We start from the raw sequence: 121,896 nt of genomic DNA on the forward strand, positions 1-121,896 counted from the left end.
AATTTTTTCTTATCCAATTAGTCTAATAGTAAAATTATAATCAATACAATATTACCAGGAAAAGATCAATTACAACAACAAACTTTTAAATACACAGGGCGGCAACACTACTACCATTTTGACCGCATCTGTATACTTTTATGTTTTTATACCCTTGCAGAGGGTATTATAATTTTGGTCAGAAGTTTGTAACGCAGTGAAGGAGACGTTTCCGACCCCATAAAGTATATATATTCTTGATCAGGATCAATAGGGGAGTCGATATAGCCATGTCCGTCTGTCCGTCTGTCCGTCTGTCCGTCTGTCCGTCTGTCCGTCTGACCGTCTGTCCGTCTGTCCGTCTGTCCGTCTGTCCGTCTGTCCGTCTGTCCGTCTGTATGTCTGTTTCAATACCGTTTGCGAGCTCAGTTTAAAAGCTAGCGCCTTGAAACTTTCACAGTCGTCCTAAAACATGTGTACGCAGATCAAGTTTGAAAGCCGACCCGATCGGACGTCTATATCCTATAGCTCCCATAGGAACAATCGGATATAGCTTTCACAAAAATGAAGATATTTCGCTCAGTGTAAGAGCTATTGGCATGAATCTTTCTAAATCGTATTTTTTTGTGCGTACCTTGATCAGGGTAAAAGCGCGTGCCGATCGGACGTCTATATCTTATAGCTCCCATAGGAACAATAGGGTGAAATCGGTCAAAATTTGACGTTTTTCAGGATATTTCGCGCAAAATATTAGCTATTCCCATGAAACTTTCCAAATCGTATTTTTTTGTGTGTACCTTCATTAGGGTAAACGCGCGTGCCGATCGGGCGTCTATATCCTATAGCTCCCATAGGAACAATAGGGTGAAAAATTTTAAAATTTTATTTTTTCAATTATAAAATATTTTGTTGTTTATTAATTCATGTTGCTAGTCTAGTCAAGTTTTAATTCGTAAAATCTGCAAGGGTATTAAAACTTCGGCTTGCCGAAGTTAGCTTCCGTCCTCGTTTGACTATGTTTTCTAGAATTTGTTTCTGCCTTAAAAAAATCTTAAAAATTTTTTAAGTATGGGGTTTAAAAGATAAAGGGTGTATATTTTAAAATACTTTAACATCGAATCAAACCATGCATCCATTTGCCTCTGAGAGCTCCGCAAAGTTGGCCAATTTCAGCATTTTTCGAATTTTGAGGTCCTTTTGCTAAGAATCCTTGCGTCGGGGAACTTTTTGGAAAACGCAGTTTAACTTGGGAATTCGTAACGAATCCAAAAATATAGCATCCATCGAGGTAAATTTAAAAAGCACTAAAAATGCTGCACAGTGTTATTACTAAAACAAGAGAGAACGCTATAGTCGGGTTCGTGTCCCGACTATTTAATACCCGTCACTCACTAGTCGGGTTGGTGTCCCGACTAATAATCGTAACTCAGCTAAAGGGAGTGCGAGGGAGATAGATATAGAAATTTTGATTGCGTATAACTTTTTAATGAATGGTCCGATTTGAAAAATGTCTTCTACATTTCGATAGGTATAAATATGCACAACAAAATTGCATTTATACTTCTCGGAAGTATGTGTGGGCGCCAGACACATTTTAAAATCGTTAGTGGGCGATTGTGGGCGTTAGAGGGGGCGTGGCACTCGGCTAAAATAAACTTGCGCTGCGTAGGAAGCCCAAGAATATGCGTGGAAAATCTCAACCTTCTAGCTTTTGTAGTTTCCGAGATCTCAGCGTTCATACAGACAGACAGACGGACATGGCTAGATCGACTCGGCTAGTGATCCTGATCAAGAATATATATAGTTTATAGGGTCGGAAACGCTTCCTTCTACCTGTTACATACTTTTGCACGAATCTAATATACCCTTTTACTCTACGAGTAACGGGTATAATTAATTTGGATACAAATATAATAAAGTAAATAAATAAAAGAAATCTGAGCTTTTTTATATTTGCAATATGATAATTATAATCTATAGGTATTATAAAATAAATTGCTTATTATGGGGATTTATCAACGGTTCTGAACCAACTGCCCAAATAGAAATGTAAAATTACTATTACCTTCGGAGTCGCCATTTATTCTCCCAATTAAGAAAACATATTTGTTGTAGTCTTTTTTCTGAAAAATTTACGATTGGTTGGAGCAGCAGCCAAAGCTGCTTAAGAGCAAAAATAAATAGAATTTTTAAATAAATTGGGACTGGCAACTTATTTGGCGGCGAGAACTAAGAGCGAGGAGCAGTGCCAACACTTTTGTTCCAAACTTGGCCGGCATAACTCACCCGAGCGGCGGGAGATGGAGATAGAGAGGTGCATCTGGAGTTGGTTGGAGTTCGAGCACCGCACCACCAGCCGCGCAACAAATGGTGCACATTACAAGGGCCCAAAGCTACTTTACCAACGCCCAAGGAGCTGCCACGTAGCGACTCACATATTTTATTATCTGCACCGCCGCAAGGGGTGTGGAAAAGGGGGGTGAGTTGCCGCCACAGGACTCGAGACCAGGACCTTGTGTGCAACAAGGCGCACAACTTAAGCGGCGAAGACAAATTTTTATTGCCACAAGCCCAAGTCGATTTCGATTATTGACTGCAGGCCAAACTGTTGCACAAGGAGCAGCCCCAGCAGACAAGAAAGCGGGATTCCCCCGTGCTCCATCTGCACTCCCAATCGGATCCTTTCCGGCTGCCAACTTGTGTCTGTGGCTGCTGTCGCCGTCGCTCATTTGAGTCACATTTTATTATTTTCGTGCATTTATCGTATGCTCGGTGGCATTTTATTTTATTAACGTGACATTTCAATTGATCGACCCTCGGGGCCGTACTTAACCGACTCAATTTGATTTTGCAACCAAAATGTGCGAATGGGATGGCCATGTTTGAGTGTCTGAATGGGGAGGATAAAGATTGTAGTACATTTTTCTGGCTTGGATAATAGCATTACAAAATCTTAAAAAGATTTACTATAATTTAGCTAATAATAAATGGGAGTGACATTTGTTACATGAAAAGCAGTGGCATTACGTCTAAAATTACAAGGTGGTTTTAAAATTTTAATAATATCAATTAAATTTGACAGAAGCACAAAACAAAAAGGTTTTTAAAAAATTGTAACGCTCTTGCGAAGAGGATGGTCACACTGAACATATCGATTAGTTTTTGAAACCCAAGGTGGCAACGCTTTTATTGTCACTTTTGATTTGTCAAATTGCGAAGAAATTTTCCTCGATTTTCATTAACGCTTATACTTCGCACGAGACAATATACTATTCAAGGAGTTTTTTAGTAAAATAAACCGGGAAAACTAACATAAAAAGGTTCGCTTTTCGAATTGTAGAAAAAAGAAACAACTATGGTTTACACCGGCTACGAAAGCAACGGATTGCAAATCGCTGACGAAACTGGTGAGTTTTTCCGGAAAACGTTGGGGACTTTAAATTTCAACTTTCCCCCGGGACAGAATGGGTGCCATATGGCGAGGCCGGTGACTGGGAGCAGGGCCTGTCCGTTTACGATGGAGTCGAACTAATGAGCGGCGATGAGCAGGAGCTGCAGCCCTCCTTGAACCGGGTGATGAGCCTCATTGACTACGACCTGGCCATGAAGCATCCACTGGAGCACACCTGGACCCTTTGGCACTGGGAGAACGATCGCACCAAGAGCTGGACCGAGATGCTCAGCGATGTGACCAGCTTCAATACTGTGGAGGACTTTTTTAGGTCTTAAAAACAAATCTTTATATATTCTCCACTTTATACTAATTTATTTTGACAGTGTTTACTACTTTGTCAAGCCCCCATCGGATCTGAAGATATTCAATGACTATATGGTCTTTAAGGAAGGTGTTCGGTGAGTTGTAGATGCTAGTTGGATCTGTAAGTCTTTCATTTGTATTCCCATTTAGTCCCATGTGGGAGGATGATGTGAACAAGGAGGGCGGCCGTTGGATTATGCTATTGGACAAGGCCTCCCGGGGCTTCATAGATAAAATATGGCATGATTTGGTAAGCCACTTATCTTGTACCATACAATTAAGACGAATGAATGTATTCCCTTCTAGCTTTTGTGCATGATTGGGGAGTGCTTCCAATACTCGGACGAGATATGTGGAGTGGTCATTAATGTGCGCAATAAGGCCAATAAGTTATGTGGGTATAAGAACGATTTCTCTTTAATGGGTATTACTAAGACCCCCTTTTGTTAACAGCCCTCTGGACCAAGGATTCGCGCAATGTCCAGGCCATCCTGTCCATTGGCCGCCAGATGAAGGAGCTGCTGCAGCTGGGCGAGCTGGAGATCCAGTACCAGGTGCACAAGGATGCCATGGTGCAGCACGGACCCAATGTGCACTCCATATACAAGTTGTAGGATAACCCATCGTAAATGCCCAGTTCTCGGCTAGAAATGAGCATCTACGATCGCACAGAAGCTACGAAGATGCCAAGACATTTGTCAAACTCACATTTTATCCACGCACCAATGCTTTCTGAGATGAACAGCGCAGCGGTTGTAGCATGAATAAAGCATTGCATAGAGAAATAGAAATATAAACTAGTTGGCCACGTTTCGTGTGGTGTCCCCAGGCAAGCGGAGTCGCCTCACGTATTCCCTGCGAGAGTGGGAACCACTCGCGCTTCACTACGATTATCCTTGGCGTCATAATTTTGGACGACTCCGCCCATCCTTTAACGGCTACCATGTCGCGGCAAGTGCTTATGTGTGTGCGGCGTCCTTTGCCGCTTACAGGGCTTTTGTTTGCCCTGCTGCTGCGCATAGCAAATTGTGACCAATTTATGGAAATATGCTAGGGACGCATTTCCCTCCAGGAGTGCGAAAGAGTGCTGCTCTCTTGGCAGGTTTTTCAGAATATTTAGCTTTGTTATGGGTGTGATAAAGGATAATTATTTTAGCCTTATAACTGAAATATTTTATATTAATACATTGGTAATAAGAGAGATCATATGGGTCCATAATATAAAATATTAACTAATATATTCTAATATTATTATAACAATTTTGTAGAGAGTTGCGATTTATATAAAAAAAAACATTTGGCTGATTTTTAAATATTTATAGAAATAATTTTATATACTCAGGGCTCCAACAATTATTTAAATATTTTAGTTCTTATAAAATATTCTAATAATTCGGACAGTTGGACTGTCATCACTGTCGCCCGTGCGACTCGTATGATTTGATTGCTGTAATTTGTAAGGATTTTGCTTTTATTGTTTTATTGAATTATGAAGTGGCAGCCACCAAATGACTGAAACGTGATACACTGTACACGGGGTAATGACAGTGCCAATGGAAGCGTATCCCCGACATCCTGACCACCCCTTTGGGTGATGCTTGGATACGAGCTACGAGCAAGATTCCTTGGCGCAAATGAATGCATGCAGTTATTCGGTCCGTAACGTGAATTGATATGCCAACACGTACGTGGATTTTGGGGAGCAGCCGGAGGACCTAGGAGATCTGGGGGACAGGTAACAAGCTGGGATATGGCAAATAGTTCGCCCCGAGTTTAGCACTTAAAGCGCAATTTAATAACCGCTATAAAAGGTTTTCCCCTCGCAGGAAAAACAAAAGCCAGCGGGTAGCCAGCCATCCAGTTTTTTCCTTTGGCAGCGGGAAAGGCGGAAAAGGGGAAAAGCAAATAGGGGATAACTGGACAAACACAAACAGAGAATATCCGGCAAAGCGCAAAGGGCAGCCAACTAATGTTGTAGTTTTTTTCCCATATTAAATGAAATGCAAGCTTAATTGAAAAACGCTGACTTTGCTGCACAGGAAACAATTTTGAAATGGATATTGTGAGAAAAAAATCGAATGATATTTAATACACAGTGCAACATGAAAAATGTAACCGCAATTCTGATTTCATGGGCGGGAAGAACTCATCGAAATAAGCTAAAACCCATTTGTGTTTCTCTGGCTTAGCTCGCGTTTACCTTTTATAGCGAGTTAAAGTTTTACATACAAAATTTATTTGTAACGGTCATATCTTCTGAACCGCTTAAAATTTCACTATCAAGTCTTCAGTGATTATGTAGCTATGAACCCAAGGAACTAAATTGACAAATGACTCTTGCGCACTTAGCACCTAGTGCTCCTAGCGCGTTAAAAAACAAATTTGCCCAATTTTTCGATTTTTAACGCGCTAGGTTTACGTCTTCGCAAGAGTCATTTGTCAATTTAGTTCCTTGGGTTCATAGCTATATAATCACTGAAGACTTGATAGTGAAATTTTAATCGGTTCACAAGATATGGCCGTTACAAATAAATTTTGTATGTAAAACTTTAACTCGCTATAATAGGTAAACGCGAGCTAAGCCAGAGAAACCCAAATGGGTTTTAGCTTATTTCGATGAGTTCTTTCCGCCAATAAAATCAGAATTGCGGTTACATTTTATAACCCTAAAAATGTTGCACAGTGATATTAACAGAACTTGATATGAAACTTTGATCTAATTGATATTGGTGATATCACTTTTCACTCGATACGCGGAATCTCAATTTGATATGCTTGAAATGTAAACAACAGGCCAGTTTGAATTTCAAATGCGTCTATCTCCACTCATGAATTTAAATTAATCGATAATGATTCAAGTATCAAGTAAATTTTGCTTTATTTTTTTAAATTAAATTTTTAATATTTTTCATCTTTTTAAATACAAATAAAAAGCTAGCAATTGTTCCAGGTTTACAACGATTTCTTTTTGAGTTTTATTTTTTTCTCAGACTCTTGCTTTACCATCCTCCTGTTGCCGCTTTAAGGACAATGTTGTAGCCTGTTGCAATTTTAATTAAACAAAAAGCGTAAAATGTTTGACCATTTCTACCGTTTCCCCCTCTCGGAATCGGAATCCGTATCATGCGATTTTCCCTCCTTTGGCTGTGCTGCTGGGGTTCCAATTGTCTTTGGCACGTAAATTTTCTTTGCCAACAAGCACGAAATTGTTTGTCCCTCCGCTGGTGTCTTGTGTCCTGTCGTCCGGAGTCCTGGTGTCCCTTTTGCGCTGCAAAACAAATTAATTGTCTGCTTTTCACATAAACTTTTGTCGGTCTCCAGTTGCCGCTTGGCTCCCGGCTCTCAGCTCCCAGCTGCTCCTCCCGAAGCTCCATCTTCTCCAGCTTGAGGTCCTGCGGTCGTCCTCGCCGCCTCGGTCTGTCCAATTTTCAGCGCTCTGTTTGTTGCGTAAATTGCGGCCGTTCTGTTCGTAATGGCCACTCCCCCGAATTTCGCCCACCACCTACCGCCCCACTTGAATTTCACTTGGCCGTCGCTTAGCTCATTTGCTGCACATCACTTTTGTCGCGGGGGTTCCGTTTTCATTTTTGTCATAATTCAAATGTAATTTCCCAGACACCCACCCACATACACACTAGAAACCCCCCCTCCTGTCGCTCATAATTATTTTTTGATTAAAGATACCATCCCCCCACCCCCAAAAAAGACATTGCCAACTTGATGTTCGGAAGCTTTTCTTTTGTGCACTACTTTGTGGGGGAAAATTGTGGAGCTCAACAAAGAGAAAAATGCTGAGGAAAGCTCTTGAATTTAAATTTCAATTTAATTTAAGTTTGGAAATATTTTTCTAACAAAATTAAGTGATTGATGCCGGGGTCCAGGATTTTTAATATATATTTTTACTACACCCTCTTTTTCCTAGATGGATAATCTTCCTTTTTTTTGTTCCCTTCCAAGTCAGAAAATGATTTTCCCAGCTGCAAGCTTAATTTTCAGTTTATTTATTGGCAATTCATACACTAGAACTTTAAGTGCAAAAGGAGAACTGGGAATGCAATTAAAATAACGAAAAGTGGAAAATGCAATAAACACTCCTCGATTGGCAATCGGGCGGCGAATTAACCAGATTAACTCATCGATGGATGCTGAAAATCTGTTTGCCACTTTGCCGGCCATATGACAAATTTGCATCTCCCAAATGCAATTAAAGGCATTTGATTTGGGACAGATTAAATCGAAACATTTCGCCAGAAGAAGTAATGTGTATGTTTTTGTGTGTACTTTGTTGGCAGTTGTAGGCGATTTGCATTTTAAAATAATGACTACATAAAAAACTAGTTAAAAGTTGACAACAATGAAATGTCAAAAGCGCTGGAAAACTTTATGCTCCATCCCCGAGACTCGAGTCGGGTAAACTTTTTTGTGTCTTTCCGTTTAATGCGACTCCAGCCCGTAGACCCACCTATTTTCCCAACGAAAACCCCAACCCAAACCCATCCCATTTTGCCAGCTCTGCGAAAGCCTTTTACCCCTTTTGTTTTGCCCGAACAATAACAGCAAATTTTTCTAAAATTTCATGTCGCCCTCTTGCCACCGCCCACTGCCACGCCCCCCCAGGCTAAGCCCAGCCCAAGCTATTTGCAATTTAACTTTTTCCCCCTCATAAACAAGGGGGCATTTGGGGGGTTTCTGGGGGCAAGTCAAAACAGGGACACGTAGCCCAACTCGGCTTTAGTTTTTAGTTGGCTTTTATTAACTTTTGTCTCTGTCTCTGTGTATTGTCTGTGTATTGCCCTTGTGTGTGTGTGTGTGTGTGTAGGTTGTGTCTGTGTGAGCTTTCCACTTATTTTCCTTTTTTTTGGCATTAAAGTTGCACAATTACCGAGATTTGACACTAAGACGATGGCGGGGCAATGGGGCCACCCATCGTTCTGGTCAATTTAACTTCGAAGGCTTAGGACCTTAAGAGGTGCTCCTCTTCCGCTTCAAAACGGCATCGGTGTTCCGGGCTTCGACCAGCGACTGATGGAAGTAGTCGGGCGGCGGTGAGATGTGGATTTTCCAGAAGAAGGCGTTAACGAAGTCGCTGGTGATCGTCGTCCGGATCACTGCATCCGCCATCATCGCGTAAATGCCACTGGCCCGCAGCTGCTGCTTCCGGATGGCCATCAGGCGACTGCCCCTGGTGGCCGGATCGCCCTTGGTGTTCTTGGCCACCAGATGGTACAGGCTGCCGAACACCTGATGGAACAGGGTCTAAGTGGGTGGAGGAAGATATTAGGGAGATTAAAGAGAAACATTGGAATATCAATGAATAACAATAAATGAAAATGTAAAGTTTTGTGAGAAAAATATTAAAACTAAATTATGGATAAGTACATAAATAAATAATAACAATTAGAAATAAATAAATATATATAAATTAGATGACATGCTAAATACAAATTAAAAAAAAAAAACTTGAATAATTTATTTAATTTAAAGCAGGGTTCGGAAAATAACATACAAAGTACTATACAAATGTAAATACTTGAAAATGATTGATACGCACAGTATACTATTCCTTGTGTATTATACATGTGAGAAATAAAATGTGAAGTATTCTATTTTAATAAAATACATACATGTATTTTATTTTGACATGTACATTAAGTCGTGTACTTTATTTCTGACGTGTACAAAGTAATTTCGATTTCGTACATCACAGTTATGTTAACACTTAACATTCTTATTAAAAACTTGTAAAACCGAAAATTTAGAAGATGATGGTCATATATATTTGCTTGACGAGCAATTCTCGTATAACACCATCACTAGAGGTTTTATTATACAAGATAAAAAACCGCGAATTCTTGAGGAGATGATGGTCACTTGTATATTTACTCGTACAACGCTATTACCTAGAAGTTTTATCATACAAGATAAAAACCGCGAATTCTTCAGAAGGTGATGGTCATTTATATATTTACTTGAATAACAGTATTCTCAATGGCGCTTTATCATAAAAGATGAAAAACCGCCAATTCTTCAGAAGGTGATGTCCATTGTATATATTCACTTCTTTAACTGCATCACCAATTGCGCTTTATCATATAAGATGAAAAACCGCGATTTCTTTAGGAGATATGGTCATTTATATAACAGCATCACGGAAAATAGTTAATGACATATTCTCTGTTAAGTATAAACAAAACAGTGATGTACGAAATCAAAATTATTTCGTACACGTCAGAAATAAAGTACACGACTTAATGTACATGTCAAAATAACATACATGTATGTATTTTATTTAAATAGAATACTTCACATTTTATTTCATACATGTATAATACACAAGGAATAGTATACTGTGCGTTAGAAATTTCAATGTACTATACATATGTATTGTTTTCCGAACCCTGATTTAAAGATAAGTTTTAGCTAATTAATATATAAAGTATTTTATCTGATTTACTTATACTCTGGTTTAGGGTTAATAATAAATTATGCTGTGCTATTTTATAAAAATAAAGCTAGTATTTATTAATACAATTAATGTAGGCAGAATCAGGCGATGGAAACCGGCATAATTCGACTAAATAATGACATGTATAGCCACATAAGAATTATTTTCATTAATATTTATTAAAATAGAAAACTTTTTTGTTAATAAGTAGACCCTTACTTAAATCGTTAGCAATTTTAAAAATTTCTTATTAAAATACCTAAACAAAGTACTGACAATAAAACAGATTAATGTGGAAACTACGTTTTTTCTACAATAAAGATATCAATCCTTTTTAAGGTTTTTTTGCTTTGAAAGTCAAGAATAAATAATAAAAATTGCAAAAATTAAGTATCTACTCACGGTGACGATCAGGTCCGCGATGCTCATCCGCTGGAAGTCCAGGCCGCGCTCCTCGGCGGCCATGACGAAGGCGAACTTGACGGAGGCGGGCAGGGCGAAACAGTGGCACTGCTGGGCGCTCAGCAGGCGGAACAGCAGGATCATGCTGTTCAGGACGATCAGGCAGGCGCCCGGCGACGAGTCCTGCCGCTTGGGCACCAGAATGGCCCACTCCTCTGGATTGGAATCATCGCCATCGGGGGTCACCATTCCGTAGGCGATCCATCGATTGCCCATGGGCGCCTTGAAATACGTTGGCAGAGGCATCTCGGCGCCATCGAATTCCACTGCCAGAACAAAATCGAAGCGGATGAATCGCTGCCGGTTGCTGTTGCGCTCTATGGCCACCACCTGGTGGACGAAGGGCACCTGGTTGAAGCTCAGCACCGAATACTTGAGATCGTAGACCCGTTTGGTGCAGGAGGAGGTCACAGACTTGAGTTTGGATATAGCGTAGTGTAGTTCGCTCTGCAGAAGAAGGTTCATGCACTTGACATTCACCGCATTGCCGAAGAAGAACGGGTGCCGATAGTTGACCCTGGTGAGGGCCACACTGCGTCTCTCCTCATCGAATGCGGGCACCACAGCCACCGGCAGGCGGATGGGCAGGAAGATCTCAAAGTTCAGCGGCATGTCCAGGTACAAGTTGTTCACATAGGCGGCTACTCTTGGTGGGATTATAGGTGAAGGAGGATCTTTAATAAGTAGCACCCACTTACCCGTTTTGTGCAGCTGATCCAGGTGGTCCTTGAAGACCGCACCATCGTTGTGCAACTGCTGCTGAATGGCCGCGGACAGCATGCGAGAATCGTGGATGAAGCGCTGGTGCCGCTCCTTTCTCACCGTAAACTCCAGGGCCAGATCCTCCATCACATACATGAAGTTGTACAGTGCCATGTTATCAATATATTACGAAGGCGTAAGGGAATAAGTTACAAAGTAAAGAAGTACAAGAACCAAAGAGTTATCACAAACTTTTCTTAAGAAAGTCTCTTTATCGAGAATAAAAAATCTTCTAGAATTTTTTTTTTTGACACTAGGTTTCGAATGAAAAGAAACTCACTGCTACTGACATTTGCTACGTCTACGCTATGAGAAACCCTGAAGCAGAGATGTCACCCCAGATTATTTACTCGAAATTAATATAGGGTTTTGTAGAGCAGAGTAGTCACCCCAGACATATTATTTTAAATTTAAATAGAGCTCAGTAGAGTTACGTAGTAAACTTTCGCGTGTTAACTAAATCATTTAGTACTTACTTATAATTTTGTTAGAATCCGCATCGATTAACCTGGGGAAGCCCCCTCCCCAACCGCAGAAGAAAAATTTAAAAAAATATGTGGTATTAAAAAAGTATGCAAAATAGCATTTTTTCGTACCCAAAAAAAGAATCCTGCTCCCGCTAATAATAATATTAATAGCTGATAAAAGAATTGTTTTTTTTTTGGCTAGTCCTTGTACTATTCAGAAGGGGTTATCAGATTTTTTGGTTGAAAATTAGGATAGGGACTGGGCCTTATTAAAAGCTTAAATTTTAATTGTCATACGAGGCATTGAAATAAATTCAAATTCTTAAAAATGTTACTAATATTTTTGTAATTAATATTTTTTCTAAATTAAATTAAAACATCATATGCCGTGGTTCTTAAAAAGTAGCCCTCTCGCTCTTAAAAAACGGTGATCAAAAAACTCGCAACGCGAGAGTGGCGAGAGCTTCTCTGTGAATGAAACCCGAATGGAATCCAATTTACTACGCTTTACTACGCTCCTGTTGATGCCCATTCGGATGGGGATTCTGCGCACTGTCCCCAGCATCCACTGCCAGGTGGGCGGCGGGAATCGAGGGGGGAGGGGGCACCGATGAACGGGGGTGGTGCACATGGCCACTATGGCAACCTGCATCTGCACAAAAATCCTGCGGGACAGCGCAATCAGGACTCAGTTGCTGTTCGACGTTGCTCGCGTGCGGTTGTTGTCTGCTCCTTTTCCCTGGGCAAGCGAGTAAGTGCTGGAGTGCAAGCGAGACAGGGCGAGGTGTGAGGGAGAGACAGAGAGACCTGTTATCAGAGGGAAAATAAAAGAAGTAAAATAACACCGAAGAGCGCGCCGTCGCAGTTGTTGTCGTTGTCAGTGTCGCAAGTGCAACTCGCAATTCGCAATTTGCGTTGCAACAGCAACAAGAGAAGCGGCAAACGTGCGTGCCATATACACATGGTACCCGTATATACAGTGCCGGTCGAAAGTGTATTCGTGTTTGTGTGTGCAACGTGAGCCGGCCGTTAAGACATCGCAAAAAAAAAATCCGCCAAGTAAAAATCCCGCCTGATAATGTTGTGTTTTAATGAAAGGTGTTGTCGTTAACCCTCCCGATTTTTCCTCGATTTTTCCCCACCCATCGCCGAACATTTCGCCTTGCATGCGCGCAAATTGAAAATAAATTGAATTGCAACAACGTGCTAAGATCTAAAAAACGAAAAACAACAAAAACAACAACTGCAAGAACCTTGTTTCTGGCTCTATTTTTTCGAGTTTGTTGCCTTCGCTTCGAGACAGCCACGTATAAAGTGGAAAAGTGCTTCCCCTCGTGAGAGAAAATTGCATGCAAATTTGCTTAGCTGCTGATGGCTTGACGGGCAGATAAGTGTTTTTTATCAAGCAATTGAATGGGTTTATTTGGGACAGTTTAATTTGGGAAGGAAGTGGGTGAAACATTGGTGGTAATATACCATTTTAGGCAAGAAGGAAAGTGTTATTCTAAAGTATAATATTTTGAATTAAAAATATTAAAGTAATTTTATTTTGTTTTGATTTGATTCAAAAAGTAAATGTAATTTTGGTTTGGTTATAAAATGTGTATAGAATCTGATCAATATTTATTTCCATTTATTTTAAATATCTGATTTTTTTATTTATTTATTCTCTGGTTAATGTTAATATCTGATAAATATTGAATTTTCATTTTCTTACATTTGCATAATATACAATTGAAAATTATTTTCGAATTAATTTGGAAATGTTGTCTTAAAATTTGAATTAAAATAAAAAATGCGACTGTAGTGATTACTTGATAAAAGATAAAAGTGTTAACTTTCCTAGAGGAATTTGTTTTAAATATGAATTAAATTCGACTCTGCAAGAATGTGAAAGGCCTTCTTTAAGGTTTCCTCGCATACCTGCACTCTGTGAATCCCCCAAGAAGTGCTCCATATGGCCGTAGTCATTTTCAGAGTTCCCCAAGTCCTCCGCCTGGGCTCATCAATAAGGCATAATGCAATCCCGTTTCCTGACTACCTCGGCTGTGCCGTGAGTGCCCAGCTTCCGTGGCTCTGCTCCTTGCCTTTGGATCCTTGCTGCTTTCCTTTCATTTCCACCCCCTGCGACGACAAGCTGAAGACACGTTTAGCAACGCTTTCACGTAGCAGGCGACCCCCTTTTCTGGTCCTCTGGCCTTCTGGTTCGCTGCTGCTGGCACTCTCGAGCTTTCTGCTAATTGCCGCTTAATTGTTTGACATTTTCCCCGTATTGTGTTGAGGGCAAATGGCATTTATTTATATTTCTTTTGTGCCGGGGCATCTGCACATCTGGCATCTGGCTCCTTGCTCTCGTTTCCTTTCCTTTCGTTACGTTAAGTTTCGCATGCAAGCAATTAGCTGTGCTGCGTGCACCCTCTATGTACTCCCTCTATATATGTATATAAGGCCGAAACCGGCCGGCTAATGTGGTGAGTGAGGAGGGGGCTTGGGAGGCCTATTGATTTTATGAACGAAAACTGCAGGCTGCCTCGTGAGCGGGAGAGAAGCTGCAACTATTTTCGACACTGCCGCCATGACAAACTATAAATCTGTCTGTGCCGGCATATACTCGTGCGGATACTCACTCGCTGCCACACTATATACCCATGTTGATATATATATACACTCGTATCTGGCATATCTGGCTTATAGTGCACTGGCTGAGCTTTTGTTGTTCCTGCGCTGCACACACAAAATTTATCGATTGCCGCATACACACATGTTGTCGCATGTTGCAGCCTCTGCGGCTGATGTGTAGTAGTAAAAATGGCTCGTATTTCATGCGTTGCACGGTGCGGAAGTGACCGCACTCACACACACACACACTCATGCGTAGTAGTTGTAGTAATAGTAGTTTGCCGGCATCCAGTTTTGGTTTATTTAAATTTTCGGTACTCTCGCCTCTCTATATATGTACTGCTCTCTCTCTCTCTCTCGCTTTGGGGAATTATGTACTTTTGGGTGGCCAACAAACTGCAACAGCTGCCCGCAGTGCGTATACGCAATTTTTGAATTGCCCCACGCTGCGTATGCGCAATCTGGCGCTAAAGCAGCAAAATATGAACCCTGCCGCTGACATTAATTAGAAGGCGGCACAAGTTTCACTTTTACACCCACCCAAGCTGATCCATCATTTTCCACAAAAGTCACGTACGATTTTTCTTTTCTGGGGCCTGGAACTCAAGGAAACTTTCCTTCCTGCTTGCTTGCCACTTTAACCCAGAGAGAAAAAAGTGGGGAGGACACTAAGGAAAGGGGTTTTGGGGGCTGTTAAAGTTTTTTCCGTAACAAATTAAGAAATCACTTTCCCCCCCTTCTCGCATTTTCCCATTTTCCTTACATATGCAGCGGAAATTGAGACAAGATTGTCGGGGGAAAAGTTGCCAAAAGTTGAGAAATGATATTTTGCCTGGCTTCATATTTTATTCATTCACCCAGCTCGCTTTATGTTTATTTATGCAGGCAAACATGCTTTTGATTGGCGTGTGACATTTTAAGCGCGGGCCTGGCATTTCAAAAATTATTGCTGCGGGTCGACTGCTCATGATTGATGTGCAGCCAGTCTTATCCAAAGTTCCGCTGAGACACGCGAACTGGGAACTCGAAGTTGATTTGATTGGCAGCTAGAGTGGAGAAGTCTTGTAGCAGGCAGATAGAAATAATTAAAAATGGCTAAAGTTTTCCACTTGTGTTATTTCTGGCTTACCCAGAAAAAGAGAAGGAAAAATATCTGCAGAATTTCGGTAAATTTACAACTCACATTTGCATTTCCCTAGCCTCATCATTATTTTTCGGTTTTCCAAATATTCTCGAATGGAAAAGCTGAGTTTTTCCTTGTTTCCCATTTGGTACATATTTTACTTAACCCAATATTCGGCTCGTTAGCCAGGAGGAAACAAAGGAGCATAGTAACGGGCCCAGGAAAAATCACTGAGCAACCGGCAGCTACGGCGAAAAACAAAAACAAGAGACCAGTAACCAGTAACCGAAACGTGTTGGCATCAGCTGCTATGTGGAAAAAGTTTATGACTTTAGACCCATTTTGTGTACATCCCAGTGAACCCCCTCTGCTGAACTCAATTTTTTTCCCCCCTCTCGAATCACGGCAACGTGGACTTACCTTGGGCCCGGAAAATCTGGGAAAGTGTAGAAAGCTGGGGGAAGGAGCCTTCTTCTTCCCTCCTTCTGTCCGTCTGCTTGGCTGCTGTTTTTAAATGATTTTTATGTGCACTTCAGTGCAAGAGGCCCCCTTCCTCCTGTGTTTTTTCTATGTAGTCCGTATATATATGCATATAATTTCTTGCACAATTTTGTTGCTGGCTTTTCATTTCACAGTTTGTTATGCATTTCAGGCTCTCTCTCTCCGTTTCGCTGGTTTTTCGCTGGGCTTGTTCGTTCGTTTGTTTGTTTGTTTGTTGCTTCATGCCTTTGCTCTATTGATTTTCCTCCTATTTTTTGTAGTTACGTTTCTATTTCCACTCCTCTGCTTTTTTGTGTGTCTGTTGCTGCTGTTTGTTTGTTTGTGGCCAGCCGGTCGGCCAGTGTTACAATGCAACAGACGACAGCCGGTCGGCCATTACAATTCCAGCTCGCTGTCCAGTGTCCCCGAGCCTCAATCCTATAGCCTCCATATCCCATAGCCCCTGCCCTTTTGTTTCGCCAGCCGAGATTCCCATGCAGAGGCCCTTTGCATTCTATTGATTTTCTGTGCCTCTGCCAGCAGCCGCCAGAGACGCCGTAAAAAGTCATTAGCGAAGGGGTTTCGAGAGGGGAGCAGCCTGAAACCAGGCCCTCGAGAGCATAATGGCACAATTTAAATACGGCTGGGGAGGGGGAGGGGATGAGGGCAGCGGGTCTGCCATGTGAATGAACCGTGAACTATGACCGGCTGTGGCAGCTTCTGGTCTCCTTTGCTCTTCTGCTCAGCGCTTAAAGTGTTGAAATCTCGCATGTGGGATGCTGTAAGGGGTTTAAGTAAGTCCTGGTCTGGGAAAAAACGTTTACTTGGAGATTTCGGAATTTCTTTTAAAGGAATAAGCGCCAAAATGTAAGCAATATACATTTTATACGATTTAAAAATGGTTTAAAATAATTATTTGCATTATTTAGTTATTTTACGTTTGTAAATAATTTTAAACACCTGAAACTTTTTGTATCGTTTATTAATTTAAATGTTCAGATATTTTATAAGCATACCAAAAGTGTTCGTTTTTATTTCTCCAAATATTATTTTATGTGCCGAAAAGTATGCAGCGAATAAAGTATACTCGTCTTTCTGTGGGAATTCATATCACTTTTGCATTAAAAATATATTGTTGCATACTTTTAAACACGTTTTTCACGTTTAAAAGTGATTTTAAGTACCCAGCTTTTTCTGTGGCACACCAATGAAATCATTTTACAAAATTAAACTTATTTATTTGCCAATGTAATATACTCCCCTTACTTAAAGCATGTTTTTAAATCCCTAAACCAACAGCAGCAGAACCTCCTTAGAGGTAGAAAAAACACATGCGTCATTCCCTTCGCTGTTTACACGTGACTTTAGCAGGTCGCACATGTTTTCTATTTACCCACGCAAAACAATAAGCTGAAAGCCATTTGATTTTGATTTATTGACGCACGTACCGTGCAAGGGAGTAAAGACAGGCGAATGGGGGCATGCAACAAGCGAAACAGACTCCAGACATGATAGAAATCGATGGCATAATGATTATCTATTAAAATAAATCACGTATTTGGCAGACGATGGCTGCCATACGGCGGCAGGCCAGACGAGAAACGAGAAAAGTCCGGACTGCGGAGCCGGCCAAGCGTTGAAGTCTATAAATTGCACTTGTCTTGGCCTCATCCTATCCCCATCCACATCCCCACACCCTCTATTCCACATCATCACATGAGATGGAGATGGGTTTGGGGAAAGGGCAGCCTTTAATGCATTTACCCGGCACAAATTGTCACAGACAGAGGGCCCAAGAGCGAGCAGACAACGTAGAGTGTAATATAAATAAATCGAAGCTGACTTCAAGTGTTTAAGCCGTTGGCAAAGACGCCTAGGAAGCGGTTCAAAGGCATGGCGATGAAATTGGAGAGGAAGCCGCTTACAAAGGCGGCTCAAAAGAGTATTCCCACTTTGATGCAGTCGTACGCCTTTTGATTGGGTCGCAGACAGAGTTTGCTCAACCATCGGAGACCATTTAAATGTTTAATTTTATGTCTAGTCTTTCGAACGAATTTTCAAGGGGCAATTCTATTTGATCTTTGAAACAACCATTGTCCTGTATCAACGCTGCGTATAGGTGATATCTCCGTCGGTAATGGAATTGACTTTTCTTACAACTTTTGTGACATAAAACGATTTTACATTCGATTAATCATACTTAGTTCATAATGATTCAGCATTAAATTAATTTAAAAATATTTTTAAACAGAGATTTCCAGGTTATTTAGTAATAGGGAACACGGAATGCACTTCTTGCCCGCAAAGCTGCTTAGGCTGGCAGTTTTGATTTTCTGCTGTCGCACTTTAAACTAATTGCCAGCAATTTAGCAAACGTTGGCAGTGCAATGCGGCGTATGCGTAATATTTATGTCTGTTCGCCTTTCGCCATCCGTTATCCTCTATATCTCGTATACGCCGTGTGTGCGAGCGAGTCTGTATCGCTCCGCTCTTTTGTTTGCCAGTGTTGTCGGCATGCCCAGTGCGCACATTTGCCGCATAATTGCCAAGTCATGATTTTTTACAGACCAAGAAGGAAGAGAAGAAAAAAAATATACAACAAGTAACGAAGGAAATAAACGAAGCATTTTCAGCAGCATTTCCCTCCCCTCTTCTGACTTTTCCATCCATTTTCCGACCATTGTCTGTTCCAGCAGTTTGCTGATGATATTCGCACTGGGCATAATTTCCATGTTGCTTAAGCGGCATTTTGTTGCCCCAGCTCGTGTATCCCCCCGAAAGTCCCCTCCCCCGACGCCCCTGTGCTTTATCGTTATTGACAGTTTTATACGTTTCTTTTTATCTCCTTCGTATCAAGTTGTCCTGTTCCTGTCCCTTTTGCATAGTTTCAAGTTTCGGCAAATATCGTTTGGTTCGTGTCGCATTCTTTTTTTTTCTTTCGCTCCCTTTTCGTTTTCACAATGTCCAGAAGTTTACCTTGGGGAGTCGTCTGGCTTTGGGAAGCGAGATCCAGTCATCATGGCTGGCCACAGGCAAAGTTAATGTAATGCCAGCCAGGCAATAGAATGGAAAAAAAGTCCTCGAAGGACTCCCGATACCCGCACACGCACACGCGTGTTTTAGCATATTTTCGTCATATTTTGCATCCACGAGATACTCGTCGTCGCACTCGCCCCACCAGATACTCGGCTGCAGCCTCAACTTCAGATGAGGATGTCAGCACTTCAGTGGCAACTTATGGCGCTCCAATTTCGCGCTGATGCATAATTTTTTCGCCTTCATCTTCTCGCATCCTCGCATAAAAATGCGCTCAAAGGGGCGCAAAAGCCGAAACCCGGAAAAAGGGGAAAACTATAGGGAGAGCCGCAGCAACACCAGCCATTTTTCGGGTTTCAAAACTGTGGGAACATTTTCTACTTCTACACCAGGGAAAATTTAAAATATTTTAAATTTTTTTTGTGGTAAAAATTTAGTTTCTGTACACATTTCAGTAAGCCTAAATTAGTGGATTACTTTAATTTTTACCAAGTTACAAAAATAGTAATAGTTTTAATGTTATTTAAGCTTGAGAATAGGGAAAGAAAAGTAAGAATTTTGAAATCCAACTCTTGTGAATTCTTTTTATTTATATTTCCCCAATTAAAGTTTTATCCATTATTTTTTCCTTGTGTTCCCCTTTCTGTTGTTCCGATTTCTGGAGCTGCCATATCTGCCCCAAGTGGTTCAGCTGGGTTGGATGGGAGTGCGCTTTGTGGCGTTGACTTGACATGATTAATATCCCCGCTGACATGCGAATCGCAGTTGACTGACTGTCGTCAAGTGAAATCAAAAGCAACGGCAGTAACTACGTCATGGAAGCTTTAAGTCGATTGCACGAAAAAAAATCTCAAAACCAAGGCAAAAATCAGGAAACTCCTAAAATAAAGATATACTATTTTATGCTTATAAAATCATAAAAAAGCGAAATTGAAAATTAATTATCTGTTAAATGACACTCAGAATATGTTCAAATAAACATAAATTCGGTATTCAAACGTGTAAGATGGGAGCAAAAGAGATTATATATTTTGTATATTTGTCTTTTAGGAAAAGCATGAGCATTAAAATCACTGGTCGCATAAATCTCTGGCATCGCACTCGAAATTCTAATTTCCGTTGCGCGTAATACGGAAAATAAACAAACAACAAGAACAACAACAATAACAAAAGCATCGGCAAAACCCAAAGTTGTGCCAGAAACCATTAACATTTTTAGCTTCAATCACAGCAACGCATTTGTGGAAGTGAGAAAGAAATTAAATAACCGAAACAAACAGAGCGAACGCGAACCAAAACGACAGCAATAACAAACAAATCAAGCGAAATTCGGCATTTAAAATCCAGACATAAAAAATGTAATGGAAAGCATTAGTGCTCATAAAAAATGGATTTACACAGCCTTTTTAAGGCCATTCTGATCCTGTATGTCATAAGAGGTGAGTACTGACGGTCTGTTTTTGTTTATTTTTCCATTCCGATAAAACGCAAAAGCTGTAAGCGACATCATGCATTTGATTCGAATTAAATGGAATGGTTAGTTAATTAGAACTAAAAAATCAATTTTAAAATATTTTACCTACAAATATATTACAGAATCGATTTCATCTACAGTAGTTAGTAAACTTTGCACTAAAATATCTTAAGGTTATAATTTAACTTGAAGATTAATACCAAAGCAACCCTGATAGTGATCTTTGAAAGCGGAAATCACTGCTACCGATAATTATATCGAAGTTGTGCCTGCTCCTTTACCCCATTTTATCCCCCATTGCCTGGCCCGCAAAAGTATGCAATTAAATTTGCAACATAGGCCCAAGGAACAAGGGACCTCCGGGGGGTTGGGGGTTGGGGAATTGAAAAGCGAAAAGCATTTCAATTAACGCAGTGCTATACATGTATGTACATTGTATATATACATATGTACACGTATCGCCGTTAATGAGCGCCCGCCGCTCAACTTTCGCGAGTAGACAAAAGGCGAGTTGGCGAAGTTGCGGAGTTTGTGCCATAAAACTGAATTATTGAAAGGCACACGTTTCACTTTTGTTTTTGTTTGTATATGTATATGTGTTGCGTTCGCGTGGGGCTCAAAGAAACGGAGTCAACAGCAAAACTTTGCATGACTTTGCGGGACATCGAGTCGCAGCCGCAGGAACAGGAGCAAAAGCAGGAGCGGCATTTATGAAACTTTCTGCCGTTGGCGTGGCTCGACACTTCAAGGAACCCACACACAAAAGAGTCCTTCCCCCCCACACACACACTCACACGCGGGAAACAGGCTGGATCAAATGTTAATTGCAGTTTTCGAGCCATAATTAGAGATCCTCATTGTCTAATGTGTCACGGCATTTAGCAACCGAATACGTCGGCAGCCAGGGCAACTGCAACTCCGGAGGAAGGCTGCGGACAGGAGCGACTAACCCCAGCTTAACAAATGCACAACTAGCGGAGTGAAAGAAAATTTCACCCGACAGTGCGGCACTCAGAGAAAAGAGAGTGAACTTTCTATTAACGATGAAACTGGAGATATTTTCACCTCATTTTAATTAAATTTTTATAAAAGAGCTTATAGATATTATTATTGAATATAATATCATGAAAGATGAGCTAAAATACTTTTAAATGTCTTTATCACTTAGTTTAAATAAGGTATAAAATGGGTTGTCCAAAAATAATAATAATTTTCATGCTTATGGATTGAGAATATTATAACAAGCGTGGGATCGAATTATAAGCAAAACCTAAATCTAAAAGTTCGATACCCTGCGATATCTAATTAAAAATAAATTGTTTTCAAAAATTCAAAATTAGATTTCAATTTAAGCAACAACAACAAAATTTAATTTTTGTAAAAATATTTGTATTTTGACCAAGTTATTTTAAAAGTTAAAAATTAAGGATGTTAAAAATACTCTTTTTCAGACAATCAGATATATGCTATCTTATAACTCGATTTTTTTATTTAAACCATTTATTTTTTGCTCTCTGCAGCCTTGAATAGTCAGGTGCGGAATGGTCCGTGGCGGGTGGGAGGAGCTCTACTTGGCACAAAGAAGAAAGCCTGGCCAGAATCCCCTGGCTTTGGCTAAGACACCCCGCCCAGATGGCTGACTTCCCGCAAAGTCCGCTCCTGTGAGCTGCTGCCTCTGTAGCTTCTATAGCTTCTATGGCTCCTGCCTGCTGCTGCTGCAATCCCCCCGCCTCGCACCAAGTTCAACAACACGCCCTCGAAATGTGAATGACCTCGAATGTCACGTTTGCTAAGCGCATGAAAGCAGTGGGCCATGGGTGGGGTAGGTTTTTGGGGGGTGGGTTCCCTCCTGGCAGTTCGTCACATCGCAGCACAGCAGGAGGAGCAAGATTATGCAGCTTCTGGCTCCTGACTGCTGACTGCTATTTTATGAAACAAAAACAAGCCCCAAGAAGCAGAGCCAAAGGCAGGCGGAGAGCTTTTGTGAGGACCTGGCAACATTGTCCAAGAAGGAGACCGGGCTTAAGTCCAAAGCATGCAGAGCATAATCAGCTTCATCATCAGTGGAAGCAGCAGCAAAAGCAGCAGCAGCAACAAGCAGTAAGCAATGAAAGGCCTTTACTGTCACAGTCAGCAGCAGCAACATCATCGCAACCAGCAGCAACATCAGCCCGCAGCTTAGCCATGGATGGTATACAAAGCGCCAGGAAAAGGACGATGACGATGACGAGGACATGGCCGTAGATATGGACACTGGAGAGGGGAACAGTCGTTGATCTTTTGCTGATAACTTTGGCTTTTCGAGAAAGAGAAACACAGCAGCACAACAAAAAACCCTGAAGAATGAAGGGCTCGTCAAGGAAGTGTTGCGGGCACACAAAAGCCGGATGGAAAATCCTCAGACTCTTCATACAACGCAGCTTAATTATTTTTTCTCACAAAAATGCAAATGCAGCCTCTGCTACTTGGCAAAATGCAGGGTAAATTCTCGTTCGGATAATGAGATTGCCGTGCCCAGATATCAACGATTCTACGTTCGGGGGCTTAAAACATTCCCAGCTTTCAATTTGAGCAATTTTCCTGTTTTTCAGCTTGTTTAGTCAAAGCAAGTCAAGTTGGAGCAGGAAGCCCTACGTGCCCTGACCTAAGCAAATACACTTTACACTCAGGTCCTGGTTCCTGGCACTCACACACACAGAAACACATCCGTGGAGGATTCCGCTTTGTTGCGCACCCAGACAGATGAAGATTTCGCTTCGACATCGCATTAGTCGGGGCTTTTAAGCAGAAAAATGCGTGCACTTGAGGGCCACCTCCTGAAAGCCCCGAGCGGAGCAGCCAGAATCCCCAGAAACATCCGCCCATCCGCTCCATCACTCATCCGACCCGTTTCCCTGAGCCGTGTGCTACTTTAAATATTAAACGATGCCTACTTTTCGGCTGCCTGAATACGATTTTCCTGTGGCGCAGGCCGTGTTCTCAATCTTAACTTGTTTAGAGGTTTTGAAATCTATGTCTTATAATAAATTGTTAAGAGAAGAAATAATTCTTTAGTTTTAATACTGAAATATTATTATTTATTATACAATTTTATATTATTTAAATATTTCTTTTCATGGAAGGGACTTTCAACCTACAAACAATTGTTATAAATTCTGAAGTAAGATAATTTTTTAAAAGCTTACCTTAAGTGTTTCTCAATAATCCGCCAAGCTCCTTGGAAATCTTACAAATATTTCCCAGCAGTATTGTGAAAGTGAAAATGGTAGCTCAACTGTGTATTCTTGTGCACTTGTGTTTGCCAAGCCATTTCCCCTGCCGCCAAACAAACAGTGCTGCTGTCCCCTCCTCAGAAGACAGATATTCGTAGATATAGAGTCGGCAAAGACAAGTCCCCTTCTCTCACGGCATATGCAAATCAGCTTTAATGTTACTGCTCTTGTTGTTCAGCGATTTTCTTCTTCTCCGTCGCGAAATTGCGTTTTCATTTAAATGGCGTGCGGGAAAAGTTTTTCTGATTTAGTGTGCGCTTTGAAGCTGGCAACTGGAAACTGGCAACTGGCGACTGGCAACTTCATTATTATTTGCAGACACTTTTCAAAAAGATTTTTCCGCTCGCTTTGTCCCGGCGAAAGATGTGAATTAAAATCGCCATTCCATGGGTTGCTTTTCTGTTTTCCGCATCCCTTGGATTTTCTTCTTAATTAAGCAGGAATACACTTAAAAAACCCTAAAAAAAAATTTGTTATGAAAGGATGATCGATTTGATATTATGGGGTATTAATTTTGACTCGATATGTTCGAAATAAAATCCACAAAATTAGAATTTACCATGCGCATATTGATTAGATCCCGTCGTGTTTTTTTTTGTGTGATATCATACTTTTTAGGACTTCCAATATCTCAGAAAAGTCTATAAAAGGTAAATGGTTTTACTTCGGATTACCTTATATTACAAAAATACTACATACTTTAGATATATTTTCACTAGATGTATTTCTCTCTGTGCATCTTGGAGCTGAGTAGTCGCCGTCGAGTTTGAGTTGAATCTTTTGCCGCTGCTGCTCATTTGCATTTTGCCTGCTCGGCTGTCAGCAGCGGTCCTCCTCTGCTTTCCTTTCTGCTCTGCTTTGCTCTGTTTTCCAGCTTTTCCTCGCCCGTTTTCCATCTCAGTCATTTCCTTTTTGCAGCTCAGCTTCACGGCAATTTTTAATGATCCGTGATAATGATGCAGGCTGCCGCTGGCACTGCTAGTTCCATTTAGTTTTCCATTCTCCACAATTCCTCGCCCGTAATTGATTTTAGCCGGGGGAAATGTGCGCGGCACTTACATTAATAAGCCCCGCTTCCCAGGCAGCTTCCTTGATTGACGGCGGCTGACAAATCGAGTCGAGTGTTTCTGAGTCTCGAGATATAGAGACCCTCCTCATATAGAGACGGCCATAGTCCAGCCAGTGAAATGTGGGACACTTCGATGACAGTTTTGCGCCCGGCAAAGTGCTCTAATTAGCCTCAACTTGTCCCGGGCCTAAGACAAAGTTTTAATTGAAATCCTACCTGCAAATCTCAATCAGCTTCGGGGAATCCACACACACACACCTTCTGCAATTAAGCTGATAGAAGAAAATGGATAGAAGAAAAAAGAAAAGCCCCGCTCTTCGGATGGATAATTAAATTTTCATTAGACCGTGTCTGGCGGAGTAAAGTTTGCCGGGGCGAAACTTTATCTTAAGTGACTTAAAAACTAAAACTGCAAATTTAATGCGCTCCCCCGTCGTCATGTGGCAACCGCTGCAACTTGCGTCAAACACTTTTTACTTTCCGCAAACATTTTGCTTTTCTTTTCCCAGCCCTATTTTTTTTTCCTTTTCCAGCATCCTTTTGCGGCGCATTTCCTTTGGGCATTGCAGTTGACAGCGTGTTGCCAGGCGAAGGAAAACCAGGACGACTGGGAAAGCGAGGGGAAAGCGGGGGAGCCGCAACGAAAGTGGCACAAACTTTGCTACACTTTGGGGCCTGTCGGCCAGGAGAAGCTCGGCCGTCGTTATCTGCCGCCTAATGCCTTTTTGACAAAACAATTTTTCATATTATTGCTCGAGTTGCGACTGCGGCGACGTTGCTGGGGTTGAAAATTGCTTACAAATTTAGTGTTGCATACTTTGCGGCTGCTGTTGTTGAAAGTGCCACAAGGAGCCGAGTCCTGCCAAGTCCTGTGGCCAGGCGACTCGACTCGACTCGGGCCAACTGCCAAAAAGGGATTCTTGAAGTGACAGCCAAGTGATAGAAAGATCTCCGGGAAGACCAACATTCGCCACAAAACCAATGCACTCGGGAAAAAAGTATTTAGTCATTATCGGTTGAAGGGAAAGTGCTATTAAGATTAAAAAAGCTAAGAATACAAGTTAATAATGTGGAAAAAACATAATAATATTTTTGTAGTTAAACAAATTATTAAAAAATAAAAGTTGAATATTTTGCAGTACAAACTTATAATTAAGAAACACTACAAATATACAATAACTTTTTGATACTTTCCAGAAAATTAGAAAATAGACAAGTAATCTGAAAAACATTCATGTAATAATTAAAAATATTTTTAAACTTAAAAATGTCTAATATAGTTATTACAATTTTTCTAATCAATCGAAATGCATTAAACTGTTATCTAAAGTAAATTATCTAATCTCAGCTTTTATACACATTTTTCACTTGAGATTTATGTATCAGCTTTTCCGTGCTAAGGGCGAAACCAATACACTTTGAAAATATATTTATAGTCTGGGTTTATAATAAAAGTAGCCATTTTCTTTTGGTAATTCATCAATTCCAAGACGATTTCCGAGTGTAAAAGAAGAGGGCGAAAGTCCTTTCTCTAAATTATTCATGTGTCATAGTCAGCTCAGTCGGTGCACATGAATTTCTGGTTATTTTCTGGACAGCGGAGACAACGCCTTAACTTGTCCTGGTCCTCCAGGTGCTCCTGGTCCTTCCTGGTGTCTCTGAATGAATAATAAATAAGACATAAAAGCCGCATCAAAAGCAATTTTAAAGCATGGCCGAAATTATGCAATGCTCAGCGCCTGGTGAAGCAATTAGAGGCGGGCTTTTGTGGCCGTCGACCGCAACAATGGCCGGCAGGTAAAAGGCAATTGTCTCCGCAGCGGCAGCATCCTTTGTTGCGGGCCAACGGCACTCACGACGCCTCATTAAAATTTAGGCCAAGCCCCCAGTTGCCACGCCTCTACGCCCACTCGAGCGGAATATAGTCGGGGAAAAGCCAAAAGCCGCTGGCATGCTTGCTACTTAATTTTTCTGGGGGGACGGGGGGCTTAGGGGGCTAAAAAGTTGGCTGGTCTAACAAAAATTGAAATTAACTTTGGCCAACACACTCAGAGTTCCGCCTCCATTTAATTAAAATTTTAAATTTACCGAATTTTCGCCGAAAATCGCACTCATTTCACTTCGTCTTCTCTTTTGCAGCCGAGACCAGCCACATTGTAAATGGACTGGATCTGCAGGGACCGATTTTTCTCCATGAGCCACCGCATCGCGTCGAGTTCTCCAACAATTCGGGCGGACTCATAGAATGCTCGGGCGATGGCAGTCCCCCGCCGGAGGTGAGAACTTCCTGCCAACTTGGCTCCTTTCCTTACTTTCCCTACTTTCCTCACTTTCCTTACCCCACTTTCCTCGCTGCCATTTAATATTGCTGTTTAATTATGCATGGCTGTGCGGCATTTGGCTCCGCTCGTTCCCAAGTTAATTGACTGGCCAACAAACAAATGCTAAACGCGGCCGGCAACACTTAACAAAATTTTAATTTAAAACATTTACTTAATATTTTATTTTGTTATACAAAATGTTAAATTTAGAATTTTTACTTTTTAATAACCCACACAGATATTTTTAATTTTTCTTGCTTTTTAAAGCATGTTAAGAAATAATTTATTGGGGTAGCCAAAAAACAGTCATGATGTCAAAATAGGTGTCTAAAGGTATGCTCCAATATATTTTTTACAAAAAAAGCACTGGATTTCATACAGGAATACGATTATCCATTATTAACTGCATACTTTTAGACACATATTTCCAATATATTCAAAAAACGTACATATTTCTGTGGCACCCCCTTATATTCTTTTTTAACCTTTCCAAATACTTAGTTATTATACCCTTGCAGAGGGTATTATAATTTTGGTCAGAAGTTTGTAACGCAGTGAAGGAGACGTTTCCGGCCCCATAAAGTATATATATTCTTGATCAGGATCGATAGGGGAGTCGATATAGCCATGTCCGTCTGTCCGTCTGTCCGTCTGTCCGTCTGTCCGTCTGTCCGTCTGTCCGTCTGTCCGTCTGTTTCAATACCGTTTGCGAGCTCAGTTTAAAAGCTAGCGCCTTGAAACTTTCACAGTCGTCCTAAAACATGTGTACGCAGATCAAGTTTGAAAGCCGACCCGATCGGACGTCTATATCCTATAGCTCCCATAGGAACAATCGGATATAGGTTTCACAAAATAAAGATATTTCGCTCAGTGTAAGGGCTTTTAACATGAATCTTATTCTTTTACGCATACCTTGATCAGGGTAAAAGCGCGTGTCGATCGGACGTCTATATCTTATAGCTCCCATAGGAACAATAGGGTGAAATCGGTCAAAATTTGACGTTTTTCAGGATATTTCGCGCAAAATAAAAGCTATTCCCATGAAACTTTCCAAATCGTATTTTTTGTGCGTACCTTGATCAGGGTAAAAGCGCGTGCCGATCGGACGTCTATATCATATAGCTCCCATAGGAACAATAGGGTGAAAAATTTAAAATTTTTATTTTTTTCAATTATAGAATATTTTGCTGTTTATTAATTCATGTTGCTATTTTAGTCAAGTTTTCATTAGTGAAATCTGCAAGGGTATTAAAACTTCGGCTTGCCGAAGTTAGCTTCCGTCCTCGTTTGACTTCAATTTATTAATATTTTGTATATATTTAAATGCCTTAAAAATTCCATAAATATCATTTCATAAGAAGTTTTTCTTAGTGACCTTCTTACAATTCTTACGTTTCCTTCACCCAGGTGGAATGGACCCCCATCCCGCCTCAGCAGGACATGGTGTTCCAGCTCTCCAACGGCAGCATGATGTTCTATCCCTTTACGGCCGAGAAGTACCGCCACGAGGTGCATGCCACAGTCTACAGGTGAGGTTTCCGCCGCCTTTCCACCCGTAACCCCCCAACCCCACCGCAGATTGATTGTTAATCCTTTGTCCTTTAAACCGGCAGATGCAAACTGCGCAATTTGGTGGGCACTGTGCTCAGCCGGGAGGTTCATGTGCGCGGCGGTAAGTCGAAATAAATTTTAATTAATTTACGTAAAACACAACCAGCGCGCGCGAGAAAAAAAAACACAGAAAACATTGGGAATTTATAGCCACCGAGTTGATTTGTGCTGACGAAGTGAGTTTGGCTTTCGGCGCTGTCGTTTTTGTTGTTGTGGTAGTCGAAAACTTTGGCCTAATTGGAAAGTTTTTCGCGCTGCCCGGGGTCGCTTAACTCCCAATCCCGATTCGAATCTCCATCTCCCTCCCAATTCCGACCAGCTGAAGCCTAAAAGCAGGCAACGCAAGTTTTAATTACTATTGCTGCCGGCAAATGCTGTCGGCCCGGCGCCATAGCCCTCCCCTTTCCACCACCACTCATTTATCCCCTGAATCCCTCCCACTTTCCTCCCAAATTCCATCCAAGCCGAGCGGAAAAAAATAGTATGCTCCGCGCTAATTTGGCGCCTCAGTGTGTGAGAATTGACTGCGGAGAGGATACCCTTTTGATAATGGGATACTCAGGATTACACATAAGGTTCCTAACTCTATCCAGGAAATTTTAATAAGAACAATTGGACTAAAATATAACCAAGTACTTAAAAAAATTTACATATTACTCCTGATATCTTAAATAATAATTATTTAGGACCATTAAACATATTAAAACATATTTCTTAGCGACTTTAAATCGCACGTAAATAACTTTAAGCATAAACTCTTAAATGCACTAAATACTTAAAATTTTGCTATGAAAATATATTAAATTTTTAATTAAATATATTAACATATTAAAAACTATTTAAATTGGTTTAATATCAAGAGATTAAGTAGTTATTAAAAAGAGCATTCCATAGTCATCTGAAATACTATCACTTTTAATATTTCGACCGCTAGGGCAGAATATTCCCAAAAGCAATCGTCTAACTGCCTCGAAAAACTTTCTCATTCTTGGCTAAACTGCATTAATGAACCGAAACTCGGCCATCGTCGGGCTGCGAGGCAATCATTTTGATTGCCATCACATGTCGCATAGATTTTGCGGCTCATTGGGCACTTCCACTTGTCCAGAAAGACCAAAGACATAAAACTGAGGAACGGCGCTGGGGGACAACAATTAGCAATGACCATAAAAGATATGCCATATAAGTGGGTTTCGGGCTTGGCCAGAGAGACCAAAGGCTAATCCTCAAAGGGTCCACTTGAGTTTTGGACTGGCGTTTAATTAACAGACGGCAGGGGGAAAACGTAGAGACCACGGGAAGTCAGTTCAAAGCGAAACAAATGGCACAAAGTCGCAACCGCAAAAATCTAAGATAGAGTCGGAACCCACGCGTTTACATATATATGTGTGTAGTACATACATATGCACCAGATACTATGCCATGCGTAGCCTTTTGTCCATGCAAAGTTCCGACGTCCGGCGGCCATTTTTCAGCAGCTAACTCAACGTTACGTATACGCCATGTCCGCTGGCTTATTTTATTTGCGGTCTCCCTGGGTTTTTGGGCCTCGGTCCTTCACTTCTCCTCTCCTTTCCCTTCCTCTTTGTTTCCGCTTGGTTTTTATGTGCGCCAGAAATTGTTTTTTCCCCCCGAAAAATTCGTGGCGAGAGCTTTCCGCTTGAACAATTTGACAGCGCGTAGATTTGGCGCAAAACGTTTTGCCTAATTTGCAAAAGTTCTCGCAGAATCTGCGATCTCTGCTGGCCAGTAATTCTGTTGCTAATGTGAGCATTTTGCTTGGAGTCGCCGTCTTTAATTGGCAGCGCTTAGTTTGATGCGGGGTCTTGAGTTGGGAGAACTTGGAGAACCAGAGAACCAGAGAACCAGAGAACCCAGAACCCAGAACCCAGAAGTTGGAGGGACTTGGACTTGGCTAAGTGCGCGTAATTAGCGCAACTTTGCAGCAAAAACCCTTGACAAATTCCCCCCATATATATTCAAGTCAAGCTTAAACGCAATTGCTGGCATTTGGTTTTGTCAGGCCACAGGACATCCCCTTCCTCCCCCCTCCGCTGCTTTCCTCCTTTTCGGTGCAGAACTTCTGCTGACAGTGATGAATGATGCTGGGAGCCACAAAGTTGCCGCAGCCACGACTTTTCAGCGCTGACTTTTCCTGCACTTTTGCATTTCATCAAACAAAGCACACAGAGAGAGGCACCCCTTAGATAGACGACCATGCATAGGTATGTGTGCATTTCTACCTATTCTATGTGCTTAGGTATAGAAAAGTCCTTGGCACATCCTTGCAAGATTCTGTGCAAAGTTTGTGATTGAGCTGGCAAAGTTTGCTCGACTGCCGCTGGCTGCTTGTGTATGAAACCTGCGTAATTTGTTTCTAATTAGTTGAATGCACATTGTTGAGGATGCTCCACCGAAGTTCCCTTCTAATTCCCCTTTTTAGCTGGCAACAGGATACGGAGTTCAGAGAGTTTTGCATATAAAACTTCTCATTTACCTGTGTAATGTAAGCTTACAAAAAAAATCAAACAGCCTGAAAATCAGAATTTAATTTTATATCCTGTCATTAAATCATGAAATATGAAAAAACGAATTATGGATATTATTAGGTATCTAATTAGCTGTCATATGAGAAAGTATTATTTACTGTCACAGCACATTAGACACTAGACATTTGAAATATACGTTTTTTTGTAATATTACATTTATTTTTGTGGACGTTGAAGGAGGGTTTTTAGTAAAAATGTATAACATTTTATAAATAAACTTTACATACAAATTCATCTATGTTCTCGCCGTTTTCCCCAGTGCATGCTTGATAGCATTGCGATCCATATTTGCAATCAGAGCCACATCAAACGATAATTTAATATTCGAAGTGACAAAACATTCCGGGGATGGGAGAAATCCGCACAATAACTGCAAATCAGCGAAGACTGGCATACCAAAAGCATCTTTCCGGCACGCACATTATAAACATAAATTTCCCACACCCAATCCTCCTTCCCCCCCCCCCCCCCCCCCCCCCGCAAAAGGAAAACTTTGCCACACACAAAACAAAACGGAAATGAATTTCCGCATAAAATCCGAGTGCAGCGAATGTCGCCCGCTCTCTTTTTGCACTTACTTTGTGCGGCGACTATAAACTTAGCTTTCATACTTACTTTCCTGCCCAGCTGTCCTGTTCCTGTCCTGGATGCCCCTCCCCTCCCCTTATTTTGGCAACCCCCACCCCCTCAGACAACATTGTTGGGCACCCCTGTCCTTCAGTTGCGAAATTTTCATGCAAAATGCAACATGAAAGGCGAAAAAACTTTTGCCGCTGCTGAAAATAGAAAATAGAAAAGAGAAAACCCCACAGCGCACAAATAAAATAAGAAGAAAAGAACGGAAGTGCACAAAAAATTGGGCGGTTGTTCGGGAGTCTGGCAATACAAATAATGAAGATACAAAAACAAAATTGTACTAAACTACACAGGGCGGCCAGAGGAATTATAATAAAATGATGTCACAAAGTTTTTTCAGTCACTGTTATAGAACCGGCAACCACAACAACAACAACAACAGCAACATAGCAAACAATAACAACAACTTTTCAAATTAAACTTTTATCCAATTTTAGCATATTAAAGTTGGCAAACAAGCGCCGAACCAGAAAAAGCCAAGCGTGAGGAGCATTTGGTAGCGGTTTCAGTTTGGTTTCAGTTGGGACAAGTTTCGCTTTTCGGCTCTCGCTTTGCATAGGGGATGCCGCTGGGCATTCACCTAATCTATTTACGATTAGCCCTCCAAGGGGGGGTGGAAGTGGGAGAGGGGGTGAAAAGGGAGTCCCCGATGAGGGCCAACACTGGAACGCACTTTACGCACGCCAGTTGGCAATTGCCTTTGTCCGTCTTAATTAATTTGCCAACTGCCAGCAGCAACTAGACCTGGGCCAAGCTTTTAACCGAAATGCAAAGCATTAGGGCAGTCGCATTGCACAGTGGTTTAAAAGGTAGAGATAACGTGAAATATTTATAAAAATATTGTAGTTGGTTTAAAGTAAAGATAAATAGTGAAAACAAGAGAGAACGCTATAGTCGGGTTGGTGTCCCGACTATCTAATACCCGTCACTCAGCTAAAGGGAGTGCGAACGCTGTGTCGGGTTGGTGTCCCGACTAATAACACTGTGCAGCATTTTTAGTGCTTTTTAAATTTACCTCGATGGATGCTATATTTTTGGATTCGTTACGAATTCCCAAGTTAAACTGCGTTTTCCAAAAAGTTCCCCGACGCAAGGATTCTTAACAAAAGGACCTCAAAGTTCGAAAAATGCTGAAATTGGCCAACTTTGCGGAGCTCTCAGAGGCAAATGGATGCATGGTTTGATTCGATGTTAAAGTTTTTTAAAATATACACCCTTTATCTTTTAAACCCCATACTTAAAAAATTTTTAAGATTTTTTTTAAGGCAGAAAACAAATTTTAGAAAACATAGTCAAAAAACATAAAAGTATACAGCTGCGGTCAAAATGGTAGTAGTGTTGCCGCCCTGTGTATTTAAAAGTTTGTTGTTGTAATTGATCTTTTCCTGGTAATATTGTATTGATTATAATTTTACTATTAGACTAATTGGATAAGAAAAAATTACAACATCAAACTTTTAAAAACACAAGGCGGCAACACTGCTACTATTTTGACCGCAGCTGTATGTTTTTCAGTTTTTTAACTATGTTTTTTGGAATTTATTTCTGCCTTAAAAAAAATCCTAAAATTATTTTATGTATGGGGTTTGTAAGATAAAGGGTGTATCTTTTAAAAAACTTTAACTTCGAACCAAGCCATGCATCCAGATGCCTCTGAGAGCTCCGGAAAGTTGGTCAATTTCAGCATTTTTCGAACTTTGAGGTCCTTTTGCTAAGAATCCTTGCGTCGGGGAACTCTTTGGAAAACGCAGTTTAACTTGGGAATTCGTAACGAATCCAAAAATATAGCATTCATCAAGGTTAATTTTTGATGCTGCATAGTGTAATCGTAACTCAGCTAAAGGGAGTGCGAGGGAGATAGATATATGTTGACAATTTATAAAGCGTATAACTTTTTAATGAATGGTCCGATTTGAAAAATGTCTTCTACATTTCGATAGGTATAAATATACACAACAAAATTGCATTTATACTTCTTGGAAATCTTTAAAGATGTGGGCGCAGGACCCATTTTAAAATCGTTAGTGGGCGATTGTGGGCGTTAGAGGGGGCGTGGCGCTCGGCTAAAATAAACTTGCGCTGCGTAGGAAGCCAAAGAATATGTGTGGGAAATCTCAACCTTCTAGCTTTTGTAGTCTCTGAGATCTCAGCGTTCATACAGACGGACAGACGGACAGACGGACAGACGGACATGGCTAGATCGACTCGGCTAGTGACCCTGATCAAGAATATATATACTTTATGGGGTCGGAAACGCTTCCTTCTAGCTGTTACATACTTTTGCACGAATCTAGTATACCCTTTTACTCTACGAGTAACGGGTATAACTAGGCTAATCGAATGATAAATGAGCCAAGAATTTATAAACACAAAGTTTTTAACTTATGGCTTTATGGTCAAACTTATTAAGTGCACAAAAAAAAATTATCATAGAAACTAAACTATTCGTTCATTAATTCATTCCTATTGGGTTTCAAAAATATCCTAAAAAATTATTCTTAAATTAATGATTTCGGAAGTTAAATTAAACTTACTTGAACTTTTGGTATTAAACAGTGTAACAGTAACTTCGAGATTTAAATATAATTTTGTAGAAAAACCTTTTCACTTGATGTTTGTGATATAAAATCATAATATTAATTGATTGAACAAATGTGGATAGCATCTAAAAGATTTACTAAATTGGTTATGATTAAAATAAAAATAAAAATAAAACTAAAATTAGTACTAAATTTTTAATTTAGTTTTTAATTTTCTTGTATTTGGCACCCTTTCAACCACTGTGCCAGCTCACTTCTGTCATCGTTAGGATCCTTGTCATTCTTAATTTCGCGCTGAGCTCGCGCCATGGTCACGGCGAGTGAAAAAATCTTTAACTCAAATTGCCAAATCCAATTTTTTAACGGCCTTATCACCCCCGCCCCCGGCCATGCCACCCCCTTTTCGCCCACGGAGCAACCTTCGTCTGGCTGACAAACGGCAACACTTTTGTAAAGTGTCACAATGTGTTGGACATGTTGGGGCAATCGGGCTTCTTCCTTTTGTTTTTTGGGTCGGAAAGGGGAAAGGGAACCGGAGAATGACTGAACTTAATGTGGCACATATTTCGGCTGTCGCAGCCAAGCGGATCCCTTTTTTTATGCGGACCTGCCGCATTAAAAATTAAAAGTCACACAGAAAAAAGCACACAAATGCGAGGTCCTTTAGCTAATAAAAACAAACTGAGGTAAAGGGGGTGGCAGGCATAATTGTTTCGGTTTGTTCTTGAACTCAACGGGCCACAGATGCTGGCCACGGTGCGTATGCGCAATATTTCAGTCACTCAGCGGCATTAGCCTGAAAAGCCAAAGCAATTTGCATAAAATATGCTTTTTAATTCGTTACAGTCGTCAACCAGAAGTACGCGGTGCAGGTGCACGACGAATACGTGATGACGGGCAACACGGCGGTGCTGAAGTGTCAGGTGAGTGTACCCCGCTTTTTCGCGGTGCAGCCACATCCATCATGCAAAATGTCAGCGCCTTTGGGCTAGTAACCAGTAACTGGTTTCTAACCAGCGAAAGTGGCCACACCGCGAAAATTCACTTAGCGCACAAATCTCATTTATTTCATACCCACAAAACCGCCCCTCCAAAATGCTCATCAAATTTGCTTACCCCACCTCTTAACTCGACTGTTTATTATCACAGGTGCCCAGCTACATGTCGGAATTCGTAATAGTCACCGCCTGGGTGCAGGACACCGGTATGCATCTGTATCCGAACACGGACATCGGCGGCAAGTACACGGTGCTATCGAACGGCGAATTGTACATAAATAATGCGGGGCCCAATGATGCGTACAAAAGCTACACATGCCGCACTGTAAATAGACTGACAGGTACGTGATAATCGCATTGCCAGCTTAATCGTCCGGCTGAGCGATGCATGAGTTGCTCCGGAGTTCGGAGTCCGGGACTTGGAACCAGGGACTCCGGGACTTTCGGACTACGGATCAGTCCGGATTGTTTGGCTTTGGGCGGGGCAGCTATAATTAAGTTGAATAAATAACCAATGAAGGGCGTTTGGCAAGGGCGTTGTGTGCGTGCCGTGTTTGCCACGACAATTAAGCAGCTTTTTCTTATATGGCAGCATTCTGGAAATTCAGCATATTTCATTCATATAGCCTAAGCCTCTTATGGACCATGGGTTGTTTAAATTTACCGAGATTAATTGCCAAAATAAACGAAAACATTGAGGGTTTTTTAAATTTTTTTAAGTATTTTATGACTTATTTTATTTTGATAGTCAATATAGATAAAACACAGGATTAAATATATTTTAAAAATATTTTAAATGACCTGTTCAACGCAGGTCTTAAATTCTTTTACTTAATACATATTTGGTACAAAAAATTTGTAATATTTTTCATACTCCTTTCAAGGAAAAATAATATTATTGTTAGGCAGACATGAGAAAATGTATCTACCAATTTTACAAGTATTTGTAATTAAAAGTTCACCCCAGAAGTTTGGTTTATTTTTTAATTCTTTTATTAAAAAATATTTATAAATTCGTCCTATAATACTCTTATCTTTCAATCTAAGATTTGTATAATTAGTTTACTTATCTTTTTCCAGCTCCTTTTAAGGACGAATCATTTTATTGTCAGAAAGATATGCTCAGCAAATGTAATTCACAAAGTAAACATTGGCCTGTTCCTTTTTCTGTCTTTTCTGGCTTAAGTCCCAGCAAACAAGAAGTAGTTTGTCCTCTTTTGGCCAAAGTCAATTTGTCGCTTTGTGCATAATTTATGATGCGTGACATTCAATCGCCAGGCAAAGGGCATTGAGCTCTGGGGAGTTGTGCTCCAAAATGGAATCTCCTCCAAGCGTATGTATATATATATACCTACATCTGATTCTGGGTGTGTGTCGACAGTCAATACGTGAGATCCTTGCGAGATAAATTCTCTCCCTTATTTGAAGTTTATTGTGTGTGAAAATGCGCTTAAGCTGAATTTCTATTAGCCTTTGTGCGCATATTTCACATCATCAATCAATACGATAAAAGTTCACTCCTTTCAACCTTTTTTCCCCTTATTTCCCCTTTATTCTTTTCGATTTTTCAATCTTTTCTTTATGCGAACGAATGTGAGTGATTTTGTTGCATTGTACGTTTTGTTTGCCCGGTTTATTTACAGTTCGCCCTGTGTTTGCATCTTGAAATCCGAATTTACATTATATTCCTGTTATATTTTATGGCTTCTCCGCCCTCGGGTCATTTGTGGTTACCAACTAGCCATCCAGCCAGCTATTTGCTTAATTAATCAAATTGAATCGAGCCGCAAAAACCGCAAGTTGCGCTCGAGCTTTGGCCAAAAGCGAAAATTATGAGCTGCATATTAGTTGGCCGTAATGCAATGTGTGCGGGCGAAACAATGCCAATTTAGGACTCCATCCCCTGCTTTTGGCAACCACTAAAACCCGCCCGAGTGGCACTCATTAAAAGTGTAACATGAGTGGAGGATGGAGGATGTGTGCACCATTCATGAGTAATTCATTTATCAAGCACGCCGCCTGCTGCATTAGAGATCCTTGTACCTGGCAACGGGTTTCGGCCCCGGCTCACGTAATTACAATTTAAACCAAAAATCCATTTATTTGGCACAATAACTCGACGCACACAATGGGACAGGGACAGAGCCGAACAATGGAGCCTGTATATATTTAGGATCCAAACAATGGCCACCGTAATGAAGATGCAGAATCGAGTTAGGCTGTGTATATTATGCAGCCTAGCCGATATCTCCAAACTTCGTTATGGGTTTCCATGCCTTTTTCCCCCTGATTTAGGAGCTGTGCGTGTCCTGTCGGCAGCTGTAATAAAGGTTCTCTCTCTTTTTCAGCCATAAAAAAGCACAAAAATAAGAGCCAGCCAGGTGCTGCTAGCAATCAAGTTGATTGCTTTCATTTACTTTCAATTAATTAAAATATATGTTGGATATCCTGGCACGGGGGACCGCAGGACATGCCATAAATTGGGAGCGCTTTAAATCTAAGTAAATGCCGCCGGGGCCACTGTCAGCTGGCATCACTTGAGCCATTTTTTTTCTCGCATATTTTTCAACGTTTTCTCCCTGCTTTTTTCCCATCCCCAGGTGAAATACAAATTTCCACATATCCCGGCCGCATTATTGTAACAGAGCCCAAGGGCATGGTACAGCCGCGCATCAACGTGGAGAAGCATTCGATGCGGCATGTTGTCCTTAATGGCCAAACAACGTTGCCGTGCATAGCTCAAGGACATCCGGTGCCAACGTATCGGTGAGTAAAACACAACAACCACATTGAAAAACGTCCAAAAAAACAAAAAACAGCAAGAACAGCAGGAGCACTTGGAACACGTGGCCGTGTCACAGGACACGGGACATCGAGACAGGACACAGGACACACAGCTGCCGCTCTCAGTGGGTTCGGCGGTATCCAACCCGCAGCCGCAGTTGGCGCGCACTTTATGGCAATATGAAATATTTAACGCTCTTGGCAAATACAACACACAAAAAACCAGGCGAAACGAACCGAAAAGCGAAAAAATTTGAGGCCCCGCGATGTCAGAAAAAATCATAATAAAAATGTCAGCCAAATTGTCAAAATGTGGGACGCTCGGCGGCAAGGGAATAACCTCCGGGCGGCGCTGTGTGGGTCGAATTCGGGGTTAGGCCGAATCCGGCAGAGCGCCTCTCTCTGCGATTCTCATGGGAGCAAGGGAGGTCGGCTTTCGATTTGCAAGGATAATAAGGGATAAGCCTATGATTAGGCAGTTGGGCTGGAAACTGATAGGTAAATAAACATCTTTTAAAGGTATTTATAGTGAGTGTGTAATAAGTTAATTTTTATAAATATAATAATGAGAAAGGTAATTCAAAAACCAGACCACAAAATGTTCAGAATTTGATCAGGTAAATTGAATTAAATTAAATTGAACATGTTTAGTACTTAATTATACAACATGTTCGTCCTAGACATTTATTTGTTAAAAAGCATTTAGCGAAAATCATTGAATCGAAAAGCCTTAAAGTCAAAGACACTTAAGTGCACTTAAAGTCTGGGCAAACTTTATCGCATACGTTTGCTTCCTGCTAACTTTTTGGGACTTTTTTAGCGGCCGGGGATTTATGCTTTCGGCCGTTTTGGAGTACGGTTAACAGCTGCCAGCATTGAACCGCGCCTACGTACATCAAAGTTGTTTATTGGCCGCCTCTTCTGGAAGCGTTTGACTTGACGCGAGTCGGGGGATTTTCTGTCGAGGACACAAATCAATCAAAAGCTGAGCAGCGTTTATGACCCAAATGGCAAATTGCTTTCTGAAACGTCGTTCAAGTTTTTAGCACTTTCAAGATAAGTCTGAAATGGGGGCGGAATTTGCCGGCAATATACATCCATACTGGCCACTTTGGCACTTGGCTCATCATGGCGATTTTCGGGGCACTAAAACATGCATGGATCCAGATCCCATCCTTTGTCCGAGCAGGATGCCATGTAATATGCCATTGTAGCTGGCAGCTCGCGGTTCATGGCAGCTCACAGCTCCTTCGTCCTTCGAGCTGCATGCATAAAAAATGCGCCCAGGATGTGCCACATCGCGAGTGCCTTTCATTTGATGTCTCCTGCTGTGGCGAAAAAAAAAACAGAGAAAACCAGAGGAAACCAAGGATCTGAAAAGAATCGCGGGGGAGGCGACGAGTTTTGTTTGCCGTCGCTGCATTGTTTTCCGTGGCGACCTGGAGGTCCTGGCTCATAAATGTGAAAATAGTTGGCCATGTTGTTGCTCAGTGCCAGTGGAACTCAGTGTTTTTCGGTGTTTTTGTCTCGCATTAGAAATCCTTTTTCATTGCATAGTTTCGGGCGAGTGACGCTTTTGTTTCGCTAGCAATTCCTTTGTGCCACCGGTTTTATTCCATTCCATTCCTCCATACTGTCGATTCAGCTCGACATTCAGACATCCAGCTGCCGGTGCCATATTGATGCAGTTGTTGATAATCACTGACCATATTTCCAATTTAACAGCATTTCATATGCAAATAGCAAAGAGTCCTTTTGCCTTTGCTCCGCCAGGGAAAGGAAATCTCCCCCATTGCGTGCTCGGCATTTTCCATGATTTTAATTAAGAAATGCCATGCCAGGGGCAAATGGGCATGCCAGTGCAACGACGTCCTCATAAGACGAGAAATGCACTCAAGTGCAATTAAAGCCGAATTAAAATCAATAACTTTTATGGCGAAAAAATCGGATTGCATGTGTGCGCCTTGAAAATATTCATGTGGGTGGGGCAGGGTGGGTTCAGCCATCAAACAGATTATGACACGCGCACCAGATAAAAAGGGGGGTAAAAAATAAAAATCTGTTGATTTACGCAATTGAGATATTTTCAACCTTCGACTACCGCCAGTATTCGATTTCTTCTGGTTGAAAAATGCTGCAAATCCAATTTACAGTCATTTAAAAAACCTTTTTATTACGGCTACCCGTAAATATTAACTGAAACTGGGGCGATAATACGGATTCCATTGTTTTTTACTCTTAAATATTAATAAAGCATACATTGCATTTTAAAATAATTAAATAAAAGTAGTCTTTGTTGCAGAGAATCATGTGAAATCTTTCTTTTTATCCGAATATTTTTTGTGGCAACACAAACAAGACTTCCGATATGCCCGAAACATATGCAATCCGAACATAAATACCCGTTAAATAAGGCAATGCATATGCATATCCATATATGTGTGAATAAATCCGATCGCCGCCCCTCGTTATGCCCACTTAAGTGCAATCATTTTTACGAACTATTGAAATACATTTCATCTGGCATGTGGACCTCGACCTGCACAACAACAGGCCAACAATCAAAGGCCACGTGCAGTGCGCAAAAAAAGAAAGCTAGCGAAGCGAAATTATTGATAATTCAATCGTCATTTTGATTGGCTTAAAGCCCGCGCCCGCCACTCGCACATTCAACTGTCAAAATCTTGGGCAAATAAAGCGGAAATGAATTTTCCGATTCCCGATTTCCGCCATGTTTGTCTTGGTTTTTCGATTCCTTTGTTTGGGCGGCATTTCATCTCCCTGTTATCCTCTCGACCTTTTTTTATTTTGCAGGTGGTTCAAGGAGGAGAACGAGCAACTGCTGCCACTGCAACTCAGCGAACGCATCACCATCGTATCCGCGGGGCTCCTCAAAATCACCAAGGTGCGTAGGTTACAGAGGCAAAATTTATACTCCGATTTAAAAATATTTATTTAAAATTGGTATATTATTTAGAAAAAATTTTAAAGGGACCTATCTTTGAATACTAAAATTAATTTATACTTAACTTTTATTGTATTTATATTTATTGTTATATTTACAAATATTTGTAATATATTAGTTCTGAAACTTTCAAAATAAGAAAGATAGATTTTTTTTATATTTTACCTAAGAAAGATCAATTAATTTCTGACCCTATTTAAGTCAAAGTTCTTAAACTTTGTGATAATTTAATAAGACCAGCTACAAATCAAATCTTCCCCTTATCTTTAATATCAAGTCCTTTGTGATATGCAAAAATCACCTGGAATTTTCACTTTGTACCCATAAAGGGCATTGTCAGACAGCCAAAAAGAGGGCAAAAGGGAGGATAGGAAACTCTGCTGATTGCCAATTGATTTCGTCCATTGCAGGCACGTCTCGAGGATAGTGGAAAATATTTGTGCTGGGTGAACAATACGGCGGGCGAGGAGACCATCCAAGTGTCGCTAACGGTGACAGGTGAGTGGTTCTGGGTTTCAGCGAGTGTGTGTCTACCGTGATGGTAGAAAAAAAGAGAAAAAGAAATGGGTACTCAAAACGCTCCTCCCACTTCCACAAACACAGCTCCCTTGACGGCACACCTGCAGCCACAGGTGCAGACGGTGGACGTCGATAAGGATGCGCAATTCCAATGCATTGTCTCTGGCCATCCGGTCCACGATGTCAACTGGCTGCACGACGGCAAACCCATACTCAGGGACAATCGTGTTGAGGTGAGCAGCCACTCTCATATCATCCATAATTTAATTGGCTATCAAACATATAAAAACCATCTTTATTTTGATTTTATTTTTGTTAAATTTTTTATAATATTGAAAATATCAGCTGAAAAGGTTTTTCAAAGATTATATCTCATACCATCCATAACGAAAGTGGCTATCAAGCTCTCTGATGGATTAACTTATAAAAATCATATTTATTTGATTTTATTTATATTAAAATTTTTTATAATATTGAAAATATAAGCTGAAATGGTTTTTAAAGCTTATATCTCATACCATCCATAATTTAAGTGGCCATCAAGCTTTATTTTGATTTTATTTCTATTAAACTTTTTTATAATACTGAAAATCAAAGATTAAATAAAGGGTTACTGATAATAATTTTCTATTGATCCCCAAAACAGATCCTCACCGATCCCCCTCGGCTGATTATCAAAAAAGTGCAAAAGGAGGATCCCGGCATGTACCAGTGCTTCGTGTCCAATGAATGGGAGCAGATCGAGTCCACCGCCGAGTTGCAGTTGGGCGGTGAGTGATGATTATGTTAGTGCCCGCCCACTTGGGCTAATAAATTGGCCATCCATCGTTATGGCCATTAATAACCACTTATGACCGCCCAAACACACACATACTCTCCCCCAACATTTCATCTCAATCAAAAGCGTAATTTCCTCCTCGAAGCCGGCGAATAACGACCGCAGACCACACAAATAAATGTTTGTCATAATTGCATTTCATTATTTTCTAATTTAGCAAATTGCTAACATTTTTCACCGACAACAAATCACAGAGGGGCAACAACAATGCGGAGCTGCCCATAAAACGCAGCGACGACGACGACTTAATTTTATTACTAGCACTAAAATTCTAGCCGCAGACACTAAACAGCGGGGCAGGAGCGTTGGTCCTAGGGGGTAGCTATCACGAATGGGGGAGCACATTGTATCGCTTAGCTGCCTGAGGGCATCAAACACACACACACACTCAATTGAAACCGGAGCAGGATGAATCAGTCCGCTTTGAGGGGTTTATGCGTGGCCCAAATACGATTAACGCAAATCTGGGATCATCAGTATTACGACGGGGAACAGATGTGAGCCGTTAAGTAGGGGTATTAACTCAAGTATAATGTCAAGTATTAAGTTGACAAAAACTCCTCGAATAGAATGTACCTTGTATTAAATGGGATTCAATAAAAATCATTCGTTTTGTATTTATTTTAGTTATTATTATTATTTATCTTTTAAGTTGTTTTAACATTAAATTTAACAATATTTAAAAATGCTATAATAGTTTATACAAATTCTATTTCTAAGGCCCCACATTTTTTTATCGACGCTCAAAGGGTTTTAAAATTGTGTGCCCTTTTTCCTCATATTTTTTTTATTTTTCTTTAAGAATTTATTTATTACCCGATTTCGCTACGAACCACAAATCTAAAATCCAAATCAGCCGTACAATAAACCACATGGAACGCTTCCTAATGCGAGGATAATCGGCTTTGTGTGTCTTTTATCTCGTTATCCCTTGCCGCATAAACATCACAGCAGACACATTCGCGCTTTGTCGCTTTGGCAACATTTTGTGATTTGCTTTTAGGCGCAAGCGGAAATTGATTTCGATATATTATTGGCATGCTTCGCACAAAAGAGGGAGAAGGGCAACAGGAAGTAGATCCCCCCACCGCCTTCTTTTTGCCGCTGGGTGTTAAAAGCAAACCCCCCGCCCCTCACTTGCCCGCAACCACCGAGAAAAGCGCCATTAAGCGGCCGGATATGGCAGCAATTGTGTCAACGGTGCAACAGTATTCGTGTGCCACACATATGTGTGTGTGCGAGAGCAAATAAATATGGCAGCTTATAACTGGGAATGCCAGAGTCGAAAAATCCAGCCACTGGGCCAGAGGAAATTGATACAATTTCCATCAGCTGGATAGCATTTGCTCGCTTGTCAAATGCATTTTCCGTTTGCCTTGGCTCAACATAAGCAATTGGCAAGGAAAAGCAATGAAGACTGAGCAAATGCTGTGCCAACGAAAAGTGCAAATCGTTTTGCTTTTGGCTTGCGAAATGTTTTAAAAAAGATTGTGAATTTCTTAACTAGGAAAATATTCAACCATAAGTTTGTGAGGAATGTGGAGAAAATATGAAAATATTGGATATATATTTTACAATTTCCAATCAAGAATAGTGAAATGTTCAATGAATTATTTTTTTAATTTTTATTTCTCGAGCATCCCTTACGACAAATATTTATTTTTTTCGACTGCTTGCAGTATAGAGAAGTTCCTTTGAATGCTATTTTAATGAAGATTTCCACACCCATTCATGTGCATAATTAAGAAGCAAGTCATCGATGCAATCATCTTTCTGCAATCAAAAAAGTAAAGTTGAGGCTGAAGAGGAAAAGACAGAATCTCAAATAGTGAAGCACACATGTGTAGCAGAGCCTTTTCAGCAGGCACTAATGAAAGACACAGACACACGTCCTTCCCTCTCTCCTTTCCACAGAAACCTCATCGTTTGAGCAAAGTTTTCAGCCCACTCACCACCCCGACTTTACCGTATACCGTTTAATGCTCATTTCAGATGCCTCGCCGGAACTGCTTTATTGGTTCTCCGAGCAGACGCTGCAGCCGGGACCCACGGTATCATTGAAGTGCGTGGCCACCGGAAATCCACTGCCTCAATTTACATGGTCCCTGGACGGATTTCCGGTGAGTTTAGCCGCCAAACTCGAAACTTGAGCTCAAGGCGGAAATGCAGGCAGTACTTCCGTTTCCGCCGTTGCACTTGCTCATAGTTAAGCCGCCATTGCAAAGCCCCCAATAATGCCGAGATATTTGTCACAGCCACTGTTATTACAGTAACATTCATCTCCATCTTCCAGAAAACACATAAATATTTTAAAAAGCGAAATTCAGTTGCCTTGCTAAAAAGAAAAGAAGAAAAAATCCTCCACCCAATCCCAATCCTTGTGATCCAAGTGCATACTTGGGATGCCCATCTTCTGCTTTGCTTTTCCTCTGCTCCACTCGAATTTTTTCGTTTCAAGAATTTCTTTTCTGCTGCCTTTTTTTTCCCCTTTTGCCTGGCTATATTTTCAAGGATTTGATTCGTTTATTTGCATAAATTTTCATTTTCCTTCGGAGACTCCCAGTTTCCTCTTTCCACTTTTCGGGGCACTGCAAATTTGATGCAATTTCAATCAATTCGATTTACATGAATTTTTCATTTCAACCCGAGCCTCTTCTCTTTACTAATTGGCCCACTCTGATAACGAATTCCCCTCTTTAGATACCAGACAGCTCGCGCTTTTTAGTGGGTCAATATGTTACCATCCACGACGATGTCATCAGCCACGTGAATATATCAAACGTCAAGGAGGAGGACGGCGGGGAGTACACCTGCACGGCCCAGAATGCAATTGGCAAGTGAGTAGCCGCATTTCCATAAATAAACCACACACTCGGAGAGCACTTTCCTATAGGGGTGGATCGGCTGGATTCGCTGGATAGGTTGGATATGCTGGATAGGCTCGCATAGGGGCATAAAAAGCATTTCCATGCTAAATCATAAATTTAGCCGTAGCATAGGAAAAAATAGATGGCTTGGGGCGAAAAACCGACACAATGGCCGGGCATTGTTTGCAGGCAGGGGAGCGGCATAAAATCCAAACAATTTGCTGAGGCAGCCAAGGCAAATCCCATCTAGAGATGGAATAGCTGTCAAAATATCAGGCACGAAAATATTAACTAAAAGTATATGATGTTAGAGAAATATATATTATTTTTAAAACATTTAAAATAATAATAATTTTGAGAATAAAATAAGAAGTAGATAGAAAGACAATCCAAATAGTAAATTTAATTATAGTTCAAAATATATTATTTTTTACAGACTTCTCAAGATGAAATATTCTCAAAAAAGCCTTATAATCTCAGGATTTTTAACTCAATATGTGAATTTTTCCCCTCACGAACCCATCTTCAGCCCAAAACTAAACGTCTGCCAATGTTTTATTTCCAGAGTCTCGCACAGTGCCAAAGTGAACATCTATGGATTGCCTTACATACGCGAAATGCCAAAAATAACAGGAATTTCTGGCTCTGATTTGATTGTTAAATGTCCCGTGGCTGGTTACCCCATCGATAAAATTCACTGGGAGCGAGGTGAGCCAAACATATAAGTATAAATATATATATTTCTGTGCCCATTTCGGATATGTGATGCGCTGCGATGTGTGCAATATATATTTGACTTATTTTTTGGTCATTCCGATATTTTGCTTTATGCTTATTTGCCTTTTGGCCAGTTGTTTGTTATTAAAAATGGTATGTTTGTTATTGCGCATATCAGTGAAAATTATTAAAACTACAAAATGAACGTTATTTTTTTGCCAAGCTGTTTTCTTTCGGTTTTAAGCGAAATAAAATTTAAATTCGAATGCCGCAGATTTTTTATATTATTTGTAATTATTATCTTTGCGCGTTTGCCTGTGTGCCAACATGCAATCGTGTTTATCGTAGCGAATGTGGCCGAAAAGAAATTTAATAATCATAAATATATGAGTCAAGGTCCGGAAAAAGAAATTGCGAGTTCTCATTTGAGGTGGATAAATATTTAAATATTAAATATTAAGTTGACACTTCTGCTGAAATGCAGCTCAATGTATTTTCTTAAAATATTGTAGAATACCACAGAGGAGCATTTATTACCATTTACCTGCAAGAAATGAAGAAAATAAATTGAAAATATATAGAAATTCAAAGAAAGCAGCAGGACAATAAACATTTTTGCATTTCCCCCAGCTGCATCAATAAATCCATTTCTATTTTTCTTATTTCTTAATCAAAAAGCTCTTAAAAAAGTTGTCCCCTTGTGCTGGTGTATGCAAATAAATTAAGCTAGCCAAAAAAATAAAAAGTAGTAGTAGAGACACCGAATGCTATATGGCCAGTCATAAATCGCATAACTTTGTTTTATGTGAGCAGCCAAATTAATTGCCAACCTCTTTCCGCTTTCTCCCCTTTCTCCCGCTTTTCTTTTTTCTTATTTCTCTCGGTGTGGTGGTATAAAAACCAAAAAAAAATAAAGATGGCCAAACGCTGCCCATAAATCGCAGGCAGCGTGCCTACAACAATGGCACCTTAATTATCGAGCAACTGCAGCGCCTCGAGGATGCGGGAACCTACACGTGCATGGCCCAAAATAAGCAGAAGCAAACTTCGCGGCGGAACGTGGAGATCCAAGTGCTGGGTGAGTGTGTGTTTTTTGCCAATATTTAAAATTAGAAGTAGAGGCTGCAGAAAGCTGCTACAGCTACAATGAAACTATTCCAATTAGAGTGGCGAACGAAACTATGCAGCCGCAACAGCAAAAGCAAAAGCAACTATTTTCCCAGTTAATGCACATGCAGGCGGTGCTGGTGGGCGGTTAAGGGTTGGTTACTGGGCGGTTAGTGGGCGGTTAGTGGGCCCGGCAGACCCACAATGAAGTCATTGACTTTTGTGTTCTGTCTGCGGCAACTCCGCCTCCTCATCCCACTGCCTCCCTCCCACTCACTCTTTATAATAATTCACTCGGCAGCTGTTGCTAAGCCGCAGCTGCATTGATGCGAGGGCCACGCCCACAATTGGCACTACCATACTACCGCCCCCCACAGTCCTTACATCCTTGATTATATCGGGCTCACTGGGTTTTGTGCTCAAGCCAAATGCCATGGCAATTGTTAGCCGGTTTCGCGACACTCAACGTTTTTCTGCCCGCCAAATGTTTTCGGTTTACGATTTACGGTTTATAGTTTGTGTTTCATGTTTTATGGCTTCCTTTCGATTCGCAGTGCCTCCGAAAATTATGCCCATCCAGGCGATGACGAACATGCTCCGCGAGGGAATGCGCGCGGCCATTTCCTGCCAGATCCTCGAGGGCGACCTGCCAGTCAGCTTTCGCTGGGAACGCAACGGAAAACCACTGATCGGCACTGGGTGAGCTCTCTATGATGTGTATTTTAAATATTTTAGTTGGAAAAAATTTAGAAAACAATTTATTAGGGGTGGGTTTTTGAAGTCACTTTTAAATGTAAAAATAAGTGTCTGAAAGTATGCAAAAATATATTTTTAATCCAAAAGTGATATAAATTCATACAGGAAGACGACTATCACTTAACTCACTGCATACTTTTAGACACATATTAAAAAGTTATTTCCAAAACGTAGACATTTCTATTTTTTCAAGTAGAGATTGAGTTGAGATCTCGATATTTAATTTACGTTTTACCTTCAAAGCATCGATATTATCAAATCGTTATCTATTTTAAAGGCAACGATTTCTAGCGAATTTTTAAATTGTTTTATTTTACATTCAAAACCTTGTAAACATATTTGCAAAAATATAATATTTGCAATTACATTGTTTACAAAAATACAAATTTTTGGGAAATGGAAGAAATGAAATCCAGCTCTTATTAAACTCTTTTAAATTCCCATTTTTCTTTAATAGCAATGAGGTGTTCCGCCGCCTGGACGAGTACTCGGCCAGTTTGGTCATCGAGCACATATCCTCCGATCATTCTGGGAACTACACCTGCATAGCGAGCAATGTGGCGGGCACCGAGCGATTTACCGTGCCGCTTACGGTAAACGTGCCACCCAAGTGGATCCTGGAGCCAAAGGACTCGAGTGCCCAGGCGGGTGCGGACGTCCTGCTGCACTGCCAGTCGTCGGGATATCCCACGCCGGCCATCACCTGGAAAAAGGCCATCGGACCGATGCCAGGCGAGTACAAGGACTTCCTCTACGAGCCCACCGTGCAGCTCTTTCCCAACGGAACGATTTTCTTTAAGAAAATCAGCAAGGAGTCGCAAGGACACTTTCTGTGCGAAGCCAAAAATAATATTGGCTCCGGCGTCAGCAAGGTCATCTTCCTCAAAGTTAATGGTGAGGCTTTCTTTGCGAATTTTTAACACCAAAGTATCCCAAAATATTATTCAATTTCGAAAGAGAACCTAAAAATTGTTTTGCTTCACAATTGCATAAAATAATTATTCATAACTCCTAATATTTAATTACTTTACTTTTAAAATTGCCACAATTAAATTAAAGCTAATGCCACGTGCCACGCCCCTTTTCTTACTCCTCAGTGCCCGCCCACTTTCAGACGAAGACGAAACAGATTTCGGTGGCCAAGGGCAAGCAGGTCCATGTGCAGTGCAACGTTCAGGGCGACAATCCCATCGACTTCAAATGGAAAATCCAGTCAACGCAACAGTATCTCGACGAATCGCTGGATTCCCGGTAAGAGTGCCCCCCTTTCAGGACCTCGCCCATCCTTGGATGTCTGCGAGTCTGGCGAAATCAATTCCAAGTCGATTGCAAACAACAAATTGGTTTTAATTAAAGGAGTTCTGTCTGAGCTCGGTGCTCGGATTTCGGTTTGAGTTCTGGGTTCTCAGTTCTGAGTTCTGGGGGAATGGATACCAGCACTTGGCCAAAGCCAAACTCAATTTTCACCAGGCAATGAGTTCCGAGTCTCCCTTTCTGTGTCTGCCTCATATTTTCGCAATGAGAATTCTCATATTCCAGACTCTAATCAATGGCTTTCTGTAGCTTTTCGTAATGGCTAGGCACTTGAAAAAATTGCTATAAAATAAATACTAAATTAAAGTAAAGAGGATCTTAATCCATAAAAGATTTAACAAATAATAAATCAGACCCACCAAAAAATATTATATATTAAAATACATTACAGAGGATTTAATTCTCAAACAGATATTAAATTTAAAAGAGCTAAAGGAGGAAATAATTATCTAGATGTAGATGGTATTTGCCAACTAAGAGAACAACTCAGACAGAGGAATATAGGTCAAGCAATAACTGTAATTAAAAGTTTTTAAGTAGTGCTTCTAATAATCCAAGTTTTAAGTTTTTTTTCGTAATATCCTCCCCCGAGAAACCGCACAATGCAGGCAAAGAAAACTTGGGCCTGCAGTTGCCATTTAGAAATGCCATTTCCCTGGCCTTATAGTTGAGTTGCAGTTCCATTTTAGTGCCCACTTGTGTCCTTGTGTATTTGTATATCGTAAGTGTTTTAATGTATATGTATTTCCGGCTTTCTCTTTTCTTCCGGCCCACACCACCACCACTACAAACACCACCCACCTGCCTTTGGTTCGGCAAACAACTGAATATGCACATGCGTTTTATTTATTTATGCCATTTGCACACGCACACCAATGCCACGTGTGTGACTGTGCGTATCTGTGTGTGCATTTCGGACTCGTACGTCTTCGTCTTTGTCAACAAAACTACAACTGGCACACCAACAACAACAACGACAATAACAACAACACCAACGTGGAAAACATTGTTATAAAATTGCATTGCATCGCTCACGTTGCGCAAACACGCATCCACATCCACGTATCCGTATCTGCATCTCCATCTGCATCTGTATCTGTATCTGCATGTGTGTTTTCGGCTACCGTGTCTCTTAAATGCATTTACTTGCATATAAATCACACGGCACACTCGCACACACACACAGCTACACAATAAGAGATCAAGTGCTCGACGACGGCATGGTCTCCGAATTGGGCATTTCGCACACATATCGCCAGGATACGGGCATTTATATCTGTCAGGCGAGCAATGCATTCGGACAGGTAAGTTGCAAGGCTGACACTTTTGTGTGGCACACGACACCGTTGCGAATCGCTGATATTATTATGTATCGGCCTGACTTAAATCAAACTGTCGTTGGACTAATGGAATTGGGCCGAGCTCTAGTTCATTTCGATCGGGAGTTGCCAAGCAGCCAGCTCTATGAGAGCGATAAATCACTGTGCTGCACAGGGAGAAAATTCGTTTCATATCTGATAGATGTAATCTCAAAATTCATAGAATTTATAACTATAATATCTACCAATATTTATTAATTTTTATAAATAATCAAGTATTTTTCAAGCTTTTTTCTTTCCACTAAAGGCGATTTGTTCTTTAAAATTAGAGAAAATAAAAATATTTCAATTGAAGTAAATTAAAATCAATTTAAATGTTCTTCAAAAATATATATAATTTTCCAATGGTTGTATTACGAGCTTTGTAATGAATTTAATTTATAAAAGTAGAGAAAGTGCGTAATTTCTTTGCGTGTACACAATCTATAAGTTCGCCTGCCAACCTGCAGCACGCACAACTCACACAGTGTCAGAAAAGTTTTGCCCCCAGCCCCGTCCGTCTGCAAGTTGGCCCAAAATCCCGCTCTCCGCTCATCAACCGCTGTTAACCCTAATTTATGGCAATTTGAATGAGACTCGAACACCAGCTGCAGCTGGCTGCCTGTCATGACTTTCACTGGGCGCAAATGAACTCTTAATGCGCCAACTCGGCCCCAGTCCATCCCCATTACCATCACCATCACCACTATCATCATCATCATCACCATCATCGTAGTCGTCAACCGAATAGCTAAGCGAATCTGACACAAAAACATTCGATTTTTGGCAGGACGAGATGTCCATCCAGCTCATCGTGCAGGAGGTGCCCGAGCAGCCGAAGAACCTTCGCATCAACTCGCAGCAGTCGCGCAGCCTGCAGCTCACCTGGAGCCAACCCTTTGCTGGGAATAGTCCCATTGAGGAGTACCACATCTACTACAAACAGATATCAGGTGAGAAAGATGGGATTAAAGTAGTTTACCTAAAGGAGCGTTACTCATCGTAGTAATTAATAAGTTTCTTCATTAAAATTTAAAATATGTGATGGTCTTAAGTAATTGAAATCATAAATAACTTAACAATTTGCAACATAATAAACCAGATTCCACTAAATTATGAATTAGTTCAAATATTACGTATCCGCCTAGTTAATGCCAACGATAGATATTGCGTATCCGCCTAGTGGACACTTTTAAATTTAAAGAGCATTAACTTGAGTTCTTTTTATAAGACATGATATTATAGAATTAAATATAAAATGGATATAAAGCACGACTAATTTTGATATAAGCATTTGATCTTACAAATTGTATTACACAAATTAAATTAAAATATTAAAATTCAAATAAAAAATTGTTAACTAAATACTACCGATATCTGATAACTGTAATACACAAATAATTAGATTTTTTCTCTCCCACAGATATTTGGCAGAACTCGGAGCACCTAACCATTGCTGGAGCCCAGACTGTGATCAACATCCAGCAGCTGCGTCCGGCGAAGGCCTATCACATTCGGATGTCGGCGGAGAACAAGCTGGGTGCCTCCGAGTTCTCCGAGGTGGTGCAGGTGACCACGCTGGAGGAGGTGCCCTCCGGACCGCCACTAGCCGTTCGAGCTGAGCCCAAGAGCTCCACCGAGATCTTCGTGACCTGGGATGCTCCGGAAAGGGATCACTGGAACGGCATCCTGCTTGGCTACTACGTGGGCTACCAAATGTCGCTGACGCCCGAGGACAAAGAGGTGAATCCCACGCAGGGCTTCAGCTTCAAGACCGTCGAGGTGCGATCCCATTTCGGCGGCGAAACGGTGCTGGCCAACCTCAACAAGTTCACCCAGTACCACGTGATCGTCCAGGCCTACACCAGCCAGGGCAGCGGACCGCCCAGCAAGGAGATTGCCGTGCAAACAATGGAGGATGGTAAGGGTTGAGGGGTATAGGGGTGTTGCGGTAGAGGGAGGGGGAGGGAGATGTAGACGGAGGCACCTGGCTCTCACTGATTACATTGCTAATTGCCCGTTCACGAAATCTCCCTACCGCGAATGGTTGCCCTGCAAACTGACTTTGGGAAGAAGTCTGGGTATGCACAGAGAACAAATTTACCAAGTGCAAAAGATCTTTACAAATAAATATATTTTAAATTTAATATTTACAAAAAAATTAATTTTTTTCAAATATTGAGTTCACAAATATTAATATTATTCAAATATTAAGTTCACAAATATTTCTGTAACAATTCATTGAACCAAATTAAGAATACACTTTTTTTTAATTTTTAAAACAATTGTTAAACTTATTTAAGGATTGTTGAAAAAATAACTTTACTTATAAAAACTCCTGGACAATTACTAACATTTTCGATTCTCTTCCCCCTAAATTCAATATAATTTCTCAACCTAAAAATTATGGGTGAAGAGAATTTTCTGTATAACATTTTCCTTTTCCCTTTTCATCTTTCTCTGCTGCAGTTCCCTCATCCCCGCCTGAATCGCCGCAGTGCGATGTCCTAGGCTCCACATCGATTTACATCACCTGGTCCCCGCCGGACATTGACGGCCAAAATGGAAAAATCAAGGGCTACAAAGTGTTTTACATATCGGTGGACGAGCTGTATGGTAAGTCCTTTGTGCCTCCCAAAACCCCAGATACTTTCGAGAAATAATCCTGGGGGTCTTGATTTAAGATGCCATTTAATAAACATTAAATTTGTAACTTTAAAAGATTTTACATAAGTTAATTAAAAAAGTATTACTGTTACTTTTAATTGTAATAAACACTCCTTAAATATTTGTAATAAATTCTTTTGAGTCTGAGCTTCCATTAAGGAATGTACATTGCGCAATTTAACAACTCATTACCCGGATTCCTCGGTCCCTTTCAATTACTGCAGTTGCATTGGCATTTATGCCATACCAGCGATGGTCAATTACCACGCTGGAATGTGTCCAGAATGTTGTCGACCGAAACACGCCGACCGACCGACGGTTGGGCAACTTATTTTTGAAATTTATGGCACTCGCAAATTAATTAGCCCACTTCATGGTCCTCATATTTCCAATCAGTGCTAATTGTTCTCGTCTCTCTTTCTTTCTTCCTGCTGCTGCTCCTGCTCCTGCTACTCCTTCTCCTGGTATTGCTGCACTGCCTCGGTTACACGTGCTCAGAAACCGATCCGGAGGTTGTCAAGTCAACAAATCAATACGTCACCATCGAGAATCTGCGCAAATACACCAACTACACGGTCTGGGTTTTGGCTTACACCAAAGTAGGCGATGGCATGAAAACCAAACCGTTTTATTGCCGCACCCACGAGGATGGTAAGTGGCATTCGGTTCAATGAACGCAAACGAGGTGCGGCACACCCCCAATCCCATCCAGTCATCCTACCATCCAACCCATCCTACCCATTCCCGAATCCTCGCCAGCCACCTCGATTCGTTGTCGTTGCCGCGCTGGCAATTTCCATGCAACACCCTTCCGCTGATATATACATTTATTCATATAACATACATATTTATATATATACACGTGCATTTATTTTTGCAATCGCAATTGTGGAATGCAGTGCCCTCCGCCCCGCAGGCCATTAAGGCGATACCCGCGTCGAGCTCGAAAATCATTATATCCTGGCTGCCGCCCGACCTGCCCAACGGTGACATTGTAAGTCTATTTTTGGATGGCTTTGGGGGATATTTTTGGATTGGTCAGGGAAGACGACTGGTCAAGGTCAGCCTTATCAGATGGTTAAAGAAATATTTATGATATAAATTTCCTATGGATTTTAAGGTTAAATAAGGGAAATGCAATAAATGAGTAATAACTTGGGTTATCTCAAGATTCCAGTAAAAATTTTCAAAAACTTTTACCTGAAGTTAGGTTTTGAAAAAAGGTTTTGATGTGAAGAAAACTGTGTAGGATATATCCCAATACTTTTTAGGTTGTTTTCTGTTTGTGGCTACAAAATCTTAAATTTTTAAAATATAAATACAAGTTTTTAGAAAATTATGGTACATCAAAAATATGTTTTTGATAATTAATGAAATTTATTTTAAGTTTTCAACTTCTTTTTTAAGATGTTATCATAAGAAAGAAATATGTGGCTATAAAATCTTATATTTTTAAAATATAAATACAAGTGTTTAGAAAATTGTGGTATTTCAAAAATATGTTTTGATAAAGAATTTAATTCATTTTAAGTTTCCGACTTCCTTGCTATTATAATAAAGAAGTATTGGATATAAATTTAGATCCACTTATTATATTATCTTTAAAATAATCACTTTTCTTAGAAATGGAGAAAAGTATCATATATTAATTAGTAAATGTTGCATCCTAACTCTACCCCTTTTTTCCTCCCCCAGACGGGCTACACCTTCTATATGTCCATGCTGGAGGGTGGCCGCGAGGAGGGCACCCACAAGCGTCTGCTGGGACCCTTTGTGGAGATGCACGAGACGGTGCGCACCCAGGAGTCGGCCACGTACCAGTTCTGGCTGACGGCCTCCACCAAGATGGGCGAGGGCGAGAAGACGCAGGTGGTCACGGTGCCGCCGAACAACAAGGTACCCGCCCGGATCGTCTCCTTCAGCCAGCGCATAGTGACGCCCTGGAAGGAGCACCTGGAGCTGCCGTGCCGCAAGGTGGGGGCTCCTGCTCCGGTTACCATTTGGCGCCAGGATGGCCACAATATGGAGACGAGTGCCCGCAAGACGATAGCCAAGAATGGCACGCTCTACATGAAGGAGTGCCAGGCCAGCGATGCCGGCAACTACACCTGCAGTGTGGAGAACACCTGGGGCAAGGACGAGATCGTCTACAACATTGTGGTGAAGGTGCCACCCGAGGCACCCAATCTCACGGTGATAAATGCCTACACGGACAGCCTGCTGCTGGAGTGGATGGACAACAGCCATGGCGGCAGTCCCATCCTGGGCTATGTGATCAACTACAAGCGGGACAATGGCGACTGGGAGGAGCTGCAGGTGGACTCCAAGACCACCTCGCATCTGCTGACCAACCTGTGGTGTGGAACTCGCTATCAGTTGTATATCACCGCCTACAACAAGATTGGAACTGGTTTGCCCTGCGACATAGTCAACTCCTATACGAAGGGTAATCCTCCCGTGCAGCCGAAGCACTCCCAGATGATCACCAATAACTCGACGAGCGTCACCTGCTGGCTGGATTCCTGGGGCGATGGTGGTTGCGGCATCCTGTACTTCATGATCGAGTCGCGGGTCTATGGAAGATCCTCATGGGCGGTGGTCTCCAATCACATTCCGCCCACGGAAAGGATTTACACGGTGAGCGATCTGGTGCCCGGTACGAAGTATCAACTGAAGGTCACGGCCCACAATAATGCCGGTTCCACAACGGCTATATACAACTTTACCACGCTGTCTACTCAGGGAGGTGGGTTCTTTAATGTAATAATCAGGGACCGTAATTAATCGTTACTTGAGATTTTTAATTTAAAAATGCTACTGTTATTATAAGTTATTATTATTCTTGCCAACAAATCTGAAAAGCAAATAAACTGTTATTTGTTCATATCTATAAAGTGCATAAAAACCAGTTAAATTGTTGATTAAAACTAGTAAAAATCTCAGTAGACCTTTTAAAATAAAAATCTCAAATAACCATTATTTAAGGTCCCTGGTAACAACTAATGTAATATATTATTTTAATAATATTTTATAGTCATCTACAACAACGATCATTCCACTCCGGTTTCCCACCTGAGCGACCTGCCCTTCTATGCCAACTTCAAGCTGCTACTGCCAATATGCTTTTCCTTACTGATGCTGCTGGCCCTGATTGGTGCCGCTCTATTCCTGAGAAAGCGAAGTACGTAGCTATTAAAATTTATTATTATAAAATATTTCATTATAATGGATTTTTCAGAACTGAGCAACCAGGCCCGTTTAGCCAGCTCCTCGATGTCGGAGTCTCCGTCGCTGGCCAACCTGCAGAACAAGCAGAATCGAGACCAACAGTACTTGGCCGTGCGATGCAATCCGGGCACCTCGGCACCACGCGGTTCTAACTCGAATGATTCGGGGAGTTTTGGCAAGGCCGAGGGCAACGAGTACATCGAGGACATCTGCCCCTATGCCACCTTTCAACTGAACAAGCAGACCTACAGCGAGAGCTCCTACAGCGGCAATGTGTACAGTGGTCCCTACCACTCGGTGCGCGGATCCTTTGTCTACCACGATGTCAAGCCGGAGAGCTATCACGTGAGTACAGTAAATATCGTTAATTAATATATAGGATTAGTTCCGTTTTTTTATATTTAATATTTTTTTAAATAAAATATATGTTAAGTTTGATTGACTTAAGAACCTTTTTTTTATACACACAAAAAAAAGCATGTTCCCGTAAAATCGATATGGCCATGTAAATTTCAGGTCATGCAAAACCCAGATCGTTTTTACATGAAATACCCTTTTCGACCAGATCAAATTTACCTGGCCTCATATCAAATTAAAATTGATCTTAAATAATGTAAAATCGATCTACCTTTCATATCGATTTTTTTTGGGTGTAGAGTTATAATTATAATAACCCATCTCGAAATGTAATCTAATCTCTAATCTACCGCTTGCAGTCTAAGGAGCCGGAATACACTAAAGTGCGTCGAAAAGTCGGCCGCCTCAGGGATCCCCATTCAGAGAGCCAAGGTAGCTATGACATGGTTCACCCTCCCCGCCATTTGTACCAATCCTTCTCCTGCTCCCCCTTAACCCAATAATCCCATGTAGCTGTAAGCCAAATTGAATCATCGTTTGTCACAGTCGCATCCCATCCAAACAATCCCCTAAGCCCTTGGTTTAACCCATCTTTTTCTCATTGCTCTCAACGTTCTTCTCCATCCACATTCGTACATCATCTCTCGATAAAACCAACAAACAACGTACAAATCCATCGAATCGAATACTAAACTTTTTAGAATCGGACAATCCAGGTTCAACAGATTCCGAAGTTAGGAAAATCCTAACGCTTCACATCCCAATTACAGAATATGACACACTCGGCTCCGAGTCCGACAATGATGTGTCTGCACGCGCTCTAAACTCGGCCAAATATCGTGCACAACGTGGTAAGTGGTCAGGGGAATCCCCTTTGAAACTCATTTAAAATCATAAAAATATTTTAAAAAATCACTTTTTAATATCAAGATAGTCTGATATATTTTTGAAGAAAATTTCATAATTATTTATTGCTCTTACAGATACCCAGGATGAGACTTCGTCCTCCTCGGAGACCACGCCCACTAGCATGACGCGGAAGTCGAAGCCGCCCTTCGCCGCCCGGAAGGCGGGAAAACCGGGGACGAGCGGCAAGCGACACGTGCGAAGTTCCAGTGGCTATTCGAGCCACAACGAAGAAACTACTTTTAGGTAAGTGATCGCGTGGATAGGCCGAGTGGTAATTGCCGCTACTGACGTAATCAGAACTCTGTACGTTTAGCATATCCAACTATCCACCAAACTATCAGGACCACATAAATCCACCAGCTCGTTTTTCGGATGCCAATGACAAGACGAAGACCCAGACGTCGCCACGAATGCGTGCCAATCAGAAACTACACCGGGAGGCTTTCCAGATAAATGTCTAGGCCCCCGCCAGACTTAATTTTAAACTTAATCTTAAACTGAATGTATAAAACGGAAATCGCGTGAAACGAAACTGTAAAATTTGTTGTAAATCCACCCAAAAACAAAGAAAATCGAATGGAAAATTCAGACAGAACTAACGAAAGGCATAAGATCTACAAACCATTGCAACTATTTACAACAGAGCGGACAAGAAACGACAGCTAGGCAAGGGAATCGAATCGAATATTACAGATTTTAAAGGGATCTTTGATTTTCAACGAACATCGGTTTTTGCGAACGAAAGGAATACAGCACGAGAAATAAACCATAAGACTTATTTACACACACTGATTATGCTTAGTTGAACTTGAAAAGCTGCATAAAGACCTTAAATAGGTTGAGGGAAGAGCGGAGGACGGATATAAATAAATTAATGTTATAGGTCCTAAATTAAGCATTTAATGTATGATAAATCCAAACCGAACTGCGGCAGGCCGCAGATGTGAAATGTCGGGCAAGAGCAGATAACTTATAGTACTATATGCGCATAACATATACTATAACTATAAACGAAACTAAGCGATATTTGAGAATTACCGAAATTCTTTGCATTTGTAGTGAATTATGGGCATTTCGTTGAACTGCATTGTTTGTTTCCATTGATCCAGTTTTGCATCAGTTTGTAAGTGTTTGCGACAAGAATACTTGAGTACTTGGATACTTGACAACTGTTAGCTAGTTACTTAAATGAATTAAATTAATTTACGGGGATACAATAACACGAATGCATTCAGATAGTTTATGAAACTGTTGTACATAGCTAAGCGTCATACAATTACATCTAAAATCGTATTATATATACCAGGAGCATAAGAACGTATTAAATGTTAGTGGAAGATATGTATTACCGAAAGCCAAACCAGCATGCATTTCCATAAGCCGAAACTAAGCGACCGCTCAAAACTAGACAACTACTGACCCGATTCAGACAGATATAGCCGAATATTTGCCAAATAGCATACACACCCGATACCGATACCAAAACCGATACAAAGACACAGCTCCTGTACCATATAGACACGCGTATATATCTAAAATAACTCTATTTTCCAATAGCTACAACGACAAACAACAACCAAGCAACCAATTACATGACAATATGACACAAGTACATACATATACAAAGCATTAACGAAGAAAAACCAAAGATTGTAAACGTAATTCCAGTCGTGGATTATTAACTTATAAAGTTGAATTTGAAAGAATTAATTAGAATCGAGAACACACTTGACAAGGCAACTTTTCAGACTGCACAACAAGAAAAAAAAAAACAAAAACAAAAGCAAATTGTAGGCATTTAAAAAACTTCAACTGCAGTACTCGGTTGTAAATTCGAAAAAAGGTGTTTTTGCACATTGCGATTAGGAAAACTACATAAACAAGTTGTAAAATTACACACGAAAATTCTTCTAAAACAGCACAGTTTATGTACATTGAAAATAGTTCGCGGAATCAATGAAAAACTTTAAATACATGACATGACATATGATAAAACCAAGCAAAGATCGCTCTTTTATTTGGAGATAACAGTAAGTCGTATTTATTTACACTTGACAGTTGAGTAAAACAGAGGTTGCTGGGCGGGAATATGGGATATACTCGTCACATACGTATGCGGATATATGTATAGTATAGATTCACACCGAAACGAAAGCTTTTCCTTAAACCTATGCATCCCTCACATCGTTCTTGCAATTGTTGCATTTAAAGCATTTTCATAGAGATATACATTACAGATAGACAGTTTCGGAACTAAGAGCTATACAATGATTGTGTTTCACTTACACATAACTTAAGGCTAGACAGGTTACATTATATCTTAGATGCTTTATCGCGGATACAAAAAGGGATTCTAACATTTCGTTTTCGTTCCGAACGGCCAAAGTCGTTCAACTCAATGTTAAGGGTGTATAAAATTGAAATAAGGAGTAGCAAAACGGATTTCATATAGTTGATAGATAGTTGAGGCCACAAACTGGAGGATTATTAAGGATAAAGTCCAAGCCTAGTACGTGAGACGATTCAGCATAGATTGGTTTTGATTGCGTTGCTGCTTATGGCAAATATCAGAACATGATGGGCTTGTCCTTGCACTGGTCTATTACGTAACCCGTGAAGCGCTTCAGAAACTTGGGATACTCGCGCTTGTACACGGCTCTCAAAGCGCTGGCTGGCGCCCAGCCTCCGGGATTAACTGGGGATTGGAAATCATATCGATTATTGAGATTCATTAGGATTAAGAACGGAATACTCACCGACGGAGCAGTAGGTTATCTTGCAGGTTAGATCGTTGCGATTCAGAGGCTGACCTTTCACATAGCCCTCGGGCAGATGCGTCTGGCAGGCCAGTATGACGGTCAGGAAGATCCGCACGCACTTGCCGTTCTTGGACTCCTGCTTGGCGTACTCCGTCGAGTTGTTGCACACTACCCACATGTCCCGGGCGCCTGGCTCCAAGTTATCCGTGATTTTGCGCATGTGGGACCAGAACTGTGCATCTCGCTGGCTCGCCGGCCATATTCGCTTGTGGGTTTGCAGAAAGAGCAGGGTATCCGCCGAGATTTTCTCCAGGATTGTGCAGTCCTCCAAGGTGGCTATGAAAATAGTGTGATTAATGTACAATCTTTTTAGTATACTTATATTAATTTTGAACTTAAGAGGCTCGTTTGTTTGATTGAGGTGAGTAAAACACAATGGAAAAAACTGCTAGAAAGCAGAACCTTTTTGCAGTTAATGGTTCCCACGTCTATAATTCAGTCATGATTATTAATAATTCGTTTAGATATGTAGCTATTCCCTTTCTGCGTAGCTTTCGAACCAAAAATAAAAGCAAAATCCATCCCAATTTAAACACTCACTTTCCCAGTCATTTCGGAACTCGGGCATGAAGAAGTAATGGCACATTTCCCTCGCCGTCACGCCCTGCACCGTGTGATAGGCCTTCAGGGGATCCATGACCAGCCCGTTGACCTCCTCCTCGCGTTTGTACATTTTAATCTCGCCCTCGTCGGCGAAGATTTGCCACCCATTGCCGTCCTGGCCAACGCCTTCGCGTGCGTAGTGCAGCTGCTCCTTGCACACGCGATCGATCTGCGGGATAAAATCCAATTAACGGATGGAAATTATGGGCCAGATTGGCAATTTCCGTTCCTACCTCGGGCCACAGGGCATGGCTGATGGCCTCGGCGCCCGTGCCGAACTCCTCGCGCGCCTCCTCGCCCTCGGCCACCGCCTCGTGGGGCACGTTGACCAGCGTCTGGGAGATCTGCGACTGCAGCTTCAGCTTGAAGCGCAGCTGCATGTCCTCCTCGATTTTGTCCAGGCCCGTTTCGACCGCATCGAAGAACTCATCCTCTGGCAATGTGGAATGTGGGCCTTCCTGTGTAAAATAAATGAAAGGGAAATTTCATTAGCATTTGCGCTTATAAACTAAGTCAAGTTTAGCCCAAAACATCTTCCAAGGTTCGGCCTAATTAATTTTAATGACGAAACCGCATTCAAACCAATTGGAAAGATATGGAACGTGCCTGGTATAAATTAATCGCCGACACTTGTGCGGCCAAATGGCCCAAGAAAATCCAATTTATGCTGTTGTTTTTTCGCCCGTTCCATTCCATTCCCTAACCAGTCGGCAGGCGGAGATTCTCGTAGTCGGCTGGCATGCGTAATTGGGCGAGCATAATGGACACAAAGGCGCATCATTGTGCCATGCATACGAAAGCAGAAGACCGCCAGACGGGGCTTGGTACTTGAATCGAATTAAGGCAGTGGAAACTCTTGGGGAAATTTTATTTCAAATTTTAAAAATCTTTTAATTTTTTAAAATTTTGTAGGAAATTCGTAACTTATTATACAAGCTTAGCGATCAGTATTTCCTATAAAAAAGAGAACAAAATAATTTCCATGCCGGCCAGTGCTCACTGTACACATTCTGACGTCTGCGGGTGGCGCGTGTATCCCCAGAACGGCAACCAGCGCAAAATAAATGCCTCAAATGGAATTTTTGCGGAATTGAATTTATATTTATTAATTAAAGCAGACATGTGCGCTGCCACAGGCGGTGAAATAAATACACCCCCGGCGGCGCGAAGTCGAGTGCATCACCATTTTGGCCAAGTGGCCCTGGATAATAATGGCCAGCGATGATGAAGTCATGAGCTATATGTACTTATTCCTGTGGCGTCTCTTAGTCTCCGCTTACCAGGCTCCTCCGCAAAACAGCCGAGTTCAACACACACACAAAAAAAAATTGTTTCCAACAGGCAAAAAAAGTTTTCCTCCTTAACAGCAGGTAAATAACAGTAACCGAACCGCGAGAGAGCCAAAGAGAGAGAGAAAGCAGGAAAGCGAGCAAACTAGTGTCCTGGCAAATCCTTCCGTCAAGCACAAGGACACAAAACAAACTGTTGCTGGTGGCCGAAACGCAACGGCACAATGGCCAGGACGAGAGGAGAAGAGAGAGAAAGCCAGAAAGAGAGAACCGGGAGAAAGCGGGTGGCTGAGAGTGAAAAGCGTAAAGCCCAGGAAAAGCTTTAATGAAAGGGATTTCTCGCATTTAAATAATAAATCAATGCGTGGGGTTTTAGTCACCGCACTTGGAAACTTACAAACATTCAACATTCAGGAGGGGGTGGCCTACAAATGAGGCCAATTTGGTTGGAAAAACCAACCGCCAGCATTTTATCCCTCTCATTTCGAGCAACATCAGCCACACTAAGAGAAACATTGCTTTCATCTAGGTTCCAATCATTGTAATCTTTTGAATTCGGAATTTATGAAATTATAATTATAATTTAAGCCTTTACAAGTCAACACGATAAGTCTCTAAAAATCTTTACCACATTGCTTTCTAAAAATAAACATAACACACTTTGTTGATATGTGAAATAATTTTTGTTTGTAAAGATAAGCTCTATACACTGGGTAAGATTATGGAAAAATTCTCATATGTTCAGTTCATAAACTGCTTATCAAAGTATATACAAATTTTTAAAACGTTCCACCCCAAAAAAATAACTAAGTAGTATTCCATTTATCCACACTCCCTATATTTAAATACATTATTTATGATTTTCTTCGGGTGTACCTTTATTTGCTTTACTTTGCCCTTCTGAAAACCGCCGGAGCGCCAAAGAAATCGCGCCGAGGGCATGACGTTGTTTATAAATTTTTAAATTTGTATATTTTTATATATTTGTGCGTGCGGCGATTTTAGATTTGCAACATGAGCTAGCACTTGGTATATATATATTTATAATAGCTCCTTCAATGCGATGCAAAGAATTTCACAATCTGCACACTCAATTAAAAGCCACGACAATATGAAAACGAAACAGTTTCGTTTTGAATTGTTTGCCTAGCGAATTTGTTTATGATTGGTACGTGTTGGCTACTCGATCACTGACCGCCGACTGACCAAGCCAGCTCATAAGCCATAAGCCTGACAGCTGTAAGCCAGGCTAAAAGAGAGAGCTCAAAAAATAGGTGGAATGCTAAATGCTCTTAACTGGAACTTACGCGTACAAAATTAAAAAATAATAACATTACTATTATAATAAAAATATAACGAAAAAATCCTTTTTTTAAACTAACTAAGAAGTTTTTAAAAATTATATAATAAACTGAATTAAAAAAATTATATTTCTAAACTAACTAAAAACTAACTTCAAAACTATTATAATAAGTTATTTCTAATCAATTATATTTTTTCAACTCCTCTAACAAGATACTTAAAATAAAATCTTATCAAATTTCATTTGTTCTACCAAAAAATGCTTTAAAAAATAAACGTTTCATATCTTATCAAATATACTCCTAGCAAGTGCATTCTGACCAACTGTTGGATCATTTGTCAACCTCAATGTCTGCAATATTGGCTCGAGGTAAATCTTCAGGCTGTCAATCTGGACTGAAGAAACCGCCTAGACGCCCACTCTTTCAGCTTGAGTAGTCGCCAGTGGTTGGAAGATACTCTGATTAGAGGATCAGTTACCTTTCCAACAATTATGGACGTGTGCTATTAAATTGTAATAGAATGAGCAAACAAAAATAAGGCGGAAATCAAACAGCTATAAAAAAAAGTACGTTGCATGACCTATTCGAGATAAGAACAGAACACAGTCATTTCGTGTCAGCCAAAAATTGGAACCAAATATTACCATTCCACGATTCAATTGGAACCGCTTAAATAATAATAGTCCAGCGTGTTCTACTTTCCTTACATTCGTATGATGAAATCTCTGACACAACGTCGAACCAGGCAGTTTATTTTAAGACGCAGACAAATCACACGCAAATCGTTTTTACGAATTTCGCGCCACTCTCTCGTTCGGCGATTGTTTGCTTTTTCAGTGGGAACGTGTTTGGCCCCGATTCGGGCAGCAATGACCGTGAATGCGATTACGCTTTTGCTTTTACGGGCTGTAAACTTGGACTCACCTCGAAATCTGGGCCAGGATACGATAGACGCTTCATTTTCTCGATTTCGTCCTTGAACTTTCTGCAAGAAATTAACCACAAGAATTGTTCTTTAGCTTTAACATTTTTTGAAAAGGTAAATTTGAAAAATTCATGTACAATATTGAATGGAATACACTTTTAAAAGATTTTTAAGAAATTTTGAAACATTTTTGGTAAGGTGAATAAAATGTATGATGAATAAATGCAAGAAAATCAGTCTAAATTTAAATGGAATACATTTTGTCTAGTTTTTTGGGAAATTTTGAATCATTTTTGGTGAGTGAATAAAAAAGGGTGTATTTATAATGAATAAATGCAACAAAATCAGTCTAAATGGCTTCTCCCCTTTGGAAATCTAGTCCGACTAGGTCAACCTACTTGCTCTGGTCCTCGGAACGGCGGCGCTTATCTATTTCACGCTCCAGTTTCCGTTTCCATGACTCATCGCTCTCGGCGATGATTTCCAGGCAATGCTGCAGGGTGGTGAGCACGCCCGAAGTGGTGGCCCGAAACGTGATGGATTCACCCTAGGAAAATCAAGTACTTAGCACATATGTATCAGCCAATAAGTGCCTTGAATTTACCTTGAAATCGATGGACTTGAGACCGTCGCCCAGGTCCAGGGGTTGGGCATTGTTTTTGTTCACCTCCGAGCAGGCATCAAAGTATCGCTGCAGCGTCTCGATCTGTCCGAACAGAATGTCCTTGAAGGTCTCCAGTTCCCCGACCTTTTCGCGCAGATTGCGCTGCGTCTTCTTCAGACTTCCGCCGCTGGTCAGCGAGATGGTGTTCGACTGCAGGCTCATGGTGCTGCCATGGCGCCGCAAGGAAGTGGTGTCCGTGCTGCCCGTGTCCTCCTTGTACAGCTGCAGCACCTCCACCCAGTGCATGCGATCCTCGCTGGTCTCTGCCCGCAGGCACCAGTTGTTCAGGTTGTTCACCACCACATCGAAGCGCAGTTCGTCCGACTCATGGGCCTGTCAATGAAAGATTAACAAATTAGTATCGTAATATTGCTCATATTAACACTACTTATCAAATGATTCTTATAGTTGAGTTACTTATTTGATGACAAACTTTGGAATGCACAAAGTAAAGCAAGATTGAATGGGAATTTCATGCGGAAATGTTGCTATATATCACACAATCCTCTTATTTAAAGGAAGTTAAATACATTTGACGAATAAGGCAACTAATTTTGTATGCTTGATTATAGCGGAACGCTAATCACTGCTAAACATCAAATACCTAATAGAAAAGAAAAACCCTATTACAAGATTGACCTTCAATTTATGTGTGTAAATGGAATAAACAGTCGAACCTCAAGAAATATAACTACTAACTGCTAGCAAAAGAGATTTATTAAAGGAGCTTCGAGCTAGAAAATCATTTATATTTTATGTTTAGTTATGAAAGTTCTACTGTAGTGTACTTTAATCAAATCTATAGTTTATGGTCGATTAAAGCGGTCATAAAACAAAAAGCGATTATTAGTTAAAACACTTGGAATTTAGATTAAGTTATATTTTTGAATGGGTTCACTCCTTCAAGTACAAATTGGAGGAAAAACCTTAGAATCACCAGAGTAAGCTCGAGTATTTTTGGATAGGATCAGTGCTTATAAAGTCAAGCGAATTAGAGAAATAAACGCTGCCCGTGAGTCACCATTGTTTATACGGGTTTTGCAGCCCGGACAATATAAATAGATAAGTACACACTCGAGGCGAAACACCCTCCTAGAAAAACACTAGAACAACACGCCCTCCTGTCAACAGAAGGCCAAAAAGCGGGGGTTTGTTCGTTCTCCACTTACATTGATGACTTCAATTTGGTCTATTTTGGTCGCCACAACGTTAATTGATTGCGCTGCATTGATTGCGTCGCTCGGAATCGGAATGGGAATGGGGAATGGGTATTGGCTTGGGAATGGAGACCTCGGGTCGTGGTTAATGTCTACCAAACACATGCGCACACACTCACGCCCATTACTTTTTTATTAGTCCAATTGAAGGCACTTGGTGGAGGAGCTCCTCCCTCCTCTGAACCACCTACCTTAATGGTGGCCTTGGTCAGGCTGATGGCTCCGCGGCACCCGAAATCCGACTCGGACTCGGATTTGTAGTAGGAGAGGGTGCCGTCCTTGAGGACAATGTAGCGCGGCTGCCAGCCGTAGATGTAGTTGGTCCACTTGCTGAGATAGCCCCGCAGCTCGATGCTGTTGTCCAGATACTCCTCCTCCTCGGAGACGTCGCTCTGCGACTGGGATCCCGCCGCCGCCTCGTTGCTCGAAGGCGGTGAAGCCGAGGACTCCCCAGCGTTTGTGTCCATCGTCTGCCAGCTGCGGAGTTCCACTGCCACTGCCAAGTTATCTGTACATACAGTATGGGGGTATCTTAATCAGCAGGTTGCCGCACAAGATTATAAATATATGGCCATTGCGCCACGTCCGCGCAGTGTAAACAACTACAATGTGCCGGCAGTTTGAAGGGGCCCATATCGTGATAATCCAATTCAATCAGCGCGAGCGAATCGCCTGACTCACAGCACCGCCTTTTCGGGGAAGTTTCCTCCGGGGCAGCAGGCGTTTACCCGCCCTCAGCACACTCACCGTTTGCTTATTGATTGCCCCAGCGATCCGCAAACATCTGTGCAACACGTAATGCGCGCTTTGTTTGTGCAGAGTTTGGTAAATAAACGAAAAGAACTCGCGACTCGCGACGCTGATGTTTTTTTTTTCGCTGCGAAAAAACCAAAACAAAGTAGAGGTGGTCGAGCAGCGATAACATCGATATCCATGGGCGGTCACACTAAAATTGAGGGTGGGTGTCTTGGATGCGCTAGCGTCGTCACCCACCTAATTGGATTTTTAAATCAAAAACGAAAATATCAAATTTTGTTTGTTTGAAATTTTAATAGAGCTTTTTAATTAGATTTATTTTACAATTACCGTGAAACTGTTTTATATTCGTCAAAAAACTTTAAAAAGTTCTGCGTTACCATTGGACTAACTTAAATTAAAGTTTACATTTTAAAATTATTTATAAGTTCAATGAACAAAGTTTATATAATTTTATTATAATTTTAATTTATTTTTTAAGAAAACACCTGAAACACATTTGTTATTCTGAATTTATTTACTATTTATTCGACAATGTTTTGGGGATGCGAAGGATTAACTTCACTTAGGTTGAAGGACTATGCCACAATTGCAATTATTTACAGACCACTAGGCAAACAGAGATACGAATCTAAGCAGTTAACAACGCCTACGACTAACCATAAATACAATGCGTAAATAAAATAAATAATAATAAATTAATTAGTACACGTTAATTACAAGCAAGTGACTTTGAGGGCGCGCTCAATTCAAACGTAATCCTAAGAACTAGACGAGGTCAACAATGGGAGTTTTGTATGGGGGAAGAGCTTCTACATATACACGTCGTTGTCCCGATCTCGAGTGGTCGGCAGCTGGATCACCTGCTCCTCGTGATACTCGCCCACGGGTCTGTCGGTGGGCTTGGTCCTTTTCGTCTTAGCCGCCGTCGCTGGCTTGCTGTACTTGCTGGCCAGGGCCTTGAAAATGCTCTTGGGACAGGCCTTGAAGTAGGGAAAACATTCCCCTGGTGCCTGCTTTCCCTCGCCCACTTCCTGGGCTTCGACGTAGTCGGGAACCAGGTCGGAAAATGGCGATTTGGTGACCCTAAAAATGCGAGAGATTATTATTAATTTAATATATTTTGTTATAGTGAATATATATTTGAATATATCACTTAATTTTTTATAGAAAAACGATGGAAAAATTAAAAATATTTAATCTTTCGTTTGGTTTTTCATCCTTTGCCACTTTTAAATATTTTCCACTTTGATTTGTTTAAAAAAGGAAAAGTAAAGTAAATATTAATAACATCATATCTAATATTTTCTACTTTGATTTAAATATTTTCCAATTCAATCAAATATTTTAATATGTTTTGTATCAAAAATTACATAATTATATTTAATTAAAAAATTTGCAGATCCTCATTGTAATTTGTCCATGGTTTTTTTTATTTTTTATGGTTTAATTTACTTACGTTAGAAACAACTTTGTCATTTCCCCAAAGACGCCGAACTTCTCCAGACTTCTTGAGTGCATCTCGCAGATGGTCCGCAGCAGACAGGCCTTGCCATCCATGCCGAAGGTGGACAGGAAGTCCTCCACCACGCCGTAGAGCAGAACCCTTTCGCCGCCGTGGAAAATGTGCTGCAATCCGCTGGGCAGTTCAGGGAACTTGGGACCCTCCTCGTGCACCCTGAACGGCTGATCCTCGTCGCTCCTGCTCCGCTGCTCGCTAAGATCCCGCTTCCGGCGCTGGACATGCAGATACCTGGCCACATATTCACCCACCATGTGACCCGCCTCGTGGCCAAAGGAGCGGGCAAAAAGCGGCGGCAGATCCCCCAGAGGATTTTGGTTGTCCGTCAGTCCCAGCTTGTCAAAGTCAACTGTGTGTATGCAAAGTTAATTGATTAATCGTTTTTAAAACAGACTAGCTGACTACTCACTGGTCACGGGAAAGCTGATGGTCAGGTTGGAGAAGAAGCCCTCGGGCGGATGCCGCACCAGGGGCATGGCAATGGTCGGCACAAAAGTCAGCGAAGTGCCCGGCGGCAGGGCCAATCTTCCGTCGTCCGTGATCCAGATGAGTCGCTTCTTTCGTATGTGCGGCGTATCGGGGGAGTCGGCTTCATAATCCGATCCCGCCTGGGCCTCCGCATCCGCCAGCTGTGCGGCCACCTCCAAATCCTGGCCAGCATCCGCCTGTCGATTGAGTGCCAATGCAGTTGGACATAAGCTGACAAGTGGCAGTAGCAGTAGGAGGAGCAGGTGGCCGTGGCGCCTCAACGAGTTCTCCAACTCCATCGTGGGCTGAAGTGATATTGATGAGTGCTGGGATGGTAATTCTTTTTATTAAAAGAGTGGATTAACAGCTTGTTAGTATGTATATATATCCAATTCGCAAATCATCACTTAGCAGCTTTAAAAGATAAAATCAACATAACTCTCGAAAATCACTTCCTTTTTAATAATAAGTGGATTCTATGGCTCGGAAAAAACAGGTTGTTCACCTATCAAAAATAAACTGTCATAATAACGAATTTATGATGATAACAGTGTTTAGATTCGATAAATTGATCGATCATTATATGGATTCTATTCCTATTTGAATGATTTTAATAGAAGAATGGCTTTATTTGCTTCTACCACCAATTTGATTACTCCTCCAGTGATCACTACATTAAAAATAGACAGTCAAAATAACGATTATATGATGATAACAGTAATTAGAATCGATAAATTGATTGATCATTGTTTGAACGTCTTTACTTGTTTGCTCTTTTCTACCACTAATTTGTTTACTCCTCCAGTTTTCACCTCAAACAAAAGACTTAGGCAACGAACTCGACTAGACGCGCGGACTTGCATTCCAATTTCAACTAGCCAGAAATTGAGTTGGCAAAAGACTGGCCTAATGGCCATCATTATACAACAGTTGTATAACAGCAATTGTGCTGCACACATGGCACTCACTCATTCACTGGACCACTGCCCACCCCGTTCTGCATTCTCAACCAGAGTTTCTTTCCCCCTGAAGCATCCCCCTGATTTTCATCTCTTCAACTGGTTTCTTTTTTTGCGCAGAGCTCTATGTCTTAGCACATGTCGATTTTTTGGGAAAGCTTTTCCTTGGCATTGTTCCAGCTGCACTGGCTTAAACCGTTAGCCTCTTGGCAGCTTGAATTCTGATTACGACTTGTAGAAATAAATTCCCATCCATCGCAGTTGCAAGGAGAATTGGCAATATGCGTGTGTATTCAGTGAAAGCATGTTAACAAATTGATTTATAATTCTAAACGAAACCAGTCGTAGATTTCACCCCGAAAATAATCGAAATGGAGCAAGACGCACTTTTACCGCACCACCAGTAACCAATAAATGATGCAACTGAGCGGAGAACTTGCCACTTGCCACAGCCGGTTCAGTTTGGTTTGGTTTCATATATCTACTAGATAGATGGAGTGCTGGCGATCCGTTAGCGATCCGGGGCGATCATTAGAGCCCCAGCCAGATGCGGCGGCACTTTCCCAAAGGCTGCAATTTGATGGCGATGGCCAACTGGGAGGTGCAGGTTCCCCTGCTATCTAGACCAAGGCATTCCAGCCTACTCCACACACACACTCCTCCCCAAAACTCAGCGACTCAATTGCCCAAAGGTTTGGCGGAGTTTCTCCCAATTTGACAGCGTTACAACGAAATTAACAAGATATTCAGCGCGACGGTGGGCGTGGAAAGATCTTTACTCTATGGGATATTCTGGTGTTTTAAAATGTGTCTATCTAGATAATAATAAGTTAAGTTATAGGATGGTTCTTGAGGAAAATAATTTAAATGGATTGAGATCTATTGAAAATAGTATTCTAACTTTCTTTCAATTAATAATTTTGTTTATATAATTTATTAATTTGTTTTTTTATTTTTATTTATCTTTTATTTATTTTTTATAATGATATATATTTATTTTAGTTTATAATTTCATTTATTTATTTTTCCCCTCTTTCCGAATCTCTTAACCAAAGGTTTAACCGAGTTTCTCCGCTATGACAGCGGTACAAGGAAATTAGGCCTAATCAAACTCGGTGTCAAGTCGTCACATTGGGCAGACAGGCGTACAGCCGGTGGGCGTGGCCAGTGCATAAAGCCAAAAATGCAGATGAGATTAATTGCAGCTCAGTGATAGACGTGAAATCGAAATGGGGTCGCTATCTAGGCTGGACAGGGAGGAGAACTGGGCAAGTGCGTTGAGGAAGCGCCACAACTGGCCCGTCCACTATCCCCACTCCACCCTGCTCCACTCCTGGCCAAAACCAATCCAATCCACATCAGTTGACAGCGACGCCTTGGCGGCGACTCTCGCTTATGGCCATGAATGGTGGCCAAACACATGTTGGCCAAGGATCACTTTGATTTCTATGCGGGAAACTAAGTCGACACTTAAATGCCTTTCAGGCGAAATAAAATAACAACTGTGGTCTGAATTTGGGTGAAATTTTTAAATGCTCATGAATAATTACGGGGTTTTACAACGATTTTTACACAACAAAATAATAAAATAAGTTCACTAGTAATTAAAATAAAATGTATATATATTTTACATTAAATTGTATTTTTATTTTTATTATAATTATTATTCAGCAGTTAACGACCTACTTTTTGAGCAAGTTCAATAAGGTCTCCTTATGTAGACCTGCCCAGTTCACTGAGTTCACTCAAACGCACATGATATAACTTTAAAGGTAAGTGCATTAAATGCCAAATATATGTTTACATATTTTGGGCATTAGATTTACAACTTTCGGTAGCCAGTTTCATGTGTCAGGGGAATTACCCTTTTGGCAAAAAAAACATTGTCTAGCAAACAAACAACAAACACGCAACAAATGTCAGTTGGGAATGTGAGAGAAGTGATTCGAGAAGGAGACGGAGATGCAGACAGAGAAATACAACAGAAAAAAAGAGACAGTGCCGGAGACAGAGAAAAGTCTCGACAACTTATGGCGAATTAGTGCAGCTGAGCTTTAATTGGCGCCTGCTAAGTATGGACGCATCCTCGTATCCACGTCCGTCTGTCAGAATCCCGAGAGTTTTGCTTTTACGGCGACATAAAGAAATTTACTTAATTTTTGCAGTGAAACCGAAAACTGGGTCAGCAGGTGAGTTCGAATGATAATTTTGATTATTTCATACCCGATCGCAGGCAAATTGACACACGCCGTTAAAAAAAAGGTTCGTTGCTTAAGTCTTTTGTTTTACGCGGGCACGTTGCACCCGCACTGCGAGAGAAATGGTGCTGAATAATTAATCAGAAGTGCGGCAAACAAAACAATTTACTTCGATGGAGGAAAGTGCAAGTGTCCACCGGATTTCAATTCGAATTGGATTCGAATGTGGATGTTCGTGCCTCGCATAAGTGAAGAAATCAATCAAAATAAGCGGGGGTAGAAAGTTGACAAGCGATAACGCCGGATGCATGGCAATTAGGTAATTGGGTTTTCTGCTTTTTTATTTCTTATTTTTGACACAGTTTTCGGAAGTAGTCTGCAGCTTACATAATCTTTTTTGGCTGGATAAAATCCTCAGCCCAAACTGGTTGGTCTTCCTGTGTCCTAATTTCCGCTGGGAAATTCTCCTTCCTCTTTATTTTCCTCCAAGTTCAAAGCTGGAGATCAAGCGTATGGTTTTTCTTTCAGCACGTTTTTCACTTTTCAAACTCCGCTCGACTTGACGGTCCTTTGGTCTGAAGGAAAAGCGCTTGTCGAGCTGCTCAATTGATTTTATATCTCGGCTTAACGACTTCTTTTTTTTCGGGACAACCGACAACCGCGCGCGCAAACGTTTGAAATTCAACTAAAGCGGCCAGCGGTCGAGGCGAGCGATAAAAAGCCACGACGAACGGGCCAAACTACAATGCAAAAGTGAGGCCGAGAATTCAGGAGGAGGGGGGCTCCCAGGCAGAAGCTACCCGCCAGCCAAAACGGCAAACCAGTCAGCCAGGCCTGCTAAAAAAATTCATTTGATCTGGTCTTCGTGTTTTCGAGGAGCGCTGTGTGAAGTTGCCAATTCGCTGTTTGATTTCCTTTTGCCAACGAGGAAGATCTTTCAGCTGCGGGGGAGTGGAAAATATACAAGGGAGGAAGCTGTTCTCTTCAGCTGAGAGCATTTTCCAGCATTCCTGTGAGTCATCGTCATCGCGAGGGCTTTCCTGCCTCGAATCTAGGTTGCGGTTTGGGCTTCTAAGGCGGCCAATTAATTTCACTTCGCCGCTGCACACTGCAAAAACTTTCAAACGGTGGTACTAAAACTCAAATAAATTTAGAATTCCTAAATTTGATTTTCTATGGGCTTTGGTGGCCAGTTTGGTGAATAGTTTATTTGCGAGCTAAACTGGAGTTCATGTTTGGTTAATATTTCTCTAAAGCTACTCACACATGCACTCAATAAATATTAACTTCTTGCTTATTTTTACTGGTTTTTATTCGACTCATTCAAAAGGGTTTAACTTGTCAAAACTTTAAACATCTCACATGTGTAACAAAATTATAATTTAAAATTTTCCTTTGAGTTAGCTAGAAATATTTGTAGTAAATAGTAATAAGATTACATTTAAAGATATTTTTGAAGGAGTCGAATTAACAATTAAAATATAATAAAGAAAAGGAAATTACGTTTTGAGGGAATGAATATTCAAAACCCGTCTTCAAAAAGCACTAATATTTATTTTCAGAGAGCGTCAAACATTTTAGAACATGATGTTACGTTAGGAGTAGTGAATAAAGTGATAATAATGAATGGTAAATGAACATCAGACATTCGACCGGTGATAGCCACTATTAAAGACCTGGTTTTTTCCCGTGTGGACGACGTCCATCAGCATGGGGCTAATCGTGGGACAAGTTCTCGCCTAGACTTTGGCCCCCAGATCGTCTTATTAAACTTTCCATGCGAAATGCAAAATGCGAAATGGATGCGACAGTGCGTGTGCGCAGGCGCATCTGGCATGCGGTTTCCAATTCGGTTGGCAATCGATGGTTGGCCAGGCCAGGCTATTTGCATTCGGATTCGGTGAGATACTTACGTAGAACATGTTTCTCGGCCGCTTCCGCTGCGGTTTGAAAGTGAGTCTCGTTTCGCTGTCTAGAGATAGAAGTTGATTAGTGGGTCAAGGTCTCTATTCGGCAGAGATTTCCATTTCCACGGGGGAAAACTTGAGGAATTCCTCGGAAGACACACCATAAATTTTAACAATACCATAAAGCGAACTCTTTAGCGTCAAATGGCGCCATCATCAAGGTACGTGGTGAAAATTTATTCGAGTCCCATGCGTTATCAGAAAGCCTGACCTACGTGATCGCCGCTTTAATCGGGCCGTGTACCCCGATTCACATGGATTTGCGCACAGGAGGGCTTTCCATTTGCGAGTCATTTAAATAAGTTGTCAACATATTTACTGCTTGGTTGCGTAATGGTTAAATCCACGCAAATAGATTTCCATTTCCAAATGACCAGTGCGAGCTGGCATGTCGGTATTGGAAAATCGTGTAAATTGGTTTAGTCCAAAACTTTTAAATTAGTAAAAGAGAAAACAATGAAAATCCAGCCCATAAAAATTAAGGTTTTCCCATCAATTGGCCTAAACATTTTTTTATAACATTTTTTGTGTACGAAGGTATTTTTTATTTTGTTTACTCCTTTGAATACAAATGCAATACTGAATTTCCGTAAATTGATAAGGTTTTCGGTGTGAATATCTGAACGTCTAAGTACGGGAAAACCTACGAAATACAAAAAAAAAACATACATTTTAAAACTACGCTGCATAAAAAGTGAACCAAATTAAGAAGGTTCTTCAGGATCCTATGATGAAATTAAGTTGATCATTTAAACTCGTTATTTATTTTGAAGTTTAACTGTCGATATTAACAAGAGATGGGAAGAACTAACGGTTTTCGATATCATATTTCTACAGTAAATATCGATATATGAGTTCAGTAAATTTTTACTTTTGACCATCGAATTTATAAAATTTATAAAATTTAAAATATTTTAAATTAATTTGAAAATAAATAAATTAAGGCAAACTTTCTGTTAAAATATATATTTAAATAAATCGCCTTTATATCGATGGGTCCAACTATCGATTGCCACCAGCTGATATTGCGTATCAATTAAATTAGTTGTACCTCGCTTTGTTGTCATTTCATTGGAAAATCAGGCGACCAGTTAACGGCCAGAACGGCGGCCAAGAGATGACCGCCCGCAATCCCCAGACGCTGATGGCACTGCCCAACGAGGAGCACTTCGACTTCCTGTTCAAGATCGTCCTCATTGGCGACTGCGGGACGGGGAAGACCTGCATAGTGGACAGGTTCAAGACGGGCAACTACATAGAGCGACATGGGAACACCATTGGCGTGGACTTTTCCATGAAGACCATCGCGGTGGAGGGCAAGCAAATAAAGGTTCGAGAGGGGATTACCTAAGATCCTTTTCCTGCTAACTCAAATCCTGTGCTTTTCTCCTCCTTTCAGCTGCAAATCTGGGACACTGCTGGTCAGGAGAGATTTCGCACCATTACGCAGAGCTATTATCGCTCGGCCAACGGGGTCTTAATTGGTGAGTCCAGTATCTTTCGGTTTCGCGGCCTACGCCCATCCATTTGTCATGCCAAATAAGTTCCACTGATAGCAGGCGAATGCTTTTAAATAATTGATTTGAATAGCGTAACGCCTTATCAGTGGGGAATTTGTTTACCCAGTGTTACAAGCATTGTTTCCCCCTACAGTTTACGACATCACCAAGCGGTCTTCCTTCTCCAACCTGCAAAAGTGGATCGAGGAGGTGCGCAGGTACACGGCTTCCAATGTCCTCATCATCCTGGTGGGCAACAAGTGCGATCTGGAGGAGCAGCGCGAGGTGGACTTCGAGGAGGCGCGCCAGATGTGTCAATATATACCTGAGATCCTGTTCGTGATGGAGACCTCCGCGAAGGAGAACATGAACGTGGAGGACGCCTTTCGCTGCCTGGCCAATGAACTTAAAGTACTGGATTGCTCCCCTAAATTTAACTAAATTAATAATGGTTTTTCCCTTAAAAACAGCGCCAACACGATGCCAACAATGTGGAGGAGGTGCCCGAGAACACCATCACCTTGGGCCAGGGAAAGCCTTTGAAGAGCTGCAGCAGCTCCTGCAATCTCACCTAGATTTTCTTCTTATTTTTTTGCTTTTACTTTTGTGATCAAATTGTTCTTGTGGCTATATTTTGTAGTTTGCTAATGTTTTAACCTTATCCTAGACACTAACTTTTACACAAGCATGTATTTATTTTAGACGATAGAGTACAAACAATCTCACACATCAGAATCAGCGAATCGAGCCAACAATGTCAATTACAAGGCAATGCTCAGAGAGGCAAATACGTCCACATCTCTATTTGTAATTTGTAATTTGTATTTGATATGCGATGCGCTATGCGACAGTGTCGAAATAAACTCGTTTATTTTGTAATTTTATTGGAAGTATCGTAGTTAATTGGCTTAGCTCCTAGACATTATCCATATACACGTAGATTTAAATCATTGAGGGCGACGGATGTCCCGTTCAGACGTAATTTACACTAAATAAAATTGGCTTGGCAACAACTTTTTTTTATCAAACAATTTGGAAACGACGCTTCAAAAATTGTTTGTATATCAAAATTGGTTTACTTTCTCTAGACAGCTAGGGGTTTAATGATTAATTTTAGCTAGTACGTAGCGGCGGGTCATTTGTTCTTGATGCGCTGAACGATCCACTCGAGTCCTTGGTAGAGTCCCTCGCCGGTGAGCGCGCAGCAGGCCTGGATGTGCCACTGGTGCTTCTTGATGGAGGTGAGGTCCAGTTGCCGCGATATCTCCGCTGCCGACATGGAGCCCTTCAGATCCTGCTTATTGGCATAGACCAGCAGGCTAGCCTTGCTGAGATCCTCGTGCTGCAGCATCCGATAGAGCTCCTCCCGCGTCACAGCCAACCTTTCCCGATCCGTTGAGTCTATGACCATGATGACAAGCTCTGTGTTCGTGTAGTAGGTGCTCCAGGCGGCGCGCAGGCTCTGCTGACCGCCCAAATCCCAGACCAGGAAGTGAATGTTCCGCCAGACGACCTCCTCCACATTCGAACCGATCGTGGGACTCGTGTGGACGACCTCGTTCATGAGGAACTGGTACAGGATGGTCGTCTTGCCCGCGTTGTCCAGGCCCACCATCACCAGCTTGTGCTCCTCGTTGCCAAACATCCGCCACAGCCGCGATAATAGTAGTCCCATCTTGTATATTTAATTGTTGATTATGCTGCAGCTGCTGCTGTGTGGTTGTTGTTGTTACTCCCGATAAGTGATTTGATTTCGGGGCGATGACGGCGATTGCCTCACACACAGGTTATCGGCTGTGCGTGTGTGTATGCGTGTGGGAGTAAGTGAACGTGAGGCTTTGTTGTTGTTCCCCCAGGGGAAGGCGAAGGCCATACGGTAAATTATTCACTGATTTAACTATTCACTTCACACACTCACACACACACCCTAATTACTGTTGTTGTCTTCGCCAAGTGGGTTTCTTTTTCTATTTGGGGGTTTGGCTGGCTGGCTTCCTGGTGGTTTTCCCTTGGCTGGTTTCCTTTTGGCCGTCGCTACGACTGGCGCGTCTTCGTTTTCGCGTCGCAATGGGCTGAGAACAGCCGTTTTGGTTAATTTAATTAACGCAGTTTTAATTAAAAAAGTAAACAGTAAAAGTGATTAATTAACATCACTCGGAATCGATAGACTTGCGCTGCTATCGATACCAAAAGGCAGTGTGACCGTAAAACTCTTGGTGTTGCACAGCGTTGATTATTAGTCGTAAATTTAATTTATTTATAAATTAATTATAATGTTTTTGAAATAAGTTGAATTAATTCTATTCTATTTTTTCTATTTTGATTTTTGATTTTAAAAATCGAAATTACATAAACAAAAATTAAATTTTCCCCAATTCAAGACCAGAAAACATTTTAAAATCACTCTTTTTCCAGTGACTACCACAAACTGTGACTTCACTTTTTCCTGTTTAACAACACTACCCTGTAACGCAGTGTGACCAGCCCCTGCCAGCGGTCATCTGTTCGTGGCTGTTTTTGTTGTTGTTGCTTTTGCCCACTAATTAGCTTCCCACCGGTTGCAATGAAAATACTCGCTTACCTGGTTCTCCTGGCCCTCTGCATCGCCCAGCTGGACGCCTCGAAGACCGCCACATCCGACCAGGTGACGATCCAAGAGTGCCCCGGCCGCAGTGTGCCCCAGATCCGGGCAGAGGCCACCGATTCGGAGATCTCGCTGCTTTTCTACTACGTGTCCTGGGCCAGCGAAGCTCGCCAGGCGCGCCTGGTGTACAATGGCCTGGCCCACTACTACCAGGAGTACGCCTTCTTCGGGGCCATCGACTGCTGGCACCTGCAGTGCAACTGCAGTCGCACTTTAATGCCGGCGCCGGGAGTCGTTGGAGCCGGTGGCTATCCGGACAAGTGGCCCACACTGGTGGTGCGCTACGGCCAGAAGCAGATGCTTCAATATCAAGGAACCTGGAGCTTTGAGGAACTGGCTCGCTTCATGAACCACCTGCTCCAGCCACTGGATAGGGCGCACAGCAGTCAGGAACTGGCCGCCATAAGGAAACACTCAGATGCAGTGGTTCTGGGCCTGCTAAACTCGCCGGATGATCGGGAATACAATCTATACCTAGCCGCCGGGCTGCGCTGGCTGGAACTGGATCCGGAGAGGAATATCCGCTTTACCGTCAACTTTGGCGAGAGTGCCAAGAAGATGCTCAAGTCGCCGGAAGCCAAACTTCCCCAGTTTGTAATCATCGACAGCCGGAATGGAGTGCATACTTTTAACAGCACTTCCGCTGACTGGAAGGCCATGGATATTCTCCGCTGGGTACGCAACACTCTCAAGAACACATCGCTCTTCTCCAATGGCTACGGCACTCCCATGACCATCGCCATGAAGGCGCAACATGTTCCTGTGTTGGCCATGGGTGTGCGGATGAATCAGCACCACCATGCGAGTGTTCTAAGCGAGGAGATGGCCAGCGCTCAGAGGAAACAGTCGGAGGGATGCGAGGATTACTGGAGCTTAGAGGAAGAGGAGTCCTCCTCCTTAATGCTAATTCCCAAGGAACTTTTAAGGGAATCCCATCAAAAGCAGAGCTGCTTTCCCGCTTGGCAAAGAAACCGAGTCACTTTTCAGAACTACTACCGCATCAATAGGTACCTAAACCATTTGTGGAGGCAGTACTCCCACCAGAATCACTTCAGAAAGCGGACAGTGCCCCATCTGCTGAAACTGCACTCTAGAAATCATTGCCTGGCTCACTCGCAGCACGGAACGCCGGCCATGAAGATCGGCATTGCCAAGATGGTAACCAAGTACGGCCAGCTCATTTGGCAGCATTCCGCGGAGCATGCCGCCCACAATCGCTCGCTGGGCGTGGTGATCTTCGATTCGGTGAAGTACAGAGACTATCTGCATCAGCTGGGCATTCAGCAGCATCACAACCACCAGCAGGTGCAGGTTTTCATCTTAGATGCGGCGGAGGAGTCGCTCTATGTGATGCCGCAACAACACACCTTCTCGTATGTGGCACTCAAGGATTTCATCCGTCAATTCTATGCCAGAACTCTACCGAGGCTTCACAAGAATGCGCCTGCGGCAATGGATTCCGGGTTCAGCAGGAAATACAACAGGCAAATGATGCTGCAGGCGCTGCAGCAACCAAATGCCACCAATGTGGTGTTTATGTATCGTCCTGACTGCGCTCTATCCGCCGTTCTGTCGCAGGCATTCCTGCAGGTTTCGGCGCTACTCAGCAGCTCCGAGTTGCACTTCGTGCGCTTCGATAGCCAGGCGAACGATCTGCCCTGGGAAATGGCCATGCCGATGTCCCCTTCGCTGATTGTCTTCCCGCGGGCGAAGCCCTCGGAATCCGTGGTCTTTCCCACCGATGTGCGGATCGATGTGCAAAGCGTCTTCGCCTTTGTGATCGCCCAACTGGAGCCGGAGCAGCAGGTGCGTTCGGTGCTGGCCAGCTGCAGGCGGCGAATGCGAAACGTGAGGAGCTGCCTCGATTTTGCACGCAACCTGGTGCTTCAGCACGTCAGCCAGTACCTCAAATTCTGGGAGATTTACGAGAGGGAACGGGACGTCATCCTCTCCCATTTGAGGGAATTCAACAGCCTGCACATGTCCATCGAAAGCAGCATTCGATTATAGCAAAATGCCTCCGAACTATATCGTTAGTTAGTACCTATCGTTGATAATTCCAGGGTAAGCAGCCGCCTACCCGCTCTCCTCTAGCCCGTAAGTCCAAAGTTGTCTCTTCATAAGGTATTTAACACTCTTATTTGTATCTAAATCTAGGAAATAAACGAGAGTTAATCGAATGACTGCATGTCTTTATTTGAATTTGCTTTACATTAATCCAATTAACAAAACTATAATTCAGGCACAATCTTAATTAACAAAATGTGAGTTTATTCGAATGAATTTTGATTAAAATTTTTCCTTTTTCAATTGAGTCAATGTTTATTTATTCAACATCGGAGACAATCGTTGCCCTTGAACAAAGATGATATTTTGCATACATAAGCTTTTTTCTTAACTCTAAATGAAACGAACTCTTCAAGGAGTTTAAAAAACGTAATCAAATTCATTTTCTTTGGAAATTAAATTTTTAAATGAAATTACTCTTCGAAAAGTTGTTTTTGGAAAACACAGGCAAACTATTTTTCTTTGGGAATAACTTAAATTCTATTATATAAGGAAAATATTTGCCAAACTCGAATAGCTGCCTGCTGACTTAGCATATCGAAGCTTTTGGAGCAAGTTCTCCGAGGTGAGTCGACATTGTTTCATTTCCCCCGGTAGCATTCGTCTGAATACATTGTGCCCCTCATCCAAAAAGAACTCCAGCCTACCAGCTCGTAGATGATCCACCAAATGACTCCACATCTCCACCAGAAGAGTGCCGAGGTCCTGTTGCCAGTCAACCGTTTCGATTCGATGGAGCAGTACGGTTTTCAACATGTAACTGGACAAGTGAGGCAACTGACTAGCGTGGGCGTCACGTAATCCCTTCATCAGACGTAGGACGTTCTTCAAATTGTCCGCATCCTTCATCATTTCGCGCTCCCAGTGAGGAGCACAAACCATGAATGAGGTTTTCGATTTATTTTTACCCTTCCTCTGTTGCGGAATGGCGAACCAAGGCCATTTTTCGCGTACCTCAGCAGAAACTGGGGGAGCAGCAAGCGGCCATTGGCTTCCAGTAAATTCAATTGCCGGCACAAAATCAAAAGATATCGAACGACTTCCACTGGCGACAATGGTATGAGCACAGCCATATCCTTCTAGTGTATATCTCAAATTGTAGACTTGGCCACTGGTGCTGGTAACTGTCTGAGTTGACTTGAATACCTTATGGAATGCATCGCGCAACCATTCCTGAAGTTTAACACGATGGACTCGTTGGGAAGAGACACCCATTGCAATCAATTCCCCCTCCAGATAGACAAACCCACTGCCGATTGGTTTTGGCGTGATATCAAAGGGGAATTTGAGTTTCATGTGCAGGTCAAATTCATCGGGAACGTTCAGCTTAACGCGATCCAAGTAACTTCCTACAAAAAAAATATAAATTTAATACTTAAGAAAATATAGTTACACAAGCTAATAGTTTATCAAGCAATAATCAATTATTACTCATGTTATTGTATAAAGTTGTCTTATCACCTCTCCATAAACATTTTTATGACTTCCTGAACACAAACTCTTTGTAACAGGACTTTTAGTTTCGCAGTGGGTTTTCAAGGTTTCACTTTAATATTAACGAGGACGGAAGCTAACTTCGGCAAGCCAAAGGTTTAATATCCTTGCCGATTTCACGAATTAAAATTTTGACTACAATATCAACATGAATTAATAAAAAAAATATTTCATAATTAAAAAAAATAAATTTTTTCCGATCGGGTCGATTTTCAAACTTGATCTGCGAACACATGTTTTAAAAAGTTTTAAGTCGCTAGCTTTTAAACTGAGCTCGAAAACGCTATTGAAACAGACGGACACGGCTATATCGACCCCCTATTGATCCTGATCAAGAATGTATATACTTTATGGGGTCGGAAACGTCTCCTTCACTGCGTTACAAACTTCTGACCAAAATTATAATAATATAAAAACTTACCTCCCAGGCTAAGACCGTCGAAAACTTGCCGAAATTTATCATCTACCCGTTTTAGTTCGTCAATCACGTAGTTTTGAATTTCCTCAGCGTCTTTTGTGTATACCGCTCGATCTTTATCGGAAATTAACAATTTTTCCAAAATAGTTTGGGTATGCTCAGCGAAACTCATTTTTATGCGATCGGCAAACGTACAACTGTGAGATAGAAAATTCTGGAAACAAATGATCGGGCTTTTCCTGGGTTCCCCCCTTTTATGTCGCGCCAACAGAGGCTTGCCATCACTGATTCTTTGTTATCAGCTGTGGTGAAAACGGTTTTACACCACACCACCGCGCTGCCAACTCTTTCTTAGATATGCTCTAGAAATCCACCAATAATATCGGATGAAGTAAACATATTTGTTTATTCGGGACATGGCTGATACGGATGCGGCGACCAGGATTACCCCGGGCAGCTCCAAGTACAAAAACAAGCACAGGAAGCCGGAGCAGCAGGCTTCGCTCCTGGACTTCCTCGTCAAGCCGCGACCGAAAACACAGAGGCAACTTAAGGCCAGGAAACTGCAGAGACCTCATTTGACCATAAGGAGTAATCCCCTAGTGACCAAAACCAAGGGAAAAACGCGACTCGATCCCAAAAAGAAGATCACCAAGTTGAAGAAGTCCGTACGGATCTATCGCTCCTTGAAAAAGGAGAAACAGGAAGTTGAGGAGCAAGAGCCAGAAGAAGATATCCAACCGGAAGCTATCCAGGTGGAGGAACAAGTCCAGAGGATAACCCTCATAGAAGAAAGCACAGATAAAGACAGTCCACAGACAAAGGAAGTACACTCCATACACTCCCGGCGTTTCAGAAGGTTTGCTAATCTTACTTGTACTTTATATGAAAGTAAAACTATCGCTTATAATCCCCTCCAGCTATTGTGACAACTGCACTCGACCTCGGCTCAAGGAGTTGACCATAAAGTTGCTCAAGGATCTGGATCGAGTTCCGACTTTAATGTCAAGCTAACCGGTTGTGTTTATCTCGGGATCCCGTGTTTCAAAAAATTTTATAAAAATTCGTTTTATTTATTTCTTTTTATCTCTTGGTTCTGTTTGGACTTCACGTCGTGTGACTTGTGCTTTCGTACTTGGACTTCATTAACGCATCGCGTTTGCCGGCCTCGCCTGCATTGGCTGGCCGGCCGCCCTGCTGGTCGTCATCATGTCTGCCGCTGATCAAGATATTAATGTCCCTCTATGTGATCATGTTATGAATGTGGATAGTTGCGATGGTTCTTCGTCTCCCAATTTATTTATAACTGATAATTCAAATGCCAGTACTAGCAAGGAGTTTTCAAGGTCGTCTAGAGGTCGTGGTGTAAGGGTGACCTCCGTCAGGTCCAAGGAAGCTAGATCACAGAAATTTGATCTTGAACGCAATTTATCTATTGCTGATACTTCATATTCATCGCTAGACAATTTGAAAGACGTTCTGGAAGCTTCGGCGGATACTTTGCTTAATACTGAGAAAGATTTTGCTTCTCAACATGAATTTGATAATTTTAATGAAGGAATACACGATGCAAGCACACCTGGACATTCCACTACTTCAAATCTACAATTCGTCAGTCAGGAAGTGGCGGACCAGTTGCGTTGCGAATCCGTCAAACGCATAAGAAAGCGAAACAAGCTTGACCCTAACCACAGTAAGGATGCTTCATTTGGACCAGTTATTAAGCGCTTTCGTAATCTTAAACGCAAGGTTCACTTGGAAATATTTGGATCAGAGGACTCGGACTCTCCTGGTGAAAAATATTCAGGTCATGGAAACAACTTTGCCCTCTTATCGGATGAAGACATTGAAAACCCACTCCCTAATGATCGTATAGACACCCAGTCTCCTCCATCGGAGCCCCTAAACTCCTGCCAGCCCCCTGTGACTAGTAAGAGTACAATAACTTCTAGCAATAGTGGTGGAATTTCCCAAAAGTCAAAGGGTATTTCTGGTACTCCTATTCCGTCGTCTAAAGCACCCAAATCTGAACCACGTCCGCCCGCCTTTGTGATAAAGGGTGTTACTGATGTCAAGCAACTTATGAATCTGATCAAGGCCACCACAACCAATATAAGATTTAAGATTACTGGACCTGCTACAGTGAGGGTATCTCCTTTCGATGGTGATACATACAAATTAGTTCAACAACTTTTGTGGAGTAATAATATTCCGTTTAATTCTTGGCAATTGAAAAGTGATCGATCTTTCAGGATTGTCGTCAAAGGCCTACATTCGTCTACGGATCCTGAAGATATTAAAGCTGATTTAGGCGCCGCTGGGCACGTTGTCCGCAATGTTTATAATCCCCCGGGTAAGAACAATGGTCACAGGCCCAATATTTTCTTTGTTGAGCTAGAGTCATCGACAAATAATGTCAAAGTCTATGACATTAAATCATTGGCTTATCAGTCAATTACTATCGTCCCTCCTGAACGCCGAGATGAAGTTGTTAGATGTTATAACTGCCAGGAGTTTGGACACACAAAAACATACTGTTTCATACCTCCCAAATGTGCAAAATGTGGTGGTGATCATGAGTCTCGAAGTCCTGTTTGCCCTGCTACGTCTCAGGATCAATTTAAGTGCATTAATTGCGGTTTTAACCACAGTGCAGGATACCGCAAATGTCCAGCTTTTCTAGAAGCAATTGCTCGTCGCAAATCGGGAACAATAAAAAAACAACCATCAAATAAATTTGTACCTGCCCCTCTTCCTGCCCAAAGTGCTTGGGGCCCAGCTTTACCTTCCCCGGCTATTGGATCTAGCACTTCCAAGCCCATGCAACGCGTTACTGAGCCTCCTCCGCCTAGTGCTGGCTTTGAAATACTTATCTCCCGTATTGACCAGATGATGTCAATGATGTTGAAAATGATGGAACTTCTTATGAACCAGTTTACCGGCAGTTCGCCTTCTGATGCGTCTAAGATCAGGAGACATGTCTAGTTTAGGCATTCGTTTATCATTTTGGAACGCCAATGGTGTCACTGGCAAAAATCTCGAGTTAGAGCACTATCTTACGGCTAATTCAATTGACGTGATGCTAATTAACGAAACGCATTTTAACAGCCGCTCACATTTCAGAATTTTTGGATATGATTTATTGACGGCTAATCATCCCTCTGACCGTCTTCGAGGAGGTGCTGCTATTTTAATCCGCTCTCACTTGCAGTACTCCCCTTACAGTACCAACTCTACTGTAAAATGTCAAACTGCTGCAATTACCTTAAGCACGGACTTGGGAGACATCGTGATTGCTTCTATTTACTGCCCCCCCTCCTTTTTATGGACTGCTCAAGATTTTGGACAACTTTTTAGCGAATTTTCAAACCGTTTTATCATAGCTGGCGACTGGAATGCTCACAATCAATTTTGGGGTTGTATCCGCTCTTCACCCAGAGGTGTTCAGCTTTTAGATTTTATTACGTCTTCAAGTCTGCAAGTCTTAGCTACAGGAGGACCAACTCACTTTCCTTCTGATGCAAGGCGAAATCCAACGGCAATCGATTTTGCTATTTATAAGGGTATCTCGTCCAACTTTCTGACTGTACATGAATCTCATGAACTTAGTTCTGATCACATTCCGCTTGAAATACTTTTATGCGCTTCTACTTCACCCCGACTTACAACACCAAGGCTGCTGTCTCGTCGGGCTAACATTGGACGTTTTAGGGATCACCTTACAATCCTTATTGAGAATAATGAATCTGCTGATCTGAACTGTCCTCTGGATATTGATACAGCTGTTAGTGACCTTACTCTAAAGATTCAATCTGCCGCTGCCGCATCCACTGCTATCGGTAATCGCCCTGCTGTTCCACAGCCAAATAATGCCCTTTCAAACACCAGAGTAACGGCGCTGGTTAGGCAGAAGAGATCACTCCGGCGACGCTGGATGCAAACGCGTCATCCACAAGATTTAGCAATATTTAAAAGAGCTGATACTCTATTAAGAAAAGCACTTTATGATGCTAAGTCCGAATTTTTTGTCCGGAAACTTAGTGCTATCGATCCGGATGCTGATCGAGGCTTTGAACTGTGGAAATGCACTCGCGGGCTTAAACGGCAGCCTCTCCAGAAGTTTCCCTTGCTTCGATCGGACGGTACCTGGGCAAATAAAGATGATGAAATAGCTAAGGAATTCGCTGATTCTTTGGAAGAAAGATTTAAGCCTTTTGATTTGGCCACAGATGAAGAGACTGCTATTACAGAAGCCTTTGATGATGTTCCCTCTGGTCTAGCTTCTCAAATTTTACCTATTGAAGCAGAAGAAGTTAAAGACCAAATAAAGCGACTGAAGATGAACAAAGCCCCTGGCCATGACAGCATTGACGGAAAAGTAGTTAAAGCTTTGCCAGTAGCAGCTATTTCGTTCCTTACGCGTATCTTTAATGCTATGATTGTTCTTTCATATTATCCGGAGCAGTGGAAGCATGCGAATGTTGTTATGATCCCCAAGAAAGGCGTCTCTCCCCGCTGTGCAGATTCTTTTCGGCCTATAAGCCTATTGCCAACCTTCTCTAAGATTTTTGAGCGAATCTTACTAAAAAGGCTTTTTAGTGTTCATGTGTTTCAGAATGCAATTCCAAATCATCAGTTTGGTTTCAGGAGTCTGCATAACGCTGCTGAGCAAATGCATCGGGTTGTCAACCATATCCTTAAAGCATTTGAGGCGAAAAAGTATTGTTGCGCAGTATTCCTAGATGTCAAGCAAGCCTTCGATCGAGTCTGGCACTGTGGCTTGCTCTATAAGCTGAAACCCATTCTTCCCCTGACATACTTTGATCTCCTTCGCTCATTTCTAATTGGTAGAACCTTCCAGGTGGATGTTCGAGGATCCAAATCTGCCTCAAGGCCTATTCTTGCTGGAGTCCCTCAAGGAAGTGTGCTGGGTCCTGTCTTGTATACAATATTCACCTCGGACCTTCCGTCGCCCAGAGGCAGGAATGTTTTAACAGCTACCTATGCAGATGACACAGCATTTCTGGCGACAAGTGCTCTGCGAAGAGAGGCGACAGATATGGTGCAGGACATGCTAAATGAGTTTGAGGCCTGGGCGTCGAGGTGGAACATCGCAGTTAATCCTGCCAAGTCTCAGCATGCCACCTTTTCATTGAACAGGCTGAACACTTATCGCCTAACCTTAGACGGGACTCCAATAAAGCACTCGGACACGGTTAAGTACCTTGGGCTCACTCTGGACAGGCGGCTTACCTGGAAGCAGCACATTGTGGCAACCTGCGCTTCAGTAAGGCAAAAAGCGGGGAAAATGAGATGGCTTCTTCGTCCGGGCAGTGGACTATCGATCACGGCGAAAACCCGGCTCTTCAAAGCAACCTTGATGCCTAGTTTACATTGGGGTATACACTTCTGGGGCACTGCCTGTAACACTTCTATAAAAAGAGTTGAATCCTGCCAATCCAAAATTTTAAGACATATGATAAACGCCCCATATTATACAAGAAACACTACTATTTTTCGAGATCTCAAAATTAATCCTGTTTGTAAATCTATCACCAATTCTGCCACTCGCTACAGATCAAGACTCATCTCCCACACAAACAGACTTGCCCTCACACTTTCCAGACCTATGAACAGAAGAAGACTAAAAAGATTGCACCCATCTGACAATTGGATACTTGGACGGCACGCTTGTGGGAAACTCATTCCAGACTTAGACGCCTAGACTGCAACACTGCTAAACTTTTGTAACCAATCTTTTTATTCACTTTTTGTTAATTTTTATTTTTTTTTTCATGGGTGAAAGTGAATTGAGTTTCACATAACACTCTTCAATAAATATTTGTTATGCATATCAAAAAAAAAAAAAAAAAAAAAAAAAAAGATCTGGATCGCTTCCACAAACGCGCCTTTGCCAAAAACGAAATCAAGGCGCGGGCGCATCCCCGCCTGGTTTTCGGTTTCCGAGAGGCTTCGGCCAGGTTGAGGATCAGCAAGGTGAAACTGCTGATCCTGGCCACCGATTGTGAGATCTGCCCGGGTAAAAGTGAGTAGTCCAGTCGTTAAGAAAGCCATTCCTGAACAATATTACTCTTTATACACCGAAGAAAAAACGATATGAAATAGGATTATTTCTACCTTATTTCATATCAATAAAAAGCCGATATGATTAATGTCAAATTTAAGATTCAAACATATCAAAATAATATTTTATCATATCATAAAAAATACCAACTTTAGTATTTTTGGAGAAAATAATATGAAAAAAGATTAACATATTCTTTATTCATATCAAAATGACATGAATAACTTTATCTTTGTACTTACATGCCCCGTCAATATCGTAATTTGATCTTTAAGTAATATCAAATTGACCATTACCTTTTTTTTCTGTGTAGGTGGCCTGGATGAAACCATAGAAGCCCTAAAATTCCAGTGCCAGCAAGAAAAGGTGCCCTACTGCTTTCCTCTCGTCAGAAGGGAGCTTTCCTACGCCCTCCAAAAGCGGGCACAGATCTCCTGCGTGGCCATCCTGGACTTTGATGGAGCCAATGCCACATTCACTGATCTTCTCAGCGAAATAGAGGACGCCCGCGAAGAGTACAAACGCAGGACTTCCTCGTAAGGTTTTATTGAGTGAAAAATACAGAAATAAAAGTGCCAAAAGGTGCTGTAAGTACTGAAGAAAACATCCAAAAACCCAAAGCTTTAGCCCGCTGGAGTCAACATGGTGGTGGTGACCAGGTCGTGCAGCGTGGAGCTGCCATTATCCATTTCGGTGGCGGCACCAACCAACCCAGCGGTGTCATTCAACGAATTAAATGTCTGGATGGCCTCCTTGGCCTGCTGGGCGGCCAAATTGAACTGAATCAAGATGATCAGATAGCTGGTGATGCCGCCACTCACGCCATACAGCGTCTCCATGTCCAAAGTAAAGAAGCCGCAGGCGGAGAAGTCCACCGAGTGATTGAGCAGCTTCAGCGACAGGTGGTTAACAATTTCGTAAAGCAAATTATCATCAGCCACCACTCCGATTTTGTGCAGGCTGATTCCGGTGCGCTTGGAGGCCTGCGATGTCTTCCAACTCAGATAGATGAGGTACACACACTTGCCGGAGGTGTAACTCAAAGCGATGACCGTGATAAAGGGATTCTTGGCGGAGCGAAAGAGCGATGGAATCGACTGGAATTGGGTGGCGCAGTAGAGGAAATACAATTGAGCCGTGAAAATCAAGAATCCATAGGCCATCAGAGATAGGATGGGATAGCTCCACAGCTCGTTCATGGCCTTGCCGATCTCGCAAATCTCGTCGTGCACCTGGCACAGATTGTTTAGCTTCTCCTCCACTTTGGCGGCATTTCCCAGCTCGCTTTCGTGCACCATATTGGAGGCTAGCGGATGCGGTGGAGGTTTACCGGAAGCAGCATCGATGGGCTCGCCAAAAGAGTTCATGGAGTGGGCCACCGGGGCCACCTTGTTTTTTCCCGAACCCTTGCCAATGGAACCCATGTCCAAGCCCCCCAGCTCCTTGTACAGATACTCCAGATTGCTGTCATACTGCGGCGGCTGGGAGCTGTCCAGAGGAGCTGCCACCTCCTGATCGCCCCGCAGCCACAGCTTGTACTTCTCGTGCGTGGTTACCAGCTCCTCCAGCGTGGCGTTAATGGCCTCGAAGCGTTCCTTTAGCGCATACAGCGATACGGCAAACCAGATCTTGTCCAGCGTGTTGATGAAAGTGGGAATGGCGGAGACAATCCAAAGCAAAGACATCCATTGGGTATAATCCACCAGTTTTAGATACGTGGCCAGTAAAATGGACAGCTCAAAGATGACCGTCATGACGAGCATAATCCTGATGCGCCTACCAATTGTGCTGTTGTCCATCACACACTTCTCCTTGTACAGCCGCTCGTCCACCAGGCGAATCCTCTCGTAGAGCTCACCAATCCTGCCCTGGTTTCTTAAGGCGGTCAACTGGTCGGTGGCCATCATGATGAGGCCAATGTAGGTCAGAAACAAGCCAATCACGAAGGTCAAGGTGCCTGTATATGAATTAAAAATTAATTGGATAAGCAGGGTTAATGTTCATGCTTCACTGACTCTGCGAGGCCTTCAGTGTGCGGTCCTCCTCCCCAAAGGAGTAGATTAGAATGTTGTAGAGCACCACGTAGACCAGCAGGGTGAACAGCATGTAGATCATGCCATTGCGCGATTTCTCCAGCAGATTCCGCGAGCGAAACTTCTCCAGATCCTGCGGCAGAATTCCGGCTATCTTGGACACGAAGAACAGTTGCTGAAACTGCTGCAAAAGCGGTTGCACCGTATCCTCCGTCTGCGCCATGTTGTCCGTTGGAAACTAATATTTCGAATGAGCAACTCCGGAGCGTTTTAAGCTATTACCTGCAGCCTGCACTTAGCCTAATTAATTTTCACTCCAGCCCCCCAAATCGATACTATCAACATGGTCTATCTACTGCGCCAACTCCATTTATGTCCATAATGCGGATGAGCTGTCTTTTTGTGGTTTTTATTAAAGGGGGAATTTGACTGGGTTTTATATGTGGAACATTTGTATATAAATTTAAAGCCAAATGTACACGGCATTGTTTATTTTGGTTGCTATTAAATTTTTAGAAAGAGAAAACTGCCAACCTTTCATTTCCTAGTAAGATGTTCTTTTGTTTCGCGGTTGGTACTCATTAAAGCTGGATTTAGTTTAGTTTCTCTTGCGACGTTCATTCTGTTTTCGCTCCTCCTGTAAAAAATAATTAGTAGCATTACTTAATTGCTTTGCCAAAAATACCAGAGCATCGTAAATATAGTTTCACAAACAGCTAGAAAACCTTGCAAAAAGTTTCTTTCGCAGTTCCCGGAAATAAATATACTTCCCACAGGTGGTTCAAAAAAAGACCTGAGTATCCTAGCCGGACTTTGTGAAAGTATACTTATTGCCATGGCCAAACAAAGTACCGTTTGAAATGGTCTTTCACAGCGAATTTCAAATTGGAAAGCTTTTGCAAAGTGATCGGGGATTATCTGATCGATGCAGCTCGGCCGATTTGTTTCGGCATTAATCGCCTTAAACCATGAAGGTCTTGAGCTGAGTGAGGTGGCTTTTTATAGCAACTGGTGCTGATCGGTGGATGAAAACCCCCGCCCCCAAGAACCTACCTTTTGCGTCAGGATAATCAGCAAACGGCGGAACATACTGAGGACATCGAAGAACAGATCGAGGGCGTGCTGCACCACATCGCGGTTTCCATTCCGGCACTTCTCCACAATGTTCTGTGTGTCGTAGACGATGAAAGCAGCCATCACGAAAACACCCACGTAGAGTTGAGTCTATAAGGGGGAAATAAATTATGAAATGTTACTCCTCTATAGCGAAATTAAACTAAACGTCGATGAATCATTTGTATAAAAGGGCATAATAAATTAATTCTAGAAAAATCTAACTAAATTTAATCATTGTTAAAAACATTACATATGACAACGAATTAGTTTTTCAGTGGAAACCTGCTGACCTGCCTCCAAAACTATTTATAAATATAGTGGGAGCTGGCAGCTGGGAACTATTTGTGCAGCCAAAGAGGCTTTAAGGAAAAAAGAGGGAATTCTATAGTGGAGAACTTTGACTTATGCAGTCCTCAAAACTACTGGCTCCATCTAGCGGTCATTTCATTTGTTCATAACTTCTTAATGGATTGTTCGATTTGAAAAATGTCTTTTACATTTTTATAGGTATTAATAAACACAACAAAATGGCATTTCAACTTTTTCAAAATCTGTAAAGATGTTTTTTAAAAGTCATTTAAGGCGACTGTGGGCGTATGAGTGGGCTTGGCGCTCGGATGAAACAAACTTGCGCTGCTTAGGAAGCCCAAGAATATGTGTGATTAATCCCAATCTTCTAGCTTGTGAAGTTTCCGAGATCTCATCGTTCTTAGATCGACTTGGCTAGCGATCCTGATCAAGAATATATATAATTTATGGGTAAAGAAACGCTTTCTTCACCCTTTTACATATTTTTGCACGACTCTACGAGTAACGGGTACAAATAGACTTTCATCACTCACCACTTGGACGAAGTAAGACTTGAAGACCATGTTGAAGAGACTCAGGAGGGCCATGGTGTTGATGACGCTGACCAGCATTCCGCCCAGGTAAAGGTACTTGCCCTGCTCGGCCAGCAGAGCGGCCAGCGAAAGCGAGATGAAGGTAACGAAGGTGCCAGTGAGGGCCGAGAGGATGATGGCCGGATTGATGCTGCAAATGTAGCCCAGGAGCGGTCCCAGGGTCTGTCCCGAGCAGAATCCGAAGGCATAGAGCATGCTTAGTCGAGTGTAGTAGTTCTTGCCGTCGTCCTTGTAGAAGTGCAGGCCCAAAACCAGGATCAGAGTGGCCACCGCCGCCAGGACGCCGAGATCGAGGAAGTCGCGCATCTGGAGCAGGGCTCCCATCGCCGTGGCGGCGGCAGTGCTGCCCAGGACCATGTACACCTTGGACAGGTGCTCGCGCACGTAGGGCTCACTGGGGAGTGGGAGGAAAAGGAGGAGGAGGAATCATGAGTATACCAATAGTTTCAAGGCCCATCGATCCGTTGACCAACTGTTGATGTGGTCGGAGTTGGATACCAAAACAACACGTCAGTGCGACGCACTTGGGCCCCTTGGACTTTGGGGGTGACCCATCGGAATGTGTGGAATACTCGTAATACTCACTAACGGTCGCCGAGGCCGTTCATAAACGTCTGGAAACGGTCGTGGATGTGACTCGCTGTGTCTGCCATTGTGGTCTTTCTTTCTTCGCACTTGCTGTTCCTATTTTCCGGTTATATTGTACTTCAGTCTGCCGATCAAACGGAGGAGTGAATGTGAACTGTGGGGGTCGAAGTTTTGAACTGACTGTTTACTTTGCAGGGCCTACTTGGCTCCCTTTTCTTTCTGTATTTCACAAAAGTTTCTTTTTATCAGGCCACTGTTGGGTAACGCATTAAAATCGTTGCTACTAGAGCTGATTGCTTGGCTTTTTTACCGCTAAATTTGGCTACTCTTTCTTTTACATTACTAAATGCGGGGAAATTTAATAATTTATTTCTATTTTAAAACTATTAACATTTAAGGGGGATTCCCTAAACTGTTGAATTGCTGAATTGTTGAATTTTGGTCAGCTGTTCCATACAAAGTCAACTTTCAGGAATTTCAGCAATTCAACAGCCTCGGGGCTGTTGAAAATTTTGCTGAATTGCTGAAAAGCCAGAGTTGTCACCTTTTTTTAATGTCGTGGCAATTCTATAACACTTTAGTATCACCAGTACGCATTATTTATTTTAAAATCAACTTAAAAAGCAAATTTGTGGTTCTTTTTACTTTGGTAACACTTTTAGACAGTAACTAGCAATAATAAATCAAATTTTACATACTTTAAGTTCCGTGCAATTTTTCAACAAATAACAGCTGTTTGAAAATTCAACAGGAACCATTTTGGGTCGTTCCCTTAATTGCTGAAATTTTTTGTTGAATTTTCAACAATTCAGCAATTCAACAGTTTAGGGAATCCCCCTTTATATATTTTTACAAAAATTATTTTCCATTTATTTCGTTTATATTTATTTAGCTAAAAAAAAAGCAAGATATTGCCATCACTAGTGATAAGAGAATGTTTTGGCTATTTTTTACCTGTGTTAGTATTGGGTAACGGCAGCATTTTCGGAACTTTCCAGATATCTACATACATGACGTCAGTTGCGCGCGCTACCTACTTTCCATTTGAAAAGTAACGAAGTTTCAAACGTCTAAAAAAATAGAATTTTTATTTCGCGCTAAATCCAAACAAGTCAATTGACGTACTTTCTAAAAACATTGTGCAATATGTATTTTGTAAATCATAAACTATGGGAAATTGGCGACTATACTCCGTTGTTCATAAAACAAGGGATCTTGACAGTTTACAAACTATAAGGTCCCATACGAATGGGACAACTTTACCTGCTTTGGCTTGACTTAACAGACAGTATTCGATTGTATTATTATGTAGTTTGTTTCATCAAGATCACAATCACAGTTAAAATTGTACAAGTCATCGTTAAGCTCATAATACTCATAACACCTCTAGGGTCTCGCTTTGCGGAGAGTTACAGGTACTTTTTAAATCGTAGGCTTGCGTTAACAGAGGTGTAATTGTAATTCAGGATTAGTGCGACATGATCTTAGTCGAGCATCGTTTACAAAATGTATGTACAAATAAAAAGTAAAGCTAAATTTAAAGAAAGTAAAATGTAGATGATACAATAGGAAGGCTAAGTTGTGTTAAATGAGCCGCGAGTAGTACAGTATCTCGGGAGGAACTGGATGACTTAGTTCGTTTCTTGGAACCTATGTTAGGAACTAACAATTTCGAGCGTTAGTAAAGTTAACTACGCTAAATGCGATATGGACGTGTTTATAGAGTAATTTAGTCTAAGAATCATGGTATTTGGGCAAAAAATCACACAATCGACTTATTCTATACAAACATATTTCACTATGGTTTTCCCATCCGCTATTACGGATGGGATCAGTCGGCATTTAAGTGCTACAATTCTTCCACTCACACTCAGTCACACAGGCACACAATTATGATCGACTTAAATTTATATGGTAAATAAAAACAAGATTAAACAAATGCATGGAAAGTGTTTACAACAAAAGAATCGCGTAATCTTTGAAAATACATTTGGGCTAACGATTTTCAGCCTCAGTCGGCGAAATGATTTTGTTAATATAACAATTTCAATTTTAATTGCACGAACAAGTGCAATAATTTTGGCATTTTTACATACAATTTTGTTGTACAATTATAAATTCATTAACTAATAGGATTAGGTTTGGTTTTTATAATAAGAGTACAAAAAGACACACAATGCAAGACAGTTTTGGTGGAGGTTTTTTTTTTCTGGAACAATTCTTTTTTCATACGTTTATGTTTTATTAAATAAACCGAAATATTAGAGTACAATAATATTGAAATTCTGCTGCGAAGACGGCGGTGCAGGATTGCTAGTTGCTGTTTGTTGTTCGATGATCCAGTGGCCATCAGTGTCTAAAATGTCCCACGCTGACTGTCCCTTTGGCTCCTCCATCGATCCTCCTCCAGCTGCTTACTTAGCTGTCCGTCTTACTGCTGCCAGGATGCTGGGATGAGAAGTTGAAGAGATCCAGAGACAGTCCCCGTCCGTCGTTGGTAAAAATCTTGTCAGCATTTCGGCTTATTATAGTATGTCTAGGAGAACTATGCTGTATGCCATATTCATATCCTACGTATTGGTAATGTTAGATACAAATCGAAAATCTGTTAATTGTGGCTAGCCTGTAATCCCACCAAGCTGCGGCTTATTGTTTGTTAATAGAGTGTGTGTTTAGTATATCTGTGTTGCATCTTTACTCTTGATTACGATCCACTGGCGCTGCTCCAACCCTCCACTTGCGGCAATCAATGCCGGGAACGGTGCTCCTCACGCCTGTCACGATCGCGCTCCCGCTCACGGTCGCGGTCCCGATCCCGGTCGCGTCGCTCCCGGTCCGATGAGCGGTACCTTTCCCGGTCCTCGTAGTACCGCTTCGATGACGGCGCCTCTGCAGCCTCGGCGACAACGGGCTCCGGTGACTTTCGCGGACGTACCGATCGGCTGTTGTCGGAGAATGGGATGCAATTAAATTTATGTTCACATTTTGAATTGGAGAGTAATTCGCTTAACTGCTTTCTTGTTTGCTTAAACAAAGCATAAATATTTGTATCGGTAATTAAAGTTTGTTCAAATTAAATTAACATATTTCAGAGGAGAGTCTTATCTATGATATTTAATTTTTAAGGTAATTTGGCTTTTTATTATTGAACGTTCTATGCAAAGAACCCAAAAAACGACCTCATTTGTATTCATTTAATTTTCTTTTGACATTTCGTAAATTATCTTAGTTTCATTAGAATGAATTATGATATACACACTAAATTTATTACTGAGTTTTACTGTAAGGTAGAAATATATAGGAAAATTCATCTTAAACACATTTTGACTGATAAAAATGATTATTACAACAAAGTTATAGAATGTAGAGTAATGAATAAGTTCTAGTAAACTTTTAAATGAGGCAGCGAAGCGAATTAAATGCAATTAAAGTTATTTTACCTGTCATCCCTGTAGTGATCTGGTGCCTGACGTTCTCGTTCTCTGCTGCGTGATCGCTCCCGATAGCTTCTGAAATAAGAAGCAAATATTAAGCATTTCATATGTACTGTTAAGAGTCTTATAACTTACCCGCCATCCCGTTCACGCTCGCGATCCCGATCGCGTTCCCTTTCCCGAGAACGCTCGCGATACCTGGACGTGGAGCGCTCTCGTCGCTGCCGACTGCGATGGGATCGCTCCCTGGACCGCGACCTTTCGCGCCTGTTGTAGCTCTTGGCCTCGATGCCGTGCAACGTGTCCTGCAGCGAGCTGATCAGGATCTTGCAGCGCTCATCGTGCGCTACCTTGGACTGTTTGATCAGTGAAATGGCCGTAACCAGCGTCTCGATGGCGCTCGAATATTCACCAGCGGCGGCATCAGAAACAGCTCTGAAATTGAATAGGGGGAATGAATAAAATAGCATTTGAAAGGGGATCGAAAGTTAAAGTAGTTAATGTTTAATTAAATATTAAAGTAATATTTTTAACAAAGATCTGATTAGTTTATGAATTCGGCAGTAGGGATGTCGAAATATTTAAAAATATCGTATCGATGATATTTTTTATTGAAACAAAAAATCAAAATGATATTTTATATATCAGAAAAGAAATATCTATATGTCAGATATTTTTGATATTTTTGTTTTATTATTATTTTTTTTTAATTTTAAGCTGCGTTTTCATGGATTCTGAATGCTATGCTATTCATTTTCACTTGCCGAAAAATAAATTTTAGCGGCGCTTATCTTTCACATACAGGGGTGGTCAAAAGTATTTTCACAAAATTTAATGTTGACTGTACTCAAATTTTGCATTTATAATATAAACTTTTGACACCTATGGAAAGAGCACTTCAATTCCGTTTAAATGACACAAAAATGTTCTTAACCCATTAAAACCCCTTTGAAAAGAGAGCAAATTTTGTGAAAGTCAAATTTTCCACTTTTTTCCTGGGGCTTAAAACAAAAATGTTTTCATGCAAAGTTGTTCCCCAATCAAAATTAATAATCATTAATAATTATTTATTAAAAATAATATCACGATAGAAATAATTATTTTTCCGCAAAAAAAATCGATCTATTGATATATTTTTGACATCCCTATTCGGCAGTTAAAAGCTTTAACTTAAAACTAATTTTAATTCTTAGACTTTCCACTCACCTGGCGATCGCTGAACTGCTGACTGTGCGATTCCTGCTCATCACCTCCTCGAACTCCACCTCCGTGAGCTGCGGACCCATCTGCTGGGGATCGGGGAAGGGACCCGGTGGCTTACCCTGCGGTGGCGGCCATGGACCGCGTGGTCCATGCTGGGCGAACTGGGGCGGCGGTCCGTGCTGCGGCGGCATGTTCATGCCCTGTTGCGGTGGCATATTCATGCCGGGCTGCGGACCGGGTGCCCCGTGCGGCGGACCACCCATGCCCGGATGCTGAGCAGGGCCGCCGGACTGGTTGAAGAACGCCGGATTCACGTGGGGAGCGGGGGCGCCGTGCGGTCCGCCAGGACCTGGCGCTGGGGGAAGGCCTCTGGGCGGACCCTGCGGCGGGAAGCCGCCGTGCATGGGCGGACGACGCCAGTCGGGACCCGGCGGCCCCCTAACAGGCATGCCCATGGGTCCTCCTTGGAACTGCAATGCAGAAAATCAGGGATTAGTTACAATTCTCACACAGGAAGTAGGGTTTTTAGGCTAGGGAATGAGTCGGTGTTGCATGGGCTGATCTGTGGCATTACTTTAAATGTTCTGAATACATCGCTTAAGACTAAGTTAACTAAGGTTAACTTAAGTTTGGTTAGTCTTCGTTTCTCTCTCTCTCTTTTTCTTGCTTCGTTAGAGTTTACAGTAGCATGACATATAGATTATAAGAGGACTCAGTGCTTTGGGAATCGTTACCATTGGTCGCTGCGGCGGTCCGTTCGGTGGACCTGGTCGTGGTCCGCCTGGCCGCTGACCCGGCCATTGGCCCTGGGATGACGGATACCGGGGTGGCGGCTGTTGGTTGCCCATGAGCCCGCCCTGCGGATGCATCGGCGGCTATATTAATACGTATTACGTTTTATGTCGGAGTAGTAGTTGTTGTTGTGGGGTAGAAGTGTGCGTAAGCGTTGTCAAAGACATGGAATAGAACATAAATCGTAATACATAAACATTTTGTATAACATTAGCTGGGGGTTTTCACAATTACAAATACTCGTTGCATGTACATTTACGGAATTTAAATCAAAAGTATAACAGGAGGGCATTTAATGCCTTTCTGACTTTGAATTTCAATTAATTACAGTTTCTTTTTTTTGATTGAAGGTCTAAAACTAAGGTACAGAAAGTAAAAAGAATACAAAATGTCTTAGGCTGAGAGGTGCTACAAAAATTGCTCTGAAATTACTTGTAAATAAACCGAAATAAAAATATATGTAGGTATATCACTTAAAATCATAAACAACAGTAAACTTAGAAACATAGTTTGGTTCAAAAGTTTAAGTTTAGTTACTAAATAAACAGAAGAAAAATCGAGAATTACAAATCAAATAACAGATTTGAAACTCTTCCGTTTAAAAATACAAATCAAGTTGTATATTAACTTTTTCTAATATTATAAACTTATTTTGTATGATGGCTGGATTTTAATTTATAAATTTACAAAATAAATATTAAAATCGATCAACAGAATTAAGAAAATCTCGTTTGTAATACATAAAATCGTATATTTAGGGTTTCTAATTTTACTTAAGTAAGAGAATTTTGCATTCAGAACAATTTTGATGGGTATCGGAAAATAATAAAATGCGAAGGAATGTGGAAACAAAACAAAATAGAGCCGAGCAGTATTTCTACGAACAATGAGACCTATTAGGGCAATGCGGGGGCAAGAGAAATGGTAACACACCTGCATGCGAGGAGGTCCGGAGTTGGGTCCGCCCACCTGGGGCACCTGCGACATGTGCTGCGGCCGGTACTGGCCCGGCTGCATGATGGAGTTCATTCCACGCGGTGGATGCCCTGGCGGTCCGCCTCCCTGCGGTCCACCCGGATGTCCGCTGGGCATTGGGCCGCCACCCATGCTGGGCGGTGCCGGGCCCCTCGGCGGTCCATTCTGCTGCGGCGGCGGCACCGGACGCGTCTTCTGCAGACTCTCGAACTGGGTGAGCGCCTGCTTGCTGGGATACGTAACCACCGGCGCCTGACCGTGCATCTCCTTCTTGGGCAGCTGGTCGAGCACGGCGCGCAGACTGGACTCCGAACCCAAAGAGATCACGCTGAAGCCCTTCGACTGCCCGTTGGCCCGGTTCTCAAAGAACTTCACCTCCTGCAGGTCACTCACGCCGATGTCTCGCAGTGAATTGGCAATGTCCTGGTCGGTGGTCCACCAAGTGAGGTTGCCCACGTACAGCTGGTAGCGCCGGTTCATGGTCGGAGTGAGGCTACCACCGCTCTGATGGTAAACTCCATTCGGACCGCCCGAAATCCGTTCGCCGGACTCCCCGGAACCCGGGCCAGCGGCTCCATCGGCGGAGGGCGTGCCGCCGCCCCCGCCACCTGAGGCAGCCGCCTCGGTGGGACCGCCTATGTCATCGTATAGGTCCACGCCATCGCCTCCAAATTCGTCCTGGAAATTTGGGGGTATATTATAATGGGGTTAAAGTTTTAAGAAAACTATTATGTGAATTCCGAAAAGTTATCGACCGCTTTGCAAGTACATAAGGTTAAATGGATCGATTGCTTTCTAAAATAGCCAGTAAATGTTTCTAAGAATTAAGGGTGAATTCTGGGGTTTGTAGTGTGTTTTTAGGAACACAAACCATTAAAAGTGGGTTAATCATATATTTTAGGATTTTCAGATTGTGGTATACAATGATCGTGAATCATATTATAAAGATAAGGAAAAATATTTTTTTTTTATTTCTTTTTCAAAGTATTTATTTTCTAAATCCGAAATATTAAGAACATTTAGGGTCATTTTCTCGACCGTTTGTTAAATTTAAAATAGGGTTAAAACCTTTAAATCGTATGGAAATCAGAGTTTTAACCCTACTTTAAATTTAACAGGCGGAGGAGAAAACAGCCCTTAGTTTTTGGAATAGCTCGCTTTGAGCTTCCCAAGATTAGATGATATACTATACCATAGTAGGAAAGATTTAGGATATCTGAGCTAGAATTTGTGTGAATCCTTTCAAGACTAGTTATGCTATAGCCAAGTTTTAGGAACTCTAGCTAAGAGGGTATGTTTGCATCGTCCCGAGATTCCGAGATTTCACCCCCTAACATTTTTCTTTCGCACATCGATCCACCCTAGTGTATACATACACACGCGCCTTGCCAAGCGACTCCTTCTTTTCGGCGGCTTACCTGAGCCTGCCCGGCAAAGTCCTTGTCCAGGTCCTCTGCGTACAGATCCAAGACCACGTCGGCCATGCTGAGCCGGAAAAAGTGCTTTCCCTAGGCGTAATTACTGATTTTTCGCCGCTTTTCCAACGCTTTTCGCACGCACACAATCGCACTCGGCACTCGTTCCGTCTCTCTCGCACTCGCACCCGCGCCTCGTACAGTTTTCAGAGCAAGCCGGAGCAGAAACCGGCGTGCTGCCCCTCGCTTTTCCGGGGGAATCGCTCCCGCTGAACAATTGGCTCGTTAATTGTGCAATTGCCTTGGCACGCTGTCGTCCGTTTGTGCGAATTCTAAAACTATTTACATTCTACTCGAGCACGAACTATTTTTTCCAATCTTGCGAAAAAGTTGTCAGTAAAATGGCGGAGTGTAGCAGAGTGACCGGATCATTGAAAAATGCCCTATTTTTCATTTAAAAAATTTAGTATATACCAAATTTGTTGTTTCAAATATACCAACGGACTCATTGAAATGAGAGGTTTGTGACACCGATAAGCCAGCAATGTCACCCACCTGTCATTCCTAATAGCTAATTAAAGGGTCATTCAAATTCAAAAATAATAATATGGTTTTTTTATATTTCCTTAAACTTTGGAACAATTAGTAAATTTAATTGAATTAATTACGAGGCGACACTTTTAAATATACATGCATTAAGGTAATGTATTTTATTGCTATATATTTAAGTTTAATGAAAAAAAAAATTAGAAGAAGGATATGTTCGAATTTTTCATATATTTTTTAGGAAGGATTGAAATTGAACCGAAATAGTCGACATAAAAATAATCCTACACTACTTGTTTTTTAATTTACTTAAACTAAAATTAATATGCATATTAAAAAAACCCAATAGACCACCACCGAGCACATATTAATTTGCATAAATTACAATTGCTGCCAAAAAAATAAAGCCATGCATAAATTACGTTTGCAGGCCCAGATGGATGCTGACCGTGTCACTTGCACAACTGGACAGCGCACTTGGCCAAAAGCTCCAAATTTAGAATTTAAATATAGCAATTAAGCTGATTTATGCGGCCCGTCCGCAAGTTACAATAATTGCTGCTAACAACTCGGGGCTCCGAAATCTTCGAGCTTAACTGACTGGAGGCTGGGAACCGAGGAGAATTGTGGCGCCGCAACTTGTATGCAAATGCGGGGAGAAAAATTCGCAAAAAATCGAGACAACATTTTTTTTAGTCGGGCCTGTGAAAAACCCATATCCCGAAATCTAGTGCATGATTAGCCATGTTATTCTTGTTTTTTTGGCAGTCCACCTGCTGGTATTTAGTAAGTATTTAACTTTGGCTTTTTGACTCCCATGTGTTAGGCGCGTTAATGAATTGCCTTAAATGTCAATTACCACTGACTTTTATCGTCCAATCTTGGCCAACTGCAATTATAATTGCTGCTCTCGCCTCGTGCAATTGTGTGTTTAATTAACGAGCTCCGTTTGACTGCTCGGTAATTACGATCTTTAGGCCCGGCCACTGGAATCAATCGATTTATAGATGTTTCTGCCCGCCAGTCAGTGCTTTTGTAAAGTGTAATTGAGTTAAAGGAAATTGAACTTCTGTTATTTGCATGCAAATGTGTTTTCAATTCAAGGTGGGCGATTCTTCGCAAAGCGATTACGCAGATGGAAATTGGCCGATGTTGGAGGCGAGGGTGCAGCCAAATAAAATTCTTGGCTAATCGCCGACATTTCTGGGGCAGAGATGCCTTTAAAGGTGCGACATCGCAAGGGAGAGATAAATGTAAAAATAATAATAGTATGTTATACATTTAATTTTGCAATAGTTCATATTTTTATTGATGCTATAAAATTATTCTTATTTATTAAACTATTGTTTTATGTATGTTTAAAATTATATATACATAAATATGTTTAATACTGCTTGTAAACTTAACAATGGTTAAAAAAAAGTTTTTTTAAAGAACTTTTTGGGGACTTTTATTTTTGCTCGAGTTGCTTGACACTTTATTACGCATACGCAGTGTGGCCTTTGCTGTCTCACATAAAAGTCGTACGAGTGTTATTTGATGTTTCTAATCACTTAGATCTACACAATGGTCTCCACTCATATCTAATGCCCCCCATCGTCCGTTAGGGACGTGCGTAAGTCATGTCAAAATTTATTGCGTGACCATTGGCTGGGATACTTTATCATAAAGCGGCACCGCTGCTACCAAAGTGCCAACTTGCAACTTCCAAGCTTCAGCCTCCACTGCCCAGAAGCCAAGAGCACCAGTCGACCAGTTGGGCAATGAATAGCCAAAGAACATAAATCTCACACCAGAGCCGGCCATCAAGTGCACCTACACAACGTGTACACAAACAGAAAATATATTTATTTCTACCTCATTTCATATCAATAAAAAGCGGGTATGAATAATGTCAAGTTTATGATCAAAACATATCAAAATGATATTTTATCATTTCATAAAATACTGTTTTAAAACACTAAATTTAGTATTTTGTGAACAAATTATATAAAATAAGGTAAATTTAATCGTTATTCATATCAAAATGATCTTGATCTTTAAAAAATATTAAATTAAATTGCACATATCAATCTGATCTTTTGACAATTTTCTTTCTGTGCAGCAGCATTCGATTCGATTCGGTCCTGGCCAAGTGTCGAGGTGCCAATTAAGGCTACACACACTGCTGGGTACTTTGACCATATCATACATACTGCACTGCATGGATAATTTTTTTTGCCTTGCTTTGAGCTCTTTGAGCTCTTTTACCAGGCCAAAATAGACCAGGCCGAGTGTCATTCGATTCTTGTGGCAGCCTGGCGGCGTTTCATGCGCCTTTGACATGCAACAGGGTCCAAACAAAAACGCAAAGCAAATCCAAATCCAAAGCTCCATGCCGAGTCGGCACAGTTTACACGAATTCGAATCAGCGGCAGCGGCAAACCAACAAAAAGCGAAAAAAATTACGAAATTTGTCGTCTGACAAAAAGCTTAGAAAACGATATAAATTAAATTTACGATTTTGGTGCTCATTAAATGTTCACAACTTTGGGCCCAGGTATTTTCTTGTTTTTTTTTTCACTCGCTTTCGGTTGCAAAATTAGAACATCGCTTTGGGAAATCGCCAAAATGCAGTTAATTGTTTTTTTTTTCAGCTCTTGTTATACGGTTTAAGTTTCGGTTTCGCTTTTCTCGCGATTGTCACAAATTGAATAATGTCTCAATTGCAAAGCTCGGCGTTTGGAGTTTGGAGAACATTCAAACATTGCTGGCAAACTGTTTGCAATTGTTTGCCGCATTTTAAGGCGACTAATTACGTGCCGATCGGTTGATTGTCGATTGTCGGGTCTATTGTATAATCGTGCCAGTTCGTTTGATATATATCCTGGCACAGCTGCTGCTGCTGGCCGCTGGATCCAGAAAACAAAAGTGAAAGGCAAACATGCAACGCCCACTTCTCACCGGGACATTCGGTGACCAAGTATAAAACTAGATTATTACATAATTGTTACCATTTGACTAATTTGCCTCTGGCCAGCCAAAAGCCGAGCGAATAAAACGAAGAAAACGAGAGAGGAAAGCGGCTCTGGAAAGGCGCGAAAAAAGGGGCTCAGATCTACACAGAGAGAATTAATCACTTTTTGACAAAAAGTTATTGTACTCAAAATAGTATCTAGTTCATAAATGCGGACTTTCAGTGCAAAATTCTCACTTTCAGTAGAAATTTGTAAAAACAACACATACCAAAATTGAGTCTTTATAAGAAAGCTTAAAAATGATCGATAATTTCGATATTTTCACAACATCAATTCGATAATATCGGTGTTTTCAAAAGAAAACGGATATAAAAAATCAAGAAATTTCGATATTTTTTCAATCTCTACTTTATAGAGCATATTTTTTTCAAAAAGGGAAATGGGTTAAATTTGCACTCAATTTAAGGATTTTTTCCGAAATTTGAACTCAAAACCAGTACAACCTCAAATTGAAAGCGTAATTTTTCGTGATTAATTTTCTCTGTGTGTTGGCCATTTGCCGTGTCATGGTGTCTCAGCCGCTGGCAATCGCACCACTGACCAACTTTTGTGGCCATAACCAACAACCGGCTCCCAGCTGAGCCACTCCGAATATGGGTCACCGCTGTGAGCCAATCCATGCACCAGATGCAATCCTAATTGCCAATCTTCAATGGAAAAACTAAAAGCTTTAATTCCTGGATTAAATCGATTCTACAATCTGGGATGCATTCTGTTGGAAATGTTACGAGTTCGGTTCTACAATCTGGGATGCATCCTGCCCGGGATGTTGCAAGTTCGGTTCTACAATCTGGGATGCATTCTACCCGGAATATAACGAGTTCTCTGGCAGCGACTCAGTTTGCTGAACCACTTGATATAGCCTCTTTTTGTGTGGAACTGCAAAGGTCTCTGGAAATCCCTCAGTCCAGTTGGTGGGGCACAAGCTTTAGAAGCTGAAATAAAATTGTAGATTTTAGTTTACCAATTTCTGGAAATAAATATAATCCTAACTTACCTTTGGAGTCCTTCTTTTCAGATCGTGTCGATGGCCAGACACTGGGCAAGTTTATTACGACCAGACGTGATAGGCAAATCATTGCAAAAGAAAAACTAGGAAAACATAAGAAAAATTACTATTAAAATTTTTCCAATAATCTTCGTTTCAGCTATCGTGTTGTGTTTTGATTTGTGTATGTGTGAAAGAAGGCAACTGAATGAAAATGCTACGGCCAACTGATTGAGTAAACTTTTTCCGCTTCGCTTTTCATTAAACGCGTGTGAGTTTTGCAATCGAGAGTGGAGAGAAGCTGACCAGGCTGAGACTCGTTCCAGATCGAGATCTCGGTTCCCGTCTACCGTCGCCCCTCCCTCATCGCCATCCCCACATCCATTTCCATCGCCATCAGCACCATCCCCTTCTGTGACTCGGTTGGTGCAAATGAAATGGAAAACGAAGCCAAAGCGGGTTTCACTCGAAATGGGGCAGAAGCCGGCACAGCGATGCCTTACATAACCGGCCATAGAAAAGCACACTTGTGCACTTAGCGAAATTATGTGATCTTTTACTCCCTTCTTTTTTAAGATTTAAATAATAAATATTTTTGTAGTCATAAAGTACCAATTCATGCAGAATAACATTACACAAATACAATTATTTAATTAAATGCGATTTTAGAAAGTTTAGTAGGATGTCAGAAATAAATGCTATAAATAAAAGAATAAGAACTTAATTTGATATTTAAAATGTGTTTATAATACTACACCTTTTAAAGGTACGGAGTTACTTATTAGAAAAAATGCCACTTTTCTGTGTATGTGCTTAGAAAATATTTAAGTAGATTTGGAATATATAACTTTAACAGTGAAATAAAAACTAAATTGATGTATCAGAAAAATATAAATAGATCTTAAATAGTAAAAAATAAAAAAAAAAATTTAAAACAACAATCTAAAAATTGACAAACATGATTAAATTCCTTAAACTCTTATAAGAATTTTATTCAAAAAATTCTCTGCTCTTTCGGTTTAAGCTCCTACACTTTTTCGAGTGTAATAGCACAGTGGCATGTGCAATTTATCTGGCCGCAGAGATCTTTCCTGGCTGGCTAGGATACCCCAGTTAGTGGGCCGATGTCAGCCGCAGAAAAGAGCTAAAAGTAACATATGCGGATTCAGATGCAGAGGCAGTAGCAGCAGTAGCAGCAGCAGCAGTAGTAGCAGCAATAGCAACATGACTCGCTGGCATGTGGCTTAGTTTCGCTTTAATAGCGCCGACCGACAGGCATTTGCATTGCGCCATTCCGGAGTCATAATGCAGTGACACATTTGTTGCGTGTCAGGCGGCCGCTAAAGGGCAAACGAGCCGAGCTGCGCACAGTGGGGCGCCTAGAACAAAAAGCCTGCCAAAATGGTTTTTTTTTTTTTAAGATTTCCCAAAATGTTGCAATGCAACTTCAAAAACAATTGAATTCTCTATACACATCAAAAGGAAAGAGTGATCTGTGTTAAATGGTTCTCCCACTACAGATTTATAAAGTGGATTTTTCGAAATATAATTTTAGCCAATAAGAAAAAAAGGTATTTTTACACATCTTTGATGTGGCGCCCAAGGGCCTAAGTCGTATATGTAACGATTGAAATTTTAAGAGCAACCAATTCTTAAAATATTAAAAAAAAAATAAAAATTTTAGATACATAATTACTATTTTTTTTTTAATTTTTTAAAAGTGGTCCAAAAAAAAAGGGATTTTTTGGATATCCTTGGACGTAAAGTAGTGTTACACCCTAGATCCCCGTTTAATTCTTTTTTTAAAAAAAAGTTTAGATATTTAACTACATATTCTGAAAAAATTAGCCTGCCCTTTTGTGCCTCTTCTGAGAAAACCGCAGTTTAAGTTAGCAAGAAATGTTCATAATTTGAAATATCGTCAGCCCTGGTTCATTCGCGCGCCCTAACATCATGAAGATATTTTACTTATGTGAAGGTATTGATGAAGATAATGATAAATTAATAAACAAATTTGGGTTTAAAATTTTAAATTATGTTATTTTACTAAAAATACATATATGAAGTAAATACAGGTTTCTACCAGTTTTTTTTTGAAAATATGCTATATTTCCTTGATTGATTCTATGACATTTATAAGATATCATTGACCAATTAAAAAAAGGTAAGCATAAAGCTAAAATGATAAATAATGACTTAATCCCAATTTATATGAACCAATATTGAAATAGAACCGAGACATTCCCCTTTGTAATAAGCGTTTATATGGCAGCTATAAGATATAGTTGACCGATTTGAATAATTTTTTTTTTCAAAAATCAAGTTAAATTAAAAAAAATATTGGGAAACTTAGAACCCTATAAGTAATTTATTTATGCTTTTTTTCTTAAAAAAACAATTTATTTTTTCTTAAAAATTTTCTACAACAAAAAAATTTCACTAAAAAAATTCACCTTATGATGTTTTTTTACATATTTAATTGCCTTCAACAATGCCCCATCAAAAGATATTCGATATAGGGCTCCGCTGATTTAAGGCAGACTTTTGGCTTTTTCGCCCCACTGTGCTGCGTCTTAATTACGTTAATGGCAGCCAAAAAAGAGATTCTCGTTGCCTCAGCAGCTAACTCATGAGCAGCCTTATGAGCATTTGTGTAATGTGGGTAATTAAGCGACGCTTTCTGCGCACATACCACATACACCAATGCAGTTAGCAACAAGTTTTCCCACGATGGCCAATGGAGTCCCAATCTTTATCCCCACCAAAACTGGCGACTACTGTGCGCACAACAAACTGCCTTCGAGTACCAGAGGCCAATGATATATGCATTTTTCAGGCATAGCCAACAATGGCTGCCTCTGCGCGCGTTGCTTATAAATTAGAAGCAACCGAAATAATAGCCATATTTTGGCTGCTTTTCGCCGATTTTGGTTTTTGGTTTTCCTTCTTTTATTTTTGATATTTTCCTGCTTCTACCAGACCCTCAGAAAAAGGTCAAAGCTTCAACGAATGCAGCTGCGCTTGTCGCTGGCCCGTGGAGGTGGTTTATCTTGGCCATCGGCGGTAGTTCCATGTTCGATTTTTTTTGGCCATTTGCACAGGGGAAAAAAATCCTAATCAGTTGGCATCTACAGGTTTTTAATTACCCATGTACGTATTTTAATATCTCTAGAAATAATCTAAGAGTTAGCAAAGCAATATGATAAAATAATAACGATGTAAAGACGATTAAAATCATTTATTAAATAAGTAACTTAGTATTTTGATTTTATTGTTGGGTTTCTTACAAAAGATAAGTTGATTATATTTATTAAAATAAATTTATTTGTAGTGTAGATAAATTTTTACGTAATTGGTAAATATTAGGAAATTAAAAATGTAATAAATAAGAAGCTTAGTATTCAGATCCTTTTTTAACAAAAAATTAAATTAAACATTTTAAATAAAATAAAAAAAAATGTATTTGTGGTGAAGGTAATTTCTTACGTAATTATTAAATCTTATGAAATTAAATTAAATATCAAAGTAATCATTTCTCTCTGTGTGGCTAACTAACTGGGAGCCTGAACGCACTTAAAGCGATTTTCAGGCCGAACAAATTGAGCCGCGACGTGCGATGGTCAATCAGGGATCGTGGCATTTAAGAGATTTTTTTTGCAACTACCTACCCCTTTTTTCTGTGAACCCATGGCCAATCGATGACGTCAGTCTGAGGGGCAGGCATTGTGTAAACCCTGCGGGAATGGTGCAATCTGTGGCCAGGCCCAACGTCATCGGTTGACCACATCCCAGCCGAACTGAAGTTCCACTCGGCTGCTTTCCATTGAAGCGCATAATTTCACGGAAATGCTTGCGGCCAAAAGACCGAAAGGCATTTCCCCCCAAAAAATCTCCATGGCTATATAAATAGTCGGCAAGTGCGACACTTAACGCTTAGTATGCGAGAATCGGGGGAACGCAGGGTCCCAATCGCAAGTCCACAATTGCCAGTGAGTTAAAAAAACCATGAAGAAGCGACGCATAACCAGCTCAGCGGGAGATATGGATGAGTATGGAACCGAGGAACAGAGGATTCCGATTCCAACTCGTTTGGGCTTCCGCATTGAATTGCGAGGAGAAGAGACACGCGTTTGCCACGCGCAGCGGCTCTTCAAAGATTTGCTGCCTCTGCTGGCGGCGCTAATTGCTGGTTTCGGAATGATCGGCGCATGCGCAGCGGTTGGCTACTCCTATACGAGATTCGAGGGTCCGGTGGCGGGACCGGAGCACCTGATCACCGTCCACGACGGACGCGGCACCGTGGACTATGTGGCCCGGCCAGAGTACAGCTTCGCCTATGGCGTCGAGGATGGCAAGACGCGTGTGCTGCAGAATCGCAAGGAGACGAGGAATGGCGACGAGGTGCGCGGCGTCTACAGGTGAGTTTTGATGGGATGGTACGAGATGGGGATCGAATGGGATGGGGACAACTTGTCAACGCATTCATTAACGTCACACTGAGCTGAAATTGATATGGCATCGTGGCCACTTTGCTACCACTTTGTAGTAGAAACAGGGTTGAAATATAATGGAAATATGTAAGCATTGAGAGCCATTAAATATTACTCAAAAATTACTCAAGAAATGCGTATTTGACCATTAAAATAAAGATATATAAGCTTTACAAAATTAAAAATAAAAAAAGTAAAAGTTTATTATAAAACTTAGAAATTATAAAAGATTAAAAATAAAAATTATGCATGCAACAGTTTTTTATGTTTTTCAAAAAGGAATCAAAAAATTAAATTAGAAATTCGCTTTAATGTATTAAAAATAAAAAAATATATACATTTTTTTAATTTATTAAACAAAACACAAATCGCAAAAAAATAGAAATTATTATTGGTGTAAAAATATGAAAAACCAAAAAAAGATAAATAATTTATTTAAATTATGCAAATAATTAGAAACCGCAGAACACAATAAAATTAAAAATATAAATATTCACTTACAATAACCGCTAGCTAATCGACTCGTTTCAACAATTTCACATCATCAAAAATTCACTTAATGACTTGCTAATGTCAAATGCTAATAAAAACCAACTAAACACCAATTACACACCTTCGAACACGCTTTCAAGCGCACTTTGAATTAATTTTATTTCTTTTTCAGCGTAGTCGATCCGGATGGCACCTTGCGTGTGGTTAAATACACGGCCGACGATGCCAACGGCTTTCAGGCGGAGGTTATTACGAACGGTGTGAAAACGCTGCACGGCCATGGTGCCGAGGGGGATGCGGGTGGCGGTGGCGGAACGGTGGACAACCAGGTGAGGCACGACAGCTCCGAGGCCCAAGGAGCGCAGGAGGAGGAGGAGGGCGAGGAGGAGGAGGCGCCTCGCGGAGGAGGATCACCACACCAGGGAAATGGGCAGTACAAAGTGCACGAGGATTACGACGAAGGCAAGGACGAAGGGGGGGAGGAGGACGGGGAGGAGGAAGGGGAGGGAGGAGGTCACCAGGAGTACGAGGGCAGTAGCGAGGAGGGATACGTCGAAGCGGATGCTCACAGTCAGCAGGAAGAGGTCAGCGACGAGGATTACTAGAATGAGTATTAAAATACGTATTAATTAATTATTCTTCATTTATTGTGATAATACCAAAATAAACAATATAAAAAAACGAAAAAAATATTACACTTTTTAAGGAAAACCAAATGGATGCTTACCGATCAAAGACATTTAAATATTTATAATATTTAAGTGGTGATACACCTTTGTATTAGAAATACTTCATTTACCAATGGTTAATAATGAAATCCATACTCATACCAAAATAAACAAAATAAAATATCGAAAATAATTATATTTTATAGCCAATATGAAAGATAAGCAGCAAAGACATTAAATATATTTAAATATACATTATTACTAATTTTCAAAACACAAAAATCTTTAAAAAATTTTACAAAAAAATATTTTTAAAAACATTACCATTTTTTGTTTAAAGATTTTTGGTGTATGAAAACTAGCCATTAACCATACTCATAAAATCTAATGAATTAAAAGCGAGTTTATTATATTTAACTACCTACTATATATCCTTCATAAATCTCAAAGTAAACAACTTAATGCCGCCTTAAGTGCGAAATCTTTGCATAATCCCGAAACTCCTGTGCCGAAAGAGTAAGAAATCTAAATAAATCGCTAATTGAAATATCTAGCGAGCTTATGTCCCCAGTTCATCGGGGTTATAGAGGGGGGCAAAGGGGCTCTCTTTACGCAACCACAACATCAACATTCACGTCAAGTGGATATATCTACATACGATATATACAAGCATATATCGGCCAGCCTGGTGAAGCCTGTGCGTTTTTAGCCCGACTGCAACTTTGATTCAATTTCGATCTCGTTTTCATTTTCATTTTCTTTTGCTTTTTCATTTTCGCATGGACTCAATCAAGCGGGCCGATGGACAGGCGAGTTTGTTGCAAGCTCGGAAAATCTATTTTCCCCCCCGCCGAATGCGTGATCTACTTTGGTACCATTTCGTCACTCGCTTAATTTCAAACGCGCAAATGCGCAAAATCGCATTAAATGTGCGAAATGCAGAGAGCAGTCGCGAAAGTGGATCAAACGACGACGTCTGGTTGTGCCAGCGATGCGGTAATAATGCCGAAAGACCAACTTGGCGTCTTGGTAATCTCACAATTGAGCCGGCGACAAAGTTGGGCTGACGGCTTTAACCGGACCGGGCTAATTGACAGCTAAGTTATGGTCCACTAATGGCTGTAATATGTATGTAGAATGAAAGACTGGAAAACCTCTGAACATGGCTAGCATGCGTCTGTTGCAGACGTGCAAGAATCTCCCCGTTTGGAAATGTTTTAATTAGCAAAGATCATCATAGGTTGTAATTGGATGCCCAAAGGGTCGTTCGGAAGTATATTATGTAATATCCACCGGATGTGATCTCCGGATATGGGACGTTACGCATACGCAGCGTTGTGCAACACCTGGGATCAGATCACATTGCATGGAATGCTGACTGCACACACTTACTTTCTAATTGAACCCACCTCGGGCTATTGTCCAGTCTTAAGATAATGCATACTATACTATACAGTCGAAAGACCTTCAGGTCTCAATCACGAAAGAAACAAAATCGAAATCGCTTTGCCTACTGCATAAATCAAGCCACAAATCTATAACTGTCAAGTCACTTAGGCCAATGGGTAATGTTTAGAAAAAGGTGTTTATGGGAAAAGGGTCGACTTGGAGATTTCTTACTACTTAGGATGAAAATCTGTACAGCAAAGTACATGTTTTAAATATAATTCAGAGAATAAATACAGAAATTAATTAAATATAACCCATATATTAAGAAAAACGGTCTTTTGATTAAAAAATAAAATAGTAAAAATAACAAAATAATAAACAATAAAAAGAAAATAACAGACAAATTAAGATTTTAAAGCCTACTTTAACTTTGACAAGCGGGTAAGAACAGGCCCCTTAAAAGGTTATTTTCTTAAGTTTGCATTTAATTTTTCTGTTATTTTCTCATTTTAAAAACCCGAATATACACCACAAATCAAAGGTAAGCTTACCAAAAGTCATGCAAAGTGCGTTTAAATGTTCATTGGATCCCATTACCCTCAACTGCCCCGCCTTAACTGCCGCCCTCCCACATAAAAGCCATTGTCCAAACATAGGCAAACAAACTGCCAGAAAGGCGAGCATAAATCAAGATAAAATGTTTGTTCTAGTTATCGACAGACGTAGCCGTAAATATAATAAATCTTATGGATTTGAAGGGGGTTTTAAAAGGGGATTAGTGGGGGTTAGGATATGCGTGGACAAGTGCAATTAACGCATGCAAAACAATTCGATCGATCAGGCCATGTCTCTTATATTGGCGGCTTTGCGATTGCGCAACCATCGATCCAGGCAGAGACAAAGATTTGGATTCGGCTTGTCGCAGTCATTGCGATTTTCCAACTGTCTTGTCGAGTGACCAACAAACCGAGTAACCAACTAACCAACTAACCATCCAACCATCTAGCATCTAGGCCCCTAAATCCCCTGCAACTCCTGGCTCTGTCAAAGTGCGATCGTGACGTGGCCAACTTGTTTGGCCCAAACTCTTTTTTTTCAGTTTTTACTTTTTGTGGCAATTGTTTCGAGCGATTTTCGGCCAGCCGTGTAAATGTGTCGCCTTTAAAGCCGTTTTATGTAAGTCGATTCTGTGTCTTTGTCTTCGCTTTCCATGCTAATGGCCAGGCCCATTCCAAAGTGATCTCTTATAGTGCTTATAGTGCGATCTGAGTATCTGTTGGTTTGTTGTTTTCTGTTTCGGTTTTTGTACCAGCTCTTTTTGCACCTACCAAATGAACATTGTTTTTTCCCATCGTTTGCAGGCAGCCGCCCCCTTTTGGCCACCCCATCCCTCGGCTGTTTGTCTGCATTTAATGGCCACTTGTGTGTTTTAGCCATAAGATACAATCATAATTTTCTGATATGTCATGCCAGAGTTTGTAGTGGGTGTTGCCTGAAAAAGTGTCAAAAAAACGGTTTTTTTTAGGAGTTGAGCAAGCAAACGAAAGAGGAGGAGTTGCTGAAGCTATGATTTTTAGTTAATTTGGGGTTTAATAATTGGGATAAGACATATCTTAAAATTTATGAAAATAGAAATACTTTAAAAATTCCAAACAGTATTTATTTATTTTCTTTAAAATATTTATCTGCATTCCTTAAAAATCCAGTGCATTTTATTTAAGATTTTTATAAGCATTTGCCAACAATCTCTTAGCCGAAATTCCAACAAATATTTATCATTTCTCGACAATCTTGGCGACAAACATTTGTCTCCTGCCTCTGGGTAATATTGATTGAGCCGCGTTTGATTTGCTTAGCCCAGTCAAACTATTTGCCAACATCGAAATTCCGCTCGCAGTTCTCCAGATCGTGGAAATAACAAACTGAAATCGGGCGCAAAAATGTCAGGCAACAAATTGCGTGGCACGAAAAAGCTACGCAAGTTGTTGGTGTTGGCGAGGTAATTATAACGACGCCCCGTTTGATTGCCACAGATATGGTAATAATATTTTTCGGCCACGAAACGATCGTAATTATGTCGGCAAATCAATAAATAAAGAGCTTATATCATTAGAGCCAATGCAAAAGTGTCGCTTTCGATTGCAGCGCCGTCATCAGAAAAACAGACAAACAGTCAGCGAAACTAAGTCACCGAACGCCTTCGCGGGTTGAAAAAAACAAATGCCGCACCTAACTTTGCAGCGGGAGGGGGAAAACGGGGGATCATTGTTGTGGCACATGCGTGGTACTACCGACTGGCTCCCCCCCACCACCAATGCCTCAACCACCCACCCCAACCCACCGGTGGCGCAGCTGCAACGCCATCGTTCGTTCGTTCCACTCGTTCGGCTGCATTCGTCGGCCTGCGACGCGTATATAAATACTTTTGGTCATCGTTGCAGACATCAGTTCAGCTAACGATTTCGTGCTCTTAACGGTCCTCACTCACTCACTCAGTCGAGCTCTCCTCACAGCCTCCTGCACAGGAATCAGCCTCCAGTCGTCGTCCTTCGTCCTTGTCTTGTAGCTACGTGTTCGCGTCGCGTGTTTGCTAGCCGTTCGTGCCGTTCGATATATTAAAGAAAATGAAGGTGTGTGGCCTAATCCGAAACCCAATTCCCCCAAGTGAAACCCCCGATCCTGATGCTCACAATTCTCCAATCCTCTCTAGTACTTCGTTGCCATCGCTCTGCTGTTCGCCGCCGCTCAGGCCGTCCCCATCGAGCTGGGACACTACGCCCCTGCGCTGGTCCACCACGCGCCCATCCTGTCCCATGCCGTCCATGCCGTCCACGCCGAGCCGGTGGCCTATCCTAAGTACTCCTTCAACTACGGCATCAAGGATCCCCACACCGGCGACATCAAGTCGCAGGCCGAGGAGCGCGACGGTGATGTTGTGAAGGGTAAGTGTCCAGTTGGTGTGGATTATCCGTAGAGGATCTGAATAGGAGGCTCTATTCGTGAAACATATTTTTAAAATCCTTTCAAAACCAAAGACTTAATCAACAAACTTAAAAAACTACATAAGACTGAAGCAACGAACTTGAAATCGCACTGAAATCAAAAGACTTAGGCAACGAACTTGGACTTTTATTAAATTCAAATTTACTTGTTAACTGCATTTTAATCATGAAATGTATATCACATTTTATTGCTCCCAATCAAAAGACTTAGGCAACAAACTTGACTTCAAGAACAATGTTTTGAAATTTTGGAGAGCCTTAAGATATATTTCTCTTGTTAGTAATTACAAAAATAATACAATTTATTGACCTTATGCCAGTGCTTCAAGTTATTACATTTTTTAAAGCACTAGTCACAATTTTAATACATAAAGTATATGTTTTTGTATCCCCAAAAAAAACACTTAATTTAAATTGCAATTTGCGTATAAAAATCTGGTATGAAAACAGAAAGTAAGTATTTCTTTGAAGTTGTTTTAGAGACAGCCTCAAAAAAATGTAAAATTTAATTTTCCAAAATAAGTGATTTGCCCGTCTAAGTAGAAACATAATTAAGACATTTAAAAGCGTAGCCCATTTAATTATGTTTAACTTCTGATTCAAAAAAGTGACTTATGTATAAAGATAGGAAAGGAATATTTTGTTAAATTATTGGGACAACTTTGTTCTGTTTTTAAAGTATTTACTTGTATCCTAGGTACTCCGACTATTTATTTTCCCACACAAGCTAAATTTATATATTAAAACCTATATTAACCCACTTACCATTTTATCCATCCCATTCACAGGCCAGTACTCCCTGGTTGAGCCCGATGGTTCGGTGCGCACCGTCGACTACACCGCCGACGACCACAACGGCTTCAACGCAGTTGTCCACAAGACCGCCCCCACCAAGATCATCGCCCATGCGCCCGTGCTGCATGCCGCCCCCGTGCTGGCCCACGCCCCCCTGCTGCACCACTACTAAGGGAAGGCGGGAGCCCGACTTAGTCGCCAAGGTGCTCTCCCTCTCGCTCTCATCCAGCCACAAACAAACAGAAACATCATAGGAACAACAAACAGAAAAACGAACAAAAAACTACAAAAAAAAAATCAAACAAACAATGAAATCGACCATTCTTTTGTAAGTAAGCTTAGCTAAGAGTTTAGTAGACACGGGCCGCCTTAGGGGGCGTGTCCCGGCACCCGGCTGATCCTGGCATGGCACAAGGACGAAGGATAAAAAACCGAACAGAAAACAAAACAAAAGCATAAATTCATAACGACTTGGCATTCGGAATGACTTGATCGCGGATGATGAACACCCTTTAAAAGGATAACAATCGGAATTGGAGTGACAAGTTTATCCACAGGATATATGTTATATTTGTTTGTATATATATGTATGTACCGATTTCCCCTGAGCAAACTTTTGCACGAGGTGCCCCAAAAAAAAAATCCCAAAAACACCAAGGATAACGAAAGGCTTCTTTTAGGACTTCTCCTCACTCTGTTCATAGAACTTTATTTATACGCTTAGTTCTTTCTTCACTTTTTCCAAGCTATACTTTTGTAATATATTTATATGACTGTCCTACTTCTGTGCTATAATTTCCTTTACTCTACTATCTTCTTTAGAAGCCTTTGTGGTGACTGTCAAACTGTGAAACAGCATCCTTAAACTGCCACGCCCTATTGAGAGTAACGGTGGGCGGGCTAAATTGTGTGCCATTGCGGGATTGCTACCGGCAGTTTGACAGGATTCTTCGATAAAGATAAATGTCCTTGGAGGGCAAAAGATTGCCGGTGATGGGCCGGTCATTGTGCATTAGTAGCTAGTACTCTAAAAATACCCGCTGTTATCCTCGTGACCTCATTCTCCGCCTCTTTATTCCACTCTCACTCACTCACCGACTCACTATCTCTCTCTCTCACTTTATATATTTCTCTCTCTCACTCACTCACTCTCAGTCTGACACCTTTGTATCTAGTTTCATTTTTGCATTTAGTATTGTTCACATTTATTGTGTATTTATAAACAATTATGCAGCTTAATTATAAACAAAAAACGATGGAAAAAACATACGAAAAAAAAACAAACAAAAAAATAAACATTGTACTCAATTAGGAGGATAAACGAAAAATAAACAAACTCTCACATGTCTCTCACGTCTCAAAAGTTCACATTTGAGTCTTACACTTATGTACTATATATTCCCCATAAACATTTGTATGCAAAAACAACGAGAACAACAGCAGTAAACAGCAAACGAAATGCGAAAACGTTATTATGGAAATAGAAAGAAAAAAACTAAAAAAAAATAAATAAAAAATCATATTTAAAAAAAACCTTTGAATTGTTCTTTATTTTCTTGGGTTGGTTTTACGATTTCAGCGAAGGTCGTAAGGATTAGCATGAATGACCAATAATTATTACTTTTATTTCGGGGCAAGTAAAAAAAAACAGAAAATTACTTAGCATTATTAGCATTCCGGCGAAGTACTCCTAATTCGGATTCGCAACCACCTTGAGGGCCTCTCCATTTCGTTTTAAGTTCTCGGTTCTTCAGTCTGTCTTTGCCATCGAAAGTGCGCGCAACTCACCGTTCAGAATTAAAATAGAAATAAATGTGATTGATCTATTGGCAAAAAGCATTAAAATTCAGCATGGGATGTTCGTCAAATTTGTTTTGGTTCTTTGTAAGTGCGTTGAAGCAGAGAGCTCAAAAATAAATTATGTACACATTAGTTCATTACTCAGGAATTTTCAAGTTGTAAATAAGGAAAAATTAAGAAAATGGAGAGTACGATTATTTTTAAATGTGCTGGAAGTGAAAGTAAATAAGCATGCGTTTTTTTAGGTGCCACATTTTTTTGTGATCTTAGAACAATGATATTAATTAGTACTTTAATTTCATTTAAAATGATTTATATATGTATGTGCATTAAAAAAACATAAATTTATAATTCTGCTAAAATAAGTTATCCATCTAAAAGGACGTCTGTTTTGTACAGCTTATAACATATGCAATTGATCCACATTACTTCAGGACAGATTAAAAAAACCTACGTATATTGGCAATCTTAGCTTTTTTATGAGGGGTTACATCACATCTTTTGAACTAAATCTTATAAAAAAAAGGTTTATATATTTAAAATCCAATATTTTAGGAATTTTATTACGAACTCAATGCGGAATGACATTAGATATCTGGACACTGTGTTGTTTTGATATTGACAAAATACTTATTTCTTTATGGAAATTAAGAGTAAAGATTTGTGTTAAAAAGCTATTACCATAAACTAACGATTTACAATACTTTGGGATAAATGATTAGGTCATTATAAGAAAAACCTAAATACTGCTTAATACTAACAGGATACTATTTATATATTTAATTGCTATTATATTTATTTTGACTTTCTGAACAGCAACTTAAATTTTAACTAATATAAAAAAGCTTAATAAGCTCCTACTTTTCTCGACAAACTTAACGCCTTAATATATGCCAAACAATTTCTTTCGTCAGCAGATTTTGGTATTAATCACAAAAGTATACGCCGCGTTGGCCAGTCCGATGCCAGCAAAAATCGAAGTACATAACAAGACGGCAGATAAAAATGAAAATGGAAAAGCCAAAGTGAGCAATTATTTTCTGCACGAGCCGTACGGTAGGCTTTATAAAAGATTCTGTATAAAATTAAACATTTTAATTAATTCATTACTTTACAAATAGGTCCCAATACATATGCCTTCGGCTATGAGGTCGATGATCTGCAGACGCAGAACTCTCAGTTCCGCGAAGAGAAGCGCTTTGCGAATGGCAGCATTCAGGGAAGCTATGGATATGCCAGGCCTGACGGTCGCATAGAGGTCACCAAATATAAAGCGGATGAGGATGGGCGTTACTCCGCCCAGATTCAGATTTTTAAGGCAGGTGATGAGAAGGTGAAGTCCGTTTGGCCCACCGAGAGACCCGATATCCTCGTGGAGAGAAGCAAAACGGAGTCACCTGCGAATGTCACCTGGGATCCCAAGAGTCATCTCAACGTGAGCGTCTCCCATGTGGCCGATCATGTGGCCCAGCAGCTAAAGGAGCAGCATGGTCTGGACCTTAACCACATCGACGTGACCAAGGATGTGCTAAAGCCAGCGGTGCTCGACGTGCTGCAGGGCAAGGCCCCCGCCAAGGGTCAGCCAGTTCAGAATCTGATACCACAGCAATTTCCCATAGCTCCCTTTCAACTGCCAGCCGATCAAGAAACCCCCAAGGCCACCACTGCAGAACCCCAGAAAAGCGAAAGCTCCAAATACAACAGGGCCAAAACCAACAATGCCGAGAAGGCTCCCCAAGTCGAGGAGACGGAGGCACTCTTACCGCCGCCCAGGCCACTGGTCAACAGCAGTCCAAGCGATGCAAATTGGCAACGGCGAGCCATTGAGGCAAATCGCCGTGAATTCCTGGCCAATTTACCCAACCTAAGTGAGGCCAGGCCAGAGTAAATGTTTGAAAATGTTTCATCAGGGCAAAGTAAATGCTTAAGAGGTTTTTTTAGAAAGAAATATTAAAGAGGAGGGCCTGTTACCCAAAAGTATTCAGAGAAAAATATTAGATATGAATTTCTTTTATAAAAAAATTTCCAAATTTATACAGAGAAAAATGTTACATATAAGAAAGAAATAAATAAATATATTATATTTAAATCACTTTAAAAAAGAAATATAATATAAGTAATATCCAACCAATTGTGTGTATTCTGAGTGCATAATAAAGATGTAATATTTATACAAATTAATCTTAAATTCTTAAAATATTTGGGATTTTAGTTTCTGTTATTTATGAAGTACTAACATATTTATTAAATTTATTGATATTATCCACCACTTCTTAGATTATTTTCTTTAAATATAAAAATCCAAGATTTAAAGAATATTTATTAAAGAATTTTTATTATATTTTTATTATTATTACCTAGCACATAATATTTAGTGTTGCTTTTTAACACATTACTTAATGATTTTAGTATCAATTTTAATGGGTACTTTATTTCGAATAATAATTAATTCTCCTGTTATAGTTAAGTGTTTTAAGATAGTTATATTATTTTGTCTCTGTGCACGTAAGCATTATTAGTTAAGAGCAAACCCTGCGCTAGTGATTAGGTAAGCTTCTTTCACTTTTCGTTCGCCACGTCTTTCGCCGATACCTTGGCCATAAAAAAGTGATCACAATTTGGCCATAAAGACAAAAAGAGCAACAAAAGAATTCCACACACCGAACGGCATAATTGAGGCTGCAATAAAAAAGGTGCCGGGTATCTGGGGAATTTTTAAAATATTTATGTATCTTCCGGGTGCCAAAATGGAGCAGCCAGAGTGGCAGAGTCTTGATCCCAATCTAAATCGCCGCCTTTGAAGTCACTTTCTGTAGGTTAATATGTGTCGCCCACAGCAGGTCGTATCGGTTTTAGTTTGAGTTGGGTTGGGTCCGCTTTCGGATGGATATTCCCACCATTCAGGAAGACATCGGTGGGATCACGTTGCAGTCAAGTGTAAATGTTTTGCCACTTAATTGCTCCAAATTTTCAAATGCGTTTCCATGGCAAATGCCAAGCTCGGGCGAAGTCGAAAAAACGGAAGGAAATGCGAAATGCATTTTGATTTCTGCTATCGTCTTTCGGCTTTCCACGCCATTTCTCTCCCTCTCGTTCGATGCATATTTATGCTGATTTATTATTCCATTATTGCGGCAGCTTTAATTTGTGGCACGCACACTCTTCGTAGATTGCGAAATTTTTTGTTGCCAAAAGCACTGCAAGCACTTAAAATTGTATTTGTTATTTTTTAGCATTTTACATTTGTATAGTCCGATTTTTATTTACTGTGTGCATTTATTGCCCACGAATTTGTATCTTGTACATTCACTTTTATGCTTCACTGAGATGGCTGCAAATAAAATCTCGTTCGATGGGGAAAGGTCTG

At 41.2% G+C, this 121,896-nt stretch overlaps 17 protein-coding genes across 27 annotated transcripts; 8 read left to right on the plus strand and 9 right to left on the minus strand.

The window, feature by feature from the left end:
- Positions 1–3,216: 3,216 nt before the first annotated feature.
- Positions 3,217–4,505, plus strand: eIF4E3 (eukaryotic translation initiation factor 4E3). The gene is made up of 6 exons (XM_070214829.1): positions 3,217–3,386; positions 3,443–3,701; positions 3,757–3,831; positions 3,887–3,986; positions 4,043–4,130; positions 4,190–4,505. The coding sequence occupies exons 1-6, from the start codon at positions 3,335–3,337 to the stop codon at positions 4,348–4,350; spliced, it is 735 nt and encodes a 244-aa protein (XP_070070930.1). The 5' UTR covers positions 3,217–3,334; the 3' UTR covers positions 4,351–4,505.
- A 3,978-nt stretch (positions 4,506–8,483) lies between these two features.
- On the minus strand, positions 8,484–11,683 carry LOC108067359 (uncharacterized). The gene is made up of 3 exons (XM_017156337.3): positions 11,342–11,683; positions 10,584–11,284; positions 8,484–8,992 (listed from the first exon to the last, which is right to left on the minus strand). Exons 1-3 carry the CDS (start codon positions 11,517–11,519, stop codon positions 8,699–8,701), a joined length of 1,173 nt encoding a protein of 390 aa, XP_017011826.2. The 5' UTR covers positions 11,520–11,683; the 3' UTR covers positions 8,484–8,698.
- An 892-nt stretch (positions 11,684–12,575) lies between these two features.
- Positions 12,576–58,450, plus strand: Dscam4 (Down syndrome cell adhesion molecule 4). The gene is made up of 32 exons (XM_070215677.1): positions 12,576–12,623; positions 20,181–20,569; positions 27,085–27,221; positions 28,674–28,795; positions 28,880–28,938; positions 35,449–35,525; positions 35,752–35,941; positions 38,201–38,366; positions 41,199–41,289; positions 41,760–41,847; positions 41,953–42,101; positions 42,515–42,638; positions 44,699–44,826; positions 45,407–45,543; positions 46,139–46,281; positions 47,207–47,368; positions 47,952–48,096; positions 48,611–49,047; positions 49,251–49,404; positions 50,654–50,771; positions 51,616–51,778; positions 52,249–52,746; positions 53,295–53,441; positions 53,991–54,143; positions 54,392–54,486; positions 55,188–56,238; positions 56,527–56,673; positions 56,731–57,065; positions 57,437–57,509; positions 57,779–57,928; positions 58,061–58,229; positions 58,300–58,450. Exons 2-32 carry the CDS (start codon positions 20,518–20,520, stop codon positions 58,445–58,447), a joined length of 5,808 nt encoding a protein of 1,935 aa, XP_070071778.1. The 5' UTR covers positions 12,576–12,623; positions 20,181–20,517; the 3' UTR covers positions 58,448–58,450.
- Positions 58,451–59,957: 1,507 nt separating this feature from the next.
- On the minus strand, positions 59,958–67,683 carry cert (ceramide transfer protein). The gene is made up of 9 exons (XM_070215033.1): positions 67,555–67,683; positions 66,999–67,315; positions 65,531–65,923; positions 65,325–65,473; positions 64,926–64,986; positions 61,642–61,866; positions 61,346–61,577; positions 60,743–61,081; positions 59,958–60,681 (listed from the first exon to the last, which is right to left on the minus strand). The coding sequence occupies exons 2-9, from the start codon at positions 67,272–67,274 to the stop codon at positions 60,554–60,556; spliced, it is 1,803 nt and encodes a 600-aa protein (XP_070071134.1). The 5' UTR covers positions 67,275–67,315; positions 67,555–67,683; the 3' UTR covers positions 59,958–60,553.
- A 348-nt stretch (positions 67,684–68,031) lies between these two features.
- On the minus strand, positions 68,032–73,403 carry LOC108067352 (uncharacterized). 3 transcript variants are annotated; one of them, XM_017156327.3, is made up of 4 exons: positions 73,098–73,403; positions 69,495–69,858; positions 69,023–69,434; positions 68,032–68,649 (listed from the first exon to the last, which is right to left on the minus strand). In XM_017156327.3, exons 2-4 carry the CDS (start codon positions 69,850–69,852, stop codon positions 68,376–68,378), a joined length of 1,044 nt encoding a protein of 347 aa, XP_017011816.2. In that variant the 5' UTR covers positions 69,853–69,858; positions 73,098–73,403; the 3' UTR covers positions 68,032–68,375. The 3 variants fall into 3 exon arrangements, with proteins under 3 accessions (XP_017011816.2, XP_017011815.2, XP_017011814.2); XM_017156326.3 differs by having other exon boundaries at positions 69,495–69,879; XM_017156325.3 differs by having other exon boundaries at positions 69,495–69,893.
- A 2,339-nt stretch (positions 73,404–75,742) lies between these two features.
- Positions 75,743–77,060, plus strand: Rab19 (RAS oncogene family member Rab19). The gene is made up of 4 exons (XM_070214960.1): positions 75,743–76,007; positions 76,077–76,161; positions 76,331–76,587; positions 76,647–77,060. Exons 1-4 carry the CDS (start codon positions 75,795–75,797, stop codon positions 76,749–76,751), a joined length of 660 nt encoding a protein of 219 aa, XP_070071061.1. The 5' UTR covers positions 75,743–75,794; the 3' UTR covers positions 76,752–77,060.
- Arl5 (ADP-ribosylation factor-like 5) lies at positions 77,041–78,360 on the minus strand. Its single transcript, XM_017156425.3, has one exon. It carries the CDS (start codon positions 77,849–77,851, stop codon positions 77,312–77,314), a length of 540 nt encoding a protein of 179 aa, XP_017011914.1. The 5' UTR covers positions 77,852–78,360; the 3' UTR covers positions 77,041–77,311.
- A 307-nt stretch (positions 78,361–78,667) lies between these two features.
- Positions 78,668–81,062, plus strand: LOC108067385 (uncharacterized). Its single transcript, XM_070215744.1, has 2 exons — positions 78,668–80,917; positions 80,978–81,062. The coding sequence occupies exon 1, from the start codon at positions 78,740–78,742 to the stop codon at positions 80,828–80,830; it is 2,091 nt and encodes a 696-aa protein (XP_070071845.1). The 5' UTR covers positions 78,668–78,739; the 3' UTR covers positions 80,831–80,917; positions 80,978–81,062.
- Positions 80,996–83,036, minus strand: LOC108067387 (cyclic GMP-AMP synthase-like protein). The gene is made up of 2 exons (XM_017156394.3): positions 82,803–83,036; positions 80,996–82,236 (listed from the first exon to the last, which is right to left on the minus strand). Exons 1-2 carry the CDS (start codon positions 82,969–82,971, stop codon positions 81,371–81,373), a joined length of 1,035 nt encoding a protein of 344 aa, XP_017011883.3. The 5' UTR covers positions 82,972–83,036; the 3' UTR covers positions 80,996–81,370.
- Positions 83,037–83,151: 115 nt separating this feature from the next.
- Positions 83,152–91,690, plus strand: Sbp2 (SECIS-binding protein 2). The gene is made up of 4 exons (XM_017156395.3): positions 83,152–83,658; positions 83,720–83,777; positions 88,683–88,845; positions 89,198–91,690. The coding sequence occupies exons 1-4, from the start codon at positions 83,216–83,218 to the stop codon at positions 89,422–89,424; spliced, it is 891 nt and encodes a 296-aa protein (XP_017011884.3). The 5' UTR covers positions 83,152–83,215; the 3' UTR covers positions 89,425–91,690.
- On the minus strand, positions 89,401–91,140 carry Gr66a (Gustatory receptor 66a). The gene is made up of 2 exons (XM_017156393.3): positions 90,900–91,140; positions 89,401–90,841 (listed from the first exon to the last, which is right to left on the minus strand). Exons 1-2 carry the CDS (start codon positions 91,138–91,140, stop codon positions 89,508–89,510), a joined length of 1,575 nt encoding a protein of 524 aa, XP_017011882.3. The 3' UTR covers positions 89,401–89,507.
- Positions 91,311–93,758, minus strand: BI-1 (Bax Inhibitor-1). Of its 2 annotated transcripts, XR_011418795.1 has the most exons (5): positions 93,521–93,758; positions 92,876–93,329; positions 91,971–92,141; positions 91,770–91,899; positions 91,311–91,554 (listed from the first exon to the last, which is right to left on the minus strand). XR_011418795.1 is itself a non-coding variant. In XM_017156396.3 (4 exons), the coding sequence occupies exons 1-4, from the start codon at positions 93,586–93,588 to the stop codon at positions 91,516–91,518; spliced, it is 732 nt and encodes a 243-aa protein (XP_017011885.3). In that variant the 5' UTR covers positions 93,589–93,756; the 3' UTR covers positions 91,311–91,515. The 2 variants fall into 2 exon arrangements, 1 of the variants encoding a protein (XP_017011885.3); XM_017156396.3 differs by lacking the exon at positions 91,770–91,899 and having other exon boundaries at positions 93,521–93,756.
- Positions 93,759–94,590: 832 nt separating this feature from the next.
- Cpsf6 (cleavage and polyadenylation specificity factor subunit 6) lies at positions 94,591–101,761 on the minus strand. Of its 6 annotated transcripts, none has more exons than XR_011418471.1 (8): positions 101,346–101,761; positions 99,886–100,605; positions 98,895–99,035; positions 98,164–98,630; positions 97,093–97,392; positions 96,964–97,032; positions 96,147–96,465; positions 94,591–96,093 (listed from the first exon to the last, which is right to left on the minus strand). XR_011418471.1 is itself a non-coding variant. In XM_070214691.1 (8 exons), exons 1-7 carry the CDS (start codon positions 101,409–101,411, stop codon positions 96,270–96,272), a joined length of 1,959 nt encoding a protein of 652 aa, XP_070070792.1. In that variant the 5' UTR covers positions 101,412–101,761; the 3' UTR covers positions 94,591–96,093; positions 96,222–96,269. The 6 variants fall into 6 exon arrangements, 5 of the variants coding, with proteins under 5 accessions (XP_070070792.1, XP_070070794.1, XP_070070793.1 ...); XM_070214691.1 differs by having other exon boundaries at positions 96,222–96,465; XM_070214693.1 differs by having other exon boundaries at positions 94,591–96,465; positions 98,895–99,017.
- Positions 101,762–105,553: 3,792 nt separating this feature from the next.
- LOC108067366 (uncharacterized) lies at positions 105,554–106,098 on the minus strand. Its single transcript, XM_017156345.3, has 2 exons — positions 105,903–106,098; positions 105,554–105,840 (listed from the first exon to the last, which is right to left on the minus strand). Exons 1-2 carry the CDS (start codon positions 105,982–105,984, stop codon positions 105,689–105,691), a joined length of 234 nt encoding a protein of 77 aa, XP_017011834.1. The 5' UTR covers positions 105,985–106,098; the 3' UTR covers positions 105,554–105,688.
- A 3,751-nt stretch (positions 106,099–109,849) lies between these two features.
- Positions 109,850–111,480, plus strand: LOC108067367 (pro-resilin). The gene is made up of 2 exons (XM_017156346.3): positions 109,850–110,311; positions 111,048–111,480. Exons 1-2 carry the CDS (start codon positions 109,899–109,901, stop codon positions 111,478–111,480), a joined length of 846 nt encoding a protein of 281 aa, XP_017011835.3. The 5' UTR covers positions 109,850–109,898.
- Positions 111,481–115,384: 3,904 nt separating this feature from the next.
- On the plus strand, positions 115,385–118,262 carry LOC108067411 (cuticle protein 8). The gene is made up of 3 exons (XM_017156428.3): positions 115,385–115,562; positions 115,643–115,874; positions 116,723–118,262. The coding sequence occupies exons 1-3, from the start codon at positions 115,557–115,559 to the stop codon at positions 116,899–116,901; spliced, it is 417 nt and encodes a 138-aa protein (XP_017011917.1). The 5' UTR covers positions 115,385–115,556; the 3' UTR covers positions 116,902–118,262.
- A 232-nt stretch (positions 118,263–118,494) lies between these two features.
- On the plus strand, positions 118,495–120,550 carry LOC108067365 (uncharacterized). 3 transcript variants are annotated; one of them, XM_017156344.3, is made up of 3 exons: positions 118,495–118,613; positions 119,447–119,585; positions 119,651–120,550. In XM_017156344.3, exons 1-3 carry the CDS (start codon positions 118,581–118,583, stop codon positions 120,415–120,417), a joined length of 939 nt encoding a protein of 312 aa, XP_017011833.3. In that variant the 5' UTR covers positions 118,495–118,580; the 3' UTR covers positions 120,418–120,550. The 3 variants fall into 3 exon arrangements, with proteins under 3 accessions (XP_017011833.3, XP_070071567.1, XP_070071568.1); XM_070215466.1 differs by having other exon boundaries at positions 118,536–118,613; positions 119,444–119,585; XM_070215467.1 differs by lacking the exon at positions 118,495–118,613 and adding an exon at positions 118,795–118,849.
- Positions 120,551–121,896: the final 1,346 nt, after the last annotated feature.

This window comes from Drosophila takahashii, chromosome 3L (assembly GCF_030179915.1).
Source record: "Drosophila takahashii strain IR98-3 E-12201 chromosome 3L, DtakHiC1v2, whole genome shotgun sequence".
Taxonomy (NCBI): domain Eukaryota; kingdom Metazoa; phylum Arthropoda; class Insecta; order Diptera; family Drosophilidae; genus Drosophila; species Drosophila takahashii.

What these genes read in the sequence shown, in the direction of transcription:
- Dscam4 (XM_070215677.1), top strand. Translation starts at nt 20,518, where the DNA reads ATGGATTTACACAGCCTTTTTAAGGCCATTCTGATCCTGTATGTCATA. An exon ending in CACTGTAAATAGACTGACAG is followed by an intron (nt 35,942 to 38,200) that starts GTACGTGATAAT and finishes TCCCATCCCCAG; the next exon opens with GTGAAATACAAATTTCCACA. An exon ending in CGTGCAAACAATGGAGGATG is followed by an intron (nt 52,747 to 53,294) that starts GTAAGGGTTGAG and finishes TCTCTGCTGCAG; the next exon opens with TTCCCTCATCCCCGCCTGAA.
- LOC108067385 (XM_070215744.1), top strand. Translation starts at nt 78,740, where the DNA reads ATGAAAATACTCGCTTACCTGGTTCTCCTGGCCCTCTGCATCGCCCAG.
- BI-1 (XM_017156396.3), bottom strand. Translation starts at nt 93,588, where the DNA reads ATGGCAGACACAGCGAGTCACATCCACGACCGTTTCCAGACGTTTATG. An exon ending in AACGGCCTCGGCGACCGTTA is followed by an intron (nt 93,330 to 93,520) that starts GTGAGTATTACG and finishes CCCACTCCCCAG; the next exon opens with TGAGCCCTACGTGCGCGAGC. An exon ending in TGATTATCCTGACGCAAAAG is followed by an intron (nt 91,555 to 91,970) that starts GTAGGTTCTTGG and finishes TATTTTTTACAG; the next exon opens with GAGGAGCGAAAACAGAATGA.
- eIF4E3 (XM_070214829.1), top strand. Translation starts at nt 3,335, where the DNA reads ATGGTTTACACCGGCTACGAAAGCAACGGATTGCAAATCGCTGACGAA. An exon ending in ACTGTGGAGGACTTTTTTAG is followed by an intron (nt 3,702 to 3,756) that starts GTCTTAAAAACA and finishes TTATTTTGACAG; the next exon opens with TGTTTACTACTTTGTCAAGC. An exon ending in CAATAAGGCCAATAAGTTAT is followed by an intron (nt 4,131 to 4,189) that starts GTGGGTATAAGA and finishes TTTTGTTAACAG; the next exon opens with CCCTCTGGACCAAGGATTCG.
- LOC108067411 (XM_017156428.3), top strand. An exon ending in CGACGGTGATGTTGTGAAGG is followed by an intron (nt 115,875 to 116,722) that starts GTAAGTGTCCAG and finishes TCCCATTCACAG; the next exon opens with GCCAGTACTCCCTGGTTGAG.
- LOC108067359 (XM_017156337.3), bottom strand. Translation starts at nt 11,519, where the DNA reads ATGGCACTGTACAACTTCATGTATGTGATGGAGGATCTGGCCCTGGAG. An exon ending in GGATCAGCTGCACAAAACGG is followed by an intron (nt 11,285 to 11,341) that starts GTAAGTGGGTGC and finishes CACCAAGAGTAG; the next exon opens with CCGCCTATGTGAACAACTTG. An exon ending in TCGCGGACCTGATCGTCACC is followed by an intron (nt 8,993 to 10,583) that starts GTGAGTAGATAC and finishes CCACCCACTTAG; the next exon opens with ACCCTGTTCCATCAGGTGTT.
- Cpsf6 (XM_070214691.1), bottom strand. Translation starts at nt 101,411, where the DNA reads ATGGCCGACGTGGTCTTGGATCTGTACGCAGAGGACCTGGACAAGGAC. An exon ending in CCGGACCTCCTCGCATGCAG is followed by an intron (nt 99,036 to 99,885) that starts GTGTGTTACCAT and finishes GTATTAATATAG; the next exon opens with CCGCCGATGCATCCGCAGGG. An exon ending in GATCACTACAGGGATGACAG is followed by an intron (nt 96,466 to 96,963) that starts GTAAAATAACTT and finishes CTCCGACAACAG; the next exon opens with CCGATCGGTACGTCCGCGAA.
- LOC108067352 (XM_017156327.3), bottom strand. Translation starts at nt 69,852, where the DNA reads ATGGAGTTGGAGAACTCGTTGAGGCGCCACGGCCACCTGCTCCTCCTA. An exon ending in CATCAGCTTTCCCGTGACCA is followed by an intron (nt 69,435 to 69,494) that starts GTGAGTAGTCAG and finishes GCATACACACAG; the next exon opens with TTGACTTTGACAAGCTGGGA. An exon ending in ATGACAAAGTTGTTTCTAAC is followed by an intron (nt 68,650 to 69,022) that starts GTAAGTAAATTA and finishes TCGCATTTTTAG; the next exon opens with GGTCACCAAATCGCCATTTT.
- LOC108067387 (XM_017156394.3), bottom strand. Translation starts at nt 82,971, where the DNA reads ATGAGTTTCGCTGAGCATACCCAAACTATTTTGGAAAAATTGTTAATT. An exon ending in CGACGGTCTTAGCCTGGGAG is followed by an intron (nt 82,237 to 82,802) that starts GTAAGTTTTTAT and finishes TTTTTTTTGTAG; the next exon opens with GAAGTTACTTGGATCGCGTT.
- Gr66a (XM_017156393.3), bottom strand. Translation starts at nt 91,140, where the DNA reads ATGGCGCAGACGGAGGATACGGTGCAACCGCTTTTGCAGCAGTTTCAG. An exon ending in CACACTGAAGGCCTCGCAGA is followed by an intron (nt 90,842 to 90,899) that starts GTCAGTGAAGCA and finishes ATTCATATACAG; the next exon opens with GCACCTTGACCTTCGTGATT.
- LOC108067367 (XM_017156346.3), top strand. Translation starts at nt 109,899, where the DNA reads ATGAAGAAGCGACGCATAACCAGCTCAGCGGGAGATATGGATGAGTAT. An exon ending in GAGGTGCGCGGCGTCTACAG is followed by an intron (nt 110,312 to 111,047) that starts GTGAGTTTTGAT and finishes TTTCTTTTTCAG; the next exon opens with CGTAGTCGATCCGGATGGCA.
- LOC108067366 (XM_017156345.3), bottom strand. Translation starts at nt 105,984, where the DNA reads ATGATTTGCCTATCACGTCTGGTCGTAATAAACTTGCCCAGTGTCTGG. An exon ending in TGAAAAGAAGGACTCCAAAG is followed by an intron (nt 105,841 to 105,902) that starts GTAAGTTAGGAT and finishes ATTTTATTTCAG; the next exon opens with CTTCTAAAGCTTGTGCCCCA.
- cert (XM_070215033.1), bottom strand. Translation starts at nt 67,274, where the DNA reads ATGGACACAAACGCTGGGGAGTCCTCGGCTTCACCGCCTTCGAGCAAC. An exon ending in TCAAGTCCATCGATTTCAAG is followed by an intron (nt 65,474 to 65,530) that starts GTAAATTCAAGG and finishes TGATTTTCCTAG; the next exon opens with GGTGAATCCATCACGTTTCG. An exon ending in ATCCTGGCCCAGATTTCGAG is followed by an intron (nt 61,867 to 64,925) that starts GTGAGTCCAAGT and finishes TATTTTACACAG; the next exon opens with GAAGGCCCACATTCCACATT.
- Arl5 (XM_017156425.3), bottom strand. Translation starts at nt 77,851, where the DNA reads ATGGGACTACTATTATCGCGGCTGTGGCGGATGTTTGGCAACGAGGAG.
- Sbp2 (XM_017156395.3), top strand. Translation starts at nt 83,216, where the DNA reads ATGGCTGATACGGATGCGGCGACCAGGATTACCCCGGGCAGCTCCAAG. An exon ending in CACTCCCGGCGTTTCAGAAG is followed by an intron (nt 83,659 to 83,719) that starts GTTTGCTAATCT and finishes AATCCCCTCCAG; the next exon opens with CTATTGTGACAACTGCACTC. An exon ending in TGACCATAAAGTTGCTCAAG is followed by an intron (nt 83,778 to 88,682) that starts GATCTGGATCGA and finishes AAAAAAAAAAAA; the next exon opens with GATCTGGATCGCTTCCACAA.
- LOC108067365 (XM_070215466.1), top strand. Translation starts at nt 118,581, where the DNA reads ATGGGATGTTCGTCAAATTTGTTTTGGTTCTTT. An exon ending in CAAATTTGTTTTGGTTCTTT is followed by an intron (nt 118,614 to 119,443) that starts GTAAGTGCGTTG and finishes TTCTTTCGTCAG; the next exon opens with CAGATTTTGGTATTAATCAC. An exon ending in TTTTCTGCACGAGCCGTACG is followed by an intron (nt 119,586 to 119,650) that starts GTAGGCTTTATA and finishes CTTTACAAATAG; the next exon opens with GTCCCAATACATATGCCTTC.
- Rab19 (XM_070214960.1), top strand. Translation starts at nt 75,795, where the DNA reads ATGACCGCCCGCAATCCCCAGACGCTGATGGCACTGCCCAACGAGGAG. An exon ending in TGGAGGGCAAGCAAATAAAG is followed by an intron (nt 76,008 to 76,076) that starts GTTCGAGAGGGG and finishes TCCTCCTTTCAG; the next exon opens with CTGCAAATCTGGGACACTGC. An exon ending in GCCTGGCCAATGAACTTAAA is followed by an intron (nt 76,588 to 76,646) that starts GTACTGGATTGC and finishes CCTTAAAAACAG; the next exon opens with CGCCAACACGATGCCAACAA.